The 124,021-nt window shown below is 35.6% G+C and overlaps 2 protein-coding genes across 5 annotated transcripts; one reads left to right on the top strand and one right to left on the bottom strand.

The window, feature by feature from the left end:
- Positions 1-41,311: 41,311 nt before the first annotated feature.
- LOC128246534 (uncharacterized) lies at positions 41,312-104,717 on the bottom strand. 4 transcript variants are annotated; one of them, XM_052964778.1, is made up of 21 exons: positions 104,655-104,717; positions 81,002-82,126; positions 78,918-79,152; positions 75,386-75,560; positions 74,525-74,618; positions 72,865-74,015; positions 72,447-72,583; positions 69,822-70,070; positions 65,638-66,622; positions 64,972-65,108; positions 64,451-64,588; positions 63,807-63,936; positions 63,167-63,310; positions 62,320-62,585; positions 61,739-61,886; positions 58,260-60,554; positions 57,597-57,854; positions 57,064-57,164; positions 49,751-49,820; positions 46,766-46,887; positions 41,312-46,473 (listed from the first exon to the last, which is right to left on the bottom strand). In XM_052964778.1, exons 2-21 carry the CDS (start codon positions 82,090-82,092, stop codon positions 46,297-46,299), a joined length of 8,103 nt encoding a protein of 2,700 aa, XP_052820738.1. In that variant the 5' UTR covers positions 82,093-82,126; positions 104,655-104,717; the 3' UTR covers positions 41,312-46,296. The 4 variants fall into 4 exon arrangements, with proteins under 4 accessions (XP_052820738.1, XP_052820737.1, XP_052820739.1 ...); XM_052964777.1 differs by lacking the exon at positions 104,655-104,717 and adding an exon at positions 89,728-89,929; XM_052964779.1 differs by lacking the exon at positions 104,655-104,717 and adding an exon at positions 89,606-89,738.
- On the top strand, positions 102,151-103,137 carry LOC128245834 (uncharacterized). Its single transcript, XM_052964059.1, has 2 exons — positions 102,151-102,747; positions 102,929-103,137. Exons 1-2 carry the CDS (start codon positions 102,489-102,491, stop codon positions 103,135-103,137), a joined length of 468 nt encoding a protein of 155 aa, XP_052820019.1. The 5' UTR covers positions 102,151-102,488.
- Positions 104,718-124,021: the final 19,304 nt, after the last annotated feature.

Below are 124,021 nucleotides of genomic sequence, written 5' to 3'. Positions count from 1 at the left end.
TTCAATACAATTGAATAATTTTCAAACTTTGATAAACCTTAAGCATTTTCACCCAAACTAATCATATCTCATCAGACCCAAGGAGTAAAGCTAAACAATTGATCATACGCTAATCGTGTTTATAAGACTGACAGTATTTTGTGTCAACTTCGTGACTTGAGTAGAAGTAGTATGCCATGTACTGACTGGTTATGTAGTACAGTATGAATCGACGTCCTAACGAAGGATGGGTTGCGTTCGTTCACCTAGATAAAATTGCGTTGATAGCAGTTTTTTTTGCTGGGTTACGTACTAAAAATGATAATGATGAGAGATAAAATTGTGTGTGTAATATAGTGCTTCGTCTTTATTATGGACTCACAGTCTCTTAATATATATATATACTGAAAGCTGTCTTTTGAACAAGGAAGGTCCATCTAGCTTATAAACTATGTCATTCCTATTTGATTCAATGTTGAACATCATGCTACAAGTTCCCAAACAAGATTTAGTCGCTTATAACAAGATCAACTTAAGATCCAATTTTTGTTTTGGCTTAGTCTGTGTCATTTTCTCATTTTGAAAAGTAAAGTTTGAGACTTTTAAAGAATTTGTTTTAAACTACATTTCGCTACGCATACTAAAATAAAATAAATCAAAACAATAATACAATATAAAACTTAAACCTGTTATGCTTAAGAATTAAAAAAATGGAGAAAGGTCTTTATTTCAAATAGTAGTCACCAGGATTCATTTTTCCGAAAGATCTTGATGCTCATTAAGATTTACTTTTAAAATATAAACTATTGTTTCTTAAATGTTTCCCGATCTAAAAGCAATGCTATACAAACAATCTTTATTTTCTCAGTAATTTGTAATGATCTTTAATTAAAACATAAGTCATGTGTTTAACTCGAAGAAACTTGTGTTTCTTTTATTTTATTGACCACACGCTCAAGGGCAGTAATGCCAGGTGCGTCCAGGTTTCCTGGTTCATTGTTGTGGCTGAAAAACGTCCTCGATTTGGTGAGTATTAACACTGTTCTCTATATGTTTCAACGATATATTTTATTAAACACCTTGTGCACCGAAGGAAGAGCAATTACTTGTTTACGATGATTACTTACCGAATCGAGGCCGTTTTTCAGCCAAATCAATGAACCAGGAAACCTGGATGCATCTGACATTACTGCCCTTGACGTTACATATTTGATACACGTCTTCGAAAGTACATGCAATCATTATGTACTGCATTGTTCTATAGAATGGCTACGTTTACTTAAACTGTTTACTCCCAAAAATGATGTCCGGGTAATTATACTCCACAAAAATACGCGTGCAAATTGCATACAGAACCAATTTTAAAAACAATGCAGTGGACAATGAGTTTGAATGTATTTTCGGAAAAATACATTTTTTGTTATAGTATGGAAAGGTTTTGGGGTCATAGGAAAGTGAGTGGGGAAGGCAATATAGTTAAATGTTTCAAAAATTCATGTATTATTTATTTTTGAGGATCAATCTTTTTCCGGATTAAAACATACATCCTTTGTGCCATGTTTTGTGGAAATAAGGAGTAGGCCAACTTTAACAAAAGAAGATTTTATCAGATATGGGATCATAAAGGATTTGCTTTTTTCGGAAATATTTTTTGACAATATAAATATATCCATGTGTCAAAATGGTCTACACTACCAAATGATCAGTTTCAGGGTGTTTCTTGATGATATATTTTCAAATAAGAAAGATATTCAATATAATAGTGAAATAAGTGGATTAAATTCATTCCTTGGTTACAAAAATCTTTCTTAAAATAACTACACTCACCACAAAGCCACAAGACATTGTAGACAGGGTAGTTTTTACTATTTTCATTTTTATTAAAGACATTTCTGAAAAAAATAACCAAACTCTTATTAAGTAATTTTTCGTAAAATTTGCGCAACACCTTAAATATTGCACCTACACATGTTGCAAATGATGCATGTTTTATTCCGGCTGAATACTGAGCGCTAAAACTAAATAAACCAATGATTTTCTTTTAAAAACATTGTATGTTATTGTCCGTCAAACGACTTTTGCCCTGTAGAGAGCTCTTCACTTATTTCTTTTCCGTTGGTAAGAGTCCACGCAATGTTTACATTTATATACGATTAATGGTATACACATACTCATTTTTTACCTCGGCTTTAGACGAGTTCACATTAGTCTTATATCTATATATGTCCTCCTGTATGACCAAAGATGTTTGCAACGCTGTATTGTATTAATAACAATATTGCTAACGATAAATTCCTTTTCTTTTGGCCAACTCGGTTGAATGTCAGCACATTTTTACAAGATATAGGAGAATCTACATATAGAACCTATGCATGTTCATGAACGCTTATCAACTCTCAGTGGTAAACACAGAACCGATACCACGACCTACGACTTTTTTGCTCTCTGTCGCTTTAAACTAGGTTGTTAACAACTATTATGGTGCTATTGCTTGCAAACCGACTAAGGCTCATTTTTTGCAACGAAGGAACAGTCAATTGTACCTTTCCCAAAGTGGTTGCGAACAGTAAGTTTTCAGCACATCAAAGCGAGCAACTTGAGGCTATGACTTAATTGGCTGGGTGATGTGAAAACAATGCAAACTATGTAGTATTATTTATGAATTCTTTGTGCGTGTTGAGCCCTCCCCATAGAAAGCCAAATCTCCGACATTGTCAGTCGGCTTTCCATGATGCGTAAAGTAAATTTATAGTTGTTGAACTTGATTCCGAAATCACTTATTGTATTAGGGAGAAGCAAAAGCCACGATCAAGTATCATTTGGGCGTCGGAAAATGTCGGGAGATGAAATCTTTTAAAGACACTCTCCCCTTTGCCTGAAAGCGAGGTGAACGCGTCGACAAAAACACGTTTGTTGACAGATTTTCTTGCAATATTGACAACTTCGCCTGTTACATGTTGTTTCATATTTTTGCCACCTTTAAAGACCTCGTCCTGTAATCCAGAATGCCTGGATAGAACCCGGCTAAACTTTTGTATTGCTCTGTGTATAGTATTGTTATTTGAAGTTGTAAAACAATAACTTGCTTCAAACTTTGTGATTTAAAATGTTCGAAAATGCTTTAGATATGAATACTGAAGTACATACGCTTATTAATACTTTAGTGTATTGTTAAATGCAGTCGAATGTACTTTTTATAGTACATAAGAGACATCTCTTTTGCAGTTTCAAAATCTAAGGCCATACCAAATTGTTTTTATGTTTAGCGTCAACCCTGGGTACGAAAACCTATCGAAATGTAGTTATCCACTGAAAAACGAACCCCTGAAAAAATATACTAAACGAGTGACAATATCTTATCTTATGTACAATATAAACACTAGAGGCTCCTAAGTGCATTCTGGACCATTTTTAATTGTAAGATAAATTTCCACTGAAAAATGAGTCCAAATAAAACTTGTATTTAAGTGAGTTGATCATGGTAATCACACAGAGTGTATCAATTTATGATATCAAATGCCAAGAATACTAGTACAAAGTATGAACCATGCTGGTTACACTTATGTTCTGTGGTGGAACTTATGGTAAGCGGAAATTGAAAATATTCAGCAAGAACGTTGATCATATAAAATGTGTTGTTTTTTTCCGATCGGGTAGCCAAAAAACTATACGTCAGCGGACGTTAGACTAAACAACAATTTGGTTTGGCTGAATCAGGAAATGTAAATATTACTGCATGCATCTAAAAGATGACAAAAATCGCTTTGCCCACCAAGTAACATTTTTAAACTGCCCTTCTTTTTTTATCTTTAACAAACTTACTGTGATTATTGGCATAATATCCCAATCCACTTATATATTGCGTTATTAACTACGGAGTTGTGGCTCTTGATTTATCTAAATGAGACCATATGTAATTGTATTTTCTTAAAAGCTGCACTCTCTGACACAGATTAACAGTTTTGACATTTTTTTTAATTCGTCTCAGAATTAGCAAATTTTTAAATCAATGCCTTCAATCCAGTCATATAAGATAACTCACGATAGGAAATTGTCAGGAACACTCCGGAAATTTTCTTACAGCCTTATTAATTCTTTTAGCCATAAAACAGGGGTTTTTTTCGAACAGAACTATGAAAAACTGCGAGCTGATCTTTTGTAAGCAGTATTAAATCAATGTTATCCAGACATATTCACGAAGGTTGGCTCATTCCAGGTCATTTTTTGTGTTTGTCAAAGCTATCTGCGAGAATGCAGCTTTAACGTAACCATTTCGTATTCAATTTTTACCAAATTTAGCTAAACTGGTCAAGGGCAATGTCGCTAATCAATAAGATCAATAAACAGCCGGATCTCATTATTCACACGAGTGATGGTCCTTGAAACGTCAAAATTCATTGTGTGCTCTATTTCATTATATATAAATTATCTCATCATTTACAGATTTGGTTACATTGTTTATATGAATTATGTCTTTTGTTTGAAGAACAGTTAAATCGTCTGATATAAGGTGTTATTTAAGCAAACCAACTCGTCCTAGTTTTGTGAACGTACTATAATGGTCGAAACAAAATAATAGGTTATGTTTCTATTCATTTTTTGCCAAACGGACATATGGTTGGGCTAACTCGCCCACATCTTTATGCACTTTATTGCTTAAATAGTCTTGCATTATGTAAGGTATAAAGAATATTAAGTATTATTTTGTTAGTTGCTGGCAGCCGGCTGCTATGCAGCTGTGCTGTACTTTATACACGCACAGGACGACAGATTTAGGCTCAATGTGGGCTGCTGAAAGATAACAGTAGAATAAATGTGTATGAATCCTTATCGACGGTCAGAGGTATAAAAGGTCCGCCAGTTTGTTCTGTCAGACTTGTCACCGTCGCTGCTAGCTCCAAAGTAAGTACAACATAATTAGAGAAACTATTGGAGCTGTTTGTAACAGTAGACCAGAGATTTTGATATAAGAAACATCTTTGAAATTATTGTGTTCTGATTGAACTGGTATTTGTTTTTGTTTCTTAATACGAGAATGTAACGTTATTGAAACAGTGCCATTTGTGCTGCAGCTAAATGTCTAAATATGTTGTTTAATCTGGTTTAGCAACACTTGTGTGACAATTGTTTAAAGATATGGCAAGAAATTAATGAAAACAAAAAACAACATCATAAAGTTACACACGGTTATGGCAAAACCACTGAAGGCACGATCTTTGCATTTCTAAAGTGCAAAAGTTCCACTTTTTAAATTGTTTCAGGTAAATATGACATTTGATCATGTGTTTAACATCTGAGTACCAGAATCAGTGTATTTAGATCTTGTAATACTATCTTTTAGGGGTTTTCTTATCCCGTATACACTTGTTCTTACTACATTCAATTACTATGCCGCTATTCATAAATATCTTAAGCCATGTCTTAACCTTAGGTGATTTCCAAAAGTTGCATGGTCAAATTAAAAGCAACGCATACATGAACATGTTTTAAAAATAAATGTATGTATTTTTAATCGAATCATTAAATTTAAAGTATTTCAGATAATATTAAGATATGCTATCATATGATTAGTGCGATACTTATCTTAAGAAAATAACTTATGTTCTGAAATGATTTAAGATGTTTTATCAATGTCGACGTAGGTTTTGCTGTTTGATTATGACAATTCAAGCGCATATTTGTACACGCTTGTGCACGGAAAACAAAAAAGAAATATTGCTTGTCGCTCATTTCACCTATGTTTCCAGATCAACATGCAGTTCGTCATCTGTCTACTGGTCCTGATTCCCGTGGCCCTCAGTGCAGAGCCTGACAAACGGTTCCTTGTAACAAAGGCACAAAGTAACACTTAAACACTTTTTTGCACATTTTTGTCAAGGACATAATATAAGTTGTTTTCTCTAGATATTGATTTTGACAGACCATGCGTTCAGATAACATGTGTGCGGCGAACGTTTGCTATCTGGTTCCCCGCTTGCAGTGTATGCGCTGCGTTGCAAGAGGGATATAAAACAAAACGTCTGCTAGCATTTTATAAACGCTTGCCTCACTGAACGGACTGCAGCAGAAGCACTTTAGTGTTTCACTAAACTTCGAAATAAATTGCCAAATTTAAGCTTGAAAATTGGCTTCATTACATCACATTCCAAGAGTAAAAAAGTTTGGTGCCATCATTGCTCTTACCTTGAGTTAAGTGGGTTTTATTTTGAAAATTAGCAGCTCCAGTTTACAACATAAATTTCGCTTTTTGTTCCAATTTGTTTCAATGTAAACTGTTATGTTTTAATTTGATGATGTTTTTTCTTTGCTAAATTGTCCAGTTAAACTAGATATTGTCCTCGATCTACTATTGTAAATATGCGGTCAAAACTCACCACCATAACACACAATATAAAGGATAAATTATCTATGTTTTAAAAGTATAATGGGGAAAGAACAGTTAACCAATGAAAGGCAAATAGTCACTTCAGATTAAAGGGACTCGCTCATGGTTTGTAAAGAGTTTGCTTTTTACCAAAAACAGCTAAACAAGTATGGCATGTCGTTTGGAGTGTCAAAACTAAGATACACACACTGGAAACATTCAACAAATGTTGATATATGTTCAATTATTGTCTTTGGAGACCACCATTTTGAATACAATTAGCAACGCATTTCAACATATTACTGTTGGGTGATGGATATAATCACGTGTTGTTTCCAATATATTCGATAGAGGTTAAAATATACAGCAGTCAGTGTGCAAGTTTTTGTGGTCGAGTGATGTCTTTAAATGTATTGACTGTACCGGCGTTGGCTCGCTCCCTACTACGATCAGAATGTTTGTACTTATACTTTAATTGTATTTTTTTCTGCATTTTCGGTATCGAAGAGTAAAATACGTAATTATAAAATAAGTTTTTTTTTTTTTTCAAATGCATTACCAGAACAATGTATATATGTATATATGTATAGTCCAAAAAATATTAAATTTTGATTAATGTATAATTGTACATATGGACACTCAAAACATCTTAAACATACGTAGGCACTGTACTTGACATATAACCGTCACTGATTCTATTTCAGGCCTTTAGGTATAGCTATATCTGTTTGCAGCCTTGTTAGCTTAATTCTGTATAAAGATTAGAATGAGCCGCTTAAGTTAATCAAACCATTACAGTTCAAAGCACTTTATGTTCGGTTGTTATATGCACACACTTTAAAGATCGCATCCTAGTTACTTTTGCCCGCTTCGCTAATTGGTCGTATATATATAGTCTATAACGAATATTAATAGTATTGCTTGATAAACACTAGCGGATTTATTTATTTTTTGGTTTTGGTGGTTGTTTGGTAAGTAGGTCTGAATATCTGTTGCAAAAGGAGCTTACTACTTCCACAATCTATGAGGGTTACACTTTGAGTAAATTGTTATAATTGACATCAGGTAAAATCTTGATATAAGAATGGGCGGAATGGGCTCAGCGAACTGACTTAGAATAAAAGCTCGTTGACCGACACATTGGCAACGCAAAATCTGACACAGGGAGTGTGTATCGGATAAGTGGCAGAGCCTTTAAACATCCTCAAAAGTTGAGATTCTAAATGATTAAGCCAAGTATTAAATTATTGCATATCTGCAGTTTTGTTGGCTGAAAATAAGTAATAGTAAGATGACTTGAAGTAATATGTTGATGATTAAGAATGGGCCGAACTAGCGTAGTGATCGAGCCCTTCTTTATCATTATGATACCAATCCAGGTCATCTTAACTCCTTAAAATACAACCTCATTAGCGTACACAATTACCAACGCAAACGCTCACATAGGGGTATGTATCGGATGAGTGGCAGAAGGCGGATCTTTAAAAATTCGCGAATGTTGAAATTCTTAATGATTAAGCCTAGAACTTAATGATCTGCAATTTCATTGGCTGAAAATGTAGGCTGAATTTTAAGAATTAATAATGCATACACAAATAAACTAAAATTTTGAAAATATTTCAGTTGCGGATTTTGCTCAGACTATCTGCGACTATGTCGGGTCTGAAGGTGGCGGTGTAGCGTGCACGACAGCCTGTGGTCTTGCAGGCACAGCAATTCCATTGAGCGGTTTATTGTGTGCGCCCGCATGCGCCTTGTAAGTACTAACCTTTTATTTTTAGCTCCTCTTTTTGTAGGAAGTGGCCAAGGAAGATGTATTAAATAACCTTTGTGTGCCAGGTTAATAAGTAAGATAATAACTGGTTAACTAGATTCTTGTTACCACTTATCTATAAATGCATGTTTGGCTTCTAGCAGTAACTGGTTACCTAGTTATGGTTTGCGAATTCCATTTACAAGAACAATAATGACCCATAACAGTTTAACTATATAAGTTTCGTGTTACCAGTTATCTATAAACATATTTATAAAACTGGTTATCTACTAATGATTTACAAATTTCACTTAGTAAGTGGTAACACGAATCATATCTAGTTAACCAGTTAGTGTGTTACTTTCTGAGTGTAATTCGAAAACAGCGTCTGAATCTGGAATGCATTTATATTGTTTCTCAAGAGGTTTTTCAAAGTTTTCCAAATAGACATTAAAGTGACAACCATATTTAAAATCAATGCATACACATGTATAACAAACAATGATGGTACCATTTGAGGACCACGTGGAATGAGCGACTTAAGATACCCGATGTATAAAGAATTGCGAGATGCCTGGTAGTGTAGTGTGATATAAATCTGCTAACATTAGTTAGGGTATGCATGGCGATACTAATGGTAATAATATGAAACAAATGGACTCAAGCACAGTTTGTAATGTTTGTTTCGGTATATAGTAAACATGTATATTATTTCACTTCAATTAATGCCGATGTAACAGTAGTAACTAGACAAACAAATGTCATGTAATTGTAAGATACAGAGGCAGTGCACCTTCAAGCTGCTTTTCATCATCCACACAAGCATATGTTCATGTCCAGTAAGTTTTGAGTTCAAGAGTAATTAAGAGTTGCTCTTCACTGTCATTTTTGGAAATACCTTTCTGCTGGGGTTTTAACAAAAGAATCACTGAAGGTGCTGCACCCTGTCATTTTTGGAAACACCCTTCTCCTGGGGTTTTAACCAAAGAATCACTGAAGGTGCTGCACCCTGTCATTTTTGGAAACACCCTTCTGCTGGGGTTTTAACCAAAAAATCACTGAAGGTGCTGCACCCTGTCATTTTTGGAAACACCCTTCTGCTGGGGTTTTAACCAAAGAATCACTGAAGGTGCTGCACCCTGTCATTTTTGGAAACACCCTTCTGCTGGGGTTTTAACCAAAGAATCACTGAAGGTGCTGCACCCTGTCATTTTTGGAAACACCCTTCTCCTGGTGTTTTAACCAAAGAATCACTGAAGGTGCTGCACCCTGTCATTTTTGGAAACACCCTTCTGCTGGGGTTTTAACCAAAGAATCACTGAAGTGCTGCACCCTGTCATTTTTGGAAACACTCTTCTGCTGGTGTTTAGCTAAAGAATCACTAAAGGCTGCACCCTGTCATTTTTGGAAACACCCTTCTGCTGGGGTTTTAACCAAAGAATCACTGAAGGTGCTGCTCCCTGTCATTTTTGGAAACACCCTTCTGCTGGAGTTATTGCATGGTGTTGCATCGTGGCCTTTTTATAGCACCTTTCTCCCCTCATTGAGATCAGCAAGTCTACCTTCATAGAACTAAATGCTTAAGATAATCAAATAGTTGTTTTGATTAGCATTTATAATAATTTATAGTAAATTAATCAAATATATATATATATTCGGCAGTTGAAACCTAATATTACTTCATACAAACACAATTCCTAACATTACTTTTCCAAGTCAAAATGTGGAAGTTCTTCACAACCTGATACAATGTATCTTTTACACCATGTCCCTCTTTTGGAGCACACTGTCCTGTTTGTGTTACTTATTTAAAACCAAACTAACTTCGCTTACATTTCTTTTACAGGCTTGCTACTGGAGCGCATCACTGTGACCATGACATCATTCACAAATAACTGCATGAACTGTTGCATGGATGAATAAAACTGTTTGACACTCTTTGGTTTCCTTTCGTATTTAAGAATTAATCACATATTTTCCCAAGTAGCCAGACAGTTATTATTATGACTTAAAACGGCGTTTGATAATGAGTTTGAAATGTTCTTTCAGTGGATATACTGATGAGTTATATCGTACAAAAGATGAATGTTAGGGAAAGGTAAGCAAGAAGTAGTCCTCTACATTCGGGCGTTTTATCTTTTACCTCAAAGATTGATGAATCTACAATGGTTGAAACAACCAGGTCTCCGGATTGGTAGAAACATGTTTTCACCACTTAATGCACCTAAATGTATTAGAAGTCTATTTGAGAATCCCATATATGGGACTTGTTTTCAAAGGAAATGCTGCATCGAAAATTCACGAGTAATTTCTAAAAGCACAAGTCATCACTGAATCAGATGATTTAACCAGCTCACTTGTTTAACTGAATGAACATCCAGTCGTATTGTTGTACAGTTATGAATATACTGGCGCATGCAGATATGACTGTGATGTTTAAAACTTACGCAGGAACACAATAAAACTAATAATTATAACCACGTCTGATCAAAGAAATATGCACAAAAATAATAAAAGCAGCAGGGCTGTTGCTCAAGTGGTGGCGCTGTCTCCTTGTTACACGCTTCATGCCGTTGGGTTAATCATAATTGTTAGACATATGTGTGCACGTAAAACAAAACAACGTTGATAACATGAAGTTGACATTTGTAAGTCAACTTTACACTTCAAATAGTTTATTTGTTTGAAACAAGCTTTTTTTTATCCTATGGCACAAGTAAGAATCAATATCAATCTGTAAGGGGCTGGGTATAAAATTTTGGCCGGACCGAACCAATTCCAGATCGACGGAAATCAACGAAAATCTCCGTTCCAATCCGGAATAGAAAGACGGGTATAAAAGACTGGCCGTACCGAACCAATTCCAGACCAACGGAAATCAACGAAAATCTCCGTTCCAATCCGGAATAGAAAGACGGGTATAAAAGACTTGGCGGACCGAACCAATTCCAGACCAACGGTAATCAATGGAAATCTCCGTTCTAATCCGGAATAGAAAGACGGGTATAAAAGACTGACCGATCTGGAAGGTGTATAAAAATATGAAAATTGTTTTGTGAAGTGCATTTAATTTCAATACAACTTGTAATGATATGTTTTAAAGTTGTGCAACAATTAAATGTCGTCCGTTTCATGTTTACAAATAACAAATGATCGAACATCGGTTTCAGATAATAAATGATTATTCATATTTAATAATAACTTAAAAAAGAGACAAATTCAAACGAGTTTTCCTATTTTTACGGGGTGGTTCCGTGAAATATATTTGCGTCTAAATAGTAATTGCTTATTGTTTAACTTGTACTTTTATTCTGGGAGAAGGTTTGTTATTGGTCCCTGATTGATTTGAGCTATTTTGATGCAACTTTTTCTGTATGGGTTTCTTTTTAGTAAGTATATTGTTCGCACGGTGTCTATCCGAACAATATCAAGTATTATATGCAGCTCATTTACTATATATTAAATACTAATTAGTAATAAGCTGTTATATGATTTTGTGTTTGTTATTATTAAGATTTGGTAATGGTCCGGTCCGGTCAGTCTTTTATACGCAATCAAAATTCTGAAGACTTCCGAGCGATTTCCGAACATATACAAATGGTTAAGCGCTAATGGTTCGAAATGAAATTGTTAATAGTTATATTCATATTCTGCAGTGAATTTCCCTATTTCTAGTACTGTTTCTAAATCTTACCATTTTTGATCTGAAGAAAATTATAGTCACCATTGTAGGTTTCATGTGTTCAACAAATAATGTTGTAATATCATTAATTTAGAAAAATAGCGAAATAATTTAACTAAGAATATAAATTATTTTATAAATTCTGGCATCTGAGAGTCTGATTAACAATTAAGACTACAAAGTGTTCCGCCGCTGTCACGTGGCTATTGTTGTCAGGGTGGTGTGTAAACTTATTTATACTCACACTCAGGCATTGCCTAAAATTAATTTATAATTAGTTTAAAATTAACCATTTCATACAGTATTTTGATAATAGAAAGAAGAAACTAGCTGTGCCTTAATAGATTTAAAGCATTCATTTGACTGGAATGATGGCTTGTAGCAGAAAATTAATACAAAGTAATACAAATATAAATGGAAAATTTCTTAATTGTACACATAACACGTAAAAGCACGCGTTTCGAAAAATACAGTATATGTTTCTGTCCTTCGAACAAATTTTGCACTGTAGGAGGACTTCATTTATCTCTTTTCCGTTTGTAGGAGACCAATGTCTATATTTATACGACTTTTTATATCTTTATAATGCACACATTCACTTTTTTAGCTCGTCTTTAGACGAGTTTACACATATGTCCTCCTTTGACATATATCTATGACCAGAGATAAGTAACGATGTTTGCAACGCTGTATTGTAATGATAACAATATACAGCTAACGATAATTGCCTTTTCTTTCGGCCAACTCGGTTGAATGTCAGCATATTTTTATACGGTATAGAGCAATCTTCATATAGAACCTGTGCATGTTCATAAACGCTTATCAACTCTCAGTGGTAAACACATTGCAGATCCGACGACCTACGACATTTTTGCTCTCCGTCACTTCAAACTAAAATTGTTTACAGCTATTATGGTGCTATTGTTTGCAAATAGGCCCATTCGAGAACCAGCTTATAAAAGAACGACCAAATTTCCTTTTTGAATCGAAGGGACAGTCAATTGTACCTTTCTCAAAGTGGTTCCGAACAGTAAGTTTTCGGCACTTCAAAGCGGGCTACGTTTGATGAGAAAGAAATGTAAATTGTTTTTTTTATTATTTTATTTTCTAAAATATACATGTACATCATACATATAAAGTATTAAAATGTCGTGCATTAAATTGAATCATGAAAAGATATTTGAGTTTTTCCGTTTTGGGATGTTAGTTGAGAAAGTAAGAAATGTTAGTAGGTAGAAGAAAGCAATGTGGATGAAATTTACCTTATTAGATTGGTGGAAACTTGTATTGCAGTGAATTATAAGTAATATTTAATGAGAACTGTGTATTATGTATGAACCTTTGCTGGTGTTTTAGCCCTCCCCAGAGAACGCCTAATCGATGCTGCTGATGCGTGAGGTTGATGTGCAGATGCTGCACTTGATTCGGAATTCACTTGGTATATTGGGGCGGGGCAAAGGTCACGATGATTGGATGCTACAACACCTTAAAATGCTTCGAAGCTCATTTGCAGACAGAAGTATCATTTTGACGACGGCAAATGTCGGGAGATGAAATCTTTTAAAGACAAACTCCCGTTTGCCTGAAAGCGAGGTGAAAGCGCCGACAAAACACATTTATTAACAGATTTTCGTGCAATATTGACACATTCGTCTGTTACATTTTGCTACATATCTATTCGTCCGTATTCCAGCTGTAAAGATCTAATCCAGTAGTCCTGTATTCATTATTGTTACTTTTAGCTTTCAGTAATTTAACTTATTTCTAACTTTGTGATTTAAAATGATCGAGTATGTTTAGAATATGAATACTCAAATACAAAAGCTTATTAGTCCTTTAATGTTTTGATAAATTCGATCGAATGTAGTTTTTAAAATATATGTGAGACATCTCCTTTGCAGTTTCAAAATTTCAGGACATATCAAAATGAGTTTATTTTTAGCGGCAACTCTAAATACGAAAACTTATCTAGCTATCCTGAAAAAACGAACCCTAGAAAAAAAACGAATACTAAACGAGTGGCATATCCGATGTATAATAATGACACTAGAGCCTCGTAAGTTTATTCTTGACCATTCTCAATTGTAAGCCAGATTTCCACTGAAAAAGTTCAAATAAAACTTGTATTTAAGTGAGTTGATCATGGGAATCACACAGAATATGCATTATTTTATGAAATCAAATTCCAAGAGTAGTAGTTCAAAGTATGGAGCATGTTGTTTGCACTTGTGTTCTTGGTTGAAACTACGGTAAAAGGAAATTGAAATATTCGGCAAGAATGTTGATTATATAACACGTGTTGTAAGTATTACTGCATGCGTCTAGGAATTACAAAATGATGCAATTTCGGCTAGGTTTCCAAGGATGTTTCGCATTTGTGATACACTGTATACCAATCCTCTGTTAATTAGCGTGATAGCTCGAACGAGTTTGATTAAACGCTAGATCCTAATTTCACTTAAGATTTAAAAATAAATCGCTTTGTCCGCCCAGTTACCTTTTTAAAGGGGCTGCACTCCGTATGATGAAATAGCGAAAAAAAAGAGAAAATTGTCGAAATCTGACATAAACTTGGTATCGATGTATACAATTCATTGAAACTTACTAAATGAAGTACCACTTGATTTACAATTAATTTATTTTTTGCAGTTTTTTCGTATTTTTCCATTAAAGCAGATTACTAGGTATGTCTACCTAGTAGAAGTCATTCCTTATATGTGATTGGCTAGTGATATTACCATGTTATGTATATATTTTAAATAGTCCAACCGTTTAGAGTAAGCCTACGTAACACAGTGGAAACAACACTGGACTACAATTTTAGCGACACCGGTTCGAACCCGGTCTCCGACCCGATTTTTTTTCTACATTTTGGTATTTTTTTACAATTATGATATCAAAGGTTAAAACAATTTATTAAATATTTGTCATGAGATTCGTTACAGAAAAATACTTTTTTGGTGCCAATCTGGTGTATAGTCCCTTTAACTGCATTTCCTTTTTGATGTTTACTGTACTTACTGTGATTATTGGCATAATATCTCTATCCACTTCTAAATTGCGTTATTCGCACAGGAGTTATGGCTCTTGATTTATCTAAATGAGACCATATGTAGTTGTCTTCTCTTTAAAGCTGCACTCTCATATATTGACAGTTTTGGTATTTCTTTTTTTATTTTGTCTCAGAATTAGCATTTGTTTTTAAATCAATGTCTTCAAACCAGACATATAAGATAACTCACAATATATAACAGATTGTGCCAGTTGTAAGGAACACTTGCTATACAGCTGAGCTGTTAACTTCGTGCATACACGTGACGACAGATTAACTCTCGGTTTGGGCTATGGAAAGATAACAGTAGAATAAAAGAGTGAAGGTATCCTTATCAAATGTTAGAGGTATAAAACGATCCTTCCGTGCGTTCTGTCAGACTTGTCGCCGTTGCTGCTCGCTCGAAAGTCAGTATAACAGAATAAGTGAAACTGTCAGAGCTATTTGTAACAGTAGACCAAGGATTTTGATATAAGTAACCTCTAAAAATTTATTGTGTTCGGATTGAAATGGTATTTGATTTTGTTTTTAAGACGTAATTGAATCAATGCTATTTGTGCGGCATCTAAATGTCGTGATATGTTGTTCAATCTGATTAAGCAACACTTGTGTGAAGATTATTTAAAGATATAGCAAGAAATATGTGAAAATAATTACACACGCTTATGGGAAAACCACTGAAATATTTGTATTTTGAATGCACGATCTTTGCATTTCTACAATAAAAAAAGGTCTACTGTTTAAATGTTTTTTGCAGGTAAATATGACATTTGATAATGTTTTTTATCATCTCAGTCACTTACCAGAATCAGTGTATCTAGATCATCTATTATTATGTAATATCTCATAGGCACTTGTTCTTTACATTCAATTACGTAGACCATGCCGGTATTCATACATATCTTAAGTCTTGTCTTAACTTCAGTCGATTTCCTAAAACTTTCACAAAACATAGTCAAATTATTAGCAACGTATACATGTGTTAAAATAAAAGTATGTATTCTCAATGAAATTAAAGTATTTCAGGTAATATTAGGTTGTTATATTATATGATAAGTGCGATACTAAATAACTTTATTTATGAAAAGACTTATGATGTTTTTATCAATGTCGACGCAGGTTTTGCTATTTGATTATGCCAGCTCAAATGCCTATTGGTACACGCTTGTGCACGGAAAACAAAATACAAATATTGCTTGTTATCGTTCATTTCACCTATGTTTGTAGATCAACATGCAATTCGTCATCTGTTTACTGGTCCTAATTCCCATGGCCCTCAGTACAGAGCCTGACAAACGATTCATATCATATCAAGAAGGTAAACGTGAACAGTTTTTTGCACATTTCTTGTCAAAGACATAATCAAGGAGAGGAATCGCGTTACTTCAAAAAAGTTCTCACATGGGACACCACGGGTCACAATCGATGTAAACAAACACGTGACGTTTATTTCTAAATAGCTTTTTTTTTAAACAGAGATTTCAAAATATGTCTAAGCCTACAAAAGACTATGCTATTCCCTGCTTCTACACGTAAAATATTTTAGATTTGCTTGCATTTTAATAATGCAATCATTGGCCAAAATTGTAATTTGATGGAATTTGGTAGATCGATGCAACGCTGGAATTTTGCCAATAATTGCAAATCAAGCCAATTTCAAGTAATAGTAATTTCTGAATTCTGAATAGTCAAGATTAGGCGGAGTTAATGTAACGTAGCGAACGAGCCCCTTTTTATCATTAAGATATTACTCTGACGCAGGAAATGTGTATCGGATGATTGGCAGTAGGCGGACCTTTAAATACAAATGAATGTTCAAATTCTTAATCATTAAGCCTAGTACTTAATGATCTGCAATATAATTGGCTGAAAATGTAGGTAAGGTTTTGATTATTTGATACTGTTAACCAAAATAAACTATCATGCTGAACGTATTCCAGTAAAGGGATTCGCTTCGACTATCTGCAACTATGTCGGGTCTATAGGTGGTGGTGTAGCGTGCAGAACAGCATGTGGTATTGTAGGTACAGCAATTCCATTGAGAGATATATTGTGCGCGCCCGCATGTACCTTGTAAGTACTTACCTTTTATTTTGATCACCTCTTTTTTTGTAGGAAACGGTCAAGGATATTCCATTGTATAGCCTATGCGTCGTCGTCGTCGGCCGTAGTCGTCAGTGGCGGTGTTAATTCATTAAACTACTGTCATTATTTTGAACTGTTTAATATATTCAGATGAGAATAAAAATATAAGTACATGCCGTTATCACGAAGTTTAGGAATTATTACAGAAGGGCCAATCTGTCCCTATATCGCTCACCTGAGTAAAACTTAAATGGTACTGTAGATTTTTTCTACAATTAAAGTGCAATGAATCTCGGGTGACTGCAGTAATAAACTGGCTAGTTATCGAACTCGACCGGGGTATTCAATACATGTTCCAACCAAAATTTGGTGATGATTGGACAAATGCTTGTAATATGTTATGTGTTTTAAACGGGCCTATAAAAATATGAAAACTTCGTATTTGTTTATGAAGTTACAAAGAGCCATAACTCTTATCTAAAATGAGGTCGGTGTTATATAAATTTTCACTAAATAGCACATTGTTACGAATAAGGTCATGAGGTTTGAAATTGATATCTTCGATGATTGTAAAATGATAAAAAATATATATATATATAAAAAGATAACCAGTTTTGATTAAGGGGTCACCAAAGCAACATTTTTATAAAATATGTTTTGAAATGGGCCCAACGGTTTTCATAGAGAAGATTTTCAAAATGTTCCATTAAGTAATATAATGAAAACTAGCATCGCCCCTGTTGGTAAGGTTTTTTATGAATCACAATGGGTGAGGGAATATATATGGAACATTTCTGTAGTTATTTTGAATTCGGGTGATAATTTTCTAAGAGTTCGCCTAAGGGACATTCCTGTGAAATGATTTTAAAATCCGGTCAGCGGTGTCTGTGTAGAAGATTTTCAAAGCTTTCCTTTAAGTTGCTGTGGCAACCACAGTTCTATATGGAACAACTCTTATTGAAGAAATCTTGATGAGGAACACCCAAAGAACATGCATATAAGGTTGTAATTGACCTAGTGGTTTAAGAGAAGTTTTTCAAGGGGAAATGTTGAAGACGGACGACGGCGGACGATGACGTACACTGACCAGATATCTCACGATAGGCACTTTGTGCTCAGGTGAGCTTAAACCGAAGTGTTTCTATCTGTGACAATTCTACAGATTTGGGATAATTGCAGTTATGAATAAAACCATTTACTGAAACGGCGCCAACTTAAACAAGTGCAAATAATTACTTAAAACTCAGCAGAACACAGTTATTCTAGACATTTTTTTTAAACTTCTGATTATTAAATACCTTATACCAATAGAAACGTCAAAGAAATTTACAAACATTAATATGCAAAATCAAATATGTTAGATTTATGAAAGAATTTTAAATAGGCCATCGAAAGTTACTATATCATACATAGTTGCGAAGGTTAATTATTATACTTTACAACCTTAGGAAGGTTAACTACTATATCGTACACCTTTAGGAAGGTAAATTGCCATATCGTACACCCTTAGGAAGGTAGATTACTATATCGGACAGCCTTATAGAGGTAAACTAGTATGTCGTAGGACAATGAACAATCAGCAATAAGGCATAGAAATAAAGAGTACAGTAAAAGATATAGAGCCAAATTAAAGATTAAATCCACATTGAATAAACCAATCAAAAACCAATCAAGCCAGGAATTGATCTCAGAACAAGTTCCAACAGTATCGAGTTCGACTGATACTTGTATTACGGTAGAACAATGCCAAGAAAATCAAAGTCAGACAACGCTACTACAGAAAATGACAGTAAAGCTCAATTTGAAAAGAAAAAATCAGGCCAGAAGAAAAAGGTCTAAATGTTTGCGACAAGCAAGCTACAAGGTATGTTCACTTATGAACAAGGTAAATGAGCTTAAAAGAGAAAAGAAAACACTGCAGAGAAGATTTTAGAGATTGAAAGAATCAAAAAGAAAGCCCATTACATCAGCTGGTATGCCATCAGTACGGTCTGATGATAAAGGAAATCAAATGACGCCTAGATCACAAACGAAGCATGGCTTAAATATCCTTGGAATAAAGAGTCGTTCGAGAAAAGTAGTGAAACAATTTGAGATGTCAAATGCTATTCTTGCTGAAGTAAAAGATGCAGTACAGAAGACGAAATCTCAGTCAGAGAGAGGAGTGATTATGCGAGTGATAAGTGGCAAAATATTGAAAAAGTACAAGTGTCTAGACACTGTCCGAAAACAGACTGGTCTTGGTAGAAAGGGCATAAGTAAGACAAACACCAAGCAGGTCAACCCTATATTACGAAAGCGCCTTGAAAAAGAGAGAAACATGATCAAGACAAAAGTCATTCAGTTCATGGAAAGAGACGATGTTAGTATCCAGATGTCTGGGAAGAAAGATTGCAAAAGCTGGAGGTAAACAGAGACAAGTGCGCATCCTAAATGATTATCTAGGAAACATATATGAGAAATACAAAGCTGAAAATCCAACAGAGAAGCTGTCAAAGTCAGTATTTAGCAGGTTCAGACCAACATATATACTGTTGACAAACTTGATTTCTAGAAATACTTGCCTCTGTAGCAAACACCAAAACTTTGCAATGAAGTTAAAAGCGATGAGATCCGCAAAACTAGAAATATCTCCCAACCCTGAAACAGTAGGGAAAACAATGAACATGGATGAAATGATGGATATTTTGTCCAAACTATACGATTCAGAAAAGATTACAATTTGAAAAGTGGCAAAGGGTGAATGATGATGACGGAAAGAAGAGGATGAAGATTGTAAAGGTGGAAATGGAAAAAGTAGCTAAATAGCTTAAACACTAGCAAAAGAATGCTTTCATAAAAGGACCCAATGCAGCAACCGTAAATGACTCTAGCTTAAATCCTAGCAGAAGGTAGCTACCAACAAGAGGGCCAAGATGGCCCTATGTATATCACCGAGTCAAACTTCGTGCTATAGACCTGTTGATAATTAAAGGGCAATAACAGGGATTTGGCTTCTCTGATGTATTATGCCTATTCACATTCTCACCATATTTCGGCTAAGGTGAGCTAAAAAAGGAAAGTGAACAAAATCCTTTAATAACTCTCGAGTTAAACCCTTACTGGATATGAACAATTTTTGTGTTTACAAAGAAAGGCAGCTTGAAGGTACACTATGTCTGTATCTTACAATTACATGTGCATGGCATTTGTTTGTCTAGTTACTACTGTTATTTCGGTATTGTTTTAAGAAAAAAAATACATGTATACACAAGACCGAAAATAAAAGCTTGAGGTTATTTTTATACAGTTTGATATCATAAGTAATCGACATGCTATAGCGTTACTTATGTTACCAGACTTTTCAGACTTAAATCACACTATGCTACCAGGCATCTCTCAAACTGCTGATGAAGTGTAATAAAATGCCTATATATATCGGGTATCATCCATGCGGTCAGGAGAAAAGTACAATCACAAACAACCTAACAAAGATGCAATCAAAATACTCGTATACAAGAGCACCACACGCCAATACTAACGCTCGTCCAGTACCATAACTCCAATGGTACAATAAATGGCATAGTTAGTAGCTGAAGTGGTACGATATAGTATGAAACCTTCTTAAGGTTGTACGATATAGTAATTTACCTTACTAAGGCTGTACGATATAGTAATTAACCTTCCTAAGGGGGTACGATATAGGAGTTAACCTTCCTAAGGGTGTACGATATAATAGTTTACCTCCATAAGGGTGTTTTCTATAGAAGTTAACCTTCCTAAGGGTGTTCGCTATAGTAATTAACCCTCCTACGATATACTAGTTTACCTCTATAAGGGTGTCCGATATAGTAATTTACCTTCCTAAGGGTGTACGATATAGTAATTTACCTTCCTAAGGGTGTACGATATAGTAGTTAACCTTCCTAGGGGTGTACGATATAGTAGTTAACCTCCATAAGGATGTACGATATAGTAGTGAACCTTCCTAAGGGTGTACGATATAGAAGTTAACCTTCCTAAGGGTGTACGATATAGTAGTTTACCTCCATAAGGCTGTACGATATAGTAGTTAATCTTCCTAAGGGTGTACGATATAGTAGTTAACCTTCCTAAGGGTGTACGATATAGTAGGTAACCTCCATAAGGGTGTACGATATAGTAGTAAACCTCCAAAAGGGTGTACGATACAGTAGTTTACCTCCATAAGGGTGTACGATATAGTAGTTAACCTTCCTAAGGGTGTACGATATAATAGTTTACCTCCATAAGGGTGTACGATATAGTAGTTTACCTCCATAAGGGTGTTCGCTATAGAAGTTAACCTTCCTTAGGGTGTTCGCTATCGGATATCGACACTTTGTTTCCTTTAGCTCTTATACGCTCTGATTTCAGATAGTTAGAATCCTTCTTCTTTTTTTCTTTCTCTATATTCCTTCTGATACTCGGCTCTACTATTGGTCATCGTTGACCTAGACAAATATCAAAAGTAACGGTTAAAGAATAAAATTGTACTTGCGACATACAACACTAGGAATTTAAACGGCATTGTAACATTTTGGAGACGATACAACACTATTTTTTCCTCAGTTCGCTCGAACAAGAACAATCATCAGATACGTTAACAAAATCATCAAATACGTTAACAACATGTATGTACAACGGAGGACGATTATTATTATTTACTACACTTTCAATGACAATAGGTCACAAATACATGTGTTTCAACACCAAAATTGCTAGGCACTGCTACACGTTCATTATCAAAAACGAACTAAAGTGCAATCAGATACGTTAACAATTCATCAAATACGTTAACATTGTTTGAGAGGCTTTTTCATAGGAACGACAGTGATTATTTTATTAATAACCGACTAGATGTAGTAAATTTTAGTTTAACAATAAATAATAATGTCAAAGTATGTGAAATTCAATAAAAGCTTGTTTCACTTACCCCTGTATAATGACGAATTCACCAAAATGACCTGTTCAGCGTTATGTGTATTTACGAGCGTTTCGTAGAATAGCGAAGTAAAAATTGTCTAATGCGGTACTGGTTTATATTGATTGGTTTATGCACGAGAGTTTCGTGCAGTATTATATTGGATAATTTGGTCATTCTACCTGACGATTGCATACCGTTCATATCGAATCAAAGAAATATTTTATAAAATGTTATTGATTTTTCTTATGTGAAATTGATCATGTTTATTTGTTGAAATTATTTTTCATTGGTTTTGTTAAGATATTCAGTATATGAGGCCCGACATTGTGACTCGTAACCTTTCACCGGCAGAAAGGGACAAATGGGTACACGTTTCCAGAGCGAATTTTTTCATTATGTTTTTATCTCTGGTTTTTCGTGGGCGATTCGAGTCACAGTTGAATATCATTTTGTAGGGTACTGTAACTGGCTCTGTATGTCTCATGGATACTGTTATATTCATATTCATTGTATATGGTACCATGCCGGCTAAGTTCACAATTACACGTCTGGTAAAAGCAATTTGCTTGTTGTTTTTCTATGAAAAGTTATATATATTAAGTAAAGCTTAGACGTTTTATTATTCAGACATCTTGTTGATTACGTCATCATTTGGGATACTTATGACGTTTAAAAAAACAGTTGAAATAATTCACGAATGCTAAAAAACCGGAAAATCGATGAGATAAGATGATCTGAGTTTTGTTGTTAACGTATTTGATGAAAACGTATCTGATGCGCATAATTTGTATAATGCTTATTTTTTCTAATTTTTCTATATCATTTTTATTTCTTATATGTTGTCAAAGGTATACATATATACTTACAAATCGCCGACATTTAGGACCGGTGACAGTCAAGTTGTTGTCGCAAATAGCATTAACAGCTTAACGTATCTGATGCGTTTTGACTGTCTGACTGGCACTTTTATAGATTTGGCATCATCGTGTGAACAAAACATAAATCATGTCATGTATTTTAACTTTTATTATGTTAGTTCATACTTTCAGTACTATAATACGCCATATCATAATATTCTATTCTAATATCTATTGTGAAAAGCGTTAACGTGTCTGATGTACATATTGGCGACAAGCAACTTTTTGCAATTTTGAAGGTATCGGTAATTTGTTATGAACGAGGGCTTGAGAATTGATAAATTAAAACAGTTATGTATTAAATACACCACAGAAATAACATTTTTCATACATTTTGTCAATACTAACGCTACTTGAATAATAGGACTATCAATGGCGACACACCCAAAATGGCCAACATGGCTTGCTTTAAGCAAGAAAACTCAATAACTAGCAAACACTTTATCATTTTTTTAACTTCCCGAGGGAGCTTTACCCTAAAGTTAATAAATTAACACCAATAAGTAGTATATGGTAACAATAAAATGCCGGACAGGACTGGCGACAGCTATGTTTTAAAGTTGGAATTTTAACTGATTTTAATGTAAAGAATCACCGAAGATTACTGCATCGTGTCATTTTTTAATAAAATATGTTATGTTTTAACTACAGAGTTATTATAGGATGCTGCATCCTTTCATGTTTCCAAACACCCTTGTGCTATGGTTTTGTCTACAGAGTAATCGCAGGGTGCTGCATCCAGTCATTTTTATAGCACCCTTCTCCCCTCATTGAGATCAGCAAGTCTACGCTTCTGCTTTCATAGACCTTAATGCTTAAGATAATCAAATATTTCTTGTGTTTTGATTAACATGTTTAATATGATAATAAAGTAATAACAATGTACAAACTTAACATATTTGGCAGTTGAAACCCAATGTTACTTCATACAAACACAATTCCTAACATTACCTGCCGAAGTCATAATGTTCAAGTTCTTCACAGCCGGATACCCTTCTTTGCTTAAAACCTGGCTATCTAGTGTATCATTCAACTCTAAAACAAGTGTGTTTACTGATTTAAAAAACAACAACTTCTTTTACATTTCTTTCACAGGCTTGCCACTGGAGCGCATCACTGCGATCATGACATCATTTACAAATAACTGCAAGAGCTGTTGCTTGGTTGAATAAAACTGTTGGACACTCTTTGATTACTTTTCTTATTTAAGGAGTGATCACATATTTTCCCATGTAGCCAGACGGTTATTATTATGACTTTAAACGGCGTGTGATGTATACTAGTTTGAAATATTCATTCAGTGGATACACTTATGAAACAAGATATATATCGTACAAAAGATGAGTGTGTGAGGAAGGTAAGCGAAAAAGTAATCCCCTTCATTGTGGCGTTTAATCTTTTACCTCAAACATTGGTGAATTGACCATGGTTGAAACTAGCAGTTTTCCGGATATGTAGAAACATGTATTTACCAGTTAATGCACTTAAGTTTTTTTCTTTCGAGAATCTCATTAGCTAGACTTGTTTTTAAAGGAAATGTTGCTTCTAAAATTCATGGGTTATTGCTGAAAACAAGTAATCACTGAATCAGAGTTGATTAAATCAGCCAACTGGTATAACTAAATAAACATCCAGTCGTTATTGTTGTACACTATACAATGGGAATAAATCCTCTAATGCCTTGATAAATGTAGGCTTCCTTGGCCTATCTATAATATGGAGGATTAAATATCCAAATAAAAAAACAATTTACGTGGCACTCAAATAATAAACCCCCAATTTTTTGCAGACTTGATAACTTTCTGGTTTCGACCAATGTATCGAATAGTATATCGGAGTGTAAAATATCCACTGGCATAAGATCGGATCATTCAATCGTAACTATAAAGATAGATCTGTCTAAACATCAACGAGGTCCTTGAAATTTAAAAATTCTGTTTTATTAGAGGCTGAATACCAAGCAAAAATTAAAAAGGCCATTAAAGATACAGCTGAAATTAATAATCATGCAAATCCAAACACTTCGTGGGATAATTAAAGGTGCCATTAGAAATGTTACCATTCAATATTGCACATATAAAATTAAAGATAGAATCAAGACAGAACAAAAACTAACAGAAGAAATTAACAATATAGAAAAACAATTCGCCAATAATCCTAGCAATAATTTAGAAAATATATTAAGGGACAAAAAACAATCACTAGAAGACATAACAAAACAGCAAGCTCAAGGCTATCTTATTAGATCTAAATCAGAGTTTATTTAAGGAATGAATTGCGGGGTTGATGTCATTATCGGGGTATGAACGCAATTGGGTTGGTCAATGTGTGTGGAGTCCGAAGGACTCCACGCGTACTTTGACCAACCCAATTGCGTTCATATCCCCGATAATGACATCAACCCCGCCATTCATTCCTTATATTTACACCAATAGTTCATTATTTCATTCAAGAATTGTTAAAAAAATACTTCATTTCATTTAAGAAAACCTTTCAGTAACCCGTTCTTTCCCATTCGGTAAATAGAACGACCCGACTTTAACCGGAAACATTTTTTTCAAATGACGTCACAATAACGCGGGAAAAGATCAACCACTTGAAATCACTTTGAAACGTAAAATTGAAACACTTCTGGTACCAATATATTTAAAATATAATAAACTAACACTTTTAAAAATGTTGATCTATATTTTACGGGACCTGCAGACACAATACAACCAATAACAAGATCAATAGCTTTCATGTATATTGTTATGCAATGAATTACGATCCGAACATATCCGAAGATGTTGCGTTCATCGATTGATGAACGCAATTGCCGAAAGGCAGTTCATTTAAGGAATGGAAGTTAAGGTGTAAATATAGAAGGCATGAAAAAAAAACCTCAAAATATTTCGCTAATCTTGAGAAAAAGAAAAAAAGAGCAAAAAAACCATAACTAGATTAAATGTCAACAACGTCGATATAACTGAACCCGACAATTATCTCAACGAAACTAAACTGTTCTATAATAGCCTTTATAAAAAACAACAACTAGACGAATCTAATGATGACTTCTTTAAGCACAATACCAATAAACTAAACAATGTACAAAAAGAATCATGTCAAGGAAAGCTAACAGAAAAGGAATGTGCTGAAGCTTTATTAGCAATGAATTATAACAAAAGCCCGGGTTCTGGCGGTTTAACGACAGAGTTCTATAAATTATTTTGGATTGATATTAAGTTGTTTCTTTTAAATTCCTTAAATTATTCATATACCAGTGGGAGTTTTACACAATTACAAAAGCAAGGAATAATAAATTTAATACCAAAAAAAGATAAAGACTCCTCCTCATTAAATAATTGGCGTCCTATATCCTTATTAAATATAGATTATAAAATTGCCACAAAATCTATTGCCATAGAATGAAACTGGTTATTCAAAGTGTAATTCATAACTCTCAAACAAGTTTCATGAAAAGCAGTTATATTGGGAAAATATCCGACTAATATATGATATTTTAGATCATTTAGATAATACTTATAACCCGGGCCTTCTACTGTTTGCAAACTTTGAAAAAGCCTTTGATAGTATTGTTCATGAATTCATGTTTAAAACTCTAGAATATTTTAATTTTGGAAAATCTTTCAATAAATGCATAAAATTATTTCATTACGATATGCAGGCTTGTATAACTAACAACGGTCATTTATCAGATTTCTTAACGATAGAACGCGGTGTAAGGCAAGGTTGTCCCTTATCCCCTTATCTATTTATAATATGTATTGAAATGCTTTCCATAGCAATAAGAAACAATTCTAATATAAAGGGAATAATCAAAGATAATGAAGAATTCAAAAACACTTTATTCGCAGATGATGCAACTTTTTTTGTTAATGGTACTAAAGCTTCTATTTACGCCCTTCTTAACACAATCAAAGATTTTGGCAATAGCTCAGGTTTAAAATTGAATATGAATAAGTCTATAGTATTGAGGGCTGGTTCACTACGCTTCACTGATATGATTTTTTGCAAAATGAAGCAATTTAAGTGGACATCGGATCAAGCGACAACGTTAGGCATTGTATTTACAAATGATAGAAACAAACGCATAGTATATCAAAAGATTAGTGCCAACGAACACATATCTTTTCAACTGTAGGATAGTCCAATCTACCCTTTGTGATATGTGTAACATGAATATCGAAACAATAAAGCACTTGTTCTGGGAGTGCAATCATAGTCAAGTTTTTTGGTCAAATATCAAAAAACTAATCAGTAAAAGTAATATCCCAGAACTAATTGATTATAAAACATTATCATTTTGTGTACAGCCTAAAACAGATTATTCCGTATTAACTAACTTCATTATATTAGCAGCAAAATTCTATATCTACAAGTGTAAGGTGAACCAATCTCAGTACGAATATTTTATTAAATTCCTTAAAGAAAGAAACGAAATGGAAGCACATATAGCCTTAACTAAAAACAAACTGAACATACATAACAGAAAATGGAATCGACTGGTCTTGGAATAACCACATAAAACTCAAGTTTTTCTTTGCAAAACATACCCGCTGCCTCTTACTATTATTAAAAAAAGTATATACATGTATGTACATAGCAGTTCTACGTTCAAAGCAGACTGCCATAAGTTTTGTTCAGTTTTTCACCCGGAACCAAACTATCTTTCTCTTTTTCTCCCTTCTTTCTTTTATTAGCCTACCTTTAATCTCTATCTAACACTCTCCTCAACAGCATTAAATAATGTTAACATAACCTGTATATGTTTTTGCAATAAATATACATGGATATTAATAACATGTAACTTGTTCAACAGTATTAATGTATAATATTTACTGATGTAATAATATATACAAAAGTTAATTTAACTACAAAAAACAACAACATTGGAGCTAGTCCGGGAGTCTAAAGTTTCGCCCATGACGATTGCAGAAATAAATGTAGTATGCAATTTCACCTAGTGACCTATTTTAACCAAGACCTATAGTTGAACTCGATTCACAAACTCTGACCGAGTTTCATGAAGATTTCGTAATGGCGTCTAAAATTTTAGGCACTACTGTTTGACCTGGTATGACTTATACTAGAGCTTTGCATACCTTTCACAGAGACGATCACTTGCTCTATCGTCGTTATAAAGAATATACTCAGCTCTGACACGAGTGGTCAAAATTGCAAGTCGTTCATATAAACGACTCATATGGCGGCATATAACTGCCGTAAGATAACCTGTTAACGTTCGCGAATTGTTTCGTGTTGATCATTTAATTTTCGCGATAATTATCTAGCTATAAAGTTAATATTCGCGTTACATTTTTGGTAAGATAAGTATCATAAGACTAAAACAGGCTTAAAAGTGCCCAGAACTGCCACCTGTTACCTTTTTAGCTGTACAACATTAATAGGTTAACTAGATATGGACTTGGTTTGCGATACTAACTGGTTAACGTAGTAAGATTCGTGTTACCACTTACCTATAAATGCATTCCAGATTCAGGAGCAAACCTGTTAGCGCCTTTAACGCTTCAAATAGTTGCTTTGTTTGAAACAAGCTTTTGTATCCTATGGCACACACGTGAGAATAAATATCAATCTGTAAGGGGCTGGGTATAAATAACCGGCCGGACCGGACCAATTCCAGACTTACGGAAATCAATGGAAATCTCCGTTCAACTCCGGAATACAAAGACGGGTATAAACATCTAAACGACTGGCCGATCTGGAAGGTGTATAAAATTATGAAAATATGTATTGTTTTGTGAAGTGCACTTATAAGTTCAATACAATTTGTAAACATAACGTTTTAACTTTGTTAAAAAAATTAAATGTCGTCCGACTCATGTTTACTAATTACAATGATCAAACATTGTTTTCAGACAATAAATAATTATTCATATTAAATAATAACCTAAAAAAGAGACAAATTCAAACGAGTATTACTATTTTTAACGGAGTGGTTCCGTGGAACATAGTAAAGAAATTTACGTCAAAATTGTATTTGCTTATTGTTTAACTTGTACATTTATTCTGGGAGAAGGTTTGTTATTGGTCCCTGATTAATTTGAGCTATATTTGATGTACCTTTCTCTATACGGGTTTCTCTTTAAGTATATTATTCACACGGTATCTATCCAAACATTATCAAGAATTATATGCAACTCATGTACTATACATTAAATACTTATAAGTAATTATCTGTTAATTGTTGTTTTGTTTGTTATTGGAAATGGTGCGGTCCGGCCAGTCTTTTATACCCAATCAAAATTCTGAGGACTTCCGAGCGATTTCCAAACCGCTCCGGAAATTCCCATTGTCTTTATACCCAACCCCGTAAGGGCCTTAAAAGATACAGTACAAAAGTGGGAGATGAAGGCAACAAATTAACATGTTTTAAAAGTCTTTTTCCGGAGTAAAACATACATCCAGTGTGCCATGTTTTTGAGGTAATAAGGAGTAAACCAACTTTTACGGAAGAAGATTTTATCAGATTTGGGATCAAAAAGCATTATTTTGCATTTTCGGATAAGTCTTGACAATACACATATATAGTTATGTGTCAAAATTCTCCACACTACCAAACGAACAATATCTTGGTTTTCCTTGATTATTTATTTTTAATTGAAGAAGATATTCAATAAAATAGTGAAAAATAGAAGATTAAATTCATCACCAGGTGACAAAAATGCAAGGATCTTCCTTCAAATAGCTACAATAACCACAAAGCCACAAGACATTGTAAATAGGGACGCTTTGACTGTTTTAATCAAAACATATTCATTTTGTACATATACTTTTCTGAAAAAAAAGCAAATTATTTTTTATTAAACTCTGATCAAGTTATTTTTCGTAAAATTTGCTCAACACTTTATTGCCCCTAATGTTGCAAAGGATGTATGCTTAATGACGATACTAATCCCCGGTCTCTCACCATATTATGCGGTCTCATCCGAGCTCCTAATTCCCGGTCCCTGGGTATTGAAATAACTTATGGCTTAAGGCTACGGAGTGTGTTGCCGATGTTTGGTAAGCAAAATTGACAATTTATTTGCCTTTAATATGAGAAAAAATTATCAATTACGAATTTAGTCGATATTAAGATAATATTTATTCAGCTTTTTTTAAAGACTGACTATTTTGAAGACTATTTTTTGGCGAAATTACAAGTATTTTGAGCGAAAATAACCAACAACGTGTAAATTTATTATTCATTGCTTGTATTCAATATCTTAAATACTTACACTACATACGTAATGAAACTGAACACTCTATAATTTGATCACTGGTATCAACAAAATAAGACTTGGCGAAAATAAGTTAAAATGGAATAAGGAAGATAAGTGGCGAAAACGATAAGTTTGTCATAAATATAGGGAAACATATTAAAATGGTGAAGCGCTAACGGATCGAAATTAAATTGGTATTAGTATTATTCATATTCTGCAATGAATTTACTAATTTTTACTTCTGTTCATCTGAAGAAAATTATAGTCATGAATGTACGTTTCAAGTGTTCCACAATACATGTTGTTATATTTTTATTTAGAAAATTGCGAAAGGATTTAACTATGAATAAAAAGTATTTTATAAATTCTGTCATCCGAGACAATGATAAACAATTAACATTATTCCGCCGCTGTTACATGGCTATTGTTGTCAGGGTGGTTTGTAAGGTTATTTATACTCGCACTTGATATTTTTGGAGCATGTTGCACAGACAGAATGTAACCCTGTTTACAGCCTCCCTGGTTCTATAACGTGCACCAGTGTATAGCACTGTTACACAGAATCCCCATTTGACGCCCTTCCCGGAAGACGATTAGTATTTGTTAAGTTGTGCAGCGGGGAATCGAAAATGCGACCCCTGGATTGACAGTCAAATGTGTCACCACTCGACCACGGGTCCGCCTATTGTCAGGCGTGTCTGTCATCGATTTTATAACAGGCTGCTGCCGTTTATTGCTCGGGTATTGTCACCAAAGGTGCTCCTGTCAGACAAATTTCTTCTAAAATGTCTGGCTTTTTCACTGCGGATAATATGTTTTACTTAACCACTTAATACAGTACATTGATAATATTATATCTATTTAGAAAGAGGAAACTAATTATTTGTGCTTTAATAGATTTAAAGCAATCATCGGACTTGGATGATGGCTTGTAGCAGAAAATTATTACTTAGTAATACATTTTATGTTTCTGTCCGTTAAACGACTTTTACACTGTAGGACCTCACTTATCTCTTTTCCGTTTGTAGGAGAGCCATATTTACAATTATACGACTTTTTATATCTTTATAATATACGCACTCATTTTTTTAGCTCGGCTTTAGACGAGTTCACACCAGTCTGACGGAGTAAGTATTTTACATATGTCCTCCTTTGACATATATCTATAACCAGAGATAAGTTACGATGTTTGCAACGCTATATTGTAATGATAACAATATACAGCTAACGATAAATGCTTTTTCTTTTTGCCATCTCGGTTGAATGGCAGCACATTTTATACGATATAGAGCAATCTTCATATAGAACCTGTGCATGTTCATAAACGCTTATCAACTCTCAGTGGTAAACACAGTGCAGATACCACGACCTACAACATTTTTGCTCTCCGTCGCTTCAAACTAAATTGTTTACAGCTATTTTTGTGCTATTGTTTGCAAATAGGCCTAGTCAACACTCAGCTTATAAAAGGACGATCAAATTTCCTTTTTGCCTCGAAGAGACAGTCAATTGTACCTTTCCCAAATTGGTTCCGAACAGTAAGTTTTCGGCACTTCAAAGCGTTCAATTAGGCAATAGTTGATGTGAAACTAATGTAAATTGTTGTTGTTTTTTCAATTTTGTTTTCTGAAATATACATGTACATCATACATATATTCATATAGTTTACAAATGTCGTGCACCAAATTGAATCATGAAAAAATATTTGAGTTTTTTTCAGTTTTGGGGTGTTAGTTGAGAAAGTAAGAAATGTTAGTAGGTAGAAGAAAGCAATGTGGATGAAATTTACCTCATTGAATTGGTGTAAACTTGTATTGTAGTAAATTATAAGTAATATTTAATGTAAATTGTGTATTATATGTGAACCTTTGCTGTTGTTTGAGCCGAATCGCTGATGCTGATGGGTGAAGTTGATGTGCAGATGCTGCACTTTATTCGGAATTCACTTGGTGTATTGGGGCTAGGCAAAGGTCACGATCACTGAATGCTACAATACCTTAAAATGCTTCGAAGCTCATTTGCAGACAGAAATATCATTGGGACAAACTCCCGTTTGCCTGAAAGCGAGGTGAAAGCGTCGACAAAACACATTTATTGACAGATTTTCGTGCAATATTGACACATTCGCCTGTTACATTTTGCTACATATCTATTCGTCCGTTGTCCAGCTGTAAAGACCTAATCCAGTAGTCCTTGATCGAACCAAGACAAATTTTTGTATTTCTTTGTTTATATTCTTTAATGTTACTTTAAGCTTTAAATAATATAACATATTTCTAACTTTTTATAATATATACATGTGAGGCATTTTTTTGCAGTTTCAAACCTTCAGGCCATACCAAAATGAATTTATGTTAAGGGGAAACTCTTAGTATGGAAACTTATCTAGCTATCCTGAAAAAATGAACACCGAAAAAGCGAATATTAAACGAGTGACATATCCTAAGTATAATATTGACACTAGAGCCTCCTAAGTTCATTCTAAACCAATTTCAATTGTAAGATAGATTTCCACTGAAATTTGAGTTCAAATAAAACTTGTATTTAAGCGAGTTGATCATGGGAAATTTTCGAGAAGAACGTTGATCATATAAAATGTGTTTTTGCTTTTTTCGATCAAGTAGTCCAACATTATATGTCCATGGACAGTAATAACAGAAACGATTTTGTATGGCTTAGATAGAAAATGTAAACATTACTGCATGCGTCAAGGAATTACAAAATGATGCAATTCCGTCTAGGTTTGCATGAATGGTTTCGCATTTGTTATACACTGTATACTAATCCCCTGTTAATTAGCGTTATAGCTCGAATGAGTTTGATTAAAAGCTAGATCCCAATTTCACTCGAGATTTAAAAAAAAATCGCTTTGTCCGCCCAGTTACTTTTTTAACTGCATTTCCTTTTTGATATTTACTATCCTTATAGTGATTATTGGCATACTATCTTTATCCACTTCTAAATTGTGTTATTAGCACTGGAGTTATGGCTCTTAATTTATCTGAATGGGACCATATGTAATTGTCTTCTCTTTAAAGTTGCACTCACATATTGACATTAGGCATTTGTATTTAATTTTATCTCAGAATTAGCACTTTTTTATTCAAAGTCTTCAATCCAGACAGATAAGATAACTCACAATAGACCACTTGCTATGCAGCTGTGCTGTTAACTTCGTGCATGCACCGGACGACAGATTAAGGCTCGATTTGGGCTGTGGAAAGATAACAGTAGAAAAAAGTGTATGTGCCCTTGTTTATAGTCAGAGGTATAAAAGGTCCTCCCGTTTGTTCTGTCAGACTTGTCACCGTCGCTGCTTGCTCCAAAGTAAGAATTACAGAATAAGTGAAACTATTGGAGCTATTTGTAACAGTAGACCAAGGACTTTGTTATAAGTATCTTATACAAATTTATTGTGTCCTAATTGAATTGGTATTTGTTTTGTTTCTAAATACGAGAATATAACGTTATTAAAAACGTGCTATTTGTGCTGCAGCTAAATGTCGAACTATGCTGTTCAATCTGGTTTAGCAACACTTGTGTGACAAATTTAATATAGAAATAAATAAATGAAAAAACAACAACAACATAATAAAGTTACACACGGTTATGGCAAAACCACTGAAACATTTGTATTTAGAAGGCACGGTCTTTGTATTTTTAAGTAAAACAGTTCCACTTTTTAAATGTTTTAAATGTCGATTTCCTAAAATTCCATAGTTTAATTAAAAGGAACGTATATATGTGTTACAATAAAAGTATGTATTTTCAATAAAATCAATGAAATTAAAGTATTTCAGATAAAATTATGTTGGTATTAAGTGCGATACTTATCTTCAGACAATAACTTAAGCTATGAAATGACTTAAGATGTTTTAAAATGATGTTATACCGACGCAGGTTTTGATATACATTTGATTATGACAATTCAAGCGCCTATTTGTACACGCTTGTGAACGGAAAACAAAAAAGAAATATTGCTTGTCGTTCATTTCACCTATGTTTCCAGATCAACATGCAATTCGTCATCTGTCTACTGGTCCTGATTCCCCTGGCCCTCAGTGCAGAGCCTGACAAACGATTCCTTATTACAAAGGCACAAAGTAACACTTAAACACTTTTTTGCACATTTTTGTCAAGGAAATATAAGTTGTTTTTCTCTAGATATTGATTTTGACAGACACTAGAAGCACTTCATTTCATGCAGAATACATCACATTCCAAGAATAAAAAAATTTGGTGCCACCATTGCTCTTATTTTGAGTTAAAATGATTTTATTTTGAAAATTAGCAGCTCCAGTTTACAATATAAATCTTAAACTCTTGTTGCATTTTGTTTCAATTTATGCTGTTATCTTTCAATTTGATGATGTTTTTCTTTGATAAATTGTCCAGTTAAACTGGCCTCGAACTAATATTAGTAAATATGCGTTCAAAACTCACCATCATAACACACAATCTAAAGGATAAATTATCTATGTTTTAAAGGTATAATGGGGAAATAACAGTTGACCAATGAAAGGTAAATAGTCACATCAGATTAAAGGGACTCACGGTTTGTAAAGTGTAACAACTAAATAAAGTGTGGTATATCAATTGGGGTGTCCAAACTAAGATATAGACAGCTGGAAACCTTCAACAAATGTTGATATATGTTCAATTATTGTCTTTGGAGACCACCATTTTGAATACAATTAGTAACGCGTTTCAGCATATTACTGTAGCGTGATTGGATGATGGATATAATCAGGTGTTGTTTCCAATATATTCGATAGAGGTTAAAATATACATCAGTCAGTGTACATGTTATTGTGGTCGAGTGATGTCTTTAAAAAAATGTATTGACTGTACCGGCGTTGGTTCGCTCCCTACTACGATCAGAATGTTTGTACTTATACTTTGATTGTATTTTCGGTATGGAAGAGTAAACTAATTATAAAAAAAAGTTTTTTTCAAATGCATTACCGGAACAATATATATTTATAGTCCAAAAAATATTAAATTTTGATTAATGTATAATTGTACATATGGACATCGTAAACACTCAAAACATCTTAAACATACGTAGGCACTCTAATTGGCATATAACCGGCACTGGTTCTATTCCATGCCTTTTGGTGTAGCTATATCTGTTTGCAGCCTTGTTAGCTGAATTCTGTGTAAAGATTAGTATGAGTCTTAAGTTAAACAAACCATCAAATTTCAAAGCACTTTATGTTCGGGTGTAATATGTACAGACTTTAAAGGTCGCATCTTAGTTACTTTTGCCCGCTTCGCCAGATGGACGTGTATGTAGTCTATAACGAATATTCACAGTATTGCTTGATACACACTAGCGGATTTATTTATTTAGTAGTTATGGTGGTTGTTTGGTTGATAGGTCGGAATATCTGTTGCAAAAGTAGCTTACTACCTTCACAATCTATAACGGTTACACTATAAGAATATTGTTATAGTTGGCATGATGTAAAATCTTTATACAGTCGAACCTCGCTATGTCGACGTCGGATAAGTCGACTTTCCGGTTATGTCGACTTTTTTTCCGGTCCCGAATTTATTCCTTCTTATTCTATATAAAATAAATATATTTGTGTCGATTTTCTTATCTCGACTTTTTCGCTATGTCGACCTCGTTTTTTAGTCCCAGTGGTCGAATTTCACACATTTCCTATGTTCTTTATGTCGAACTGTAGATCGAGACGTAGGTGTGAAAATATTCATTACGGTTTGCGGCATGTCGCAAAATACCGTGCGTGTCAATATAACAAACTGTCATAATTGGGGGATACAAAAATGTAATTGGTAAGTGCGAATAATTAAAGTTGTTTGTTATGTATTTAATTAAAGAGACATGTGTTGCTCAAGCTCTTTGGTATTGTATAAACATGAACATTTTATTGATTAGATATCAATCCCGAATGGGAACAGAAAGAATAACTTCAAAATGTTAAATGTTAGTTCCACTGCTCTGGTCGACCAATTCAGAGAAGGACCCAGTATAAAATCTTACAATGTACAAATGTATGCAATTGTGGTTTTATATGTGTTTAGAGTGATCCATAAACACAAAAGAAATAAATTTGACACAAATAATTCTTCTTTTGTTTCACTTTATTTTTCAATAATAAGTTTGCTGTTTTCCCGACGAAAATATTTAACAAGACCGTTCAATTGTGGATGTAAACAGCGGACAAACCAACTCAAACGTGTTGGGATTTGTGATATTTTTTTGTATTTCGGATGAGTCGACTTTTCGTTATCTCGACTTTTTTCACATGGTCCCGAAAAAGTCGACATAACGAGGTTCGACTGTAATTAAGAATGGGCGGAGTGGGCTCAGCGAACTGACTTAGAATAAAAGCTCATTCGGATTGACACATTGGCAACGTAAAATCTGACACAGGGAATGTGTTTTGGATGAGTGGCAGGGCCTTAAATCACCTTCAAAGGTTGAAATTCTTAATGATAAGCCGAGTATTAAATTATGGCCAATCTGCAGTTTCATTGGCTGAAAAAAATAACAGTAAGATTACTTAAAGTAATATTTTGATGATTAGGAATGGGCGGAATTAGCGTTGTGAACGAGCCCTTCTTTATCATTATGATATTACTTCAGGTCATATTACGTACTTAGAATACAGCCTCATTAGCGTACACCATTACCAACGCAAACGCTCTCATAGGGAGTATGTATCGGATGAGTGGCAGAAAGCGGATTTTTAAAAATCCGCGAATGTTGACATTTTTAATGATTAAGCCTAGAACTTGATGATCTGCTATTTCGTTGGCTGAAAATGTAGGTTGAATTAATAATGCATACACAAATAAACTAAAATTCTGAAAATATTTCAGTTGCGAATTTTGCTCAGACTATCTGCGACTATGTCGGGTCTGAAGGTGGCGGTTTAGCGTGCACGACAGCCTGTGGTCTTGCAGGCACAGCAATTCCATTGAGCAGCTTATTGTGTGCGCCCGCATGCGCCTTGTAAGTACTTACCTTTTATTTTAGCTCCTCTTTTTTGAAGGAAACGGGCAAGGATTATGTATCATGTAACCTTTGTATGGCAGGCTAATAAGTTACATACTTACTGGTTAACTAGGTAAGATTCGTGTCACCACTTCGCACATATTTATAAATGCACGTTTGGTTTCTAGTAATAACTGGTTATCTAGTTATGGTTTGCAAATTCCACTAAATGAGAACCATTATAACTGTTTAACTATATAAGATTCGTGTTACCAGTTATCTATAAATATCTTTATACAATTGGTTATCTACTAATGATTTGCGAATATCACCTACTAAGTGGTAACACGAGTCTTATGTAGTTAACCAGTTAGTATGTTACTAACTAAGTGGAATTCGCAAACAATCACTAGATAACCAGTCCGCGCCTGAATCTGGAATGCATTTATATTGCCATACTAGCCGCGGCGGCAATGTTAATCATCAATCATCATGGGGGGAAGGAATATGATAGAGGGTCACCATATGGACTTTCCTATGACATGATTTTTAAAGCGGTTTCTGAGAAGAAGACTTTCAAAGTGTTTTCTTTAAGTTGCTTTGGCAACGAAAGTTGTGCATGGAACCAATTTTATTAAAGGAATCTAGAAGATGACCACCCAAGGAAGATGCATGGGTAAGGGTTAGGGTTCGGTTGAAATTGTTGTAGTGGTTTATATATACACCCAGTTTATACATTATAAGTGACAGACAGCTGATAAGACCATAGCTAGTCAGTAAAGTACAAAAACTTGTTGCTGATATACATCAGAAATAAGTAATTCTATTTTTGTTTGATTTTGAACTTTTGATTATTAAATTCCTGATACCAATAGAAACGTCTAAGAATTTATATGCAAGCCACACTCCCTATATTTTCGATTTATGAAATAATTGGAACAATGCCATCAAATGTTAATTACCTAATCATACACACTCAGCTACTAATAATGTCATTTTTTGTACCATTTGAGTTATGGTTCTGGACGAGCGTTAGCATCGGCGTGTGGTACTCTTGTGTATGAATATTGCGTCTGTAGGTGTAGCTTTGTTATGTTGTTCGTAATTGCCCCTTTCTTCTGACCACGTGGAATGAGCGACTTAAAATACCTGATGTATAAAGAAATTTTTGTTCCATTTCATCATGCAGTTTGCGAGATGTCTGGTAGTGTAGTGTGATAAAGTTTTGGTAGCATTAGTTAGGGTAGTGCATGGCGATAGTAATGGTATCAATATGTAGAAAAAAAACTCAAGCACATTAAAGATACAGTCATTTCAGTCTGTATTTTTGTGTTCCTTTTACAACTGAAATCGAAAGTGTCCAATGACCTGTTTTGCAATATTCCACGGCCAAAAAAGCAAGTTTGTAATGTTAGTTTCGGTATATTGTAAACATGTATATTATTTCACTTCAAATAATGCCGATGTAACAGTAGTAACTAGACAAACAAATGTCATGTAATTGTAAGATACAGACTGGCAGTGCACCTTCAAGCTGCTTTTCTTTGTAAACACAAGCATTTGTTCATGTCCAATAAGGGTTAAGCTCAAGAGCTGTCCACTGTCCTTTTTGATAGCAACAAAACACTAGAGTTAAACTAGAGTTATTGAAGATTGCTGCGTTCTTGTGTGGTAGCATCCTGCTAGGAGTTAAGTAGTTAAAGGTGCTGCACCCTGTTATTTTTGGAAACACTCTTCTGCTGGTGTTTTAGCTAAAGAATCACTAAAGGTGCTGCACCCTGTCATTTTTGGAAACACCCATTTGAAATGGTTATAACGATGAACAGAGGTATTGAAGGTTTCTGCATCCTGGCCTTTTTATAGCACCCTTCTACCCTCAATGAGATCCGCAAGTCTTAGAACTAAATGCTTAAGATAAAGGTTGCTGTTTTGATTAACACTTTTATTATGATAATACAGTAGTCAAATATATACAAACTTTACAGGTTTCGTAGTTAAAACATAAAATTACTTAATATAAACACAATTTCTAACATTACCTGTCAAAGTCATAATGTAGAAGTTCTTCAAGACCCGATACAATTGACCCGTTACACCCTATCCCTCTTAAGCAGCACCCTGTCCTGCTTAGAACCTGTCTATCTACTGTGCTTTTCAATGCTAAAACAAGTTTGTGTTTACTTATTGAAAATTGTTTACTTATTGAAAACCAAAATCTTCTTTATTTCTTTGACAGGCTTGCTACTGGAGCGCATAGCTGTGACCATGACATCACATACTAATAACTGCATGCACTGTTATTTGGTTGAATAAAACAATATGACACTCTTTGTTTACTTTTCTGATTTAAGAATTGATCCCATATTTTCCCATGTAGCCAGACGGTTATTATTATGACTTTAAACGGGGTGCGATATATATTAGTTCGAAATCTTCTTTCAGTGGATACACTTATTAAATAATATATTAATCGTACAAAAGATGAGTCTGTGAGGAAGGTAAGCAAGAAGTAGTCCTCTACATTCGTTTTTTTATCTTTTACCTCAAAGATAAGTGAATCTATAATGGTTGAGACAGCCAGTTATCCAAGTCCGGATTGGTAGAAACATGTATACACCACTCAATGCGCCTAAATGTATTAGAAGTCTATTCAATAATCCCTGCATCGAAAATTCATGAGTGATTGGTACAAACACAGGTCACCACTGAATCAGAGTTGATTAAATCAGCTGACGTAACACGTAACTTCTTTGGTCTATCTATTTGATTAGATTGGACTTAATCCAGTGAGTCTAATGTTTCGCCCATGACAATTGAATACATATTGTGCAAAGTTGTCCCAGGAATTTCACCTGGTGACCTACTTTCAACCCAGAACAATAGTTGAACTCTATACACAAACTCTGACCAAGTTCCATGGGGATTTAGTAATGGCTTCTAAAGTTGTAGGCCTTACTGTTCGACCAGGTATAATAATAATAATAGAGCTAACATATATCTGAGATGATCACTCGCTCTGTGGCAATTATTACGAACAGTCTCAGGTCTAACTCAGGTGGTAAGATTGCAAATCTAAATATTTAAACTGTCTTTCTGGTTAAGTTGATGAAACCTACAGAATTTTAGAACTATTTGAAATTGTACAATTAAGTCACTTTTATTTTTGAAGAACGAATGGAACGATGGTTCTTTGAAATTTAATAAATAAAAGTGCATGTCTGAGTCAGAGTCTGTACTTTGACTTGAGGCTGTTCGTTAGCAAGGCCTCAGATGATCTTAAACTTCGAGATATTGAAATGTCTAAACAAGAGTACAGTGTACGCACTGTTGAACGGGAATCAGAAATAGAAGAACATCTTTATGGCAGTATGGTGTACGCCATATTGTACAGGACACCTGACAAGTAAACTTCCGTTCATTCCTTGTACGGGAATCAGAAATTATAGAAGAACATCTTTATGGCAGTATGGTGTACACCATATTGTACCAGACACGTGACAAGACAATTTCCGTGTATTCCTTGTACGGGAATCAGAATTAGAAGAACATCTTTATGGCAGTATGGTGTACGCCATATTGTACAGGACACGTGACAAGTAAACTTCCGTTTATTCCATGTACGGGAATCAGAAATATCTTTATGGCAGTATGGTGTACGCCATATTGTAGAGGACACGTGACAAGTAAACTTCCGTTTATTCCATGTACGGGAATCAGAAATAGAAGAACATCTTTATGGCAGTATGGTGTACGCCATATTGTACAGGACACATGACAAGTAAACTTCCGTTTATTCCATGTACGGGAATCAGAAATAGAAGAACATCTTTATGGCAGTATGGTGTACGCCATATTGTACAGGACACATGACAAGTAAACTTCCGTTTATTCCATGTACGGGAATCGGAAATAGAAGTACATCTTTATGGCAGTATGGTGTACGCCATATTGTACAGGACACCTGACAAGTAAACTTCCGTTTATTCCATGTACGGGAATCAGAAATAGAAGTACATCTTTATGGCAGTATGGTGTACGCCATATTGTACAGGACACCTGACAAGTAAACTTCCGTTCATTCCTTGTATGGGAATCGGAAATAGAAGAACATCTTTATGGCAGTATGGTGTATGCCATATTGTACAGGACACGTGACAAGTAAACTTCCGTGCATTCCTTGTATGGGAATCGGAAATAGAAGAACATCTTTATGGCAGTATGGTGTACGCCATATTGTACAGGACACGTGACAAGTAAACTTCCGTTCATTCCTTGTATGGGAATCGGAAATAGCAGAACATCTTTATGGCAGTATGGTGTACGCCATATTGTACAGGACACGTGACAAGAAAATTTCCGTTTATTCCATGCACTCTTTATTCAGACTTACAATTAACAAAGCATATAAACGTTTTGCGTTTCACACATAACTAATATGAGTTTCAAACATAACAATATGCCATAATCATACACTTTTAGTATTATACATGTAAAGAAAACATTTTATGTCAGAAGAGAGTGACTGCATAAATCTTATTACTGGTTTAAAAAAATAAAATAAATAATAGTACTAGAATTATTTCCAGGAAATGGACTTAATCGTGATTCTATAAGGTAAACTTAAGGTTTATCAAAATAAAATAACTTATCAACTTAATAATAGCAGAATTCAAGGCAGATTCAAGATCCATTTGTCGTCTGAATAAAACTGGTTCCATATATTCATTAACGATCCATGTCTGAGTTTGGATATTTTTACCGAAATGGTGTTAATAATTGTTACAGTCAACATCGTCTTTGCAAAATACGTGACACGTTCAACCAAATGTTGCTCTTCTAACAAAATGTACATTAGAACAAAATTTGAAGTTTTTGAGTCAAACTCAGATGTTGATGTATACGAACCCAAATTTTCAGGGGTAAACAATGTGTATAACACTCACTGCAGAAAAAGCATGCATCCGTGGTTTTGACTTCCGGTGAACTTATATCAATGTATTGGTTGAAGTACTGTTTCAAAAAATAAATCAAATGAGAAATAAAATAATTCTATTTTATATTATTATTACAATCATTATTGTTTTTATTATGATTGTTATGATTGTTATTATTATTATTATTATTATTATTATTATTATTATTATTATTATTATTATTATTATTATGTAGCACTATTATCAAAAAACACACACAACTAAAGTGCTTAAAAGAACTAGACACCAAATGATAGCATTGCAACAAAGAAAAGTGTCAAAAACTTACCAAAAAATGATATCACTGTTTTAAACATTAAGAATCTTACTGATATATCACATCGCCTACTAAGCATGTATCTTTCCAATTTTGGGGAATTTTTCCAATTCAAAATTTACTAGGTTTGTCTACCATGTAAACTCAACTGAGACTGCGACAAGATTTTCCCTAAATCATGTAAAATAATGTTTAATCAGCTTCATTTTAGCTTGTATTGATAATTCTAGACTTGTTTTGAGGAAATACTGAATTTGCGGATTTTTGGACCATCTGGTGTCTAGTCCCTTTAACAAACAAATATACACAATATTTTAATTAATAAAACTGTACTTAATAATTCTTTTTTTTTTCACTTTGAAAACATGACTACCAAAACAAATTTAATTTTCCTTGGATTGGTGACTATTAGCATAATATTAGTGATCACAAAATCCCAATTGTTGTGTGTTTTGCATCTAGCAGTTCCAGGAAGTTCTGCTTTCAGATTTGATTGGAAATTGCTAAAACTATGCTTAACCCAATTTAATTCAAGAAAAGTTTGTTTTTTAAAAAAAGACCTTCGTCGATTCACTACAGCTTCGAAGTTCGAAGCTGTAGTGAATCCAATCGAAAATTTCGTCTGGATTTTTATACAAAATCTCTTTTATATGAAATTGCATGACCCAGGGGAGACAACACTTCTTCGAATGAAATCACATGTAAGAAATAAGTACTCATCTATAATCCTGTATAGTCAGTTGTCTCTGCAGAAGAGTGGTCTGAATGGGAGTTTGGTTTTCCATTTATTTCAGTAACAAAAAGAGAGATCTTATTTTACTTTACTCTTTATAAATACTCCTGTCTCCGCAAAGACAAGACAGGTGGAATAGCAACCATTATCCACTTAATGTGAGTGTTGATTAGGATCAAAACCCATTGAGCGCAAGTATATTACTGGTAATTTATCTCTTCTTTTTTCAAATCTTCTAAAATCATCCATGTGAACAAGGAGGCACTAATATTTTATTACTTCTATTTCAATGAATGCTGGATTATAAAGACAGTTGTTAGAAGATATAAGTCAGTTTCTGCGCTGTTTCAGAAGCTAGGATAATGTTCCCCTAGTTGTGTACCAGTCATATGGCACCTGTAAACCACTAGACCACTTTCACTGGCATCAATTAAAAAACCTGTTTTCAAAAGCTTATTATGCAATGACAGAAAAAATAAAAAACATAGGAATAAAAAAAAATAATAACAAATGTGCATACAAAATTAAAGGCATTCAGTCATGATAAAGATACATGATAAATAACAAACATAAAAATCACTGGTCTCTTTTAGTGCATAGAAAAAGACAATATAATTAACCGGAAGATTTCATGTGACAAAAAGTGTCAGAAACTCATACGAACAAACGAACATAAACTAACACAAACAAAAAACAGACGTTATGTACAAGGTCACCACAAGGCACAACTCAATAACTGCTTCTATTTCAATATGCAATTACTGAGTTCTTGCATTAAGGGGACTCGCACTGTCATGTTAGTAGCACTTCAGGATTATTTGGAATGTTGTGACGTAATACCTTCATAAACAATGTATGTTCAATAACAGTTTAATAACAGTTCAATAATAGGTCAATTATAATCAGGGGTCCTTACAATTGTCAATCATGAAAGATACCTAGGGGTCTGTTTGAGTATGAGGGATTCATGCCCAAAGCTGGGTAAAGGGGCTTCGACGGCTTTTGAAAATGTTTCCAAAGTGATTTATAATCATTTGAGGATACTTCCTACTGTTTGTGTTGCAAATATCCATGCAAATATATGGATCTTTAAAAACTGTACAAAGACTAAAAGCTCTAAACACTGACTTCCAGATTAATCCCGAACATTAGAACCCCTGAATAAATATGAACTGTAACAAGCAATAAAACATTTAATAGTAATACGACTTTTTAAGTTGTTAGCAGCCATCATGATGTCATTGTTCACTCTGAAGAAGGAATGGTGGCAGCCATTGTGGGACACATTTTGAAGGTCATGGGACTTACAGCCACCATTGTGGGACACATTTTAATGGTCAAGATAATTAAGATTTCTTCTTTGTGTAAAATACAGATCACAGTTAGTAAAAACATGGCCATTTCTAAATTTTAAGACTCTTAACAAGTCAACTAGTACACATACTGTTTAAATGCAAGCTAAGTCACCAAAAATCTAATAAATATAACAAATGTTACGTTTTTGTCACCAAAAGGCACTTGAGTATAAAGTCTTGAATATACAACTAGACTTCCACAAACAACATTAATCTTTGACTTAATAACATACAAGACAATCTTCTTTAAAAAAATAGTCATGAGAAAATAAACTATAAAATTCATCCTAACAATCACAAGAATACCATAAATGATATTGCAATAATGTCTTATACACAAACTTATTTTTGTACTTTAAAAAACACACAACTAATAGATACTCCAAACTTTGGATTTCATCATGGATCTACCGAGACCTATGTTTAATTAACAGTCTCGTTAAACTGATGGCTATTCCAGTACAACATAACCTACTGTGGGAAGGCAATTTTTTTTAGTATATGGGTGGGTGTCTTTTTTTAACTAATTTGGACCCCAAGAGGGTAATATTGCTTCTGTCTGGGGTGGTATAAAATCATAACAGTCTTAAAATCCCCCCTGGGGTTATATATTAAAATGGAATAGCGCTGAAGTTATGGTTGCCTATTCACTCTTTGTTGACAACCAAGTAAAAATGATTTCAAATAGATATTCTGTATATCAAATGACCTCCTCTATTTTCCCTCAATTCAACACAGTGGAATGGGACTGCTGATCTCCAAAAAATATTTTCATTCACAAAACAATAAAATATAATAGAAAAAAAGCATGATTCATATCAAAACATATGTGTTCATGGCACAATTAATGGTTACAAAAGTACAAAAGTTACTGCTATACTATGTTAGTCAAATTAATTCAAGCTTTTCTTTTTTAACTTAAAGAAAACAAGTATAACCTGCCAATACATTTAGAAAGTGAAGCATTATTTATCATTCCTTTATCAACAACAATGAAGTGATCTATGGTTCTCACAATACAAATATCACTTTTTAAGTATAACAATACTTTTACCAGTAATTGTTAGAAAAAGAGTGCAAAAAAATATCAGCTGATCCTTATATATCCACATTTAAATTTAACAAAATTGTCTCGTGCATATTACACTTAATATTCAGTAAGCAATTCTTAAAGAAAATTTAAAAATATAACATGATTCTTTTATAGGAATGAAGGTGAATTGTTACAAACACAATATGCAAAATTTTATGTCAGGTGTAAACATAAGTTGAATACTGAAATACATGTAGATACAGCAGTGAATTTTTGGGCATTTAATTGGAATCTCCAATATCTCATTTTCAAAAATGAAAGGAAGTTAATCTAATGTCAAAATCATCCTCTAATGTACATGTATATCACTGTATTGCAAAAATAATTACTTAAATCTACAGTCGAAAACCTTTATTCAAACATGTTAAGGTAAAAAATATTAAAAAGGGAAAAGGGCAGGGGGGGCTAAAAAAAAAAACAGGTTGGCCCCCAAAAAAAACATGCTGGTGCTAAGATAACAACGTACATTGAACTGCGTGTGCAATGAAGATCTTGAAAAAATATGATTTTGATAGAAATAATGAAATAGTGTTTAAAAGTAATTTTACCATTTTAATGTTTTTATATATATTATATATATATATGTTGCTCAAATAAGAACAAAGGCTTGCTACCAAAAACATTCTGGTGGCAACCCCCTTTAAAAACTGCATAGCTAAAACAATAATGTTTATATGATGTGATTATGTATGTGAAATTAAAAAATGTTTAAGATGACAAATTATCACAATGTTTATAAGATATAATCATTTCTAAAATTAACAATAACATAACAAAAAGCCCCCATGTGCCTAAAAAAACAGCTAATTATTTCATTTAAAGACTAAATTTACCAATGTACTCACATGCACATATCATTGCAAAACCAAAGGCAAATGAGAGCAGGAAATTCACCAAAAAATGTTCACAAAAGTCACTTCCGAGCCCCGAACTTCGGATTGAAGTAGAAGCCATCACTGTCTGCCCACCAGGGATCATTGTCCGTTCCCTCGACCACAAACAGCACTCTTGGGCCGGAGTCAAGATGTGTGTCAACGTCCAGTAGCTCACCCTCAGCTGACTGTAGACAGTACTTCCCAATGCCGAATTTCTGAGAGAAAGAATTGAATATCAAAGTTGTAATGAGCTGACTTTGTATATTACACTCACTTTGAACACTCGCTACTAAGTCAATGAATAGCAGTACAAATCTTTTATTAACTTGAACCTTTCCAATAATATAAACATCTTTCTATGTTTTTAGTGAAACATCATGTTATTTCAACTGCTCTTATCTTCACAGCTGTTACATTGGGGATTGAGCCCACAACCGTTTGGGCAAGCGGCAGAGACCTATACCATTACTGTCCTCCTTGAAAATTTAACCATAATTTCATGCCTACCTTCGGTATCCAAGTGAGAATATCTTCGATGACCTTGTTCCAGGGGTTATGAGCATATGAGTCTGACATTCGAAACTTCTCTTCCACACTCCCACGCCGAAACACCAACAAAACTCCATCTTCTAGATAAAAATACAAACACTGACGTCTAAGGTTTCCAATTGCAGTGTTTCATTCCTTTTCATATCAACAGCAAGCTAATCAGAATGGCAAGCTAAAAAGATTTTTCATTCTCCGATAAGAAAGTCTTCAGGTCTTATGGTTGAAGGCAACTTTTTGCAGCTTGTTGTTTAGATTTCAAGCAGTAAGGCCAGTGTGGAACTTGAATCAGTAAGGCCAGTGTGAAACTTGAATCAGTAAGGCCAGTGTGGAATTTGAACCAGCAAGGCCAGTGTGGAATTTGAATCAGCAAGGCCAGTGTGGAACTTGAATCAGTAAGACAAGTGTGACACTTGAATCAGTTAGGCCAGTGTAGAACTTGAATCAGTAAGGCCAGTGTGGAACTTGAATCAGTAAGGCTAGTGTGGAACTTGAATCAGTAAGGCTAGTGTGGAACTTGAATCAGTTAGGCCAGTGTGGAACTTGAATCAGTAAGGCCAGTGTGGAACTTGAATCAATAAGGCCAGTGTGGAACTTGAATCAGTAAGGCCAGTGTGGAACTTGAATCAGTAAGGCCGTGCGGAACTTGAATCAGTAAGGCCAGTGTGGAACTTGAATCAGCAAGGCCAGTGTGGAACTTGAATCAGTAAGGCCAGTGTGACACTTGAATCAGTTAGGCCAGTGTAGAACTTGAATCATTAAGGCCAGTGTAGAACTTGAATCAGTAAGGCCAGTGTAGAACTTGAATCAGTAAGGCCAGTGTGGAACTTGAATCAGTAAGGCCAGTGTGGAACTTGAATCAGTAAGGCCAGTGTGAAACTTGTATCAGTAAGGCCAATGTGGAACTTGAATCAGTAAGGCCAGTGTGGAAATTGAATAAGTTAGGCCAGTGTGGAACTTGAATCAGTAAGGCCAGTGTGGAACTTGAATCAGTAAGGCCAGTGTGGAACTAGAATCAGTAAGGCCAGTGTGGAACTTGAATCAGTAAGGCCAGTGTGGAACTTGAATCAGTAAGGCCAGTGTGGAAATTGAATCAGTTAGGCCAGTGTGGAACTTGAATCAGTAAGGCCAGTGTGGAACTTAAATCAGTAAGGACAGTGTGGAACTGAATCAGTAAGGCCAGTGTGGAACTTGAATCAGTAAGGCCTGTGTGGAACTTGAATCAGTTAGGCCAGTGTAGAACTTGAATCAGTAAGGCCAGTGTGGAACTTGAATCAGGAAGGCCAGTGTGGAACTTGAATCAGTAAGGCCTGTGTGGAACTTGAATCAGTAAGGCCAGTGTGGAACTTGAATCAGTAAGGCCAGTGTGGAACTTGAATCAGTAAGGCCTGTGTGGAACTTGAATGGGTAAGGCCAGTTTGGAACTTGAACCAGTAAAGCTGATGTTGAATTTAAACTATTAAGGTCAGTATTGAACTTATAGCAGTAACCATAGTTGGCCTTTAACAAATTAGACCAGTGTTGCACTTAAACCAGTAAGGCTGTTGTTTAACTAGTAAAGCCAGTGTTGAACTAAAACAAGAAAGGCTGTGTTGAACTAACACCAGTAAGACCAGTAATGACCTTAAACCAGTAAGTCTGTTGTTGAACTTAAACTAGTAAAGCCAGTGTTGAACTTAAACTACAGTAATGGAATACAAGATGCCAAATGTTGACATGTCAAGTCCCTTGAAACAGCCTTTGACACAGACATAATACTCTTCAATGCATCAGATTTTTGAGAATGCTTTGAAAATGCAACTAAAGATACAGCCCTGATAAGGTTAAGTCTATCAACAGTACTCATATTGGCATTTAACCTCAAAGTATGATCTTTGAGGTGCAGACTTGGGTCTTGTGTGAGACAAACCACCTCATCATGGTGAACCTTCAAGGCCAGATTTTTAAAAATCCTATTATGTATGGTCAAGATATAGCCAAGAAAAGGATCATTTCAACCTTTGACCTCTAAGCATGACCTAACATTTGGGGTGCAGACTTGGGTCTTGTTAGCAACTTGCCAAATCATGATGTTAAAACTTCATAGCAAGTGCGTTTTTTTAAAAATCCTATAATGCATGGTCAAAATACAGTCTGGAAAGGGATTATTTCAACCTTGACCTAGATCTAGACCTTTGACTTACAGACCTGATTCTTGTGAGTGACTTGCCACCTCATCATGGTGAACCTTCATGGTTTTATCAAAATCCTATCATGCATGATCAAGATACAGCCCAGAAAAAGTCCAAACCGACCCATGCATGCATAAACATGTAACTGCCATTGTTACAACTATGTCTCGCTCACTGCAAGCGGGCTAGACAAAAAGCAATAAGGTTGAATTTAACCAGTAAGGTTGTTGAGGAACTAAAACTGGTGTTAAAGCTAGTGTTGAACTTTAAAGGGACTGTACACCAGATTAGCACCAACGAATCTCAGTACAGTTATTTAATAAAATGTTTTACTCTTTCATAATTGTAAAAAAAATACCAAAATGTAAAAGAAAAATCGAGTCGGAGACGGGTTTGAACTGGTGTAGCCAAAATTGCAGTCCAGTGCTGTATCCACTGTGCTATGAAGGCTTACCATTAACTATTGGAATATTTAAGCTATTTACCTTACTTGGTAATATCACGTGATAACATTGACTAGCCAATCACGCATAAGGAATGAATTTTAATAGGTAGACATACCAAGTAATCTTTTTTAATGGAAAAATATGAAAAAACAGCGAAAAAAAATTAATTGTAAACTATGTGGTACTTCAATTATTAAGTTTCAATGCATCGTACACATCGATACCAAGTTTATGTCAGTTTTTGACGATTTTTTTGTTTTTTTTTCGCTATTTCATCATACAGCCCCTTTAACCAGTAAAGCTGGTGATAGACTCAAACAAAAGTTTACCTTCTTTATCAAGGTAATGAGCAATACTCTCTGGATCGGTGTCAGAACTCATGTGGAATTCAGCATAAGGCTGAAATACAGAAAAATATCAATGATTCGTTATAACATACATATACAGTCAAACTGCGGTCATTAGAACAGGCAGTTGTTCGAACAGGTGGTCGTTCTAGAACTGGCGGTCCTTCGAGGTCGAAGCTTAGTCCCGGACCTTTTTCCTTCTATGTTCACATAAAATATACTGACGCTCCATGGAAACCTAAATAAGTTGAGGAGTCGAGCACTATAGCCGATCCCAAATACACAAATCATGCACAAAACCTTATGACTTCCTCGAGGTCATAATTTCACACATTTTCCCGAGGGCGTGTTCCAAAAAAACAAAATAATTGCTAGGTGTTTAAATTCACAAGTTGTAAAAATTATATTGTCAACAAAGGAGGCTTAGTCCATGCATGCATGGCAAAGGGGGTTTGTCCATGCATGCATGGCAAAGGTGGGTTTGTTCATATATAAGTAATGAAAAGTATATTGTCAACAAAGGAGGTTTGTCCATGCATGCATGGACAAAGGTTGGTTTGTTCATGTATTCGTAATGAAAAGAATATTGTCAACAAAGGAGGCTTGGTCCATGCATGCATGGCAAATGTGGGTTTGTACAGGTACTCGATAAAACAGGCCCACAAATGTATGAACCAAGGGTATTATCAATTTTCAACTTCATATCTATACTGAAAAATACAATCTTATCTTAGATTTATGACTTATACTCATACATTGGCCGAACCAAGAAAATGTTAGTGAAACTGCACGTTCTATATTTAATGTCATATTCCAACTTCAGAAAATAGACTGTTTGCAATGTTATCCATACTGTGATATATTATATTGATCACGTTATGTCAAAACATTAGATATTGGCCTCACTTTTAAACCAAACAAATTAAAATATTAACAAAAGATGCTCAGTTTTTTTCATACTGGAATATTTTTTTCTCATATTGGCCTCTTTCTTCACAAATACTGGCTTAACAGCTCTTGTACAGAATTGGCACATTCTAAATTATTATTTGAAAAACTTTATGAACACGTACACCTGTGGATGTATGATATGGTCAATTAACAATCTTTAACCACATACCCCTGTGGATGTATGATATGGTCTTTTAACAATCTTTAACCACATACACCTGTCAATGTATGATATGGTCGATTAACAATCTTTAACCACATACCCCTGTGGATGTAAGATATGGTCGATTAACAATCTTTAACCACATACCCCTGTGGATGTATGATATGGTCAATTACCCCTGTGGATGTATGATATGGTCAATTAATAATCTTTAGCCACATAACCCTGTGGATGTATGATATGGTCAATTAATAATCTTTAGCCACATAACCCTGTGGATGTATGATATGGTCAAATAATCTTTAACCACGTACCCCTGTGGATGTATGATATGGTCAATTAATAATCTTTAGCCACATAACCCTGTGGATGTATGATATGGTCAATGAATAATCTTTAACCACGTACCCCTGTGGATGTATGATATGGTCAATGAATAATCTTTAACCACGTACCCCTGTGGATGTATGATATGGTCAATGAATAATCTTTAACCACATACCCCTGTGGATGTATGATATGGTCGATTATTAATCTTTAGCCACGTACCCCTGTGGATGTATGATATGGTCAATTAATAATTTTTAACCACATACCCCTGTGGATGTATGATATGGTTGATGAATAATCTTTAACCACATACCCCTGTGGATGTATGATATGGTCAATTAATAATCTTTAGCCACATACCCCTGTGGATGTATGATATGGTCAATTAAAAATCTATAACCACATACACCTGTCAATGTATGATATGGTCAATGAATAATCTTAAACCACATACCCCTGTAGATGTATGATATGGTCAATTAATAATCTTTAGCCACATACCCCTGTGGATGTATGATATGGTCAATTAAAAATCTATAACCACATACACCTGTCAATGTATGATATGGTCAATGAATAATCTTAAACCACATACCCATGTGGATGTATGATATGGTCAATTTATAATCTTTAACCACATAACCCTGTGTATGTATGATATGGTCAATAAATAATCTTTAACCACGTACCCCTGTGGATGTATGATATGGTCAATGAACAATCTTTAACCACGTACCCCTGTGGATGTATGATATGGTCAATGAATAATCTTTAACCACATACACCTGTTGATGTATGATATGGTCAATGAATAATTATTTTACCACATACCCCTGTGGATGTATGATATTGTCAATTAATAATCTTTAGCCACATACCCCTGTGGATGTATGATATGGTCAATTAACAATCTTTAACCACATACCCCTGTGGATGTATGATATGGTCGTTTAACAATCTTTAACCAAGTACCCCTGTGGATGTATGATATGGTCAATAAATAATCTTTAGCCACATACCCCTGTGGATGTATGGTATGGTCAATTGATAATCTTAAGCCACATACCCCTGTGGATGTATGATATGGTCAATTAATAATCTATAACCACATACACCTGTCAATGTATGATATGGTCGATTAATAATCTTTAACCACATACCCCTGTGGATGTATGATATGGTCTTTTAACAATCTTTAACCACATACACCTGTCAATGTATGATATGGTCGATTAACAATCTTTAACCACATACCCCTGTGGATGTAAGATATGGTCGATTAACAATCTTTAACCACATACCCCTGTGGATGTATGATATGGTCAATTACCCCTGTGGATGTATGATATGGTCAATTAATAATCTTTAGCCACATAACCCTGTGGATGTATGATATGGTCAATTAATAATCTTTAGCCACATAACCCTGTGGATGTATGATATGGTCAAATAATCTTTAACCACGTACCCCTGTGGATGTATGATATGGTCAATTAATAATCTTTAGCCACATAACCCTGTGGATGTATGATATGGTCAATGAATAATCTTTAACCACGTACCCGTGTGGATGTATGATATGGTCAATGAATAATCTTTAACCACGTACCCCTGTGGATGTATGATATGGTCAATGAATAATCTTTAACCACGTACCCCTGTGGATGTATGATATGGTCGATTAACAATCTTTAACCACGTACCCCTGTGGATGTATGATATGGTCGATTAATAATTTTTAACCACATACCCCTGTGGATGTATGATATGGTTGATGAATAATCTTTAACCACATACCCCTGTGGATGTATGATATGGTCAATTAATAATCTTTAGCCACATACCCCTGTGGATGTATGGTATGGTCAATTAAAAATCTATAACCACATACACCTGTCAATGTATGATATGGTCAATGAATAATCTTAAACCACATACCCCTGTAGATGTATGATATGGTCAATTAATAATCTTTAGCCACATACCCCTGTGGATGTATGATATGGTCAATTAAAAATCTATAACCACATACACCTGTCAATGTATGATATGGTCAATGAATAATCTTAAACCACATACCCATGTGGATGTATGATATGGTCAATTTATAATCTTTAACCACATAACCCTGTGTATGTATGATATGGTCAATAAATAATCTTTAACCACGTACCCCTGTGGATGTATGATATGGTCAATGAACAATCTTTAACCACGTACCCCTGTGGATGTATGATATGGTCAATGAATAATCTTTAACCACGTACCCCTGTGGATGTATGATATGGTCAATGAATAATCTTTAACCACGTACCCCTGTGGATGTATGATATGGTCGATTAACAATCTTTAACCACGTACCCCTGTGGATGTATGATATGGTCGATTAATAATTTTTAACCACATACCCCTGTGGATGTATGATATGGTTGATGAATAATCTTTAACCACATACCCCTGTGGATGTATGATATGGTCAATTAATAATCTTTAGCCACATACCCCTGTGGATGTATGGTATGGTCAATTAAAAATCTATAACCACATACACCTGTCAATGTATGATATGGTCAATGAATAATCTTAAACCACATACCCCTGTAGATGTATGATATGGTCAATTAATAATCTTTAGCCACATACCCCTGTGGATGTATGATATGGTCAATTAAAAATCTATAACCACATACACCTGTCAATGTATGATATGGTCAATGAATAATCTTAAACCACATACCCATGTGGATGTATGATATGGTCAATTTATAATCTTTAACCACATAACCCTGTGTATGTATGATATGGTCAATAAATAATCTTTAACCACGTACCCCTGTGGATGTATGATATGGTCAATGAACAATCTTTAACCACGTACCCCTGTGGATGTATGATATGGTCAATGAATAATCTTTAACCACATACACCTGTTGATGTATGATATGGTCAATGAATAATTATTTTACCACATACCCCTGTGGATGTATGATATTGTCAATTAATAATCTTTAGCCACATACCCCTGTGGATGTATGATATGGTCAATTAACAATCTTTAACCACATACCCCTGTGGATGTATGATATGGTCGTTTAACAATCTTTAACCAAGTACCCCTGTGGATGTATGATATGGTCAATAAATAATCTTTAGCCACATACCCCTGTGGATGTATGGTATGGTCAATTGATAATCTTAAGCCACATACCCCTGTGGATGTATGATATGGTCAATTAATAATCTATAACCACATACACCTGTCAATGTATGATATGGTCGATTAATAATCTTTAACCACATACCCCTGTGGATGTATGATATGGTCTTTTAACAATCTTTAACCACATACACCTGTCAATGTATGATATGGTCGATTAACAATCTTTAACCACATACCCCTGTGGATGTAAGATATGGTCGATTAACAATCTTTAACCACATACCCCTGTGGATGTATGATATGGTCAATTACCCCTGTGGATGTATGATATGGTCAATTAATAATCTTTAGCCACATAACCCTGTGGATGTATGATATGGTCAATTAATAATCTTTAGCCACATAACCCTGTGGATGTATGATATGGTCAAATAATCTTTAACCACGTACCCCTGTGGATGTATGATATGGTCAATTAATAATCTTTAGCCACATAACCCTGTGGATGTATGATATGGTCAATGAATAATCTTTAACCACGTACCCGTGTGGATGTATGATATGGTCAATGAATAATCTTTAACCACGTACCCCTGTGGATGTATGATATGGTCAATGAATAATCTTTAACCACGTACCCCTGTGGATGTATGATATGGTCGATTAACAATCTTTAACCACGTACCCCTGTGGATGTATGATATGGTCGATTAATAATTTTTAACCACATACCCCTGTGGATGTATGATATGGTTGATGAATAATCTTTAACCACATACCCCTGTGGATGTATGATATGGTCAATTAATAATCTTTAGCCACATACCCCTGTGGATGTATGGTATGGTCAATTAAAAATCTATAACCACATACACCTGTCAATGTATGATATGGTCAATGAATAATCTTAAACCACATACCCCTGTAGATGTATGATATGGTCAATTAATAATCTTTAGCCACATACCCCTGTGGATGTATGATATGGTCAATTAAAAATCTATAACCACATACACCTGTCAATGTATGATATGGTCAATGAATAATCTTAAACCACATACCCATGTGGATGTATGATATGGTCAATTTATAATCTTTAACCACATAACCCTGTGTATGTATGATATGGTCAATAAATAATCTTTAACCACGTACCCCTGTGGATGTATGATATGGTCAATGAACAATCTTTAACCACGTACCCCTGTGGATGTATGATATGGTCAATGAATAATCTTTAACCACGTACCCCTGTGGATGTATGATATGGTCAATGAATAATCTTTAACCACGTACCCCTGTGGATGTATGATATGGTCGATTAACAATCTTTAACCACGTACCCCTGTGGATGTATGATATGGTCGATTAATAATTTTTAACCACATACCCCTGTGGATGTATGATATGGTTGATGAATAATCTTTAACCACATACCCCTGTGGATGTATGATATGGTCAATTAATAATCTTTAGCCACATACCCCTGTGGATGTATGGTATGGTCAATTAAAAATCTATAACCACATACACCTGTCAATGTATGATATGGTCAATGAATAATCTTAAACCACATACCCCTGTAGATGTATGATATGGTCAATTAATAATCTTTAGCCACATACCCCTGTGGATGTATGATATGGTCAATTAAAAATCTATAACCACATACACCTGTCAATGTATGATATGGTCAATGAATAATCTTAAACCACATACCCATGTGGATGTATGATATGGTCAATTAATAATCTTTAACCACATAACCCTGTGTATGTATGATATGGTCAATAAATAATCTTTAACCACGTACCCCTGTGGATGTATGATATGGTCAATGAACAATCTTTAACCACGTACCCCTGTGGATGTATGATATGGTCAATGAATAATCTTTAACCACATACACCTGTTGATGTATGATATGGTCAATGAATAATTATTTTACCACATACCCCTGTGGATGTATGATATTGTCAATTAATAATCTTTAGCCACATACCCCTGTGGATGTATGATATGGTCAATTAACAATCTTTAACCACATACCCCTGTGGATGTATGATATGGTCAATTAACAATCTTTAACCACGTACCCCTGTGGATGTATGATATGGTCAATAAATAATCTTTAGCCACATACCCCTGTGGATGTATGGTATGGTCAATTGATAATCTTAAGCCACATACCCCTGTGGATGTATGATATGGTCAATTAATAATCTATAACCACATACACCTGTCAATGTATGATATGGTCGATTAATAATCTTTAACCGCATACCACTGTGGATATATGATATGGTTGATTAATAATCTTAAACCACATACCCCTGTGGATGTATGATATGGTCAATCAATAATCTTTAGGCACATACCCCTGTTGATGTTATGATATGGTTGATTAATAATCTTAAACCACATACCCTTGTGGATGTATGATATGGTCAATTAATAATCTTTAACAACATAACCCTGTGGATGTATGATATGGTCAATCAATAATCTTTAGGCACATACCCCTGTTGATGTTATGATATGGTTGATTAATAATCTTAAACCACATACCCTTGTGGATGTATGATATGGTCAATTACCCTTGTGGATGTATGATATAGTCAACTTATAATTTTTAACCGTGTACCCCTGTTTATGTATGATATGGTCAATAAATAATCTTTAACCACGTACCCCCTTCTCATCATCATCAAAGTCGTAGAGGCCGCGTTCAAACTTCTCCACAGGGTCACTGTGCTGAGAGAGTTCATCCACTGCAGTCTTACCCAGCTGCCCTGTAACAAATACACTTAGAACTTAAGTTTAAAATTCTAACAAGTGTGAAACACCAGCAGTATTGAGAATATACCGGGTACTTAACTGTACGCCTTGATGATTTTCAATGTCACATCACCTTGATTTTAACCTCCCACAACAATTACCAACTTTATTCAAGAAAGACTTTATTGAATCTTAGTCCATGTGCATTATTTAGTTCATGCGTTCATGCTCATCATGTGACTAGGTAATATTTCCATTGGTTTAACAGTCATGAGTATTAATATCCGAGTGAATTGGTGCCATGATAAAGGGGCACAATACAGGTCTTCATTTGATAGAACCAAACTTTTTTTATTGCCTTTGGCCAGTAGAGCTTAAAATTGGCTTTTACCAGAAAAACAGACAAGGTAAATATCTCAGTAACAAAAACTCATGGGTCTACATACTGAAGATTTCCTCCTGTTGATCAAACTGGGACTTTGATCCGGTTGAGAGGCCCATCCCACTGGCGGGGGAACTTGCCCCATCCGACTGCGTGTAAGGTAGAGGCATAATGTGGGATGCATGACGTAGAAGGTTTCGGGTCTGTGGTGTTTTGGGCGGTGAAAGGACGGGCGCAGTTTGGGACTGGGATATGGGTGAGTATTTGTGGGCCTCTGATGCCTTGCGGATGTCCACCTGCAGGTTTGGGTTTTTGATGACTCCTGAAAGAGATGAACTTATTTAAACAATGGCTTTGAACAAGTTATTGCAACTTATATAAATCACTGTTGCTGGCCCAATGTTGTGCGAGAGAGGGTTCTTGAGTTGTGAGTGTAACCCAAGAACTTGCAGAAAACCCACTTGTCCCATATGGTGACCACAAAAACTCACATGCAACCAGTCCAAAAATCGAGCCCGGGTTGCCTAGGTTAGGAGCGAGTGCACTAACCACTGCACTTACCAGACAACCTTTTTAAAATAAATTTAGGATGCTATGTTATAAATGATGTCGTTATGTACATGTATTATTTAGTAATATATGTTTAATTCACAATGTGATTATCTCGAATATTGGAGATTACAATTCCTCAAAACATTTAAATTGACAGTAAATCATCAAAAATTACCATGTGCTGGTTGAGGAGGTCTTGGATTCATTGAGGGACTGAAATTGAAGTTATTTGCTGGTCTGAAGGTTGCCTGGTTTGGTCCAAATGCTGTCTGGGTCCGTGCCGAGAAACTTTTTCGCAAAGTTCTCTCAATATCATGGTGGTCTCGAGGCCTTGAGTTGGGGGAAACTGGAGCGACAGGGGCTTGGGAAGGAAACAGGACAGTCTGGTTGGGAAATTGTGGATATCTTGGTGGCTGGATCTGGTTTTGTAAAAATAGATAGCTTGATTGGTGGACTCTCATTGATGGCACAATAGGCTGTGAAGGTTGAGTTTGGAAGAATGCTGATTGCTTGGGTCCAGTTATGTCCTTTTGGTACAGAGAACCTGGATATTGGGTCTGGTTGTAATTCCCTGAAGGGTTTGTTCCCTGGAATGATAACGGTTGCCTTTCATGTAGATAATTATGGGGGTAACCAGTTGTTTGATTGATGACCGGCATCAGGCTATGCCCAGTGGTCATCACATATGGCTCTGGTACCTGTCCTGGATTGGTCATGAATAATTCCCGTCGAACACCCTCTTGGTAAGGTGGATTTCTCGGAAAAAATCTCTGATTTGTATTCAGTGGCGTATATTGAGCCTGTTCAGGATGGTATGGATTTTGTGTATTGTATAGAACCCCAGGGCTTGCTAGTCCAAAACCGTTACCCACTAAGTTGCTTCTGATGTCAGGTGACTGTCGAGGCGTGAAATTCTTGGTAAAACTACCTGAATACTTCTCTATGAGCTCAGCATTGGCTAGAAACACTTGTCTTATTTTCTCATCATGATCATTCAGTTCTTTTTGAGAATATGCTTCCTTTGACTCCTTTTTCATCTGAAAGAAACCACTCCTCTGTTCTTGATGAAAATCTTCAAATGTTTGATTGGACACTGGACTTGGAATAATCAGAATTCTTCGACCCTCACTTGTCTGGTAATACTGTAATGGTCTTACAAGTGAACTTTTTGGAATTGGAGACACAAGAAGTGGGTTTAACTCTGGTCTTGGGTTTGTAGGCAACTGCTCTTGGTTCATAAAATTACGGCTATGCTTGGTGGTTCCTGGAGTGGAGGTCGACTGAATGTTCCGATCTTTACTCATTACTTGCTCGTTAGGCTGAACCATTGTTGGCATTATTGGGCTCCCTATTTTAGGAACAAGAACTGTTGTTGGCACAGATTCTGGCCTCTTCAAATTCTGATCAAAGCCTATGGGGAAATGAGTCGGTGGTGTGTGTTTCATCCAATTTGAATGAGATGTTTTGGGAGGAGATCCTGACATAAACAGGAAGTCATCATCAGAAATTGAGTTGTTGTCAGGCAGAATTTTTACAGGGTCTGGAAAAGTATTTCCCTCAATGGGGCTGTATGGCTTAGTTGTTAAATCACTGGCAGTTTTTGGAGGACTACTCTCTACTGATATGTGTGTTTTAGGCACAATTTCTGATTTACCATCACCTGTAGAATCAGTGAAGGAAGTGTTGGACAATATATCAGAGATGTCAGTCCTTGAAGTGCTTTCTGTCATGCTTTCGCTCTGGTTCACTACCTCAGGAATGTATTTCTTAATGATATTCAGCATTGCTTCTTGGGAATCAAGCTTTTCAACCTCCTCCATATTTTCATAGTCAGAACTATGGGCTGAATCAATCCTAAAGGTATCTATATTTCTCTCAGAGTTCAGGGGTAGGCTCTCACTAATGAGAATATCAAAGTCGGGTAGACCAATTTCTTCAAATTTAGGCAAAAGCGCATTAATCAGCTCATCAGAAGTTTTCGGCAAGCTGGTATCTGAGCCACTCGATTTTAGTCGACCATTCTCTGTTTGTCCCATATAGAGAGAAACAACAGGTGCACTATCAGAAGGAGGAACTGTCTTTCCATTTGGATGACTCTGAATATCGTCTCCGAAAAATTTCATCAAATGTTCATAGGGATCAACTGCTAATGATGGTTGTAACACCTCCCGATCTTCACCACCTTGAAGATTAGGCTGAACCTCATTATGAGCCGCACTCTCTTTATGTTCCTTTGTAGAATCAGACTCCAAATAAGCAGCTTCTTTCTGACTCTTGCTAGAAGCTTCTTCCGGACTCTTGCTAGCACCTTCTTTTTGACTCTTGCTAGCTGCTTCTTTCTGACTCTTGCCTTTGTCGATTTCTGCCACAATTTCATGAAGTCTCATGTCTATCTCACTTTGAATATGTGAAGTGTGTCCATTTCCCATTGAGGGGAGAAGTGAATACGCCTGATCGGGGCTTCCATTTTCTAAAAGAAAGAAAAGGCATAATTTTGATGAATATCAAAACAAGATTTATATCTAGACTCTAGAGAAAAATGTATTGACTTCTTCAAGTTATCTTGACCCAGATATTATATCTACCTGGTCCATTTCTGCCCAGTTTTTAGTTGTTCACACCTGCTTTCCAACCGTAAAAGAGGAAAAGGCTAGGAAATTTCAGAGAAAGTTAATGATGGTTTGTAGTTCATTAGTAAGTAATTATAAGACTTTATATAATATCTAATACATTAATTTAATTAGTATCTGTTTGTACTTATTCTTAATCAAAATTCAATACAATAGAAAATGTATACGGGGCAATAGAGTTAGCTTATGTATTAACAAATAAGTTCAAGGATACACCTCCATGCAGTGTATGTCAACGTATGGCAACATGAATATTGCCTACATAAAACATTATTTTAGTTCAAAGTAATTCATATCATCAATGCTTATTTCTACTGATCATAATATGAAAGAGGGCCAATAAGGTCCAGATGGATATGGTCCAGACAGATGGGAAAATTGGCTGAAATAGTCCAAGCCAATATTTCAACTGGGCAGAGTTGATCCAAATTTGTTCAGGCATACTTATAACTAGTTTGGAATTGATGTAATTTTTCTTACAGCCCATATAGATCTTGCATCAAATGGCTCAACATCAATATATTCATTAACTCATCAGGAGTCAAGTAATTATTTAACACACTGGTCTGACAGAGCTGGCAATGAAATGTGTTTTTAAGTGTCACAATTCAATACTATTGTAAAATTCTATTATCAAATAGATGTCTACAAAAAAATGCCAAAAAAGTTGAAAGTTAAGGCAGTTGTAAAAAACAAATTGCCAAATTTCTTAAAAAAAATACAGAAACAAGCTTAACTACACTGGTAATCCTTAAACATTTTATTCCATTTTTTTAACTTTATCTTGATTTTACATGATAGAAAAATACTCTATTATCTTGATTATCAGGAGGAGAATTCCTTTAAAAGTCTAAAAATTCTTAAAAATGAGAATAGAAGAAAAATAATACAAAAAAACGCGCACTCAATTTGATCCTGTTATAAGGAAGATTTGTTGACATGGGCAAGGTGTTTAAGACTCAACCTCCAAAAAATATGCATTTCTACATTCTTGAATTAAAACCAAGTCAAAATATAAACTGACCTAGCAGCACGAATGCTGGATGTCTCAGGAGGTCGCTAGCAGAGGGTCGAGCCCTTTGGGGAAGCGTAAAGCCCTGGAGAATCAGGTCTCGGATCTCACCGTCGATGTTCGCAGGAATGTCCTCAACAGGGGGTGATTTCTCTACAATCTAACAACCAAGAAAGAGACATCTGTAACAATTCTTATATTTAATGGCTTACCATGTCAACTTTTCAAATACCTGCACACTGTTCTAAACTGGCTTAATGGGGATTTACATCATGAGTAAAATAATTTGATTAATTGATCTGAATTGCAGCTGAATTTGGAAAACTCAAAAACTTTTTATCTTTAGAAAACAGGCTCCATTTTCTTGCGCAATACTCTCATTTAGCCATACTTATTATTATAACTTGATTTTACAACTTAAAAATTAGTTCATTTTAATTATCTTAAGATTATTTCCTTTGTATATCTCAGACCTCTAAAAATGAATATATATCACAAATTACACACAAGAATAGCGTGCTTAACTAGATCCTGTTAAAATGGAATCAAGCCTACTTAAGGAGTTAATGGAGCTTGACAAGTTAAAATCTTACCACAACAATAAGAGCCATCAAATTCTGGTATCTTTTGATCCATGGTGGAACCCCACTCAGTACATGAACCAGCACACACACAGCAGCCCACACTTCTGCAGGAAAGCTGTACTCTATCGCCTTGGCTTTCTCCGGGCTCCATTGAGTTTGGGTACCTACAAGTTTGTTGTATTTCCTCGGTGTCCCCTGAATACGCCTTGATAGCCCAAAGTCTGTCATCTTGATGGAAACGGACCCGTTCATGGTGTTCAGCAGAATGTTGTCAGCTGGGAAGTAAATATTTTATTCAATGCATGTTCATACACTTATTTACAAACATTGGTTCAAAATCATAACATCAACCTTCATCTTTCTCATTAGAATACTTTGAATTACTTTATGTTACATTTGAAAATGATTATAAATATCTTAAATGAAACAGATTATGAATGCTAATTTCCATCGTAACGCTTGTCTGGTGTGGAAGAAATGTGAATGAAAGGTATAAAAGCTGTTTCCATAGTGATGCTGAAAATGCCACAGACTGTTGTAAAAGCAGCATGACATATTCTTTAAATAAAGGCCACAATTTCTCAAAAAATCTTTCCTAAATCAAGCTTAAGTCTCTTTATTCATTACACCAAATAATTGAATTGAACTCTGTTATTAAAATTATTTGTAACGCAATTATTATAAAGATAATTTCTTTAAAAAAGTATCAGAAAGGTTTGAAATGAAATAACACAAATTGTTCCAAACAAAAAAGTGTTCTTAGTTTGACCATGTGACAAGGGAGTGAACTTAGTTTCAGAAATTGGTGCCAGATGTCAGCTGTCTGGTGTGGGTTGTTGCTAAATTCAATTGCTACCTTTAATATCCTCGTGCATTATGTTCTTGTTTTGAAGGTACACCAGTATCTCGAGCAGCTGTTTGAAGTATCGTAGAGCCGTTCTCTGTCCTAGACGTTGACCCAGTTTCCTCTGGGCATTGATAGCTTCAGTAAGACAGCCACCTATGAATGAATAGAAATCACTTGATGAAAACTAGAATTACATGAATCAGATGAGTCGTCTGTCATGAGGTCACCATGACCTTGACCTTTAACCTATAGGGATTATCTTCTGACCATGACCAGTGAACATACCAAGTCTGAAGACACTACATCTAGTCAATCAAAAGAAGTTGATCTTGAAAAAAGTGTCTGTAATTTTTCTTGTAAAAGTCACCATTTGATCCAATAATCAATAATCTATTGACCGTGACAAATGTGAACACAGAGTAATCCCTTTATGTCATTCATGCTTTAAAGTTGACACAATAAGGTAATGTATAATGTATGATCGATCGATCATTCATTTAATTTTCTTTGAGTTTGAGAGACTTCGCCGAAAAATTATTTCAACATCTGTTTGAAGCAATCAACGTAAATGATATGGTGGCACAGACATTTGCTTGCACATATCTATCATGAGTGTGTGGTCAAGTCCGAACACTCCAATGTAACTTACCAGCAATAAACTCCTGTAGGATGTATATTTTCTCGCCATGACGAATGGCTCCGTATATCTGCACGATGAATGGGTGATCTAGTTCACTCCACAAGGTTATCTCTTCTTTCTCATAGTGGGAGATGTGCATCTAAAAAATGAGATTTTTTTTCGTTTTAAAGATTTCTGAGAAAGGTGAGAAAATATCCCAGCAGCCATTTTTGTAGGTTGAGAATGGTTAAGTGGCATATGTGTCCGCTCTCACCCAAGATGTTGTAGGTTCGATTCCCATGAAGAGAACTTTCTCATTACCTCTCAATAGATATAGAAGTATATACTAGAACCCATTTCCCTGACACGGAGGAGGAAATTGGTCCTTCTATCCTCGGGTGGGGATGCTTCCATAGTCAAATGTTCAATGTTTTACCCTATAAATTGTGAGGAAATCCCTTTATGGATTACATGTATATACCCAAAGAAGAGCAATGTGAAACGTATGATTTAACAGATAAAAAAGTATATGCAGTTATAAATATGTTGTTTTTTTTCAATTAATAGTTACATGGCCACAAATTCCACCAGCTAAAATAGCATTAACATATTGCTTATATATTTTTTTCTCTGATTCTTCAGTAAATTTCATTTTCTCTTCTCTATATACTCACCTCCTTCACACAGAACATGAAGTCTGTTTCAAAGTCTTTGGCAAGGTGACATTTCCCAGTCATGCCATTTCCAAGATGTGAAATCTTAATCCACTGGAACTCATTGTTGTAACGCAGACCCATAATCTTCAGCTTGCTCTGAAAGGTATGAATATTAATCTCAACATTATGATTAGGATTTTTGGTAACAGTGACCTTGACCATAACCCCTCAAACCCAAAGAGCAATTCTAAGTTACATCTTTCTGTTCATATAAACTTTAGTATACACCAAGTTTTATAACTTTCCATTTGCAATAAGTCATTGAGGGGAACCCATTGGTCTATTTATATTCAAAGCCACCTTGACCCACAATCAAATCCAAGCTAGGTCATCACATAAGCTACCTACACACTAAGTTTCATTACTATCAATCAATGTTTACTAGAGTTATTGAGCCGAAACTGACTTCATCCTAACCGTTCTATGTCAAGCTACATGTAAGTAGTATTTCAATACAGCCCCATGCTTCTCACACATACCTTATACTCTTTAAGAATAACGCCTTCCTCCCTGACATGTTTTTGAAGTTTGGCCTCGATGAGAAAGCGAGATTTGAACTCCTCCCATATCCCGACCACTCTTACCAGCTGGGCCTTGTCTGCATAAACTACCTCATCTGAAAGATTAGAAATATGTTGGTCATTTGTAGTGTATACTACAACTTATAACTTAAGATCATTCAGCTTAATGAGAAAATTGGCATATTACGACCATATATCTGTTGATGAAGTTATAATGCTCAATCCAAGTTCTTAAAATCTATTCAACTCAAAAATGTATAATAAGAAGGCAGCAGAAGGGGCAAAACCCAATTACAATTTAAGCCAGAGTTATGGGCCTTTCTGTACATGTGTATGGACTATAAGGTTTTGAACTATGGTAAAGTTCTTGCATGACGGTGCCAATGACAACATGGCTATAACAAAACCTCACCTTTTATGTGAAAAAAATAAAAAATTGGCTTAAATATAAATAAAGACATTAAACATATTACCAACCACTATAATTATGCTGCCAATAAACGTGCCCTTATATGGTGCATTTCCTCACCATGTTTCCATATGCAAAACAAAGCTCAATATTCTAAAGAGTGCCATCATATTTTACTGCCATTTAACTTTGTTACATGAAATTAAATGTCCTACCTATTCCCTTTATTCCTGTTGGCTTCTCCTTCACGCTGATGAAGTACTGTGGGTCTTTAAAACCATCCATGGGTAAGCTTTTGTTTCCTCTCCCCCTTGGCTGAACAAAAGAGGGCGTATAGTCCCCCGACGAACCTCCACTACCTGGGCCTTCCAAATCATGGCCCTCTTGTTGTCCAGTTGGTAGAGCATCCCCCACATCCTCACTCTCATCGCGTGTTTCAGGTCTTACATGAGCAAAAATAGTTCCTGATTTATCTGTGAAATCTTCGGTAGGGCTAGTTACTGCTGCTTCAGCTTCCTGCTTTACCTCAATAGAGTCTGTGCCCGTATGTACAGGTTTCTGGGATTTGTTTTCTTCCACACTAGCTAAGTTTGATTTCTTTCTACTCAAAGGTCGGGAATTGTTCGGAGACCCTATTGTTTCATTCTCAGGTATGCTTGGAAGGCTGAGTGGGAGACGTGTAGTTGAAGTCCGTGAGGGCCTCTTGACATGCAACTTTGTACCCCTAGTCAGGACTTCAGGAATGACGATATCCTCTGCCTCAACTGACACACCATCAAGGATTCTACCAAGTAGGCCACGAATGTGAATCCAGACCATATTGATCTGCATTGGTAAATCTTTGCCCTCAAGTTTTTGTATCACCCATAAGCATAACTTTGAAGTACACAGGGACTTACTTCCCTTGTCCAAGGTGGTCTCATTCAGTTTCTCATGAAAGTGATTATTATTATTGCAGTCATTGATGTGAATGCAAATCAAGGTGAAGATCTGTAGACACATTTGGCAACTCCTTGTACCTTCAGTTGAGAATGTCGGACTGACTATACAACTGGCAAAGTGTCGAAGCATAGAGTCAAGGATTAGACACACTGTACAGTTAGCAGTTTCTTCTTCTTGGTCCTCGATTAACTGAAGAGTGAATGCAACACACATCGCTACATCTGGGTTGTTTATTCGTGAGAGATGCCCGCCAGTGTCCTAAATGGAAAAGTGATTGTTTTCTCATACATTATTTTACTCAGCACAATGTTTTTGTTTGATATGGTAGCTGGGATCTGATCTGTTTAGCTAATCTCTAGTGATATTGAATTACCATGTACAGTCAAAACCTGTCAGCTAGATATCGCTTGGCTCAATTTCCTCGTTGGCTCGATCTTGATGTAAAGAACCCATTGGTTGTTACTCTATATATTAGGGATGGCAACGAATAGTAAAATTAATACTCGAGTACTCGGACAATCGTTCGATCGAGTACTCGTGTACTCGATTACTCGGAAAAATTGAATATGTGTTCGCAACTTTAGACAAGATTGTGTATACATGTATTGTTAATGACGTATGTTGTGCGTTGGTTGTATTATTGGTCATTTTCACCTTTAAAGTAAACTTTCATTACGTATTTTAACAAAAAAATGATATAAAAAGAACACAAATGTTGTTTCAGGCTTTTAATTTGTCTTATTCGTTTCATTTTATACAAGTATGCACTGCAGAAATGAACAACAATCAGAATTACAATGAACGAAATTCAATACGAAGTTCAGTTGTTTACTCTACATATTATTATTTTTTAAATGATAGTTTTTCGTACTGTGTTATTGTTTTTTACCTCATTAATATTCATAATTCTTGATTTAAAATATCAACCAATCAATCGTGATAATCATAACAAAAATAGTTGAAATACGCCCATTAAGAAATCAATTCTCGTAACGGTCGATACTCTTTCGCTCGTTAGCGTCCATTGTTTGGTGAAAGGTCTGTACTTGATATACAATAGAATTGTGTAGGTGAAAGTACCGCTATCAAAACTTCGCTCATTGACATCAGTACTAATTTGAAATAGGGGTCCTTTGTTGACAGTTTGCAACTATCACAACAACTGTCAACTAATTGTTTGAGGTCAATTGTGTACACAGCGGGGATTAGAGGGACCGTAAATTGTCCTCTTGGCAACCAACCAGATCTGATATTTTGTCTGTAAATCGTGTATTTGGTAAATTTTATAGATTTTTTTATTATATTTTTTCCGAGGCGTTCTATCGAGTACTCGAGTACTCGGGTACTCGTTGCCATCCCTACTATATATGCTTTACCGCTTGGCTCGATATTTGTGAGGCTTGAAGGAAAGTAATTTGGCCGGTCCCTGGGATATTCAGCCAATGGGTTTCGACTGTTCATATCATGCAAACATACAAATTTGTTTCAACGAAAATATCTGAAAACATGTGGATTTGTAAAATTAAAATTAATAAGTCACTGCATTTAATACAACCAATCTTTTCTTATCAACAAGCATATCATTCTTTTCTTTTTTTCAATCTTTTGTTCTCGGTATAAACATGATTTCTTCAGAACCAAATCACTTTACTTGAATGGTAACACTGTGTTAATTTGAATTGGCAACTTCTTCTCAAGGATATGTTGCTGTTTGCTTGTTGATAGGATGACCTCATTGTTTTAAAGCAAGACATCCAGTAACAGTCTACACGACCATATTTTCTTGTTGCCCATTCAAGCTGGAAGCTGTCCAAATGATACTCTCTGTACCCAAAGCAACCCACACTTGGCCCAAAACATTTTCAATATAATTGTTTTCCAAAACATATATTAACATGATCTGTTTCATAACGTTGTTGTTGTGTTTTTACCATAAAAAAATAATTCAATGAGGTTGGTACGACCATTGCTACTGCTGATGTAAAGTGCATGAATTTGCTTTATTTCAGTACAAATCTTTGAACCATTTTAATCATCTATACTTTAATGTCTCTTTCTGCAACTTATCTTTTCTTTGACTCACCAATTCAGGCAAGAGGACTGAATTTAAACTAGACCTTTGGCAATATTACTTTTCCTGGGCTTTGGGCAAGTGGGTAACTGACAAATCAGATCTTCCCATACATGGCTGAGGTTTCCCAGGCTTTGGGCAAGTGGGAAACTGACAAATCAGACCTACCCATACATGGCTGAGGTTTCCCAGGCTTCGGGCAAGTGGGTAACTGACCAATCAGACATTCCCATACATGGCTGAGGTTTCCCGGGCTTTGGGCAAGTGGGTAACTGACAAAGCAGATCTACCCATGCATGGCTGAGGTTTCCTGGGCTTTTGGGCAAGTGGGTAACTGACAAATCAGACCTTCGCATACATGACTGAGGTTTCCCGGGCTTTGGGCAAGTGGGTAACTGACAAATCAGACCTTCCCATACATGGCTGAGGTTTCCTGGGCTTTGGGCAAGTGGGAAACTGACAAATCAGACCTACCCATACATGGCTGAGGTTTCCCAGGCTTTGGGCATTTGGGTAACTGACCAACAGACATTCCCATATCTCGCTAAGGTTTCCCGGGCTTTGGGCAAGTGGGTAACTGACAAATCAGACCTTCCCATACATGGCTTAGGTTTCCCCGGCTTTGGGCAAGTGGGAAACTGACAAATCAGACCTACCCATACATGGCTGAGGTTTCCCAGGCTTCGGGCAATTGGGTAACTGACCAACAGACATTCCCATATATGGCTAAGGTTTCCCCGGCTTTGGGCAAGTGGGTAACTGACAAATCGGAACTACCCATGCATTGCTGAGGTTTCTCAGGCTTTGAGCAAGTGGGTAACTGACCAATCAGACATTCCCATATATGGCTAAGGTTTCCCGGGCTTTGGGCAAGTGGGTAACTGACAAATCAGACCTACCCATGCATGGCTGAGGTTTCCCGGGCTTTGGGCAAGTGGGTAACTGATAAATCAGACCTTCGCATACATGACTGAGGTTTCCCGGGCTTTGGGCAAGTGGGTAACTGACAAATCAGACCTTCCCATACATGGCTGAGGTTTCCCGGGCTTTGGGCAAGTGGGAAGCTGACAAATCAGACCTACCCATACATGGCTAAGGTTTCCCAGGCTACGGGCAATTGGGTAACTGACCAACAGACATTCCCATATATGGCTAAGGTTTCCCGGGCTTTGGGCAAGTGGGTAACTGACAAATCAGAACTACCCATGCATTGCTGAGGTTTCTCAGGCTTTGGGCAAGTGGATAACTGACCAATCAGACATTCCCATATATGGCTAAGGTTTCCCGGGCTTTGGGCAAGTGGGTAACTGACAAATCAGACCTACCCATGCATGGCTGAGGTTTCCTGGGCTTTGGGCAAGTGGGTAACTGACAAATCAGACCTACCCATACATGGCTGAGGTTTCCCAGGAACATCTCAAAGTCTTCATCATTTATCTGCCCATGCTCTCTCTTCTTGTAAAACTTGTAATCCCTAGCAGGCAGGTTTGATTCCACAATCTCCAGGGGGCTGTGGTGGCCAGACTGGTATCCATCTGATCCTGCGTTTTTGCCACTGCTGTTGTTGTTGTTATTGTTGGTGCCTCCATTGTTGTTTTTGTCATTGTTTCCTTGTCCACTGTCATCTTTGTTCTTCTGAGCAAATATAAAGAGAAATTTCACTTTGAAATTTATCTACAGACTTTGTGAAAATACAAAATCATGCCAAAATAGCTGATGAAATAAAACTCATGTATAGACATTTGATCCATGCAATTAACTGTTTTGAAGCTGGTCTAAACTGTCAAGACCTTTATTTTCGTTTAAAAGGCAGTAAATTGCACCAAGAACAAGAGCTGTCACAGAGACAGCGCGCTCCGCTTTTCAGTGTAAGGATTGAAAAGTTTTTGCAAAACATGCATGGATCACTGTGTTAGATTAGATTTCAATGCAATACATGATGTGCTGAGATATTAACATAACTGTGGTTACATGGAAAATTTTAACCAGAATATTTAAGTTTAATAATAAAGGGCCATTATTTGCAAAATACAGTTATCTAACTTGTTTATTCAATTACGTTTGGTGGTTGAATACCATTGTATAAAGTCTCAATGCAATACATCAAGTAGTTGCTGAGATGTTATCCTATTTGTGCTAACATGTAAGACCTTAACCAGAATTTCTAAGTCTCATAATAAAGGGCCAAAAATTATATAATATGAAAGAAAGGGAGTTATCTTACTTGATTAAAGAAGAAGGTTAAATGGTTGGGAGCCTGTGTGTAAAGTTTCAATGTCATACATGATGTATTTGCTGAGGTATTGACTTAAAAGTGGTAACATGCAAAACCTTAACCAGAATTTTCTATTTTGAATAAAAAAGTGGCCATTATTTAAATTTAATGCAAACTAGAGTTATCTACCTTGGTTAAATAAGTAGGTTGGATGGATGAGTACTATTGTATAAAGTCTCAAAGCAATACCTCAAGTAGGTGCTGAGATATTAACCTATGTGTGCTTGCACGCAAAACCTTAACCAGAATTTCTAAGTCGAATAATAAAGGCCTATTTTTTTAAATTAAATGCAAACTAGAGTTATTTTACTTTAATTAAGTAGGTTGGATGGTTGAGTAGCATTGTATCAAGTTTCAATGCAATATTTGAAGTAGTTGCTGAGATATTAACCTATGTGTGCTTGCATGCAAAACCTTAACCAGAAGTTCTAAGTAAAAAAAATAAAGGGCAATTATTTGCATTAAATGCAAGAGTTAAGTAACTTGGCTTATTAAGTAGGTTGGATGGTTGAGTATCATTGTATAAAGTCTCAATGCAATACCTCAAGTAGTTGCTGAGATATTAACCTATGTGTGCTTGTCTGCGAAACATTAACCAAGGGGTGATGCCAACGCTGACGCCGACGCTTGGGTGAGTTGTATAGCTCTCCATATTCTTCGAATAGTCAAGCTTAAAATCACTGTACTGTGTACTGTGAACATGAAGTCCTGAAAGTTGCAAGTTACCTGTGGATGCATGGGATATATAGGATATAGGAGTGATAGGCGTCTCCAAGGATACTAGACTTACCAAAAACATTTGTAAGACATCTGACAGTCTTCAAACTACACTCAAGAAAAGTTGCATAGGTCGCCAATGCGTACATATCTTATACCACCTGGGCTCCAACAACCATCCAATACAAGATTTACTAGTAGTGAACCAGTCTGCCAGTAAGATCCATATAATACTACTGTTTTACTGCCCCCCCCCCCCCACCCCGCATTGTTTCAGCACTCACAACCCCAGCCTATATCTCATATAGCCAATATAATTTAATACTATTTTTATGTATGCTATTAATTTTCGTTCATTGTAATTCTGAATGTTGTTCATTACTGCAGTGCATACTTGTATAAAATGAAATGAATAAGAACAATTAAAAGCCTGGAACAACATTTGTTTTCTTTTCATATCATTTTTTGTTAAAATACGTAATGGAAGTTTACTTTAAAGGTGATAATGACCAATAATACGACCAACGCACAATATACATCATTAACGATACATGTATACACAAACTTGTCTTCGCAAACACATATTCAATTCTTCCGAGTAATCGAGTACCCGAGTACTCGATCGAACGATCGTCCGAGTACCCGAGTATTAATTTTACTACTCGTTGCCATCCCTACAATATATATGTTAGCCTGTTGTGAACCAGTCTGCCAGCCAGATCCACATACCGGTAATACTTCTGCTACTCCCTCCTCTCAATTTTAAGCTCAGAATTATAAAATTCTGGTTTTCCAAAGCTAAACCTCTGGTACAAACAAAATTATATCGTTTTAAAATACACATGTTACTCCGGAAACAATAGAGTCATTGGTCTGTTACAAGAATTTCAATAGCTCAAAATTCACGTTTTATTTGTACCGGCATGGGAAAACCCAAAAATGTGAATTCCGGGCTATATTTATTGTTTGAGCACTCACAACCAAAGCCTATTTCTCATATAGCCAATATGTATGTTTACCTGTTGTGAACCAGTCTGCTTGCCAGATCCACTACTATTACTCCCTCCTCCTCCTCCATTGTTTGAACACTGTCTGCCACAGCCTGCACCACCAAACAGGGGCAACTTCTTGGTGCGTTTTCCTTTGCGGGGTCCCTCTGTCAAAATATTAAATAAGTATGATGAGAATGATAACCTCAAGGTGTAATCCTCAGTGGTTTAAACCAGTCACTCATGGTCAAGATTTGCTCATCTCTGTGTTACCACCAGAAATGCTGTAAACTGCTGCACGTTACATTCAATACCTATGCAATGTATAACCAGATCACATCTTAATATTCTTAAGAACAAATGATAAAGTAAAATATAAATAACATGAAATGTATGTAGTTAAAGTGCATTGTGTAAAACATTTAGACATCACTTTACTTAGACATACCTGAAAAATCCCCTGAAGGGTTCGGGACTTTCGGCTCCTTTCCTGTAGAACGTCTGTTTTCCCATCTTTGGCTTGGCCTTTTAATGTACATCCTGGCTGGTCCTCCAACTTTCATCATCCCCTTTCTTGTGTCTGTTTCTTTCCTTTTTTGGCTTCTGTTTAATCTGACATTCATATTTCCTTTTAATGTCTGTTTTATGTGCTCTTCTTCTTGCTTGAATTTCTTCCTTATTTTCCAGACGCAATACTTCAATGTCTCCTTTTTCATCTTTGGTTTAGGCAAGATACCATCACAGTCATATAAGTTGGTATCACCACTGCCACTCTTGACCTCTTTTGCTTCACTTTTGTTATAATTTGTTTCAATTTCATCGACATGGAAACCCAGGTCTTTGTTACCATTTTTATTGTTTTCATCAAGAATTTCCATCTTTGTTTTAAAATCATCTTTACTTTCCCCATGGTGAACAGTACAATTGTCAATGTCACTAATGTGTTCATCCTCTTTTTGACCATTCCTCATCGTAAAATTGTTTTTCAGAGTATTGTCAAATCCATTCTCAATTGCACCGTCCACGCAGAGTTCATCTTTATCAAAACAGATCTCTTCATCAACAGTATCTTTAACTTCACTGTTGCATTCATCATAAGTAGGTAATTCTTCCTTTAAATCACCAGATAATAATTCTAGTTCTTTTCCATTAACATCATGTTCAGCCTTACTTAATTGGTCCTCATTTTCAATATCTTCACTGGATTCAACATCTTCACTTAAATTTTCATCATCAGCATTGCTTGGGGTTGCACAATCATCCATCTCATCCCTATCATCAGCAGTATCTACTTCCAGACCAACAAGACAAGATTCATCGGTTTCCAAATTTCCAGCATCTTCATCCCCTTTATCAAGTTCCTTCTGTAATTCATCGACAGCAGCTTTCTCCATTTCCATACCGATATTGTCCATTTCTAATTCATCTCTTTCAGCTTGAATATAAACAAGTGTTTTACTTTCATCAGTTTTCGCACAAATGTCAACTTCTTTCCGACTCCTCTTCTCTGGGAACTGCTTGTTAATTTTGCTTTTAGGTGAATGAATGTCTTCAACCATTCCACAAATGGCATTCTTAATATAGTGGACGTCTCGTTCTCTGTAATCACAATAATGCTTTCAAAGACTTGCATAAAATACCATATTAGTTATTTGGTGTCATTGATTTCTGATCAGTCAAACTAGGGTTGCAAAATTGGACCCAAAACATTGAAAGAAATTGAAACAGAAGAAGTGTATCACTTTACTATCTGACAGTAATCCAGCACAACTTTTTAGGTACAGTTCAACCCCGTTGGCTTGAACTCTCAGGGACCGGCGAAAATACATCGAGCCTCAGAAATTCGAGCCAAGCGGGAATTCTTACCTCCAGTTTAAATAAACTTGTCCTTAACATTTTGTTTGAGCCAACGAGGAAATTGAGCCAAGTGAGTTCCAGCCAACAGGGTTCGACTGTATGGTCAATGTTTTTCACAACACCAATGTCTACCTCAATGAGGGTATGACAATAAGTGGACCATTTTTTAAAGAAACAGGGGAGCTCGTAGGAATGAAAGAACTCTTGATGTATTAGTAAAAATCAAATCAAATAAGTAAGCCAATAGTTACCTGTATTCACAACCAGTAGGTAAACCCTTGAAGATGCTTATGATGAAACTGACAAAAGAGATCTCGGTGCTTTCGAACAACTCTCCTGAGTCCACTGAAATAAACATGCAATAGAAAATTGTAACAAATACCAAGTTTCCATGAGTCATTAATTGGTTTCATTTAGTTGGTTGTTTAGCAGTTCGTGCATGCTCACTGGCCAGTAGAGAGCCATTCCTGCCAAACACTAAGAAAGTTATCATTTATATAATTTATATTTATTAAACCATCATAGCAGGGCTTGCCTTTCTAATGACAAAATAATGTCTCAAATAGTTTTGGAGCAACACCAAGGCTATGACAAAACATCTTTTTTCTCCCTTGTAAACAGATGGATGAACAAGTCATAAGACACAAGTCATTTCATTTACTTGTAGATTTCTGTTGAAATAAATAGATGATATTTGTTTGATGCAGTGTAAGATAGCAATATATTTAACAGAGAGTCATTAACAAAAGCTATATTTCACGAGTGGCATAGCAAATGTGTGAAATATATTGCAATCTTACACTGAAACAAACATTTTTTCTTTTAATTATATGCCTAAAAAGGATAAAAATGACAGTAAGATGTAGTTTGAAAAGCAATGTATTTGAACGTAGTTATTTAAGAAATGACATTGTTGAAATTGTGTCAGAGCCCTACACTAGCTAACATTTAATATGAACGTGACAGTGGGCTTATATTTCATTTCAAAATGTTGAAAAATTTCAAGTGGTTATTTTCACTGTTTGAAACAGTGAATAAATTATTTTTATTTTTGCTTACTGTTAAATGTCTATAAACCACTGGAAAGGTCATAACAAATAGGTTATTCTTACCTTTCCCCCAATCATCAATGGAGTCAATGCTATTACAAGTGTTGGTAGTATCATCCTCCCCTTCCATGGCTGCGGGGCGTATGAACTGTGACACAGGAGTTGTGGCGGAAAAACAACCGTCCGGGCGTAAGGCAGGAACGTTACAGTCGACATTGTCATCTAGGCTGTCTTCCAACTGAAAGAAAGTAAAAATATAATAGCACCATTGAAGGTAAAACAGTTATAATTGTCATACAGGACATTAGAGCCTCAGAAAAGGTCTGGCCCCAATATTTTGTTAATATTTATTATTATCATATAAAGACAATTATCCTGGGTTTTGTAAAATCAACAAAACATGATTGCTTTAAATTCTACTTTAGAAATATGTCATTAATTACCTGTAACCTTTATCCAATTTAAAGAAGATTCAATGTAATGAAAATAGCTTCATTAGGTAGTTTTTTGTTAACTTAACAATAATAAATAAATACATATTTACTTATTTTTAGAGCTATCACAGGAGTAATGACACAACCCCCCCCCCCCCCACACACACACTAACAGCCCTGACACAGAATGATGTTTAAAACCAATGTCTCAATGTACACTATATTGCAAAATAAACTAAATGGGGCATAACTCTATGAACTCGTAAAATAATTTCACCAAAACTTGCTAATGGCTTTCACCACTAGGCTTGATATAAATCATTCCTGTGCGAGGGTTTCTATAGTGGGGTCTATATATATGCTAACCTGTATGAACAAAAGGGCCATAACTTATACAATGTGAAGAATTTACTGCCTGAACCCTGCTGAAGGCCTAAACCGCTAGGCTTGATATAAATCTCTTGTATAAAGTTTTACCAAGATGAAGCGCAAACAAGAATCTCTATGAAGATTATAACAAAGACCCATAACTCTGTGAAAAATAGTCCAACTAAACCATGCTACTTTGGTATTAATGCACCAGTCATTTGTAACCACGGCCCCCCCAGGTCAGGGGAATAGCGGGGACTTTGGCTTTCCGCTCAGCCAAGCCCGGGCGGGGACAAACTGCTCGTGAAACCCCCGCCAAATTCACCCGGCACTGCGGGGGCCACCTGGAAGGTAAAAACACGACCCATTTCCCCGGCTATCCCCGGTATACCCCTGGACCTGGTGGGGCTGTGGTTACAATTGACTGGTGCATAATCAATTATGTGAAGCTTAATTTAAAACCAGTGTGTTTGAACATGAAGCCTGCACAAGACTATGTCGACAGACAAACAGACAGACAGACACATGGCAGGGCAGGGCAGGGCAGGGCAGGGCAGGGCAGGGCAGGGCAGGGCAGGGCAGGGGAGGGGAATAAACAAGTATACCCCTGCACCACTTTGCTGTATAATTATGTACAAATTAAGCCTTAACTAAGTTTTAAGTATATAACTATGACATATGAACAACAAAATTAAAGTACATACGGGAAATGCCCCAGTGACCCAGTTGACCTCAGCAAATATGAATAGCTAGCCTGAACACTGTGAGTCATTCATTTGTGAAAATACCATTGCAGTTTCCCTTATCGAGAATAGCTTTATGCAATACATGGAGGACAATTTTTTGAAAAGGACTATGAGTTTCTTAGACACTAAATAATCAGCTATATCATGTAACAGGAAGAGTAATTGTGATTTAATTTTCAAACGCATGCATTAGTGTCAAAATGTTATTCAAGATTTGTTTAACAAATTGTCAAAAGAGAAGCTTATATCATTATTAGGCATTTGTCAGATCTGTCATGCTTATTTTAATGAACAAAATGTAAAAAAAGATTAAAGCTATATGTTTGCTGCCATTATAGCGTAACAATAAGGAAGTGAGCATGACAAAAGACGACAGCTAGTGCACTCAAAAACATGGTGACTATTATGTGACAAGAAATTTTATAACACTGGGGTATTACAAGGAAGCGATATTCAATTCCAAGAATCAGACAAAATGGACCCTCCCACACACAGTCCCTTCAAATCTATTTAGGCCTAGAAAAGATGTTTTGGGTTACCCGATTCACTATATTTATTGACTGCTGATTCAGAAAAAGATATTGCCAAATTAGAAGTTATTGCCAAATTGCCAACTTGAAATAAATAAAAAAAATACTTGCTAAAAAATTGAATGTACACCCCCCCCCCCCCCTCCACCGTTACCTACCAAACCATAACATAATGGGGGGCATATATTACCAGAAAACAAACCTTATTTAGGCCTAAGTAATGCACATCTGTCAATACCATGGACAAATACAGTATGCGTAAAAAACATTTTGGAAGATTTATGACTCATACTGGAGTTAATACCAAAATAAATCCAACCAATATTACTTCTAAATATAGGTTCAAATCAGCAGCCAGTATATTACATCGTGTTGGAGCTGGTATTGTGAAGATCTTGTTTGTTTTCCTAGAATTACACTGTTTTAAATAGTGTCTAGTATAATGGGGAAATAAGAATTTTGGAAAAAATTTATGGACACTTTTTGGCTATTTAAATGGAGGGAAATCACTGGTGACAAATACATTGTCTGCTTAAAAGGCCAATAGAAACTGAGTATTATGTACATTGCATTCATATCGGTTTAAAGCATATTCATGCTCTTTGGACTTCATATATCAATTTAGTAAAACATGTATTTCAAGATATTATTATTTAAAGACATTTTTTCCATTACACAAAGCTAAAAATATTATCAGGTAATAACCCATAACTGGGATTCCAATTATAAAAAGAAACAAGTTATATCTTTCAGTTTGAACAATGAAACAATGTGAAAACAAACAAGTATTAGATCATATCTTGATTTAAATAAAGTTGATGGGCCGCATTTTTACCTTCCAGGTGGCCCTGCAGTGCATGGTGAATGCAGTGGTTTATTCGCGCCAAAAAAAAAGCAGGGATTGGGCCTTACCTAGGGTCCCTGGGGTGCGGGGGTATTTGGCAGGGATTTCACCATTGAATGTGGAGCAGCACGAGGATTTTTTTTAACTGGGCTTGGCTGGGCCCAAAGTCAAAGTCCCTGCTATTCCCCTGACCAGGGTGGGGGAGGTCGTGGTTACAATTAACTGCTGCATTATATTCTATACATCACGGCTGCAAAACGTGGCAAGCTAGATATTCCTTACATAGCAGGGCATTTTCGTACCTTTTTAATTAGGACAAACGGCCAATTGTTCATGACGTTGTAAACAACATGATGATGACATTGTTGTACCGTCTTGTAGATGTGAAATATTTGATGATGTGAAGATACTACTGATGTGTAAGATGGAGCTGCATGAAAATATGTCATGTAGCAGCGCAAATATACGCTATTGTGGCCAGGTGAAAATCTGAAGGATTGTTTATTTTGTGTTTTCTTTTCATCTTTTGCCCTCTGATTTGGCGCTTTTAATACAAATTGGTATTTATTCATATTTTCCCCCACAAAAATAAGAAATGGCAGAAATCGTGTGTCACCATGGCATATAGCTAAGTATTGTACTTCACAAAATGCTTAACATTTATATACCCACCAATCTATTGTCGATCAGGACATTGTCCTGGAGCTTCTCGGATCCAAGTTTGTTTGCTGAATGCCCCTCTTTCTCCAATGTATCGTTCCATTTCTCTGGTATGGGTGATACCACCAGTTTTTCACATTTCTCAGATGGGGGTGTCATGTAAGGCGAGTATTCGGTTTGTGGAGCCTGGTACTGGGGGTCAATTTCTGCACATTTCCTCTCTGTCTGATGTCCTTCACGAGTGAAACTGAAAAAGTAATACATTTCAGAATACTTGATTTAAAAGAAGGTACAAGGTTGACGTTTTTTTTAACAAATTTCCAGACGTCTTTCTTGTCAATGTTCTTTTTCTTGGGACATGTGTAGCAAACAAAGAAATAAAGGCACTTGCAATTTCAGACCTCTTGATTTACCTTTTTATGGTTTTAAGTGCCTTTGCATGTACCCTAAATTTTGAGAAGCCAACAGAACGTACCAGGAGAAGGACACCTTTACAATTAAATCTGACTCTCAAACTAAAAAGATATCTATTTCATGAAGGAATGGTATAAACAAGCAATTTTTTAAGGAATGGTATAAACAAGCAATTTTTTGTTCAAATTAAAATGGCATATTATGACAGTCCTGATGTAATAGCGGTCGTATGTACTTAATTCAAGGAGTGTGATTAAACAAGGCAATAAAGTTGGAAAGGCAAACAGGACAAACAAGACCATGCTGTGGTGCCTGTAACAACATGCAACCTAGATAGGGGCAAAACAGATTTTTTTCTTTTTCTTTTATTTTATTGGGTACAAACAGGGCTTCATAAAATTTTAATTCTAAATCGGTGCGAGCCGGTACCCCCACCCCCCCCACACACACACACCATGCTTATTGCCCACTAGAGGGATTTTAAAGATCAATTTAGACTAAACTGTAAAACGCTTTCATTTACTGAAGGGCCTTGAAACAATGAAAGTGTTGCTCCATCCCCCCACCCACCCCCCAAAAAAAACACAAAATCCGAGGCCGTTACCAGGTTCCAAAGATTGATTTTTAGAAATGACTTCTAAATTCTGTCACATTTGTCAATTCTAAATTTTCGTTAGTGGTGATTTACAGGGCAATATACCATTTATCATTGTTTAAATACTTGGGTTTTATCTCAGAGTTATGGAAGGGTGCAGCGCCCTGCACTTTTGGTAGCACACTTAGCCGTCATGGAAACCAGCATGGGCACCCTTTTATCTTCATAGAATGAAATTCTTAAGGTAGTCAACTATCTCACTACGTTTGATTGAAACTTAGCATAAACTTTTCATATGATTATAAATTTATACATGCTTACTTAACATGTTTTGCAGTTGAAACCTAATTTTACTACACTTAAACACAATTGAAAAATGGGTTGGGAGTTAAAGTGTCGGTCCGGAAACCAGAACCACAACATGGATTATGTTATGCCTACAAATCAGACACTGTTAAAGTGCTCATTTTTTATGCACTTAAGTAAATAAATATGGTTTGTTATGAAAAAATTAACCACAGGAAAACATTAATTATGTTTGTTCATCATGATCACTGAATTCTATATTTGTCTTTAATGCGCAGTTGAAATGTTTAGCTATTCAGCATAAAAGGTAAACATGGGAGGATAATTGTGTCCGATATTATGTTCACTCACAGGGACTGACTGTTATCTAGATCATAACAGCATAGAACGACATTGAGGCAATTATGTTTGTACCTGAAATTTATGCACTTCAGTTTAACAAATTGCGTCCTAGATTAACTAAAAATGAATCCATATTTTTAAACAAAACTTTGGTAAAATAACAAATCAACTATTTTTTAAAATAATTAACAATAATGAATGACAATAATGCGCGCAGTCATTAAGAATTTACATTTCAAGGTACATTGGTTAATGTTAACCGAGTTTGGGCCCATAGACAAAATATAATTATGAACACTAAGTCAGTTAATGTTTGATAATACACATTTACCAAATTTAAGTGATGGCCTGCAACTTTAAGCTTTGAGGGAACAGTCAAATATGAACATTATGTGTTTTATCATATTGGCACAAATACCTTCTAGGAAACATGACTCACCTCTCATCGGTCGGGCAACTCTTCCCTCTCATATTTTCCCTTATCTTTCTGTTGACAGCATCTTGGGACATGTAAGCAACATTTTCCCACATTTGAGTATCCCTGTCCCCACATCCCTTGTCATGATTTTCACTCTCCATGCCATGTTTCTCCATGTTGCTGACATTTTTCTCCTTCTTCAAACTACCTGTATCATCTTTCCCATGATCTGTGGAAAAGTGGAAGTATTGTTCGTACAAGGCTCTGTACTTTCTATCCTTCAATACCACATCAACATGTCCACTCTCTTCAGCCTCCTTGTTGCTATCTGCATTGCTTTCCAGTACACCTTTTTCATCATGAAATTCTTCTGAAACATCTTTATCAGCGTCAAATTTCTCTGAATGTTTTAACTGTTCTTTTTCAGTTATTGTCTGAAAGGCTCTTTTCATCTTCCTGACATTTAATTGTTCCTTTATAGTTTTAGAAGAGTGCACATTGCTGGATAATGGCTCCATCTTGGATTTCAAAAATGGCATTGATTTTGACGTCCCCCCATTGTGGTTTTTGGATCCAACCTTGTTTTCACGCTGTCTCTTTCTATTTCTATCCACACAGGATGATGACCTTTTCCAGCCTTTCTTACATTGCTTTTCTGCAGTGTCCTTCATGTCTGTGTCAATAATGATAACTTCATTTACTCCATCAGAGTTGAAACCCACTCCAGTTGATATTCCTTCCACAGATTTCAGTTTTTTAGTCTTTCTTGCCTTAGTTGACGCGTACAGCGACCTACATGTAGCTCTCTGCGGAACCGGTATCAAATCTTTCACTTCAATCTGTCTATGAAAATTTCTACCATTTAGGGATCGAACACCCTGTTGACACCCATGTCTATTGTAACTTTTAAATCGCTGAAAGCTATGCTTCTTGTTCACTAAACCTTCTGGCAAATCATCCTCACCATCAACCGTTACTGAGTTTTGCCTGGCCAATGATTCAAAAACACTAATCAAAGGGCCATCAAATGAAAAAGTGCGCTCTAATTCAGCTCTAACCTCATCTGTCCCTCCGTAATCAGAATCTCCGTCCTTTGCGCCGCTACTTTCCATTTTGACAATGTGGTACTTTACCCCATAAAATCAGCTGGAGAAAAAACATAAGGAAAATATTATATCACCATCTTGTTATCTGAAATGTGTAAACCATACTCAATAAAACTGCGATAAAAGTTTAAGTCACTTGACTTTAAAAAGCACACTGCATACATGGGTACAATGAAAAAGAGATTATTTTGTAACACATGTCGGTTGATATCCATTTTTCAACCCACTAGATAAGATATTTTTCACCTGAACAAAACATGGGTATATTTTTAAGGTATCATATGCAGAAATAAGCTTGTCACTTCATTAAACTACTGTATTTACATGATTCTATATTCTGATTCATTTTCACACAGTACAAATATGGGATCATATGAAGGGGCATTGCTTCCTAGGATGGTATTCAATACTGGTCTTACCGGTAATAATGGATCTAAGAATGCTGTAGCCAATCAAATTGTTCGATATAAATAACTGGCCTATACCGTGAATGGAGTCAATGATGTATGACCATAAGATTGACACAAGTGGCATACCGAATACCAAGTAACTACACCCCTGATATCTTATATGTACAACATTTCATCAAAAGAGCACTGTAGATTAAGTTCTTGCAGTTTGTGTTTTTGTCCTTTATTTTAACATAACTCAAATATGAAAAGGCCTATAGAGCAATCTTTCTTGTCCAAAAGAGTGTATCTAAAAAATTATAAACATTCTAATTTTTACATATCCTTTCCTATAGATAAAACTTTTTCAAACAATACCAAAAATAAAATTGCGTAATGAGGCATCAAAATTCACATACCAGATAATAGTGCAAGTATTGGTTTAATACCTTAAATTCTTTAAACTGATTTTCTACAGATGAGATAACATAGTACTGTACTCCTACACAGGGATATTTCAGAACAATGATTTTTCCCCCAATTAGCAAATCCTATTGAGGTCATGTTCAAATCAGTTCCTGATAAGGTGACTAGGTGCTTTAGAATTTCTATAATAATAACAAATACGACTTAAAAATTCACTGACACACCAAAAAACAATCAGGACAACACTCCTTGTGGTTATCCTTTCAGAATATTGATTTATTTCCCATGATAACACTTCCAGAATAGTATATGTTTTCCCTTCTGAACCCTTCCAGAATAATATGACTTGTTTTTTTCCTTCCGAACCCTTCCAGAATAATATGTTTTCCCTTCCAAACCCATCCAGAATAATATGTTTATTTTCCCTTCTGAACCCTTCCAGAATAATAATATGTGTTTTTCCATTACAAACACATCTAGAATAATATTTTTTCCCTTGATAACACTTCCAGAATAATATATGTTTTCCCTTCTGAACCCTTCCAGAATAATATGTGTTGTTTTTTTCCTTCCGAACCCTTCCAGAATGATCAGTCATCGAAATTAGACTTTTGGATGAACAAGCCCGAATTCTAATACTATTGCTAATGTAACGGTCCGCTGTAGGTGGCGGAGGTGCGTTCATAATAATATTCCGTATAAAACGGAAGTACGTTCATACCGGATGTAAACTTGGTTGGTAATATGCAAATTAGCAAAGCCCGGGCTATGTGAGAATAGAGAAGTTGGTGTATATAACGACCAGTGGACCCCTTCAGGGTCGAGCATGCTTTTCCCTGAAGGGATCTGTTGGTGTTTGTTTCATTACGCCAGAAAGCTCGGCTATCTGGTGTTTGTTTGTTTGACGGCGCATGTTACACTAGGCATCAAACTTTTGAACCCTTACAGGATAATATATGTATGATTTCCCTTCTGAACCCTTCTAGAATAATATGTTTTTCCCTTCTGAACCCTTCCAGAATAATATGTTTTTCCCTTCTGAACCCTTCCGGAATGATGTTTTCCCTTCTGAACCCTTCAAGGATAATATGAGATTACCATTCTGAACACTTCGAGAACAATATATGTCAACCCTTCCTGGATTATATGTGTTTTTCCCTTCCGAACCCTTACGGAATAACACATGTTTTTCCCTTCCAGAATGATATCTTTATTCCTTCTGAACACATCCAGAATAATATGTTTTCCCTTCCAAAATAATAAATATTTTTTTCCCTTCCAAACCCTTCCAGAATAATACATTTTTTTCCCCTTCTAAATTGAACACTTACTAAATAATATATTTTTTATTGAAAAATGCTGAATAAATTTTAAACATACAGTAATTTATTAAAATATCAACAGATTATAACGTTTTAGTTTATTTTAAAGTACATGCAACAGAAACAAATGTAAACATCTACTATTATTTAAACATATTGCATGGTTAATGCTTTCCAACATGCAGTCCAACATACAAAATTAATATAAGTGAAAAAAATTACCTAGACGATATATATCTAAGAATATGCCTGGACTAACGCTGTATTTGTGACAAAACAATCACAAGGCTGCACAACACTTCATCACATGGCCTCATATACAATCAGAAATACTTGGAAACCCACTTCACAGTGCATATACATCCTTAACTATCATGTGTAGGGGAACAAACTTATAAGTGATAATTGCTTTAATTAGCATAACAATGATTTATTAACTATCATGCTTTACAATATTATCAACAATTGAAAAGATAAAGCTTCCATATTCAATTCCTTTAACAGCACTTGACAGCAACATCTTTTTGTTACCAGCATCATAAATTATTAATAATAATATTAAAATAATGTAATGTGAAATTAAAAATAATACTATATTTGATAGGTGCTTTTTGGGGGGGTTCATGCATATACATTAATTCTCATTTCAGAGTGGTTATGAATCAGTGGGCAACTTTTTACCATGCAATAAGTACTGTGCGGATACACATCAACAATAATTACTTATACAGACACTCCTTTTAATGGGACTTAAGACCACACCAAATTGATATTTCCTTCCGCGGATTTATAGCTCCTATTTTTTGAAAATGTAAAAAAAAATTTTTTTTATTTTTTTGTGCGCCCGCACCTCCATTTTGATCGCCAAGAAGTCTTTCAGGTAATAATTAATTAAAAGGCTAAAAATAATCAAGTATAATTTTTCTACGCTAGTTTTCATGTTTTTGTAAAGGGAAGTTACCGATGCGTAGTGTTTTTATACTGTATATTGATCGGTTTAGCATGGGTTTCAATAAATTCAATCAAAATGGCGGCTTCCGGTATAAACAATGTGGCTCGAAGTTTGGAAATTAAATCTTATTTTTGACAATAAATGTTTTGTGCATTCTTGAAGTCATTGTTGATCATCTCATGCACTAAAGGCTCATTATTTAAAGCAATCATTATGCAATAAAGCATGTGTATCTGAGACTGGTAGCGATTATATTGCATAATTAGTGACTCATACTATCAACTTAGTACTATTTTATCCAAGTCATAATACAAGGAACCAAAATTTACCTCGTTACGACGATGCTGAAGATGACATGTCAACTTAACTGGAACATGAGTCATTGTTTGGTCGAAATTGATGTACCAAGCTCATTTTGAACAAATTCTGATAAAACAACAGTTTTGAACAAATATCTTTTTTTTACAAATAGCGATATAAACACTGGTCTGGATATACCTCAACATAAGTAAGCCTAAATTTATCACCATGCAGCATAATCCGGGATGGTAATGCACTTGTCAATTGTAACCAATGCCCCACCCCCACCCCTCGCCCTTGTTCCAGGGGTATACCGGGGACAGCAGAGGCAATGGGCTGTGTTTTTACCTTTCAGGTGGCCCCGCACTCACTGTGCCTGGTGAATGTGGTTTTGTCTTCATATTGAAAATAGTCGGGAATGGGCCTCACATAGGTATTCGGGGTTGCGGGGCCATTTGGCAGGGATATTACCAGCAGTGTGTCGCTGCAGGTCAGGTATTTTACCCGGGTTTTGAGAGACCGGAAGTCAAAGTCCCCGCTATTCCCGACTTAGGGGGGGGAGGGATATACAATTGGCTTGTGCATAAAAACATCTAAATAACAAAAAAAAATACTTTGAAAAATACCCTTGTTCTTTTTGTTTTAATAAGCACATGTCATTGCATTTCCTGTGATAATAAAAACAAAATTTAGTCTATGTTATATGCTATGGAGTCTGATGTTTGATGATGCCTGTGTAAGTGATCATTTTTTACAAATCCAAAATCAATTCTAAGTTATATCTAAATACAGTTACATATGATGTTAAACTGATTCAGGTAGATTTATATAAGTTGTTTCAAACTTTTTACTAAAAGCAAGTTATTTATTATTATGAATGGTCGTCATATTAAAGTACGTTTTAATTATATAAGAAATTAAATTTATCCATATAATGTTTGTACTAAACACGGATGAATAAATAGTATGTATTCAGACATTTTCCCAATGTCCATTAGAGCTTCAGTTCAAGATGGCATTAAAATGGGTTTAAGGGCAATTATTTTGAACAATCTTTCTTATTTATATTGAATATAAGGAAAAATATATTTTTCGCTCTTCGCTCGCTTCGGTTTTTATGAAAACTGACAATTTTTTTTTTTTCGCTCACTCGCTCCAATTTTTTTTGGCAAAAATCCGAGGAACTAAACATTAATTTGGTGTGGCCTAAGGCAACAGATGATACCATTGCAAGAAAAATGTGTATCTTTTGCAGTTTTGCATATTTTTTTAAATCAAAATATACTGGGGTTGTCTACCACATAAATTTAAAAATGGCGTCGGTGTATGTGTCTGTACAAATAATGTGACTTCCATATACCAAATATACACACCATAAACTGATAAACCATTATAAACTATTTTTGAATGGGTAAACTCAGCTGAGACAACAAAAAAATATTCCTTTTATCATGCGAAGTATATTATTGGCCTCATAATAGCTTGTATTGATAATTCTAGTCTTGTTGTGAGGAAATAATGTATTTGCCGATTTTGGGACCATCTGGTGTCTGGTCCCTTTAAGTCAATGAAAATATGATATGAACACCACAATCCTAATGATTGAAATCAGGCTTTATGCTCATGTATAAGGTCAATAAATTTGGTAATGGGTACAGCATCTATATATAACTTCTTGAACAAGAGATATCACAGGAATTAAGGCTTCCCCCAGTGTTAGCACTTCTTTGGATATTTTAAAACAGGGCTTCCCTGAATTCATAAGGCCTGAACACACGAAACAAAGTAAGCTCAGTCCTTATATATATTTACATGTTTACCAATTATCTATCATAATTAGAAGCAATTAAGTTAATCATATTTTACTGATCATTTTAATAAAGCATTAAAGCTGCACTCTCACAGATTAAACGTTTTGACAACTTTTTTATTTTTTGTCTTGGAACTAGCCAATGTACCGTATTTTCTCGACTATAAGGCGGTCCGCTTATAAGACGACCCCCCTACTTTGCCCATGAAATCTGGTGTTTTTGTCTTGACTCGTTTATAAGACGGGGTAGATTTTTAAAGCAAATCCAGCACTTGAAATTCTCCAAGTCAGTGATGATGTTCAAGCTAAACAGTCAAATATCAACTAAATTTGTTCATTTGCTTGGGATTATTGATTTTTATTTTCCAATGGTATGGTATGTTTGAACCAGCCTTGACACAATTTTGGGATTTAAGTGGGTTCATACGGTATTTGATTGACCTATTTAAATACAAACCATTGCAGTACATCTTTGATCTTTACACAGCTCGTGCTGTGACATCACAAATTGTACTGTTTGATCTGCAGCCGACAAACAGAACAAATTCCATTACATGTGTTAATGAGTTATTTTTGCAAGTGTTTGTTTGGATTGCAGTTGATGGGACTTAAATTTTGAGTAATAAATAACCATTGATGATTGCGGATAAATTAATCTAACGATTAATGAAATATGTATTGAAATCTGCTAGTTACATGCATGTGCATGATATATATATGCAAAGCCTTATAGTAAGGAAAAAGTAAGTTTTACGACATAGAAAAAATAACAATGCATTTAAAAAAAATAAAAAAATGTCAAAATATTTTTATTTTAAAGGTAACAAAATATGTCTCCTGTGAAAAACAACGTGTTTGGACCGATACCATGTGTTAAATTAAGTGATCATCGTAGCGAAACAAAGCATATCTATGGTCGTCTTAATCCGATGGGTGTGATCGTGTCACTTTTATTGGGGTGTCATCCACAGACAATAAATCAGTCAGTTGAATACCTTATGTTGAATATTCCTGATTATGACTCTTATTCTTTATGAATATCTTACAGACTCGCCTATAAGACGCCCTTCTTTAAGGTTCAAAATCAGGACCAAATTTCCCCGTCTTATAGTCGGGAAAATACGGTATGCGAAAATCCATGGAAACCAGTTATATAAGACTGAAGACAAAAAATAGATCGCAGATTTTTATATTTAAGTTCAAAAATTTATGTGTTATGCATTTTCTTAAACCATTAGTAACAGTTTAAGCCATAAAACATTAATTTTCGAACAGAAATATGAAAAACTACAATCTGATTTATAAAACATTAATTTTCGAACAGAAATATGAAAAACTACAATCTGATTTTTTGTCAGCAATCTTATATCATTGGTTTGAAGATGTTTACGCAAAAATTTGCTCTTTCCAAGACAAAAAATAAAAAAGTTGCAAAAACGGTTAATCTGTGAGAGTGCAGCTTTAATAACGCTTTGCTAAAAATTGGATTTTTTCAGCAGTTTCCCATTGAAGTCTGTTCCATTGGTATAAATTATTAACTTTAATGAAAGAATTGAAGACATTCATACCAAAATCAGGTGATTCTTAGACAAAAACTAAAAAAATGTAAATAGTGTCAATCTGTGAGAGTGCAGCTTTAAGATGGAGCAAAAGCAGCCAGGGATGGAACCTTTCTCATGCACTCATTAAGATTTTACACAAATTGTCCTAACTAACAAGTCTAGAGCTAATGTAGGTTATGAAAAATTATCGCCATCATATAATAATTTGTAACAGAATAATCTGTAATTGTAATCTCATACACCATTGGTTAAACCATAATCCGATGTTAATCCAATCAGAGAACAATACTGATATTTATACCCAATATGGTCATATTAACCCTGGCAGTGGCGTCTTTAGCACGGGGGAAAGGGCATAATATTTTTTATTGCGTATGACAACCTAATAAGATGTATAGAAGTATTCTTAAATATATGGTTGAAACGTGTCTATACTATTTTATACTTTCAAAACCTCAGTGAAATAAATAAAATGAGTGGGTTTGATGATGGTTGTTCCCCCCCCCCCAGTTATGAATTTCTGTACCCCTACACTGTACCCCCTTAAAGTTATGCAATATATCACATCAATAATTATATTCCTATTAAATCAACAAAGAAACAAAACATATTTGTATATAAATGAACAGATGCAAACAAACAAATTTAAAATCTTCATTTTTTTCAAAAGTAAAATAAATCACAATACCTCTGTACAAACTACGTAGTTTGTATTTTACAAATCTATATTAAAAAGTATTAGCAGATTTCATACATACCCATAAAGAACTAACAATTGAAATTAAACGCACTGGATTTTTATAAACTTGTATTTTTTATAAGACTGTTACTTAGACAAAATTTATGAGTTCCATATTTGTAGCAAAACGTCACCACTAACCAATCAAAAACTGGCAATCCAGCCCAAGTGAAAACACAGCACGTAAGTGTTGTCCAGGAAGCCAATTCCAGCTCACCAATCCCAAATTGTGCAATGGTTTCGTGGAAATCGAGTACATGCCATTAAATTGATATCAATTATTATTAAATCCCATTATGATAATCAGATGTATATAATCACAAAAGAAATGAATAAAACACCTGGCGATGTCTGTGTGTACTGAAGTAAACTATGAAGTTTTACCTGTGTCTATATTTGGCTCCTTATAATTATATTTGGGTCAAGGTTAGAGAAAATTGGGTGTACAGACTGCTTATGGTTTAAAATGACTCACTGGTTCTTTGTGTAGCAGCTATCTTAACTTAAAACATGTCGCACTTGTGAAGAAAGAAATATAATGGTGAACAATCAAATTTTTAATAATTTATTTTATATGAATGAATGAAAACAATTAGTATATATTGCTGTATATAGTTGTTTATCAAGAGTTTGTTAAATGCACTCATCTTTTTATAATGTTATAAAGAGTGCAAATCATTAATGATTAAGATAGTTAAAACTATGATACTGACCAATACTGACAATACTGACAGCTGGAACCCTTGAACAAATGTTGATTATACTCAAATAATGTCTGTGAAGTCCACGATTTGTAAGTGTTTCAACAAAATGTTTAAAGGTTAAATTATCCCTCAATTTATGTGAGACTTCGTGGGCAAGCAGTTTTGTTGTCAGTTCACTAATATTTTCATTTTTTCTGAAATTTCAATATATCAAATTAAAAATTAGAATGAATTAATAGTCTGGGTTCCTGGAAAGGCAGAAAAATGTGAAAAATAAGGAAATTTACTGCACCCCTCTGCTAAACAAAATAATTTGGTATCAAATTGTAGGTTAAAGTCTGTAGATTATGAAAAGTGCGTTTGGCCACTTGGCGGCTCTATCGAAAAGAAAATATCCAAGATGGCGACCAAGATGGCCGCCATTAATTGCCATTTCAGTAAAAATACTATGTTCGAATATAGCTATTTTCATTAAATAAATAAGAAAAAATATTCACATGGATATTACTTTTCTCATAATGTACTTCAAATTGACATATAACCTTAAATAAGTCAATGTCATTGTCAAGGTCATTTTCAAGGTCAAAGTATAAATAATGCTCTAAAATTCTATTTTTCCTGTTCACTTTTCTTCTTTTTTAATTTATTTATGTTTAGTGTGTGTCAAAAAGTGCTGGCAGAATTGTAAATTGTATGTTCCTTCATTTAAAACAATATTTTAGGATATAGCTTCTATATTTTTTGAAAACACCAAGGGTTCATACTATAAAAGCATGCCAAAGATTGCTATTGCAGTAAGAGTCTTATAGCAAACTGTGCTAGTGTTACTCTGAAAGTCTAATTGCATGGCTTGTATCTATTAAATTGTATGCTTTATGTTGACATATCCATCTGACCTCTCCCATGTCAAGCTTAAGCTTATTTCAGCCATTTCAAGGTCATGGTCATTTCAAGGTCAAGATATGCAAAATAACTCAAAATATGTTTTTTTCTATATACTTTTTTCCATTTTCATTTTAATTTACGTTTAGCATGTGTCTAAAGGCGTAGACAGAATTGTAAATTATATGTTCCCTCATTTAAAACAATTGTTTAGGGTATAGCTTTTTTATTTTTTGAAACCGCCACCGCCAAGGATCATACCGTTAGAGTGTGCCAATTAAAGGTGATCGCAAGATTGTTATTGCTGAACGAGTCTTATGGCAAGTTGTGCTAGTGTAACAGTCAATTAATATGTATATCTTAATTCATGGCATGTATCAATTTCATACTGTGCTTCATGTTGACATACTTATCTGATTGCTTCAAGGTCAAGGTCAGTTCAAGGTCAAAATATATTGAAACACAAACAGTTGAGAATATTGTTATTTTCGCCTTTTTATTTTTTAAATTTTGTTAATTAATTCGTGCTTGCAGAAAAGTAATTGATAGTTTTCTCTATTTTGATCTCTGTTCAGTTACTTTTAAGTGAAATGTTTTAAAGATGATATGGAGACAACTAGGTGTCGTCCTAGTACATGTTACCCAAGGCAGTTACAACAATTTTTTGATTCCAAGAGATTTCATTATTAGTACATTGTAACTGTTTCATTTTTAAACATATATGCATACGAATAGATGTTAACTATTTTATAAAGTAGTTCACATTGAAATACAAAATTAAGCTTTTCAAAATCAAAGTCAAACTCATTTGAATGTCATTTGAATGTCAAAATGCAAATATGTTCAATATCGACCGACACTTTTTTCTCAAAAACGAGGACTTGGAATCCGGACTATAATAACTATAATATTAGTGATTTCAATTGCATTACCGTGAAAATATTATATATATATAAGAGTTCTTAAAACCCAACTCTCAAATTAGGCCAGTATAAGTACCCGTATCAATATTTGCAAATGAAGATACTATATATAGAAATAATAAACAGACTTCTTGAAAGCTTGTTTTCCATTCTACTATAGCAAAAACACTCCTAAATAATAACAGCCAAAACTACAAATATATTAATCTTGACAAACTTCAATAATGGATAAAAATCTGCAACAATTTGCTTAGATATCTTACACAAAACATACAGAGAATATCTGCCTACCAAGATTTCATGGAAATGGTCCTGGATCACAGATCGAAAGTACCAGGGGGATTGGATCACGAATCACCATCAATGCAGACAAAATATTTTGTTAGTATTTTTCGATATGTCACTTTTTTTATCATTATATATTTATAAAATTATTTCATGTCTTGTACTGTGTTTGAGAGTGTTTACTTTGTGTAACCTGGTATACCATTATTAGTATCTTCCATGGCCGAGAGTGTAAGATAGATTCATTCCGACCCGAGCGTAGTATGTTTTGCGGAAACGAGGTTTACTGAGTTTCCGCAAAACACCCTGCCCGAGGGTCGGGATAAACCTATCTTACACGAGTGACTATGGTAGATGCTTTTTCTCCCACCTCAGTTAAACAAAATTAAGTAAAAATGAATTTTTTGCTGGAACTCTTTTGTGCTTAATGAAAATAATTGCGTATAGATATGCGATAATCGTGGTTGTCATGGATATGCACGCAGTGATTCAGATTATGTTAATAGTGAAACCGGTCTTTAAATAGTTCTAAAGAGAGTGAAGCACTATTTCTTAAAAGGCGCTTGAAAACTGTAACTAAACTTTTGTTAAAAACAAAACAGCTAAAAAGATAATCACACTTTAAAACAATAATATAGAATACAGTCGAAACTCTTTGGCTCAATATTCTAGGGACCAGCCAAAATACTTCCGAGCCTCAAGAATATCGAGCCGAGCGGGATTGCCTACTGAATGTGTATTTTTCTTTGATACGTTGAAGAACGGCTTGTTTACCTCATTTGTTATTTGCTACGTTATCTCCGCAAGAGAAGAGTATTTATTAGACATAGTTATTGTACAGTTCGCATCATGATACTTTCGATACTTTGAAAATATCATTTGATTTTTTAAATTTATTTATGCAATAAAAATCAAACTAAAAACACATCTATGCAAAAACAATAAACAAGCAATATGTATACAGTGAGTAACACATAAGCATATCTTATAGGTTGCACCGGGTCCTTCTTTAGATTGCTCAGAATTTGACATTTGTATGAATTCTTCCATTTGGAAAAACATTCAGGGCAATAATTTTATGTTAATGACACCTAATATCAAAATGCTTTTGAGATTTACACATATAAAAACTAATGACATAATTTTGACGTTTGTACTCGAGCCAATTAAAGTCTGAAATTAAAGGGATGGCATGTTTGCTCAAACTGTTAAACCATTTCAATTTCATAATAATTATGATACCAATCAAGCAAATCTAATCGATTATCGCCATGTGCTAAATGAAGCCAAGCAAACAAATCAAGGTGTGAAATTCTTACCTGAGCCCACGAAAATGACATTGAGCCAAGATACAAAACAAAGTGTGAAATTCTGACTAGGGACCACAAAAATCATATCAAGCGTAGAGAAATATCAACCCTTAAGATATCGAGCCATCCGAGCAAATTTTATTTGAACATGAAGTTAAAAAATCCTTCCTTTTAATCCGGCTCGAGCCAAGGAGGATATCAAGGAATGCAATTACAGAACCACAAGTTTCGACTGTACATGGCTACCTTATAAACATGTCTTAGCTAGACCACAAAAATGAAAGAAAACCAGACAAATTAACAAATAATTCTTAAAACAAGAGCTACTGCATTCTGAATTCTATTCACCTAATGATAGGAGAATACTTTTCCGACATATCTTGATGTTTTTGGTGAGTTTGGGTTTTCTGCATTTAACAAAGGTTATCCCTTCCAACCACTGTTAGAACATTGATATGGGAGAAATGGCAATGTTAAACAAATGTTGATGACCAAAGAAATGAAACTTTCCACCAGTTTTGTAAAAAAATACTTTACCAGAAAACAAAAGCTGAAAAATCTCGACATTGTAAAATCAAACACTGTTCTCTAACAAACTTGCAACACCAAATTAAGGACATCACAATTTCCCTTTATTAGTTTATATACTTAATTATTAATATTGGAAACCCACCAGGAAATAAATAAAAGAGCCGCTTCATTATTGTACCAGAGGTTAAACCGGGTTTGCTTGTAAGCTGTAGCTAAACGTCCCAGTTCAAGACAGTCAGACAGGGTTTTATTTTCTTATTTAAGGATTACCTCATAAAATGTTGATACAGTTCATCAAGCTGAAACAAGTCCATTGACATCAAAAACTATTTTTTAATAGTTACTGGTACGGGTCATGACAGTTTGTTATTTCATAAAAGCACTTCAACACCATAATAGTTTAACTCTGATTATATGGTTCCAATATCCTCCTGAATTATCTATATATTAATATAGGTTTCTTTGTTCTAAGTACAACGGCGCCTTCATAAGTTAACATGTACGTAATCATGACAGATGACATTATTAAAAGCAGTATGACATCATGTTTAAACATAGTCAGCAAGGAGGAAATAGAGGTTTACCTAATTCACAACCAAATCTATTGCTGCTGCTGCTGCTGCTACTACTACTAATAATAATAAAAATAGTAATAAAAATAATAATAAAAATTATAACCATGGCTTTTAAAAAAGACAATTTGCTGGTCTGGGCCGATTTTGATCTTGCAGGACAAATGGCTTTAAAGCTGCAACCTCACAGATATACCATTTTTACAACTTTGTAATTTTTTGTCTTGGAATGAGCAAATTTTGCGTAAATATCTGCAAACCAATCATATAAGATTGCTGACAAAAAATCAAATCATAGATTTTCATATTTCCATTCAAAAAATATTTTTTTATGGCTTAAACCTATATAAAGCACATAGGCAAATAGTCAGATTACGCCTCCCAGTCAATAGCCAACTTACTGATAAGCAGTCCTTATCTGTATAGGCCCTTTTTAGCAGTTATGAAAAAGTGAGAATATAACAGCAGATAATACATTTTTTTCAGATAATTAAATTATCTAATAAATGGTGTCAATGATGAAATATTAAACTATTTCGTTTCATCTGTAAATGCATTTCGAAGACTAGTTACATTACTTTGAAATGTTATAATTTCATTCAATCAAGGGTTTAAAAGACGCTGGGATCGATTTAAATTTTATTTCCCCCATTATAAAAAAGACCCATCTGGATTAAAAAGCCGACTATTGATGTCCTAGTGTATAACACACAGAAATATGGCAGGAATTATCCTGTGTCATCCAGCAGATTGATCAAGTTCCAGGTGTCTGTTTTACTTTATGACCCCCTCATCAAAAAATTTACATAAAGAAAGCCAAGACTGATATTTCCAGTATGAATAAAACATCTTGATCATCCAGGCGCTTGCAAATTTGGCAGAAGACAATTGTTGTTTACCTGACCTATTTTACGGCTGAAACCAATTGCTGGACATGTATCAGCTTCACAGTGAATGTATTCATTGTTTTCTCAGCTACATATTATTTCTATAGTTTTAAATCAAAATAATTAATATGATCTTAAAATAATTATAATCTTTATTTGTTTTAATGCTTAAGTAATCTCACAAAATATATTTGATGATTTACGCATTAATGAATTTGGGGAATTTCCATTATCCGCCTCGTGGTGTTTGACGTCACAATGGAATATCACACCTATGATTGGCAGTATAAATAATTTCCAAGGAAAATTCAATACCCATAATACTTTACTTTTATTAACATCCAGATGCAAAATTGAAATATTAAAATGACCCTTTTGAAATGAGGGCGATGCGTTTACATCCAGTAGTCGATAGACTAGGCCATATGCCTATATACATGCGCTAATGGGCAATGTCGGCAAATGATTATAATAATGCATAAAACATCAATTTTTCAATTTAAATATAATAATATGTGACAAACTGCACAAATTGCTATGTTCACTTGTCGGGGTTCAAACCCAAAACCCCTCGCTCTGCAGACGGACACTCTACCACGTCCCTATAAAAGCTAGCTCTACAGCCAGGTATAAGTGCCGCTATATAGTATCTACACATCGTATACCCGGTTACACTGGGGCTCGTCTGGGATGGCCGGCAGGTTGATAAGGAGCTGTCCCTATATATACCTAAGTCCAAATCCCCCCATGCTTCTAGCCAACAGCAATCCCTTCCAGTTCTAAGCACCCCAACTTTGATAAGAAGCTTTCTGACTTAGAGCAGCGGCTCAATTCCCAGATCTCTTCTGTCCAGTCTAGCGTTGATAAAAAGTTTTCCACTATTTTACAGCGCCTAGACACTCTCACACTTCCGCCTGATGTTAGTGTACCCCCACCCAAATACATTCTCCTTGTTACCCCCTTCCCAGGCCACACCTCCAGAGACCGCATGGTTACTGCCCTCCAACACCTCATGTATACTCAGGTGGTAACCGTGGTTCTCGGCGTAGTAGAGGTGGTGGCCGCCATTCTTCTTTTGGTCAGTCCCCTAGTCATCCAAACTTTTAGCCGCCCTTGCTAGTGGCCACCCACGGGTTGGCCCTGTTTCTGGCCAGTCTGTTAGTGTTTCTGATCTTGTTGGTGCGTCCAATACGTCCAATGTTGTCATCGATTCAGTTCCTGCTATAGGTCTGATAGATAGTGGTTCCATGGTCACTACTATTAGTGATGTAACCCTCTTTAAGTCTTTGCCTAGTAAGCCTCCTTTGAAGGAATTGTCTGATTTGAATATTGACATGAATGTTACTGTTGCCAATGGTAACATACTTGACATTTTTGGCTATATTGAAATCACTTTGGCTGTTCCTGCTTTGAATTTTGAACTTGATATTCCAGCACTTGTATTTCCTGACAGTGGCAGTCATCTGGTGATTGTGGGCACCAATATTATTAGACGTTCTTGGCAATCGGCTTTTGATGCCCTAGTCTGTGAACCTATTACAGTAAAGTCTACTAATGAGCATACTGTAGAACTAGGTCCTTATGAGTCTGTTACGCTTAACGAAATTGCCAGAGGTCTTAAACATATTGTTCAGAAGATTGTTACTGAGAACGTTTCTTCTGATAGCCCATATCTTGTTAGACCCCATATTTTGACGGCCCCTCACCATGGTAATTATGTCAAGGTCCCTGTAAGGTTGTGCAACATGACCACCAAACCTGTCCTCATCCGCCCAAAGATGGACATATGTGTTGTAGACGAGGTCAAGGTCGTTGACAATCTTGCTTCTTTACTTCCTTCTTCCTCTTCTTTAAGTCTTGATCCAGTTGACGATCTTGGTGTAAAAATTGACATCGATAACTTGTCACTAGATCAGATTCTCCTGATTCGCATAGTACTGGTTAATTGGCGTCATATATCTTTTCTACAGGCTCTACTGATCTTGGTTGTTCCAATATCGTCAAACATAAGATAGTTCTTACCAATGACACGCCCTTTATGGCTTTAAGCAACCAATTACCGCAAGATTCCACCAGGAATGTATGAGGAGGTACGCCAGCATCTTAAAGATATGCTTGACTGTGGTGTGATTCGCGAAAAGTGATAGCCCTTACTCCTCTAATGTAGTTCTTGTGCGAAAGAAAGACGGCTCATTGTGTTTTTGTCTGGATTTCCGTATGTTGAATTCCAGGACACGTAAGGACACCTATATACTGCCAAGGTTTGATGATACTGTCGACATCTTGGTAGGTTCTTCTCCAAACTAGACTTACGCTCAGGTTACTGGCAAGTCAAAATGGAAGAAGAAGACAAGCACAAGACCGCATTTTCTGTTGGCAATCTTGGCTTCTTTGAGTACAACCGAATGCCTTTCGGTCTAACAAACAGTAACGCTACATTTCAGCATCTTATGGAGAAATGTATGGGCGATTTAAACCTTAAAGAATGTCTTGTTTTCATTGTATCCAAGAACATTTGTCCTGTCTCTAATCTGTTTTTCAACATCTCCATTCTCATGGTCTTAAACTTAAAGGCTCAAAATGTGAGTTCTTTAAGTCGTCAGTTACCTACCTTGGCCATGTTATCTCGGCCGATGGGATTTCCACTGACCCGGGCAAGACCTCTGCAATTTCCGATTGGCCCATCCCTGAGAATGTCCAAGAGTTGAGTACCGTATTTTCTTGACTATAAGGCGATTCGCTTATAAGACGGCCCCCTAACTTTGCCCATGAAATCTGGTGCTTTTTGTTTCGACTCGCTTATAAGACGGGGTCAATTTTTAAGCAAATCTAAAATGCTAAAATTCTTCCTAATGTGTAAAAATGTTCAAGCTCAACGGACAATTATCGACTTTCGCGGTAACTGTTTTTGTTTTACTCAAAGAAAATGGCGGTCAACTGTGAGCTCTCTATTTGGAGGTAGGTTAAAAATGAGTACATAAGTTTGCAGGACAGGTCGTTACTTATCGGAATTGTAATAATTAATCAATAACAACATATGTTTGTTTTAGTTTTTTTTATTGAAGACACCAATGAAGTTCTTCGGCAAAATAAATGGCTTCAATAACATAACTGCAAAAAGCCGAGGCATGAATAGGTGTTTGTTTAGCAATAATGCTTTAGGCAATATTGTCCCTTGATTGGCGACGAACATAAAGGATTCATATTCGCATTGTCATTTGTTTGCTTAATCAAATTGACAGTTAGGTACCTACATCATATTAATATTTTAATATTTTATCGACTTGCTTATAAGACAGGTCCCCGAATTCCCCAGCCCCATGGTCCTGGTCCAGCAACATTCTTTTGCGAGCCAAGGTCTTCGGGCAGGTGAGCGGAATTACCCCGCTCATAGGCTCGAATTCCTCCTCAAATGAGCTGTCACCGACAAGTTCCACAACTACTTGTTCGGTAACACCTTCACTGTTTTCACGGGCAACAATTCATTCACTCCTGTTTTGTCATCTGCGAAGCTTGACACAACAGGTCACCGCTGGGTGGAGGAAGAGTTGTCTCGAGAAGTTTGTTGTCTACTCCGTGATCTTTCATCTCTTTCTCTTGATAATGGTATCCTTTATAGAACCGCTACCGTGGATGGTGAGCAGGTCTGTCAGTTAATTGTTCCTGCTGCTTACAGGTCGGTTGCTTTTTCTGGTATCCACCATGATGTCAGCCATCCTGCCAGCGACAAGACTCTATGGCTCGCCCGCCAACGCTTCTTTCGGACGGGTAAGGAATCCTTTATTAAGGATCATGTTTCCTCCTGTCTTTCTTGTGTCTGTAGGAAGAAGCCTGTGGTACCGCGCGCAGAATTCGTACCCATCAGCACCACGCGACCGATGCAGCTCGTCTGCATGGACTTCTTGAAGCTTGAGAGGTCCAAGAATGGGTACAAGGATGTCCTTGTCATAACGGACCACTTCACCCGTTATGCTAAGGCCATTCCGAATCACAACCAAATGGCGACTACCACAGCCAAGGCCCTTTATGAGAACTTTATAGTTCACTACAGTTTTCCCGAGCAGTTACACTCGGATCAGGGTTGTAACTTTGAGTCCAAGGTAATAAAAGAGTTGCGTAAGATAGCGAATGTCCGCAGAACTCGCACTACCCCTTTAATCACCCCATGGGCAACCCTTCTGCAGAGTGTTTTAACCGCACTGTTTTACAAATGCTTGGCACATTGAACAACGATCATAAGGCCAACTGGAAAGATTACCTTCCAGCCCTTGTGCAAGAGTACAATGCGACTAAGAGCTCTTCTGCTGGTTTCTCTCCTCACTTCCTTATGTTCACTTTCATGGGCACCAGTCCGGGTAATCTTGCAGACTCCAATCATTACAGTTACGCTGCAAGACTACAGAAGCGCATGCAGTACGCCTACAAGGTTGCCAGAGAGGCTGTGCAGAAATGAGCCGGCCAAAACAAGACCAACTATGAACGCCGTATTCACGAGAACAAGCTGGTTGTTGGCGATTATTGTTCTGGTCAGAAACGTCAATCTTCAGGGTAGGCAGAAGCTCGCCATCAGATGGGAACGTAGCCCTTACGTTATTGTAGACGTTCTGTATGATGGTCAGCCGGTATACAAGGTTCGCCAACAAACCTGTTAGAATATGCTTCTCCCTTTTCAGACAAGCCTGGTAAGTTTATTACTCATATTTCTTAGAATTGTTTATGTATTAAACCGCAAAGTCTCCCTTGATATATTCACCGATCACTGTTCATTGTCATTGTATATTGTGTTATTAGTAATAAGATTAGCATATACTTTAATGTTTTATTATATGTTTTAGGTTTCATTCCACAACGTTATAAAGAAATATTCGAACTCCGAAGTTGAGTGGTTTCATCGTTGTATCCACCCACTACATAATTATGCGATCTAATTTTTTGTCAGCAGTCTTATATAACTGGTTTCCATGGATGTTTGCAAAAATTGGTTCGTTCCAAGACAAAAAATAAAAAAGGTTGTCAAAACGTTCAATCTGTGAGAGTGCAGCTTTAAAATCATTCTAAAATTAGTTCATTTCTTTCAATTTCCTTCCGGAACAGCCAAGTCAGTAAATAATGTTGAAAATTTTATACATGTAGTTCAACAGAGTTTGTCAGTCACTCCTCTGCAAATACCAGAGGACATCCTTGAGGGCGATAAACACAATAAGTGAATAACACATAACAGTCTGTGTTATTCAATTCACTGTTATTACATCAAAGAGGTGTTGAATATGTCATCTTTTTCTCATATAAACAATTGTCACACTTTTTTTACGAAGAGTAATTTTCTATAAGGATGTTATTGTAAATCAGCGAAAGCCATAAAATTCCAAATAATTAACCAGGTGTGCCCTAATTCTACAGGATCTCAACAGTGACAAGCTTGATTAACTGCAGATTGACAGGTGTGTGAGCCACTTACGTCATCATAAGAAAATATTATAAAAAAAAAATTGTTGTTGCCCATTTTAATAATATTAGGCAGAATAAATGGCTCCTTGATGACCATGCCCTAGCTAAACACTGTGAAATCAATAGTTTGCTGCATATTGGACAAAAGTGTAGCAAATAATACTCCCAGACTGAGACATGTGAACCTCTGGCAATGTCAGAGAGGTAAATGTCAAGAAACTATTTTCTACTTTTGTTTTGTAATAATGTTAGACATATATGTTGTTGGTGACTATTTAATTGATAAAAAGTGCCTCTGATGTGATTTATCATGATCCAGCATGGGTCTCAAAGCAATTAGATAGGGCTGGTAAAAAAGTGGTAGAATTTCTTCATCTCTTGCAGTCTGGTTACAAGCCAAACGTAATACTATTTTCTACATCAAAAGCACCGACATTTCACAAGACCCTGATATATATATATATATATATTTTAATATATATATATATATATATTAGGCGTATTTTCCAAAAAATCTAAAAAAACATTAACAACCATATAGTTTTTGTTACATCGTACCCATCACTCTTTTAAACTTAAAATTCAAGGGATTCAGAAATTCTACCACTTTTGAACCCACTGGCTGTAAGACCCAAATCTACCTCTTTGACATTGCCAAGAGGTTCACAAAAGAAGAAACAGATAAAAAAAAAAAATTAAATGCCACTTGATGCTTTACAGCTCATGTGACTCCAAAGCAAGGGCTCATTCATCAGGGCTCATCCTACCAGGCGACTTAGACGATTAAGTCGCCCTGCCCGCGGCAACTTCGCTATTTTCTAAGATCAAAGCGAAGTCAACTTCGCCGACTTTTTCAAAGATCAAAAAGTCGATATCGCTAAGAACTAACGCTTGTCAAAACAGAGCGACTCCACCTCCCGCCTGTCAGCTCTATTGACAAACAGCCAATCGTGTTTAACCTAGTAAATATGCTCCATTGACTTCAGCCAATGAGAACGCTTGTTTTATTCAATCGAGGCACGTGTTTGCACCATTGACTTTGTGTACATGTGCTACGTCATCGATGTAATAAAATTGTAAGGGATTAATATTTACACTTGCCGATGTTTGTAAATGTCAATTAGTGCCAATTAGGATTTATACTTTATGACAATAGCGGTTTAAATGATGTGCACTGATGACAAATGAACTTAATTGGGTGTGATTAGCGCGAAGTTAGCGAGAAGGGCAAGTGCGAATCACAGTTCCAGGTTTGTTGTTTTTTTTTATTTCAGAAATGCTTCCATTATTATTTTTTCTTCGAACGGTTCACATCAATATTCTATATACGAGATATTTTGGATTCTGTTGAATAGTAATCATGCTTTCTACGTGGCTTCTGCGGGATTCCCCAGGCCTGAAACGTAAAGCTGACGGTGTTGAAAGTGATGACATGATCGACAGTTCAAATAAGAAATCATTCAAAAAGTCAAATTATCAAAATAATTTCAGTTGGTACAATGAAGATGCAGATAAAAATTGGCACTGCGAAGTTTGTAGAGGTGCTAAGTTGGACAACGCCTACGCCCGTGGACATGACCAACCAGCAAAAACAACCAATCATCAGAGACATGGCTTGTGTAAGTATTTATTAAAACAATAGAAGCATTGCTTAGTCAGCAGATAAATCAATTCAAAATGGTATTAATTTTAAGGTGTCTGGCTTAATATATTTTAAAACATGTTGTAATATATGCCCAAATTATTTTAAATGACAGCTGAAAATGATGAGATACTGTGAAATATTTTGTGTATTTTCAGCAAATCAGCACAAGGCCGCCTTGGAAAAGACAGTTCTGAGTTCCCAGGAACCCATGAAGAAAATTGTACTGGCCAAACTGTCCAAGGATGACAAGCTTGGGGTCAAGCTCCTTAAGACTGCCTACCACCTGGCCAAGCGGGAGCTCCCCAAGGTGGAATTTCAGTACCACCTCCAGCTTGCCGGGGCCATAGGTGCTGATCTCGGCTGACCTTGAGACCTACATTGTAGACTGATCAAGTGTATAGTGCTTCTTGTTTTGAGAACTAAGATGTGATGATATATTGACTACTTTTTTGTTTTTTACAATTGATGTCATGTTGTTTGATTTCAGCTAGTTTTGTTTGTATTTATTAGCTTATTTTATTTATTTATCATGTATTTAAATTCAGATATATATTTATGTGTGCATGATAGGTTTGCATGTAATAAAATGTTTGAAACTTGACTCTTTTTTTTTAAAGATATATACAACAAATTAATTCCAACTAAAAACCAGTATGACTATTTTAAAACAATTTAAACACCTATTTAATTGCATAGAAAAGTTGTCCAGGGCACACCAGAACCCACCATTTGACATTTAAAATCTCAAAATTTTCCGACCTGCAAGAGGGGGACACCCCCTCCCGCACCCTCCCCCCTTCTCCCTAAAATTTCTGTCTAGGATGAGCCCTGATTCATATCAAATGACTGTGTTTGCTTACGGAATGAAATGTTCTGAACCATGACATTGCAACAAATATTATTGACAAACAAGTGATCAATCATGATTGACAGAGAATTTATAATTCAACAGTGTAAAACTGAGCAGTTAAAACATTCATTTTTTGTCAAAACGTGTCAGGATTGGAACCATCTGGAGAATAGTGTAGTCCACACATAGACAGTGGATAGTCCACCTAAATGGCCGTCAACGAGTCTTTTGACGATTTTTTTTAATATGGCAGACTCGTGACGTCCACCATCCCAGCAAAAAGTAGCAAGCGGTCCTTGCGCAGAGAATCCTCGCGGCCACAATTTTGAAATTATCTCCGTTATAAATTCAAATTACTACGAAAATATTATTGCCTACTATTAAACACACATATTTAGTTATGTCAGTATGCCCAAAAACATGTTATCATAAAACACTTACAAGTGTCGATTGTTTATCAAGTATCCCGATATTGGTAAATCTGGGGAAAAGCTGACTGGTTGTGTACATGTATAACAGTATTCGTGATCCATAATATATTAATGTGAAAATAACAACTGATGACAAATTAAATCCAGTTCCGATCACTGTCGGATAAAAATTGAACAACTTTGTCATTATTATTTAACATCAATGCATATTATTACAGTATATCATTTCACCCTTTGTTAAGCGGTAGTGAATTGTAGCGTTTCAGGGATACATAAGAAATGTCAAAATAATAAACAAGTATCCCTGATCGGTCATTATTGTAGGACAGTGGAGGGCTTTAGGACCACCCTCCTTTTTGACTTAACGCCTCCCCCCAGTGTACTACGCAGGCACTGCACCGTATCTAAGCAGAAGCAGAAGTTCTGTGTCGTTATTAGTCTTAAAACTCCTCTGTACATTGTACGGTAGAGTACAAGTCAACAAAAAACAAAAAGCTAGCTTTTGCAAAATCAAACCTTCTGTTCTCTAACATATATGCATAAACTAAATAAAGGTTGGGAATAGATATCATCTCAATAATAAATGACAAAAATCATTACCATTTACGAGTTTAAATACTGAAATTACTGCAGAATTAAGCTGGAAACCCAACAGGAAATAAATACGAACTGCTTGATTAATTGTAATTGTAGTTAAACCGGGTTTAAGAAAGTAGGGTTGTGCTAAAACCCGGTACCCGATATCACTTTCCGAGACTATTTTTGCGGAGTGCAGAAGATACAAATACACAATTTAATTTAATTAAAATTGTATATAGCTTTGTATTACAAGAAATGAAAATGGCAAAAATAACAAATAATAACGCATATTAATAATATGTATTGCATATGTTCTCCAAATATCGATACCAAAATGTTATTTCACATTGTGCTTTTCGTCGTTGGTTTTTTTTTGCTAAACATGGTGTAAATTCAAAATATGAACTATATACAAAATAGATTAGAGTAAAACGCACAAAGTCGTAGAACGAAAAAAGGTAAATAGAATTATGAAAAAAGTTTCATTTACGCTATTTAAGCACATGTATATATTCATAGTTTTCATACTGAATTATTCATTGTATTATTTATACATCGTTTTACATGATTTAAAGAATAGCGCAACCCTCATATCGCCCACACACTGTCTCCACTAAGAATCCTCGTTTAAAAACAGCGCAGAATGGATTCCCCGTGTGAAGTCACTTGATCGTTTCAAACACTAACTGCCAATAAGCATTTTAGCCAATTCGCTGTCATTTTCAGCAGTGTTAATCTTTTTCAAAAGACTCCATTAATTAATTGTATCACCGATGTTAATCTGTCGGGCTCTGTGTCTACGCAAGTTATTTCGCAGCAGTTTCCGCTTCCTTGCACTGTCCGTCGTTTTGGAAAGCCATGAAGTGTGTTTATTTAGCATGTGAACTTTGCGTTATGAGCGTCGATCAATAATATATCGACGCCAATTTCAAATTTTCTGGGTAGATATACCCAGATGATTTCGATTTGGAATAATACGAAAAAAATGCAAAAGTTGAATTGTTAGTAAGCGATGTGATACAGCAATGCGGTGTACAAAATGATATCAATATAATGCGAGTTTTTCTTCTTTTTCTGGCAATTGTATTTTCTGGTGTCTCGGTCCTTTAAAGCTTACTAAATATTATGTGTTTTTGCTATGTTTGAAGAGAAAGATATCTGCTAAATTGTTAACCAATAGTGATATTCGGAATGTATTTATCCTATCTCTATGTAATTATCTACACAATTTAATTAGTTTCAAGTTTGTTTGTTTTTACATATAGTCATTTTGCCTTTGGTCAATTACACATGATCATAATTAAATGCCACGACAAATCGTTTTTTTTTAATATAAACCTTATCAAATAGGCATATACCATTGAACACTGAACATGGTTAGAATATGTTGTTGTTGTTTTTAATATTTGTTTATGCCGTCTTTTTAAATCAATTGTATAATGTTTACAATCATTTTATACTAAATATGTGCATGTACACATTCGTAGTGAATAAAAATTCGGATAAGAAGGGAAACACATTTAAATGTACTTTTGTAATTTATGAATGCTGCAAAAGGTTCAGACTTAAAATAACGATGATAAAATTTACTGTTATAGATATATCTGGCTTTTCACTACAAAGAAATGGTTTAAGGTTGTTTGTATGCATTTACCAACATCAATGGGCTTTGAGTGTCGCAGATACTTGGCTTATTTATTTTTGTAAATGCATATCAACAAAATGAACGGTTTGCATGTTTATAAATACTGCAATCTCATAGGACAAATTATTATTTCAAACACAAATTAGTATAACAAGGGCAATCGTGTGCTTTTCTGTTTTGTTGTGTTTGTAACATATTGAATTGAACTGATTTTTTTAAAGATCTGGATAAAAGTTGTGTTGTTCGGAGTGTTGCTGTCAGTTCAAAGGTTTTTACCTTTTTAAAGAGAAGCTTCCTATGAATCCTAACTCTGTGTGGTATTAATCGATAGCAACTCTAGTTGACATTGTATTTCATAATAACAATTTGAGTGACTCCTGTCCGGAAAAGTAGTTTCCTGGCTCTGCGCCTTCGTTGTTTCGTAGCAGTATCCCGCTTCCTTGCAATGTCCGTTCTTCCCTGAATTCATGAAGTGTGTATATAAACCAAGTGGTAGCGACGTCACGAATCCAGATACGTATACCGACGTTATTTTTAAACTCACCGGGATTACGATGTAGACAACCCCAGAAAATTTCAGATTGGTAAAATGCTCTAAAACTGCGAAAGATACATGAGTCGTAAACGATGTGATACATTAGTAAGTAAGGTTCAATGCGTTGTTCATAACGAAATCAATTTTATGTAAGTTTTTGACATTTCTTTTGCAATTGGCAATTTTTGTATCATATTGTGTCTAGTCCCTTTAAAATGTAAAGGTGTAATGTAATTTATAGAATATATAACGTATTGGGTTGCTCGCAAATGTTCTTTCTTATTTGTTTATGAAATAACCCTAGTGACTACTCCTTTATAGGCGATATCTTTTTTAATGACTTGCATTTTCTCCACGTTTTTACACGGCATAGTCTGAACTATGACGTTTAGACAAGAAATGATATGACAATATAGTTTTAAACCCTTTTTAAGCCATGTCAGGTTGTTGTCACTGTACCTTGAACGTGTTAGCAATGTTCCTCCGACTGGAAATATATTCGTATACCAGATATTGTCTGTAGATAGTTATTTGTGTACTAAGGTCACACCAGTTTTAGTAGTAACATGGAATGATGTTTGTTTTAGGTCGATTGGAGGTCTTGCTGATCAGTATTTTGTTAAAATACGTCTCCATGACGACTGTAAGGATTCGACTCTACAATGTTTGGCAAAAATAGAACAGAGGCTTTGTAAAAGTGCACCGGCAATAAGTTGCTTCCTTGACTTTAAGGTAAGGCTTGATACTTCGTCCACAGTGACGTATCTGTAATATATTGTCTAATCTATTTTATCCTTCTAGCCATGCTTAATTTATGTTAAGGTAAGGCTTAATACTTTATCTACAGTGAAGTATCTGTAATATATTGTCTAATCTATTACATCCTTCTAGCCATGCTTCATTTATGTTAAGGTAAGGCTTGATACTTTGTCTACAGTGAAGTATCTGTAATATATTGTCTAATCTATTACACCCTTCTAGCCACGCTTCATTTATGTTAAAGTAAGGCTTGATACTTCGTCCTCAGTGAAGTATCTGTAATATATTGTCTAATCTATTACACCCTTCTAGCCATGCTTCATTTATGTTAAGGTAAGGCTTGATACTTCGTCCACAGTGAAGTATCTGTAATATATTGTCTAATCTATTACACCCTTCTAGCCACGCTTCATTTATGTTAAGGTAAGGCTTGATACTTCGTCCACAATGAAGTATCTGTAATATATTGTCTAATCTATTACATCCTTCTAGCCACGCTTCATTTATGTTAAGGTAAGGCTTGATAATTCGTCCTCAGTGAAGTATCTGTAATATATTGTCTAATCTATTACACCCTTCTAGCCACGCTTCATTTATGTTAAGGTAAGGCTTGATACTTTGTCCTCAGTGAAGTATCTGTAATATATTGTCCAATCTATTGCACCCTTCTAGCCACGCTTCATTTATGTTAAAGTAAGGCTTGATACTTCGTCCTCAGTGAAGTATCTGTAATATATTGTCTAATCTATTACACCCTTCTAGCCACGCTTCATTTATGTTAAGATAAGGCTTGATACTTCGTCCTCAGTGAAGTATCTGTAATATATTGTCTAATCTATTACATCCTTCTAGCCACGCTTCATTTATGTTAGGATAAGGCTTGATACTTCGTCCTCAGTGACGTATCTGTAATATATTGTCTAATCTATTACACCCTTCTAGCCACGCTTCATTTATGTTAAGGTAAGGCTTGATACTTCGTCCACAGTGAAGTATCTGTAATATATTGTCTAATCTATTTCACCCTTCTAGCCACGCTTCATTTATGTTAAGGTAAGGCTTGATACTTCGTCCTCAGTGAAGTATCTGTAATATATTGTCTAATCTATTACACCCTTCTAGCACTGCTTCATTTATGTTAAGGTAAGGCTTGATACTTCGTCCACAGTGAAGTATCTGTAATATATTGTCTAATCTATTACACCCTTCTAGCCATGCTTCATTTATGTTAAGGTAAGGCTTGATACTTCGTCCACAATGTAGTATCTGTAATATATTGTCTAATCTATTACACCCTTCTAGCCACGCTTCATTTATGTTAAGGTAAGGCTTGATACTTTGTCCTCAGTGACGTATCTGTAATATATTGTATAATCTATTTTATTTTTCTGGCCACGCTTCATTTATGTTAAGGTAAGGCTTGATACTTCGTCCACGGTGAAGTATCTGTAATATATTGTCTAATCTATTACATCATTCTAGCCACGCTTCATTTATGTTAAAGTAAGGCTTGATACTTTGTCCTCAGTGACGTATCTGTAATATATTGTCTAATCTATTACACCCTTCTAGCCACGCTTCAGTTCTGTTAAAGTAAGGCTTGATACCTTGTCCTCAGTGAAGTATCTGTAATATATTGTATAATCTATTTTATTCTTCTGGCCACGCTTCATTTATGTTAAGGTAAGGCTTGTTACTTTGTCCTCAGTGAAGTATCTGTAATATATTGTCTAATCTATTACACCCTTCTAGCCACGCTTCAGTTCTGTTAAAGTAAGGCTTGATACCTTGTCCTCAGTGACGTATCTGTAATATATTGTGTAATCTATTTTATTCTTCTAGCCACGCTTCATTTATGTTAAGGTAAGGCTTTATATTGTCTAATCTATTACACCCTTCTAGCCATGCTTCATTTATGTGAAGTAATGGAATATCTAATCCATTTCAGCTTTTAAGGACTGAGTCAAGATGCATTTTGTGTTTCTCTGGATATCTCTTTCAGAATGTATGCAGCTGAGTGTAGGGAACCTTTTAGTGGCTTACAATTCGACCAATAAAGCAATGACTGATGTTGTTTTTTCTTTCGATTTCATGAAAAGGTTGTTGGGGAGCCGGTGGCGCTTTTCGGTAAATATAAAGTGGGTTAACCCTTTATTTACTTTTACGAAAGTGACATCTGATGCTGTGTCATTCCTTATTTATATTTTACGATACCCACAAGTAAAGCGTTCTTATCCTTTATTTACATTTTACGCTATTCACGTTTCAAGCGTTGTTATCCCTTACTTACGTTTTACGCAACTCACTTTTTAAGCGTTGTAAACCCTTTCTTACATTGTTCGCTACTCACTTTTCAAGCGTTCTTAACCCTTATATACATTTTACGCTAGTCACTTTTCAAGCGTTTTTATCCCTTGTTTACATTTTACGCTATTCACTTTTCAAGCGTTGTTAACCCTTGTATACATTTAACGCTACTCACTTTTTAAGCGTTGTAAACCCTTACTTACATTGTTCGCTACTCACTTTTCAAGCGTTCTTAACCCTTATATACATTTTACGCTAGTCACTTTTCAAGCGTTTTTATCCCTTGTTTACATTTTACGCTACTCGTTATTCAGGCGTTGTTAACCCTTATATACATTTAACGCTACTCACTTTTCAAGCGTTGTTAACCATTATATACATATTTCAATACTCACTTTTCAAGCGTTCTTAACCCGTATATACATTTTTCGCTACCCACTTCTTAAGCGTTGTCAACCCTTATTTACATTTTACGGTACTCACTTTTTAAGAGTTGTTATTCCTTGTTTACATTTTACGCTACTCACTTGTAAAGCGTTGTTAACCCTAATTAACACTTTACGTTACTCACTTTTTAAGCGTTGTTAACCCTTACATACATTTTACGCTACTCACTTGTCAGGCGTTGTATCCTTATCTACATTTTACGCTACTCATTTTTTATGCGGTATTAACCCTTATATACATTTTACGCTACTCATTTGTCAGGCGTTATGAATCCTTATTTACATTTTACGTTACACACTTTTTAAGCGTTGTTAACCCTTCCTGACATTTTACGATACTCACATTTTAAGCGTTGTTATTCCTTGTTTTTTACGTTACTCACTTTTTAAGCGTTGTTTACTTTTATTTACATTGTATGCTACTCACACTGAAATAACGTGTCAGATACCCAATTAACAACATATCTATTGGCTATTCTTTTATCGATAATCTTTCCATAACATTATATATCCGTTTCAAAAGAGAATACTGAATTTTAATGCTTATGCCTATTTTAACATGTAATCGTCGGATTCCCGTGAAATGGGTCCGTCGTGCGTATCCGGATATGCTGGCATGTTATCACCCGTTGTAGCAATAGTTTACGTCTTGTTATTTGTTACTGGTATTTCACATATTATAATCCGTTCTGTTATTCCTTTTTGCACATTCTAAGTTTCGTTGTCGCTTAATCATCACACTCGGTGCGTCTTTATTACGATTTATTTTTATTTTCAATTTAACCTTCTTTTATAATTGTCTTCACCTTTTCATTTTCTGTTAATGTTATTATGTAAAGAAAACTGTGTTCTTATATAAGATGATTATTTTTCTAGATGTCTGTCAATACTTTCGAGGGGAGGACGAAATTTCGTTTCATACAAGCATTAAGTGAGAAAAATGTTTAATGGCAAACAAAATGGCGGATTTAGAATGAAAAGTACCGATTCCGGTACCAACTTTTGTCTGGTAAGTGGACTTTTTCTTTCAATTTTGAAAAATGTATGCGCCCAGTATGTGGCGAAAAGCATATTCTTCAATCGAGATCTTAGTTTGGTATTATAACTGTAAAGGTTACATTTTTATCACTGCGGTCTTGTGTGATTTTCTGTGATTTTTCTCGTTCGCCTGCTAAATCGGGCAATGGTGAAGTCCAAGTCGGTTACTGAAGTGAAAAAGACTTCAAAATATGATACACATCACATACTAAACTGAAAGACTCTTGATCATTAGCGATTCTCAGAACTAAAAACGTATCCTCTCAAGGCTAAACAATTGTGCAGAAGTTTGTTTGCATTTCACCAAAAAGTGGGTAATGTGCTTGCAATAAACATAATGGGGGGTTAATCGGCCTGGAAACATGTACAGTCGAGTAATAACCATGAAGTTTGGAAAATATGAATATATACATGAAACCACAGTTACAACATGCACAGATATGCCGTATTTGCCGAGAAAATACAAAAAAAAAATGTGGATAAAATCAACACGTTTATTTGTAAACATTGCCTCCTAAGCCACAATCTGTTCAATAACTTTTTACCTTTACAGTTATGATACCAAACTAAGATGTCGATTGAAGAATATTATTTTCGCCACATACTGGACACATATAATTTTCAAAGTTTAAAGGAAACGTCCACTTACCATGCAATAGTTGGTACCAGAGTCGGTAATTTTCATTATAAATCTGCCATTTTAATTGCCATGAAACATTTTTCTCACTTAATGTTGGCATGAAACGAAATTACGTCCTCCTCCTTGACTTTTACGGCAGCTTAACTAAATAGTATATTTCAACAGCCCTGAACGTAGCCAATCCAAAACGCTTTGAACAACGTGTGAATGCCATTTCCAAATGGTATCAAGACTTCGAAACCTTTCCACTCATGGGCTATGGGGACTTTGCGCGATTCCTTGGTGCCGACGAAGCGCTCATTGGCAATTTGAATGACAACGCCTTGACGGATGAGGAGGAAGCATTGTGGTGTGTGCTGAACATAGCATTTACCGGAGGTACGTACTGCACGATTATAGGACTGAGATCAAGTTGAAAAAGTGCCCGCCTCTCATTCAAGAGGAGCAGCCAGGTGGTGTGTGCTGAACATAGCATTTACTGTAGGTACGTACTGCACGATTATAGGACTGAGATCAAGTTGAAAAAGTGCCCGCCTCTCATGCAAGAGGAGCAGCCAGGTGGTGTGTGCTGAACATAACATTTACTGTAGGTACGTACTGCACGATTATAGGACTGAGATCAAGTTGAAAAAGTGCCCGCCTCTCATGCAAGAGGAGCAGCCAGGTGGTGTGTGCTGAACACAGCATTTACCGGAGGTACGTACTGCACGATTATAGGACTGAGATCAAGTTGAAAAAGTGCCCGCCTCTCATGCAAGAGGAGCAGCCAGGTGGTGTGTGCTGAACATAGCATTTACCGGAGGTACGTACTGCACGATTATAGGACTGAGATCAAGTTGAAAAAGTGCCCGCCTCTCATGCAAGAGGAGCAGCCAGGGGTACTCATTGTCCCTCACGATGTACATCATTACGGGTCTCTACCGAGAAAATCGACTGAGCATGATTATATTCATATTTCTTAACAATCGAACTTAAATAAATAAGTCTTGTCTAAACAATAATGAAATAAACACAACGTACAGTGTCACACCCAGAAACCAAACATGTAAGTTTGCGACATTATTTACAGGTACAGGGACTAATGTCAAGAGCTCAAGTGTCTTGCAAGCACAGAATACTTTCAAGAACTTAATCTTAAGAGTGTTTTCCATGGCAGGATCTCCAACATGTATGGATCCAGATATGTCATCCTTTATCTGTGTTAGTCATCCTTTATCTGTGTTTGCTGTTCTGTGGCCTTCTTGATACTTTTGTAACATTTTTGAGATCTGTCAATGTCACTTGGCTACGTTCCTTCTTGCTTTCATCATATCCCTGGTGCAACGTTAACGATAAAATCAGAAACATTAAGAGGGAATTTTAACCGCATTCTTAAATGAAGTATAATAAATAATATTATAAAAAGTACAGGGACAATGTTTTCTTAAACGTTACACAACCGAGTGCGACCCAACTTTCGTTTCTTTTTTTCGGTTGTGTTACGTTCGCCAGCACTAAACTTTCTAAAGTATCTTGTCAAACCCCGTTGGCTCGAACTCCCAGAGACCGTCAAAAATACATCAAGCCTCGGAAAATTCGAGCCAAGCGGGAATGCTAAACTTGTCACGTAACCGTCGTTACGTATCAACTTTAAAGTGTTACGTAACATAAAAGTTACGTATGAAACACTTTAAAGTAATTACCAAAAATCAATAATAGAATTCAAAATTTATTTGTATCAAAAAGTAAATACTCCATATTTGTATCAAAAAGTAAATACTCCATCATGGGGATCAAATGTAGATACACTTAGATGCTGACAGTTCGTGATAGCCGCTGGCTATTAGACCAATTAGCGTGACAGTTCATGACTATAGAATACATCCCTTCGTCTATAATAAGATATTAGATATGCATACCTGTCACAAACTGGACGAGATCAGCAGTATATATGAACGCATGTTACTCATTTTAGTGAGATTAGGTTTTGGGCGTGGACTAGACATATGGCCCGTATGATACTTTATTATATACTGATTATTATACTTAGAAAGAACGTGGAACAATAAAGACTTAGAACACTTGAACAGTTGTTGGTTGGTTACTGAACGAACTATCACGAAAGTTAAGTGAACAGTAGCGTTACGTGACACGTAAAAGTTTGGCGCCTGCTGACCAAGGATTCGAACAGGGTTGACGTGGAACACAACGGCGAAGTACTAAACCACCTGAAACAAAAAAGGGGTGAGTGACAATTTCGGTTTTTTTGGATAACATAGAGAAATGGCAGAACCAGATATTAGTAGAATTTTTCAAAATTTAGGGGAACAATTACAAAATGTTACGGCTGTAGTAGGCACTCAGAGTATAGCACAAGTAGTACCATATTTTGACGGGGATACGAAACAATTCAAATATTGGATAAAAAATATTGAAAAATACGGCGTTCTTACGGGTCTAGATAGCGAAAGATTAAAAATGGTAGCTTATCAGTCTAGCAAAAATGCAGTTAGTGATTTTATACAAAGATATCTAAAAAGTAACCCTGATGATAACTGGGATACACTAAAAGGGGAATTAAAATCAAGATTTTCGGAAGTACAAGATCCACAACATGCGTTCTGTCTATTAAGGGCAATAAAACAGACACCAGGGGAAAATGTTCAAATATATGCAGAACGACTTTTAACGATGGCGGAAGAAGCTTTTGTAGGTCATAACGGCGACCTAATAGTTATTGAAAGGCAACTAATAGGGTTCTTTATTGATGGTTTGGCACATGATTTCCTAAAAATGAAAGTAATGCGAGAAAATCCAGATACTCTTCAAGCCGCGGTGCGTAGTGCAACAAATGAACAAAATCTTAGAACTAGATTTAATCTTCGAATAGGTAATGCGCCGAGTCAAAATAGCAGGCATGATATTAGCATCAATGATAGGCATGAACCTATGGAAATTGATCATTTAAGACCAAATAAATACTGCATATACTGTAGACGGCCCGGTCATAACATAAAAGATTGTAAATCAAGAAAACGCGAAATAAAGGCCATAGGTCAAGAATTTCAAGTTCAAAATAACCAAATTAGTGATAGGCCAAATAACGATTGGAAATCAAAGATTGAATGTTGGAATTGTGGGAAAATGGGTCATTTTCAAAGGGAATGTCGAAATGGCAGGAGACCATATTACGCCTCACGTAATCAAAAAAACTAGGAGTCTCTTATCATAAAGAAGTCGGTGATAGGAGAAAACATATGTCAACATTCACTATAGCAATTTGTGGGAATCCAAATTCATGTCTGATAAAAATAGGAAACATTTCTTTTAGAAGTTTAGTAGACACAGGTGCTGAAGTTAGTTTAATTAGTCGAAAGGCCCTTAGGTTATTGCAAAACAAACCTAAACTCTCAAATAAACGCGCTCATTTACAATCAGTTAACGGCAATTCGCTACAAGTTGATGGCTCAGTACAATTAAAATTTAAAATCGGCCGAGTTCACAAAGTGCACGAATTTTATGTTGTCCCAAATATAAATAGAAATATCATTTTAGGCAGGGATTTTTTATCAAAAAATGGGGTAAGACTCTATTTTGATTTAGAATGTATGCGCATAGATGACAGTTATGTACCTTTGGAAGAAGATTTACATATTGCATCAATTGTGAGACTTCAAAAATGTACTGTCTTGAAACCACAAACACGGTATTTATTAAATGGTAAAGTAAAATCAAATCCCAATATAGATACAAAAAAATGTTATGAGATTAAAAACATAAACAATTCATTTTTAGATTCTGAACCAGGCCTTGTAATTGTTAATTCCGTGGTTAAATTTCAAAGCAAACGTACATTTCCAATTGCAATTATAAATAACACTCATAAAACAATTAAGTTAAGGAAAGGCAGTGCTATAGGCAAAATTGAAAAATTAGAGGCTCAAGAGATTGCTTCTGTTCAAAATACTTCGGTTAAAGGTAATCCAATGACTGATGATGAAATTTTGACAGACTTACGAGTACCCAAAGATCATGCTGAAACGATCTTACCAATTATAATGCAAAATCGAAAACGTTTCGCTAAAAACGACTCCGATCTTACTCAAACTGACACCGTTACCATGACAATCGAGACAGGAGATCACCCCCCAATTAAATTACGACCATACCGCACACCTTTGAATAATAGGAAAATTATTGACAATGCGATTGACGAAATGCTTGAGGCAAATGTAATTAGGAAGTCACATAGTCCTTGGAGTTTTCCCATTGTAATAGTAGATAAAAAAGATGGCACTAAACGATTTTGCGTAGATTTCAGACAATTAAACAAAATTACAAAACCCACATCTTATCCTTTACCTCTCATAGATGACATATTGGCTATTTTAGGTAAAAGTTCATGGTTTAGTTCGCTTGATCTTAAATCAGGGTATTTCCAAATGAAACTTGCAGAACAAGATAAAGAAAAGACTGCTTTTACGACCGGATTCCGAGGTCTTTATGAGTTTAATACTTCTCCTTTCGGACTCTGTGGAACTCCTGGACGATTCCAAGAATTACTTAACCAAGTATTAGAAGGCTGTGAAAGTTTTGCCATTGCGTATTTAGACGATATCTTAATATTTTCAAAAACAAAGGAAGAACATTTGGTACATCTCCAAAAAGTATTCAAACAACTCGAAAAACATAAACTCAAATTAAAACTAAAAAAATGCCAATTCATGCAAGAAGAAACACAGTACTTAGGTTTTGTTATTGATAAACTAGGAATCAGACCAGACCCTAAGAAAGTAGAAGCAATTAGACAAATTCCAACTCCTAAATGTGTAAGAGATGTTAGGTCAGTCTTGGGAGCTGCCGGCTTTTACCGCCGATTTTGTCCAAAGTATTCCGAAATGGTTGAGCCATTGATTAACTTAACTAGAAAAACAGTCAAATTCTTTTGGTCACCAGACTGTGAACGAAGTTTTCAACTACTTAAAGACAATCTGACGAAAATTCCCTATTTATCTTATCCTGACATAAACAAGCCTTACATTTTATATACAGACGCTTCAGATAAGAATATCGGAGCATGCCTCACACAAAAATGTGAAGAAAATGAGATTGGGGATTATGCTAATGAAAAACCAATTTATCTGCTTTCACATAAATTGTCCGATACACAAACTCGGTGGAGTACCGTGGAAAAGGAAGCATTTGCCATACATTACGCATTACAAAAATTAGACCATTATTTGCACAATGCTGAGTTTGTTATTAGGACCGACCATAAACCCTTAAAATATCTTTTAGAGTCTCCCATGCAAAACAAGAAAATTCAACTTTGGGCGTTAGGCATAGCTGGTTATAATTGTAAAATCGAATATATACCCGGAAAAACTAATATCATAGCAGATTTCTTGAGTCGCCCCCATCGTCCGATACTATCCAAATTGACCCACCCACGGATTACGAACCGGATATAAGTGATAACACCTTTCAAATTTCCGAAAATTATGTTCCAGAGAATATTAAGCAAGTCAACGCCATCAATTCCCATTATCTAAATAAAAAACAGGTTGTTGATAAAGAATATGAGGAACAAGATTCTTTCGTAGAACCAGTGAAACAATTTGAAAGTATGTCAATGGCTAATGAACAAGATCTTGATGCCAATATTTTACAATTAAAGATGAAACTGCGACATGGTCAGCCTAGCAAAACGGAGCAGAATAAATATATTGAAATAGACCGCATTCTGTATTATTTATCAAACGCCGATGAGGAGCCAAATTTGAGATTAGTAATTCCCAGCCATTTAACACCTTTAGTCATTACGCAATATCATGATAATAACGGGCACCCGGGTAGCCAAAGGTTATTTGCAACCATTAAACAAAAATACTTTTGGCCTGGACTGTTTAAAGAATTACACGCATATGTTGAAAAATGCGTTACCTGTCAAAGTCGGAATTTAACCAAAATAAAAGCTCCCATGCAAGACCGTCTGAACATGGCACCATACCCATTCTCAGTAGTGTCTGTAGATGTCCAGGGGCCTCTACCCCAAACGCTAAGTCGGAATTGTTACATAATCTGCTTCTTAGATATGTATTCAGGCTTCGTAGAGGCTTTTCCAGCACCTGACAAAAGTTCAGATACCTTAATACACTTCCTGGTAGAAGAAATCTGTTGTAGATACTCAACTCCCCTTCGTTTAATCTCCGACAATGGTAGCGAAGTAACTAGCGGTGCTTTCCAGGCCGTTCTGAAAGAATTAAACATAGATCATGTAAAAACTTCCACCTACCACCCTCAGGCGAACGGTCAAAATGAAAGATCTCATGCAACTATCAATAACATTTTATCAAAACTAGTAGAGGGTAATGTCCGACAATGGGATGTACATCTTAACATGACCTTGGCCGCAATGAGATTTTCAACATCAGAGAGCTCTAAACATTCACCCTATTTCCTTCTTTTTAATCGAGACCCGGTTCTTCCAATCGATAATCTACTTAAGCCCAGAATGAAATACAATGGCGAACAGTACTATCAAATTATGCTTAATGCGCAACATAAAGCATTTGTAGAAGTCCGCAGACAGCTTAAAAAATCTAAACGAAAACGAGCAGAGTATGCAAATAGGAATGCCAAAGACATACGCTTTAATTTAAATGACCCTGTCTATTATAAGAACTTTCAAAGACATAATAAATTGGATGCTAAATGGAAACCGTATTATCGGATAATCGAACAGAAATCACCACTAACCTACCTAATAAAAAACCAACTTGATAACTCTATTGTTAAAGTGCACGCTGAACAAATACGACATGCAAAAATTGACGAATGGCCAATTCCCAAAACAACTAATAAACGACCTATACGAAGAGCAAACTATGTTGTCCCACCAAGTGATTTATCAAGTTCTGATTCAAATGATTCTGAGCCCATTGATTCAGAACCCCATCAAGTTAATTTACCTCCTATAACAAAAAGAGTTAAGCAAGAACTTGGCACCGATTCTGATAGTGAAAATGAAATACCCCTCGCAGAACTCCAAAAGATTCTACGAAATAAATCTAAAATCACAGAGATGCCAACAGAGGTGACAAATGATACTCTAAGCAGTTCTGATTCTGAATCTCTTATGAGCGGCATCAATCTAAATAACCCACCCGCAGATACAAATCATATTGACTCTGATAATCTGATAACCCCTGAGTCTAGCGACGATGAAGCAATGAATATTGAGGCTGTTTCAGCTCCCCCACTTAACGTCAAAAAACATAAGAAGGATTCGAGGCATAAAAAGAACGCGATAAAAACAATGTTACAATGTTTGTCCGTTATGCTGTAATCACAATACCTTTCTTATGAATACGATGTGCTAAACATCATACACCTACACCTTGCGACTACAAGTTGCTTTAAGAATGTTGACATATGTAGAAGACTTCACACTATATAAGTGCATTGTGTGAAAATACAGTAATCGTGTGAAAATACTGTAATGGTGCGAATATACTGTAATTGTGTGAAAATACTGTAATTGTTTGTAAATACTGTAAATACCTACACATCGATTATTAATGATTGATTGTTATCAATTATATTAATCATCTATTTTCAAAAACAAGGATGAATTACCTTAATTACCTTGTACTCTGGTACGCGATTGGCATGAGTGATACTTTAGAAATATACGATAATGTCATGTTTCAAAAACTTAAAGATATTTCGAATACTAAATCACACTGGCTATTAGCACTTGCATTTGACACTAAGGTGTTTGCAAACTTTCTTGATCAAGTTGATCAGAGATTAATAAATTCTACGCGAATGATTACTTATAAAAAAAACGAACTCAATTCTCCATCCTAACTGAATTTGAATTACAATCTTGTGTACAAAGCATTAGTCCATTCTGCGAAGTTCGCTCGGCGCTTTATCAAATGAGTTTATCCCAGTTCTGTATTACAGCCTTATTTATGAAACAAGACAATAAAGTCAAAAGTCAATGCTCTACCATAACAAGACCAAATAAACGCCTACCAGCCGCGGAATATCTATATGATGGTATTTGGATGATCGCTTCCAAAACGGACTTAACATTTGTAATCATATGCCAAAACTCCATTCAAACTCATAGCAAAAAGACAGTAGAAGCTCCTTTAAGTTTGCTATCGTTGCAAATGAACTGCAAAGCGTATAATGAACATTTTACACTGGGATCATGGTTTACAAATAGTTCAAGACTACTATTAAATAATTATGTACATTATCAAGTACTTCCCAATTTCACATCACTTCAAATCTGGGAACCTCTCCATAAGATTCTTACTAACGTCTCAAACATTGAAATGCCTGATGAATTGAAACAGATACACGAACTTCCATTAAGACCTTTAATGAATAAATTAATTTACTTACCCAATTCTGTCCTTGACGTATCCTCTGGGTGGCCACTATGGAAAATAATTACAATCATAGCAGCTGGTGTTCTGCTTGTCAGTGTGACCGTTCTCATTCTTTGTAAATATCATTCTGCCTACCTCAAATGTATTCCTAACCGATCGCGTCCCAAACCCCACCCACAATACAGTCAGGTGGTCTACAAGGCCAGTGAGGAATCTACTCTCGCCCAATCAGAGGCGGGGCCTGAAAAACCGGGTATCTGCAACCAGTCAACGTCGGCTGCGAACCCAATGTCCGAAGCCATCCAACGACTCTATCCTTGCTTGGATCGGATGGATTTAAACCCTGAGGGCCACAATTAATATTGTTGACAGCCACCGGGACCTTCTGCTTTTGAACTGTCAATAACGAGATCGACAACTCCGATGCAGAAATAGTGATGGACATCATTAATGAACTTGTACATAAGAATCATTTATCTATTTATGGACTTATTCACAGCAGTGCATGAAGAAATCCACCGGGTAGCGGCCCAACGCCAACTCCATGTCTGCGTTTGCTGCTCTGATTCTACAGTCTCTCGTAGATCAGTGAGAGCCCTCGCCAATAACCGGGCCGTGTTCCAAAGCGTTTGGACACGTGCCACAGCGCTTCCAGAACCGCTGCCTCAAGGACCGGCCGCGTCACCCCTCCTCCCGGTGCTGCCACTTACATGGACGTGCTCGGGCTGCTCGAGTGACCGCCCTCGGTCACCAACCACGAACAATAACCTAGACGTCAATAGTGTCGACTAGAGACATCTTCAGTAACTTGTGTTTAAATATTATTATTCCAGTTTAGTGTATTGTGTTTGTTTCTGTTGATTATTTTTTTTCTTATTTTGGTTTCGGGTATAATTTATGTGCATGTATTCTTGTTTTCTTCATATTTCATATAAAAACCAAAACAAAACCGTACCTTCATATTCACCAACTCCTTTTAAATTTTTGTTACCAATCATCTACTTTATCATTAATCAATTATAGTTGACAGAGTTTTTCTCAAGTTTACATACCGCAGAGTATTTCTCTCCGATTAAAAGTCTACATTAACACCATTCCTGTTGACACCTCATCATTAGCAAGTGTCATCATTCTCGCGAACAATTCACTTTGACACCAATTAACCCTGCGGGTTTAAGTAATGATAGTTTCTCCGATCTTTACCGAAATAATTATCACCTCTTTATGACACTTCCTAAAAATAAGATTAGGGCGGAAACGCGTTGCTTGCGCCGCTTGTTAGATTTAAATTGGCGCTTGGTAAATTGATAAAAATTATTGGAAAAAATTATTGGGATAAAAGGTATAACGCAAGGATTGTTGGTGGCAAAACGAAACATTAATTTTTTTTCTCTGGTTTCAGATATCGAAACGAAATTAAATTAAAATATATTAAGTAAGATGAAATAATTCCCATGATGAAATATTTCTTTTAAGAAAAATCGGACGAATGTCACGTAACCGTCGTTACGTATCAACTTTAAAGTGTTACGTAACATAAAAGTTACGTATGAAACACTTTAAAGTAATTACCAAAAATCAATAATAGAATTCAAAATTTATTTGTATCAAAAAGTAAATACTCCATATTTGTATCAAAAAGTAAATACTCCATCATGGGGATCAAATGTAGATACACTTAGATGCTGACAGTTCGTGATAGCCGCTGGCTATTAGACCAATTAGCGTGACAGTTCATGACTATAGAATACATCCCTTCGTCTATAATAAGATATTAGATATGCATACCTGTCACAAACTGGACGAGATCAGCAGTATATATGAACGCATGTTACTCATTTTAGTGAGATTAGGTTTTGGGCGTGGACTAGACATATGGCCCGTATGATACTTTATTATATACTGATTATTATACTTAGAAAGAACGTGGAACAATAAAGACTTAGAACACTTGAACAGTTGTTGGTTGGTTACTGAACGAACTATCACGAAAGTTAAGTGAACAGTAGCGTTACGTGACAAACTTCAGTTTAAAGAAAGCGGTCCTTTACATCCAGTTCGAGCCAATGAGGAATCCGAGCCAAGCAAAGTTGAGTCAATGAGGAATCCGAGCCAAGCAAAGTTGAGCCAATGAGGAATCCGAGCCAAGCAAAGTTGAGCCAATGAGGAATCCGAGCCAAGCAAAGTTGAGCCAATGAGGAATCCGAGCCAAGCAAAGTTGAGCCAATGAGGAATCCGAACCAAGCAAAGTTGAGCCAATGAGGAATCCGAGCCAAGCGAAGTTGAGCCAATGAGGAATCCGAGCCAAGCAAAGTTGAGCCAATGAGGAATCCGAGCCAAGCGAAGTTGAGCCAATGAGGAATCCGAGCCAAGCAAAGTTGAGCCAATGAGGAATCCGAGCCAAGCAAAGTTGAGCCAATGAGGAATCCGAGCCAAGCGAAGTTGAGCCAATGAGGAATCCGAGCCAAGCAAAGTTGAGCCAATGAGGAATCCGAGCCAAGCGAAGTTGAGCCAATGAGGAATCCGAGCCAAGCAAAGTTGAGCCAATGAGGAATCCGAGCCAAGCAAAGTTGAGCCAATGAGGTTCGACTATATGTGCAAGCACGAAACATTTAAGAAAATCAAACTATAAGAGAACTTTGTTCCTCAGTGTGAGTCATCTTGGTCCAGTGAATTATCCCCAAAGGATGGCCTGAACCTTGACCTCAACTAGTTTCAGATGCCTTACATGTTATGTATTATAACATATACCAGGAGTGCTAGCGCCTTTGCAACAGAAAATTAACAGAGAGCGCGGGGTTCCCCATGGTAATAATATGCAGCCTGGCGGATGGTTATTTTGATGCAGGAAGTTGCATAGATAAATTGCATTTAAGATCAACTGTAAAGAGCACGTCGACTCACTGGAGGTGGTGCTTATTTGTTACTGGTTATCTTATTCTGTTTATTGAATAGTGTTCTGCTTTCGTAATTCGCATACTTGTTTTTACAGGGTTGAATTCAACGCAGGTTATGGATATCTGGAAACGGAATGTCGAGAGTGTTCTAGCGCTATTAAACGATTTTCCTGTGGTTCCTCTTAAAAGCTCTACTGAGAAAACGGTTGGTATTAAACGCAGGAGAATGTGTGTGCCATTTTTGCAAAACATCAAAACATGCTTGACATGTGTTTGTCCGCTCGTCCGTTCATATGTCCCCATTCCGTGTCAAGGTCATATTTCAACCGGTCGAAGGAGTTTGAAATAACGACTAATAGAGGTCGTGAATGATGCATGTAATAAAAACAAGGGTAAAGGTCACAGCTTATAAGAGTGGGGTTGTGCACACAAACTAGTTTAAACCCCCAGTAAATCTACATTTTACTAACCGTTCCAAGGCGGTACCTAAGAATCCTTGATAAACATATCTAGTCGTTTATATAGTTTATATCATGTATCATGTATATGCACTGTGTTGTTTGCGGAGTTTTGTGTTGTTGTTCCATTTTTCTTGTTTGTGATTTTTCGTTTTTGTTCTGTCTTTGGCTTTTACGATTTGTCATTAAACGGGGTTTATGTTTAAACTTTTGGCTACTGAGCTTTTACGATTTGTCATTAAACGGGGTTTATGTTTAAACTTTTGGCTACTGAGC

Source organism: Mya arenaria, chromosome 9 (assembly GCF_026914265.1).
Source record: "Mya arenaria isolate MELC-2E11 chromosome 9, ASM2691426v1".
Lineage (NCBI taxonomy): Eukaryota > Metazoa > Mollusca > Bivalvia > Myida > Myidae > Mya > Mya arenaria.
This window is presented reverse-complemented; position numbering and strand designations above follow the sequence as displayed.

What these genes read in the sequence shown, in the direction of transcription:
- LOC128246534 (XM_052964778.1), bottom strand. Translation starts at nt 82,092, where the DNA reads ATGGAAAGTAGCGGCGCAAAGGACGGAGATTCTGATTACGGAGGGACA. An exon ending in AGTTGCCCGACCGATGAGAG is followed by an intron (nt 79,153 to 81,001) that starts GTGAGTCATGTT and finishes TTACTTTTTCAG; the next exon opens with TTTCACTCGTGAAGGACATC. An exon ending in TCATGTTCTGTGTGAAGGAG is followed by an intron (nt 63,937 to 64,450) that starts GTGAGTATATAG and finishes CTCATTTTTTAG; the next exon opens with ATGCACATCTCCCACTATGA.
- LOC128245834 (XM_052964059.1), top strand. Translation starts at nt 102,489, where the DNA reads ATGCTTTCTACGTGGCTTCTGCGGGATTCCCCAGGCCTGAAACGTAAA. An exon ending in TCATCAGAGACATGGCTTGT is followed by an intron (nt 102,748 to 102,928) that starts GTAAGTATTTAT and finishes GTGTATTTTCAG; the next exon opens with CAAATCAGCACAAGGCCGCC.